Raw genomic sequence first — 130,559 nt, forward strand, 5'->3', positions numbered from 1 at the left:
GCTATCTTGTGACATGTTTTTAATGATTTTTATGATGTACGCGCAATACTTTTATGTGGTTTATTAAATGAACGGTTCTACACATTGGTGCCCTCTATGCTCATTCTGAGGTTTCAGTAAAGACAAAGACAAGTAACAGGATACCGGTGATTCTTTATCATACACAGAGGAACACCATATGTGGGCGCGTTTTCCAGGCATTTACCTGATCGTATGACGGTGAGCAGGGAAGAGATAGGCAACTGAGGGGAGTGTATGTTTATGGCTGGTGGAGGTGGTCCCCTGCCCCCTATCCTCATAAGTGTAGTATACCTGTATACGTGTCGTGCACCACGGGGTGTCGAGATTGTAATAACAGTCTGCACTATCATCTGGTGTTTCTGTCTTTATATTTGAGGTGTATCCACACTTAGGAGAAGACTACAGGAGTAGGAAAATACAGATGCTATACCTGATTATGTGGTGATCTGCAGAATCACCAATAATACTAGTAAAGCTAGACACAGGACACCTAATGTGGTATTTTGTTTGGTGCAACAGTAATTGGAGAAGTTATCTCCCGAGGAGCGGGAGATACAGACAATACTGCAGCCAAGGATCCCCTGAGGGGCAGGGGATTCAGACTGCACTGCAGCCAGTGGACACCTGAGAAGCAGGGACCGCTGACGGTGTTTGAGAGTATGATCACCTGAAGAGCAGGTGATCAAGATTAAGCTATAGCCTAGGATCCCCGGAGGAGCAGAGAATACAGACTGTACTGCAGCCAAGAATTCCCTGAGGAGCAGGGAATTCAGATTGTACTGCAGCCAGTGGACCCCTGAGGAGCAGAGACCACTGACTGTGCTGCAAGATGATCTCCTGAGGAGCAGGTGATCACCAGACTCTGCTTGCAGCTAACAGGCACCTGAGGAGCAAGTGTCACAGACAGTACAGCAAGACTGATCACCTAAGGGTTAGGTGACAGCCCTTAAGAATTCCCTCACTAGTGGCAAGACCCACTAGTGAGGGCAGAAAGGTCAGACAAGCAAGGTCAGCAACTAACGGACAGATATAGTACAGAGGCGGAAGACTGATTCGGTATCAAGGTACAGGCAGTGTCGGCAACAGTTATCAGATAGGCAGAAGTACCCAATCAGTAAGCAAGAGAGAAGTCAGGAAGGCGAGAGATCATAACAGATAAACAGTAATAATATAGCAATGTCCTAGTCTAGGTGTGAAGTCCTTGGTTTCAACACCTAGGAACTAGACTAACAGATGAACAGTAGCAATATAGCAATATCCTAGTCTAGGTGTGAAGTCCTTGGTTTCAACACCAGGGAACTAGACTAAAGAATGGTACACAAGTCTTACAATACAATAGTACTTAAAGCTATCAACGGAATCTGACTAAGTGTGAATTCCCAGCTCCGGCTGGTTCTAACACACTAGGGTCTGAGTGCTCACACGTAAGCATTCGCAACAGCAGACAACTCGCAACTGACAGGCAAGTCCTATAAATACACAGAGCACTCCACAGCGCCGCCCCAGTCACTCAGCCAATCCGGAGCATAGCTGGAGTCAGCTGACTGGCTTGATCAGCTGACTCCCCTTTTACTTGCATAAAGGTCCTGTCGCCTGGCGCGCGCGTGCGTAGCTCTTAATCTGTGTGCACTAGAAGGACCAGGCGAACCAGCAGCATGTAGCTGCGCGGCAGAAGCCGCCTGCTGGAACGCGGTGATGGCCGCCATGCCGCTTGCCCATGCAGCGGCATCTCCGCTATTCTTTACACAATGTAGCAATATCCTAGTCTAGGTGTGAAGTTAACACAATGCAATTAGTACTTTAAGCTATCAACGGAAACTGGCTAAGTGTGGATCCCCAGCTCCAGCTGGTTCTAGCACACTGTAGGATCTGACTAGGGTCTGAGCGCTAACACGTTAGCATTTGCAACAGCAGACAACCAGCAACTGACAGGCAGGTCCTATATATACTCAGAGCGCTCCAAAGCGCCGCCCCAGTTACTCAGCCAATCCGGAGCACTACTGGAGTCAGCTGACCGGCTGATCAGCTGACTCCTCTTTTACTCGCATATAGGTCCTGTCACCTGGCGCGCGTGCGCGTAGCTCTCAATTTATGTGCACTAGAAGGACCAGGCAAAGCAGCAGCATGTAGCCACCGGCTGATACGCGGAGATAGCCGCCATGCCGCTTGGCCATGCGGCGGTATCTCCGCTATCCTCTACAGTACCCCCTCCCCTGAGGAGTGGACCCCGGACACTTCCTACCCAGCTTCTCAGGGTGTTAGTCATGAAACTCTTTCTTTAATTCCTCCGCATGCATGCGACAATCCGGCACCCAAGTTCTCTCCTCCAGACCATACCCCTTCCAGTGTACCAGATACTGTACAGAATTTTGCACTAATCGAGAATCCAATATCTTCTCGATCTCATACTCAGGTTGGTCGTCAACCATCACAGGGGGGGGGGAGAGGAATCCACATGCACCGCAGGCTTCAACAGGGAAACATGGAATGATCTCACACCTCTCATGCTGGCTGGGAGATCAATAAGTGACTTCATTAACCTTTCTGGACACTGGCTATGGGCCTACAAATCTGGGTCCTAACTTAGGTGATGGTTGTTTTAACGCTAAATGCCGAGTAGATACCCACACCATGTCCCCTGGAGAAAACTTCCACTCTACAGACCGTCTCTTATCTGCCTGTTTCTTCTGAGTCTGGAAAGCTTTTCCCAAATTCCTCTTAACCAACACACAGATCTCCTTTAATGCCCTTTGCCAATCCTCCAGGGCCGGAAACGGGGTAGATGCCACAGGTAATGGAGAAAACTTGGGAGATTTTCCCGAAACTACCTGAAAAGGGAAAAATCCTGAAGAGGAACTCTTCAGATTATTATGTGAAAATTCAGCGAATGGCAGAAACTTTACCCAATCTGACTGTGCATCTGCCACATAACATCTGAGGAATTGTTTAAGGGACTGGTTAACTCTTTCGGTCTGACCATTGGTCTGTGGGTGGTAGCCTGATGAAAACGAAAGGTCCATACCTAACTGATGGCAAAAGGCTTTCCAGAATTTTGACACAAACTGGACTCCCCTATCTGACACCACGTTCTCCAGGATGCCATGCAGCCGGAAAACGTGCTGAATGAAGAGATCAGCTAACTCCCGGGCCGAGGGGAGTCCTTTCAGGGGGACGAAATGAGCCATCTTACTGAACCTATCAACTACCACCCAAATGACCGCCTTGCCCTCAGACTTGGGGAGTTCTCCTACAAAGTCCATTGAGAAATGAGTCCAAGGTTCATTTGGCACTGGTAGGGGCTGTAATGTACCCACTGGTGCCTGGTGAGAGGGCTTACTTCTAGCACAAACTGAGCACTCTCTCACAAACTCTTTATAATCAAGTGCCAGTGAAGGCCACCATACACATCTGACCAATAGATCCTGAGTTCGAGCAGCCCTGGGATGCTCAGCATTCTTATGAGAATGGAATAATTGTAAAAGTTGTAGGCGAAAAGGAATGGTACAAACATAACCCCCCTCAGGCTTTCCTTCTGGAATGTCTTGTTGATAGGGCCCTAGAGTAACCGTCCAGTCCTCCCAGGTTTCGGTAGCTGCCAACACCACCTTTTGAGGTAGGATGGTTTCAGGCTTTGACATTCTTACTACCTGGTGTATACGTTATGACAAATCTGAATCTTGAAAAGAATAAGGACCAACGGGCCTGTCGGGGACTAAGTCTTTTGGCCCCTTCTATGTACTCCAAGTTTTTATGGTCTGTATAGACTGTGATGGTATGTTCTGCCCCTTCCAGCCAATGGCGCCATTCTTCAAAGGCTAACTTAATGGCCAAGAGCTCTCGATTGCCAATATCATAGTTTCTCTCGGCAGGAGAGAACCTACGAGAAAAGAAGGCACATGGGTGTAGTTTGCCTTGCAGAACGGAGCGCTGATACAGTACAGCCCCAACCTCAATTTCTGATGCATCGACCTCAACAATGAAGGGGAAGGTGACATCCACATGTCTCAGAATGGGAGCAGAACAGAACAATTTTTTCAGTGCGGCAAAGGCAAAATGTGCCTCTGCTGACTAGTGGTAAGTATCAGCCCCTTTCTTGGTAAGACTGGTGAGGGGTGACACTACCGAGGAGAACCCCTTGATGAATTTTCTGTAGTCATTGGCGAAACCAAGAAATCTTTGGAGTGCCTTCAATCCTACAGGTTGGGGCACCTCCAAAACAGCAAAGACTTTTTCTGGATCCATTGAGAGACCAGAAGTGGATATAATATATCCCAAAAAAGGAACTGTAGTGACCTCGAAGAGGCACTTTTCTAACTTTGCGTACAGTGAATTCTGTCTTAATTTTCTTAAAACAAACTTGACGTGCTTACGATGTTCTGTCAAATTAGGAGAGAAAATCAGTGCATCGTCTAGATACACTAGCACGTATTTCCCCAGTATCTCCCTGAAAACCTCATTGATTAACTCCTGGAAGACGGCAGGGGCATTACACAACCCGAAGGCCATAACCAAATACTCGTAATGCCCGTTGGGTGTGTTGAATGCCGTCTTCCATTGGTCACCGTCCCTAATGCGTACCAGGTTGTATGCACCTCGCAGGTCCAACTTGGAGAAGATACTGGCATTGGTCACCTGAGCAAACAAATCGTCAATCAGAGGCAATGGGTAACGATTTTTTACTGTGATCTTATTCAAACCACGATAGTAAATGCAGGGTCTAAGCCCACCGTCCTTTTTCTGTACGAAAAAGAAGCCAGCCCCGGCTGGTGACCGGGAAGGACGGTTGAAGCCTTTGGCCAAGTTTTCTTTAATATATTCCTGCATTGCCACTTTCTCAGATCCTGACAGATTATAAAGATGACCTCTAGGAGGCATACAACCAGATCTTAATTCAATGGGACAATCGAAACTCCGGTGAGGCGGGTGTTTATCTGCAGACTTTGGACAGAACACGTCAGCGAATTCTGCATACTGTACTGGCACCCCTTTGACCTGTATCTTGGTAGCGCAAACAGCAACTCTCTCCAAACAATGATGATGACAATGGGTTGACCAGCTCTGTAGCTGACCTGAAGCCCAGTCAATCTGAGGGGAGTGGAGTTGCAACCAGAGCATACCAAGGATAATGGTAGAGGTTGCCATGTGCAGGACAAGGAACTGTAATTTCTCTTTATGTAACACCCCTATATTACACAATAATAAGGGGGTTTGGAAAAGAAGTTGTCTACTCTGTAACGGAGAGTCATCCACCGCGGTGACCAGCATCTGCCGGTCTAGAGGGAGTAAGGGAATCCCCAAATTTTTTACAAAATCATAATCTATAAAATTGGCTGCAGAGCCGGAGTCTACAAAGGCTTCTGTGGATATGGTCTGACCTTCCCATGTAATGGAACATGGAAGGAGCAGACGATTATTGTTTAGAGGTAAAGACTGCTCGCCTAGGGTATTACCTCTGACTACACCTAGGCGGCAGCATTTCCCGACTCCTTAGGACAATTCTGAACCATGTGACCCTCCTCAGCACAGTATAGACAGAGTCCTTCTGATTTTCTGCGATTCTTTTCCACCTGCGTCAACCTAGAGTGTCCGATTTGCATCGGCTCAGGCGGAGGTGACGAAGGTGGAGAGGAGGCGTAGGAGACATATCTTACAGCATTTCTGCCACGGGTCTGTTTCTGATAGCGTAAGCGACGATCTACCCGTACTGCTAAAGAAATTGCATCATCTATGGACTTGGGCTCAGGATGTCCTAACATCAAATCAGAAACTGCATCAGATAAACCTGACAGAAAACAGTCTAATAGAGCGTATGTTCCCCATGTAGCTGACACAGCCCACTTCTTGAACTCCGCAGCATAAACCTCCACCGGATCACGACCCTGCCTGAGGGTCTTTAGTTTCCTTTCAGCAGTGGAAGCAATATACAGATCATCATATATAATGGCCATGGCCTTAAAAAATTCCTGAACTGAGGATAACGCCTCATGCTCTGAATGAAGACTATATGCCCAGGTTTGTGAATCTTCTGACAAAAGGGTCTTTTTAAATGTTACCCTCTGACGCTCAGTTCCTGACAAGTTAGGCCTCAACTCAAAATAAGATAGCACCCAATTTCTATAGTTCTGAAAGTCAGCTCTATGTCCAGAAAACTTCTCAGGTACGGACATGCGAAGGTCCGTGACTGGAGGGAAATCGCACTGTATTAACAGCCTTTGAAGGACCTGTACTGACCCAGCCAGTTGTGTGATCTGAGTCTGTTGGGTATCAATCACTCTGATGAGGTTATTCACCGAGGTAGTGTAACGATCTGCTCAGCGGTCTGCACGGGCAGACAGCTGTTTGTCCATTCCTTAAGTCTGAGGGCTGCAGGTCTCTGGAAAAGAGACCTGCCTGTGCTTTGCAAGTATCAGACCTGCTCTGCTGCTGAGCAATTTGCATACACTTGTCATGCAAACGGTCCAGCTGCCTCCTTTGAAGGCTTGCAGTTATGCAGTATAAATACCATGTGATCCCAGAATCCTTTGCTGCTCATAGAGGTTTGTTCCTGCTGGACTCACCTGGAGTGTCAGCCACTGCTATCTTAGTATAGTTAATTCTTGGGGAGTGCTCCTTGCATTCCTAGTTAGTGCAGTCAGTTTGTGTATAATTTGTACTGCCTATTCTGTCCTGTCTTGTCTGTCGCAATTGCGCTGTCGCCAGCGGCGGTTGATAGCGAATCGCTCTGTCTTGTTTGGATTGCACTAGCCTCTAGCGGCTGTGGATCTTTCTGATCTGAGTTCCTGGAGTGTAAGCTGGAGCAGCGGTTGCTACTGGCTACCTCATCTGTCTGTCTTGTTTGGATCGCACTAGCCTCTAGCGGTAGCGGCTGTGGATCCTTCTGATCTATGTTCCTGGAGTGTAAGCTGAAGCAGTGGTTGCTACTGGCTACCTCATCAGTTTGTCTTGTCTGTTTGTGCTCCTTTGTGTTACTTGTGGCTAGTTAGGGTGGCGTGCTTGTCTCTGTTGCGCTTTTCGTACGGAGATCTTTATTGCTGTAAACGCGTTCGCTGTTGCGAATGAGTGCGGTGTTCGCGTTTAGCTAGCGTTTATTATTTTCCTTATCTTTTATTGTTGTTTGCTGTGCCTTTGCTACTCTCGTGCTCTGTCCTGCTCAGTCTGGTGTCACTATTTGGCAATCGCCATTCTTGCGATTGCATTCCCACTTCGTTTCCGCCGTTGTGGCGACTAGTTTGGTGGACACACATTGATTCTGTCTCTATGCTCTCTCTCTTTGGGGGCTATTTTGCCTTGTGTTGCTTCTCTTCGTACAATTTCCATCTGGTATTTGTGGCAGCGCAGAGGGTTTATTCCTCTGCACTCCACAGCTCCATCTGCCGGTGGGAATTCCCCTCTACTGGTGCTTGCACCAAAAGCTGGGTTCTATTATTTTGACACGCTTGTGGAGGACTTCCGCAGTGGCAGCGCACATCTTGTGCGCTGACCACGGAGAGATCCCACAATCGTTACAGGTAGCCAGGCCTTCAACTTGGCTGCGCAGTGCGTCCATAATGTTTGGTCTGCTGTTCTGTAACGATTGGTGTCAGCAACACAGATTTTTCTGATTATTGGTGATCTGCAGTATCACCAATAATACAGATACTATACCGGATTATGTGGTGATCTGCAGAATCACCAATAATGCTAGTATAGCTAGACACGTAACAACCAATGTGGGATTGTATTTTGGTGCAACAGTAATGAGAGGAGGAGATCTCCCTAGGAGCGGGAGATTCAGACAATACTGCAGCCAAGAATCCCCTGAGGAGCAGGGGATTTAGACTGTACTGCTGCCAGTGGACACCTGAGGAGCAGGGACCACTGACTGTGCTGCAAGGATAATCACCTGAAAAGCAGGTGATTAAGACTACACTACAGCCAAGGATCTCCTGAGGAGCAGGAGATTCAGACTGTACTGCAGCCAGTGGACACCTGAGGAGCAGGGACCACTGACTGTGCTGCAAGGATGATCACCTGAGGAGCAGGTGATTAAGACTACACTACAGCCAAGAATCTCCTGAGGAGCAGGAGATTCAGACTGTACTGCAGCCAGTGGACACCTGAGGAGCAGGGACCACTGACTGTGCTGCAAGGATGATCACCTGAGGAGCAGGTGATTAAGACTACACTACAGCCAAGAATCTCCTGAGGAGCAGGAGATTCAGACTGTACTGCAGCCAGTGGACACCTGAGGTGCAGGGACCACTGACTGTACTGCAAGGATAATCACCTGAGGAGCAGGTGATTAAGATTCTACTGCAGCTAGCGGACACTTGAGGAGCAAGTGTTACAGACAGTGCTGCAAGGGCTAATCACCTAAGGAGTAGGTGACAGTTCTTAGAGAGTCCTCACTAATGGCTAGGCCCACTAGTGAGGACAGGAAGGTCAGACAAGCAGGGTAGGCAACGTACGGACAGATAAAGTACAAAGACGGAAGGCTGATTCGATGTTTAGGTTCAGGCAGAGTCGGCAACAATAATCAGATAGGCAGAGGTACCGAATCAGCAAACAGGAGAGTAGTCAGGGAAGCAGAAGGTCATAACAGATAAACAATAGCAATGTAGCAATATCCTAGTCTAGGTGTGAAGTCCTTGGCTTCAACACCTGGGATCTAGACTAAGGTATAGTACACAGATAAACAATGCAATTAGTACTTTAAGCTATCAACGGAAACTGGCTAAGTGTGGATCCCCAGCTCCAGCTGGTTCTAGCACACTGTAGGATCTGACTAGGGTCTGAGCGCTAACACGTTAGCATTTGAAACAGCAGACAACCAGCAACTGACAGGCAGGTCCTATATATACTCAGAGCGCTCCACAGCGCCGCCCCAGTCACTCAGCCAATCCGGAGCACTACTGGAGTCAGCTGACCGGCTGATCAGCTGACTCCTCTTTTACTCGAATAAAGGTCCTGTCGCCTGGCGCGCGCGCGCGTGTAGCTCTCAATTTATGTGCACTAGAAGGACCAGGCAAAGCAGCAGCATGTAGCTGCGCGGCAGAGGCCGCCGGCTGATACGCGGAGACAGCCGCCATGCCGCTTGGCCATGCGGCGGTATCGCCGCTATCCTTTACAGTGATCAAGATGAAAATGAATGACTACAAGCCACAAGGAACATGGATGGATGAATGGCACATCTAGCGAGGAGAAGACTGTTATAAACGGCACAAATACTGAAGCAGTTACCATTATGTATTTACATAACATGGACATCTACTAAATCAGAAAGCAGAGTACATTGCACAAGTTTAATTGCCCTCTAAGACAATAACCAATATTTCTGTCAGATTTCATCCCCGAATCAAATGTGCTAGTGTTTTCTTGAACCCAGCATATCCAGTTGATAAAATTCAGATCAATTTCAGATACCTTATTGGTTAAAAAGCTGGTGGGCCTCTGACTGTCAAATAATTATACCATAAAGTAAATTTCACAAAAGAAATAGAAAGGCTCTTACTCACAAATCGTGATATGCATATGGACTGGGTGGATTATTTATCCATAAGGAATCCACAGAATATAAAGATATAATAGCCCTTAGGAATATACCCTAGCTATGATAACAAAGGTTAACAAATATGACATTTACTGAAATACTTGAATCTCCATAGTACAAATTACTTACAATGCAAACTCCATTTTGTGATTGACAGCACGATTACCAGCTGAAAAGTTATGGTAGTTTTACCAACTCTTTTTATTGTTGTGTCTCTCTTAGGGGACAACTATTTTAGCAAAGGGACTCTCAAAGTTAAAGAGCACCAAAAAAAAGGTTTGAATGGCAATGCATATATGTAGTCTATGCACTGTGCACAGTTAGATACACATATAATGTTTACATCTGGTACATCGTAGTGGATAGAACGGACTCACATATCTGTAGAAACACTTCCTTATGTCACCTCATGCTCATTATTTTTATTTCCCTGATGATTCCTTTAACCCCCTAGTGACTAGGCGATTTTTTTACAGTTCAGCACTTCGCCACTTTAACGATTTATTGCTCAATCATACAACTTAGCACTCAAATACATTTTACCTCTTTTTCTTCCCACTAGTAGAGCAGTCTTTTGGTGAGCTCTGATTGCTGCTGTAATTATTAGTGGTTTTTTTAAATAATAAGTTTATATCCCTCCCTCCCCCCAAATTGGCCCTAGACTACGATCCATACACTACACTTCCCATACATAGGCATCAACCTATGTATGAGATCACGTTGTGAGCCAATCAGAGGGACAGTTAAGTGACTAGGCTGTGCCCTGTACAGCGCTGTGATCTAGCGCAGCGCTGTACCCACTACCCATACATAGGCATCAGCCTTTGTATGAGGTCACGTGGTGAGCCAATTAGAGGGACAGTTAAGTGACTAGGCTGTGCCCTGTACAGCGCTGCGCTAGATCGCAGCGCTGTACAAATGTAAATTGCTTTTTTTTTCTTTAATTCAGCCTGCCAACTCAGATCGCGGCTGCCTGGGTGATCGCAGGTCCCCGCTCGGTGTCTCCGCAGGGAATGCGCATTTCCTGCTAATCCTGCCTACTGCACTTTGATGCCAATCAGTGTTAGGCGATCCACTCTCCCACCCCCCATCGGCGTTAGTCGTCGGGAGATGGTTAAGTAATGCTGAAAACATTTAGGGTATTTCTACACTTACCACATTGTTTCTTGATCACAGCAAATCCAGTTGATAAAATTCAGATTCATTTCAGACACTTTATTGTTTAAAAGGGTGATGGGGCTCTGACTGTCTAATAATTATACCATAAACTAGATTTCAGAAAAGAAATAGAAAGGCTCTCACTCACAAATTGTGAGTTGCATGGTGCTTACCTAAAATGTGGACTGGGAGGATTATTTATCCATAAGGAATCCACGGAATATAAAAATATAATCCATAGTCCTTAGGAACATACCCTAAGCTATGATAACTAACCTTTGGGATACTTGATTCATTTTTCTTGTTTTTGAAATGGTTAAATAATGTATGGCTTTTTTTTTTATTTTTTAAAGGTGATTGGGCAACATGGAGCATTGAGGGATAGACGGCCATATACATCTTTACAACACGTCAGATTTATGCTGAAATATAATTTATTTAAAGTGGGTAAGGATGGTTCACCAATCACTATTTGATTGATTTTCAACTGAGGAGTGATTGATCACTTCCCAGTTCAAAATGTGTATAGCAAGCTTTAAGCCCCATCTACACCATACAATTTTTTGTCTGATTCGATTCAATGATTTGATTCGATTCAATCCGACATGTCCGATCGGGATTCGATTTGTTTCAATTTGCCATTGCAAAACAAAGGCAAATTGAATCAAATCAAATCCCCATCGGACATGTCAGATGGAATCGAATCGAATCAATGAATTTAATCGAATCGGACAAAAAATTGTATGGTGTAGATGGGGCTTTAGAGTCCATTCACACTGTGCAGGCTACATTGTGATACAATCGCAATGCAACACTGCCGAAAAGTCAAACTGCACAGTAGATGTGCGGTGAGACTAGACAGAGAAGCATACAGTACAATGAAAGTATGCTTCACTGTCAATATAAACTCATGTGTTACCCAGTTAATGTGCAGTACTGTGTAGGAAACCATTGCACTGCGCTACACTCCATGTGAAAGCCCTATAGGAGTATCATTGCATCGCATTGTGATGCGATGGCATTGTCTGTTGCAATACAAAGCAACAGACATAGTTTCAAAGGAAAACTTGTTTATTGCGCATTTAAAAGTTATATCACAATGTGCTAGTATAAAATTCGCCTATCAGCGGTAAGCCCTTCCGCTTAGATCCCCGGCAGCTGTGGCGCTCACGCTGTGGCCAGCAGCGCGGTCCTGGTGTAATCGGTAGCTCGTCTCTCGGGGGGTGGGCGTGGCTTAGTCCGAACGTGCTTGCTGCGTCATTACGCGTTTCGGCGCTCTGCGCCTTCGTCAGATTTTGTTTTGAAGTTGCACACACCCCAGAGCTGTTTGGAGCGGAGCCAGGCATTGTGAACATAAAGATCGCAGAGGTTGTTTTGGATGACTGTTTGAGACCAGGATTGAAGCGCAGGGGTTATTTGGATTTCATAGTTTCAAAGGAGCCTAAGATTTGGGCCACACTTGTTGAAAAGTGCGTGTGATTTTGCACAATGCAAAATTGCACGTAATGCTTTTCAACGGTGACACGTGCATTCATTCGTAACTATGAGATTTTATGGCCACGATTCACGTGTGTAATAAACTGATTCCCCGTCGCATAAAATCGCAACATTTGTACGATTCCCATAGTCTGGAAAGCAGGTTCCTAAGAAGGTGTCCATAGTCTAATATTCAGAGGAAAACCGCCAATGTTTTCTGGGGACACGAGTGCAGGTACTCTCTCTCTACCAGTCTGATTTCAGCTTTCAGTTGCCACATAAAACATATATATATAAAATGATATTTCATGTAATCAGGCAACTGCTATCGGAACATTTAAACACAACATGGTGTTTTTATATTTCTCTGGAGTTGTGTAGCAAAGCTTTCTTCCTTAAAAAAAGGCTTTTAATAATAGATATTATCACACCGATAATCCGAGGACAATACGAGTGTAAAGTACAGTCAACATGATACTGGGAATGTATTCAATAATTTAAACAAATACGGCAGACCTGATGTGATCAGATCACACATGACTGAAAGTAATTTTTGGCATTGGTTGCTGCAGCACAAACGCTTGCCTGTAAGTAAAGAGGTGCGGTCACGTTCAGTTGCTGGTTCACTGCAGTAGGTCACTGCAATTTATTAGGGATTATATTTGCGAACATGTTTTCACAGGCATTATTCTAAAACGTTAAATAACATGGGACTGGGTGAAAGAACGATTTAGCAGAGCGCATTTTGCTGCAGTTACTGTTCATTGTGAATATCTTCCTGGTGTGATGTTTCCATAGAAGCAAAGCTTAACCTTTTAAGTGCAGATTATAAAGGTACCTAATTCAATTAAAATCAGCCTTTCCTATTAGCACTTAATGCAGATTTGTTATTACCGGATTTTGTAGATATTCACAAGTCGCAGACCTCACAGGAATGCCATTTGTCGCTTTCCCAGGAAGCCACTTATTTTTTTTCAAACTTTTTAACATCCCAAGTTCAATATATAATCATAAAGTCTAATAATTAATGCAGGCATTCAGTGTGTCCATCATACTTACCTACTTTCTGCTGCAAATGTAACGTCAATGCCTTTTCTGTAAAGCTAAGATTCTAAAGGACACTTCATTCCTTGTTGTTCCTCATAGGCCTGACTTTGGGACTACTTAAAGGAAATCCTCATCAGAATTAAACATTTTTATTTTGAATTAAAGAAATTGAAATAATAACTGCATAGTTAAAGGAAACCTGTACTGAGATGAATATTTAGGCAATCGTCTTTATTTGTACCCTTAAAGAAAATTTGTAACAAAAAAAAACAGCCCCTAGGGGGTACTTACCTCGGGAGGGAAAGCCTCTGGATCCTAATGAGGCTTCTACCTCCTCTTCACCCTCTGGGATACAGCGAAGGAACCCCCCGAACACTGGCAAGGTGAATATTTACCTACAGTAACGGCTTTCTGATCGGGCTCAGGCAGAAATAGCCAAGTCCGATCAGGTAAATATTGCAGGTGCTACGGCATCCTTGTCTGTATTTTTGGGGGAGACAGCACTGGATCCCTGATGCTTAGGAGGATGGGGGAAGCCTCATTAGGATCCAGAGGCTTTCCACTCCGAAGGTAAGTACCCCCCAATGGGTGTTTTTGTTGTTGTTACAGTGTCTCTTTAACGAGCAACAACATTGCAAAGATTGACTAAAGAATTTTTAACCTAACAGCAGTAAGAAACAGCGTTATGTCACGTCTAAGTTTGACGTGGTGTGAGGGACACCTCTCCACTTCCTGTGCCAAGCTCTAGCAAGCACCCACTCGATGCATGAAAACAGCTGAGTGGTGGATGCCGTCAGCCTCCGTATGGAGGAGGCCTAAAGGAGTCCATTAGCATGATTCTTTGGTTGGTTAGAGAAGCGGATATCAGCTGGATGAGCTAGAGATCTGCACTACGAATGATCCTCACTACAGTCAATGAATAATGAACATCTTCCTGAAACTTAAAGCAAATCTGAAGTGAAATTTGATCTTAAAAAAATTACATTGGTGGCTAGATCTAATTACAGTAATTAAATGTCTCCTATTACCGCTGCTCCACTGCCTCCTGTTCACCAACAATTCCAGAAAGAAAAATCCATACTTTCTGGATTAAAATGGCTACGACCTCTGAAGAATGTCCAGGTAGCATAATCGCATGCCTGAGTACGCCACCCTACTCTTTGACTCAAATTTACACGGAGCTCGGGCAGGCTGGTTGTGAAAAGAATAGAGAGGAGTGGGTGGCGATTGACATTTATGAGGCAAAGCTACGGAGATCAGCTCTGCACCTTTCTGTTTGACCAGTATTCAACCACGTAGATCGAGCAGCAAAGCAAAGTAACTGGGAAGCCTCGTATAGCTGCAGGAATACAGTGAAACTGCATGTGAGTGCATAAAAAAAATTATTTATTCACCACTACTTGCTCGACTGACCTTTACCTAGTTAAACAGTAGACAACAGGCTACAATGTCTATGATAATACAATGTAAGGTTGGCAGACAATATTCCATGGTGTTCACTCTCCTCCCTTACAACTACACTGCAGCCTGTTCACACCTCTACCACCCACTCTGATGCAGAGGGGGAGTTTGAAGTGCTGGAAAGTCTGTCCCCTCAAAGCTATGGGGCTCTGGGTCAGGGAGGGGTTAATTTAGGGACAGTAAGGCTTGGTATTCACAGGTTAAAGGGAACTAAGCACCCTTGCTTTCACTGGAATTCCTCGTGGCATAGAAGCTGCTATGCTCCCCCCTCCCCTTCTCATAGTCCTTATTTACAGAAGTCAGAGATGCTATCTTGACACATTCACTCTAGATAATGAAGAAACTATCCTAATTACCGACCCCTTCTGTTGATGAAAAGGTATTGTTTACTTCTTGGTAATGACTACAATAAAACAAATAGCTTCCTGAAATCTCTGCAGGCCGTAGTAGGCTAATAAAACTTAATTACTAAACTTTGAATGTAAAATTAAAGGCGAAATGGGATATTTATTTTAATAATGAGACATATTGTTGGCATGTATTTTTCATGTGCTATTGAGATGCCTTGGGTGCTAAAAATGGTGCTCGGTTCACTTTAATTACAGCCAGATATGCTAAGCCTATCTATCCCTCACCAACTGGAATTTGATTGGACAGTGATTGATTTCTACACCACACAGCAAACCAAATATCTGTAGATTTCATCAGAAATCCATCAAGCATTGATCAAACCTCAAGTGTTGTACTGCTCATTCACAGAGGGGAGCTTGGCCATGAACAAGAAGGGTGTCGTGGCCTGCGATGATGGGGTTCAGGAAGACATGGGCAAACTCTGGACTAGAGGCTTCCCTCTACTAATTTTCATTTTTATTTATTTTTTTGCAGACACAGGTTTACTTTAACCACTTGAGGACCCACCCTTTACCCCCCCTTAAGGACCAGCGCTGGTTTGATTGATCTGTGCTGGGTGGGCTCTGCAGCCCCCAGCACAGATCAGGGTGCAGGCAGGGAGATCAGATTGCCCCCCTTTTTTCCCCCCTATGGGGATGATGTGCTGGGGGGGTCTGATCTCTCCTGCCTGCTGTGGGTGGCGGGGGGGGCACCTCAAAGCCCCCCTCCGCGGCGAAATTCCCCCCTCCCTCTCCTACCTGCTCCCCCCCCTGAGATCCGGGCTGCACAGGACGCTATCCGTCCTGTGCAGCCAGTGACAGGACGTCCCCTGTCACATGGCGGCGATCCCCGGCCGCTGATTGGCCGGGGATCGCCGATCTGCCTTACGGCGCTGCTGCGCAGCAGCGCCGTACAAATGTAAACAAAGCGGATTATTTCCGCTTGTGTTTACATCTAGCCTGCGAGCCGCCATCGGCGGCCCGCAGGCTATTCACGGAGCCCCCCGCCGTGATTTGACAGGAAGCAGCCGCTCGTACGAGCGGCTGCTTCCTGATTAATTAGGCTGCAGCTGGCGACGCAGTACTGCGTCGCTGGTCCTGCAGCTGCCACTTTGCCGACGCACGTTATGAGTGTGCGGTCGGCAAGTGGTTAAACATAATATTTTATGAAAATCCGTTAGTGTCCATTGATTTATTACTATGGATACAACTGTTTATCTCATTAGATCATTTTCACTTCAGGTTCATTTTAAAGCCGTAACACAGGCAGTAATTGCCCTGATCAGTAAAAGGTAATTTGGTCACATGAAAGTTGTCCTGTAGCCAAAATGGTCAAGGATATCCTCTACTTTTTGTCACTTGTGACACAAACAGAGCTTGATGAATGTATCGAATGGAAATACATACAGTAATAAAAACACTTTTATTAGTAGAGTGAAACAATTATAGCCATTTTATCTTTTTTTTCTTTGGAGAAACGTACTCATCTGCTGTTCTTGGTGACAGTCCACGAAACCTGACTTAAGTGGAAATCACACCAAATTCACCTGCTGTTCTTGGTGACAGTCCACGAAACATGACTTAAAGAGAAACTCCGTCCAAGAATTGAACTTTATCCCAATAAGTAGCTGATACCCCCTTTTGCATGAAAAATCTATTCCTTTTCACAAACAGACCATCAGGGGGCGCTGTATGGCTGATACTGTGGTGTAACCCCTTCCACAAAGAAATTCTGAGTACGTACTCTTGGCAGTTTCCTGTCTGTGAACCCTGTTGCATTGTGGGAAATAGCTGTTTACAGCTGTTTCCAACTGCCAAAACAGCAAGCAGCAGCTACATCACTTGCCAGCAGTAAAAATGTCACCATGTGATAAATGTCAGAATATAAATCAGGGATTTAAAATATTTTACAATGGGCAAACACTGACTAAATCATTTATACATAATTATTGTAAAAATGAAGCACTTTTTTTATTACATTATTTTCACTGGAGTTCCTCTAAGTGTAAATCACACCAAATGGGATCCAGACAAAAATAAAAGCAGTGTTTTAACCTTTGCTCACTCTGTTTACAGCGCATAGGATACCTTAGTCCTAAAGATATCCTCAAATTGACACCCTTTGTGGTGGGGAGTTGTGTATAGGCTTACCGCACTAGCTGTGGACCGGCATCTGGTGTCTGTTATCCCCCCAGTTCTAAGGGTCCTGGTTGGCAAGGTCGTCACCCTCTGACCCAGACATACTATGCTGTGCATGCATGTGAATGTCTTGGTGTGGGATTGTGCGCATAGAGCACTTAGGGTCCCTGTCAAGCATGCGCAACGTAGTATGTCTGGGTGATAGGGCACCAACCAGGATCCTTAGAACAGGGAGGATAACTGTCAAATGGAAGCAGACGATGGGCCATGGGAGGTGCAGTAAGCCTATGCACAACTCTCCCCACACGCACAGGATGTCAATTTGAGAATATTTTTTAGGACTAAGGTATCCTTTAAGTTATCTGTTTGAAGTTCCTGTCAAACCGCATCTTCTTGGAGACTTCTTCCAGTGTAGATAATGGACAATATTTAATTGTTTATAAGGATAATGCCAGCTGACACTATAATTGGGAAGCAGAAAAAGCATGGTTTCTTGGATAGTGAGATAAGGAGCAGCCCACAAGTCCATGTAGCAGTTATCTTACAAGGTAAACTGTCTCACAAAACAAACAGCCTTTCCTGATTTGTAACCGGTGTAGCTGATATCAGCTGCATAGGACATGCACCAGTTTACACTGCGCTAAATGGCAGTTGACCTGGTAGGAGAGCTTCTTCATAGGTATCAAGAACTCTACATGCAGCAAGTGGATAGCCCCTCCCAATATTCATCTAAGTGCAGCCATTTTAAAAAAAACTTCTAAAAATCAAGACAAGGAAGTATTGAATCAGGAGATGAAAAGGAGTAAGCTTTTGGCCGATAGGCCTTCTTCAGACTCGATTCCTGTATAAAATAGTGAAATGACTAATACAAATAAACATTTAGTTCTATCTTAAAATATACTTGGCTGAGGCAAAGATAACCAAAGTAAGAACCGATGGCTATCACAGTACAATACTCTAAAAATCACGACACAAATACAGCTAAAATTACTTTTATTTATTTTTTTGTGTTTCTATTTAACACTGAATTTTTCTCATAACCTTGAGACACAACACAATGCTAGACACAAATGTCACAAATATCCCTTGTATCTTTAATATATATATATATATATATATATATATATATATATATATATATATATATATATATATATATATATATATATATATATATATATATATATATATATATATATGTATATATATATATATATATATATATATATATATATATATATATATATATATATATATATATATATATAGGGGGGGGGGGGGAATCAAGGAAAATCATCGAAACAAGAGCAGAGTTTAAAAATATTTATACATTTACCTATGAAGACATTTCAATATATAAATGAAACAAAGGCTTGTACCTGTATACATGGAATGATTAAAAAGTCTAAGCATTATGCAGCATTTATAGAAATACTCTAAACAGTAGTCATTGGTAAGTCATGTTCACAAAAAAAATCATGTTAATATTGATCTGGGTATTTATTCACTTGTAGTCTAACTGTTAAGTTAGCCCACATTTAAATACCTTACTATGACAAGAATCACATAAAGTGCAAAATAACTCATGTAATAAACAGGAGCACCAGCAGTGTATGGGTACAAGAAAGCAAAGCAGCGTCAAAATATGTATAAAATAGTGAAATGACTAAGGAAAATTTGCCATATCCTATCATAAAGCATGCCTGACCCGAGGCAAAGCTACCTAGGTAAGCACAGAGGTATGTTCATGCTGGATCCACATAGCTCTGTGCATTGTCCATTCCTCTGCTCGTTCCCCCCAGTGTCTGTAATTACTAGATGAGGCAGGAGGTTATGCTGTGTAAATGCTAGCCATGACTGGGACACCTGTTATTCTGGGTAGAGTTATTATGATGCCACAGGAAAGTGGAGCTAGGAGAGCTGTCACTTGGTTTTAACCCTAGTTTCTCTCATTTATTTCCACTTGACAACCTCTTCCTTCTGCTCTATAGCATTTCAGGACAACACTGAGGGGCATCATTCTCTTCTACAAGCTGACCTTAGAGTACAGCTATAGTAACGGGGTTGTTCCCTAAGAACCAATCAAAAAGCGTGAATTTTAATATATACTGTATATTGGTGAGGAAAAAACAATATATTAATGTATATTGGTGAACAATAGAATTATATAGAATTGAAACTTCGGTTTTACTTCTTACTGAGTTTCCTTTGCTATTCCTGCTATTGACTACATTCCTACCACACTTCCATTATGTGGTTTCCTACTAATCCGATCAGTCAGTAAACTACAAATGTACATAGGAGCTTGCAGTCAAGGGACTAGAGAGACCAGTGGGAGTGGCCCAGGAGCAACCTGATACCAGGACACCGTGATTCCAATAGTGGAGATTCATTAATGGCTGATCTTGCAGTGAACATGTCGTTGTCCTCCACCAATGCCAACACATGTGAGGTACAGTTCTTTTTTTAACAGGGCTGTATTATTTATTTCTCTAGTAGGCTAACATGCAGAACTTATTACTAGGATAAAATCAAGTACTCAAAGCTAAATACGAGTAAACATTTAAATATCTTTGGGTAAACCTGCACAATACTAATTTAACCATAAAAGTTAAAATTATGGTATATGCCTGATTTTGATTAGCTCTTTAAACAAACTATAGCACTTATTGAAAAAGAAAATCAGACATGATCTAAATTTTTTTAATTGACCATCAGCACCTTATCCCCTTTGTGCAGTGTTGATAGTTAGAAAATCAAATTAAAATGTGTAGCAGAATGCTTTGTTCCAAAGCCTTTTTTAATAGAAGCATAAAATCTGTATATTACGAGAAAGATGACACTGATATTACTAGAATGGCTGCATCTCCTTCTAAAACATTCATGTCAGCCATACACATACAGATATTAATGCAATCTTGTTACACTATTGATTGTAATAAATGGTATAATGGTTTTAAAATGATCTTTTAGATTCAATAAGGTCTACATTTTCCATCTTCCATTTGATAAAATAATCACACTTTATCAAAAACTTCACACTTATTTGCTCATTCTTTTGCATATTTTGCATAATTGCAATAATTTTGTCAAATTTTTACATATTTGTACCATAATGACTGATGGCTTTAATGACCAGGAGGTTTATTTATATGTAAAGATCATCTCTGTAAAACCTACATTTTGGAATACATGTCCCACTTCCCTGGAAGGCAGGTGCACAGGGTGCAGAACCTTCTAAGGCACCATCTGTACAAGAATAGCTCAACAATTGTTATTTGTCTTCCTGCCCTAGGCCACCCAGAACTACTCCATTGCCTAGGATGCCCAGCACCACTCCCTGGCGTTAGATGCCCAGCACCACTCCCTGGCATAGGATGCCCAGCATAACTCCTTGGCCTAGGCTGTTCAACATCTCTCCCGTTCGTAGGATGCCCAGCATCACTCCCTGGCCTAGAAGGTTCAGCTTCACTCCCTGTCCCCGGATGCCCAGCACTACTCCCTGGCCTCCAATGCAAAGTATCACTCTTTGTCCTAGGATGCCCAGCATCACTCCTTGGCCTAGGATGCGCAGCACACCACTCCTTAGCCTAGGACACCCAGCACTACTCACTGCCCTATGATACTCAGCATAAGTGCCATAGGATGCCCAGCACCCTTCTATGGCCTAGGATGGCCAGGATCACTTCCTGTTCTAGGAAGCCCAGTGTTACTTCCTCTACTATGATGCCCAGCATTACCCAGCCTGAGCCTGAGTTATGAAGTTTAGCTTTATTGAAGTAAAATGTCTATGTACTGTATAAACCTACTCATTATTAAATGTTTTATGGTGGAAACATGTATTTAAAGTGAAATTACACTTGAACCTAAGTGATCTTCTTTCTGAAAGATAAACTGCCGTGTCATTTTTGCGGCTGAGCTGAATTAAGTTCTTAGCAGTGTTTGTTTTTTGTCTGTTATGTATGTTACTTGCCAGTTTCTTATTCATGATGATAATATCTTGAATCACCTGTATGCTGTAAATCCTAGGGTGGTGACAGCCACAACTGAACAAACCAATAGAAAGCAGTCTGATTAAACTGATGCAGTAACCTGTCCGAAGTTACTTCTGACATATATTCATTGCATGCTAGTATAAAATATGCATCTAATAGTGTTTATCTCATCTTTATCAAAGACTCTGTAAGAAACAAGAAACCCCAAAGTGTACAGTGCTAAAAAGTGCAACTTGTCAAGACAATATAAAAGAGAGTTTCAGGGAATTCTTTAAACTATTGGCAAGAGGCAGGACATACAATATTTCAATATATAGAATTACTGCAGGGCCTTCCCATCAATAGAGAAGGTTATTATTTGAGGGGTGGGGGGGTTTCATATTCATACCAAGGTGCCTACTAGAACTGCCCAGTACCGTACTTATATCCCTGGTGGATCTCTCTAAAAAGAGAAACTTGAAAATGTTTGATTTATGTTCACAGCTACAATTTCAAGAAGTACAAAAACATTTATTTTCCACAAGAAGAAAAATACTAACATCTAAAATAATTATGGGTTACTGACTAGTTAGTGCTTGCTTTGATTTTCCCATATTTCACAGTTCTTTTTCTTGATGTAAAGTGGTTTAATCTCCACAGTGCCTACAGTGATATTAATGGACTAAACTGGGTGACGTATCACAATGTTCATGTTTCTTAAGCTATGTGACTAATTTTCATAAGTGAAAAAAATTTGGCGATGATCACAGAGGTTATTAAAGAGGAGCTGTTAGGTATAAGGTCTCAGAGAAAATAAACACATATATCAGTAGCTAAATATAGGCTGTACTTACATATGCATTTCACTGTCCATGTTTGGATTTCACAGAATTTTTATATAGTATATGCAGAGAATGATGCTCCTGACAGCTCATGGCAGGTTCCATGTTTGTCTGTCTCCTATGAAGCCAAATGTGTCGTCATGTCCTCCCTGCTTCCTGATCACAGAAAAGCTCCTACTGAATAACAGTAGTGTGCAGTGAATATTAATTAGCCATGTGGCTAGGAACAATAGCGGACTCCTGCAGTGTACTCTGCCAGGAGATTTATCAGTGCTGTGCTCTGGACTGAGTTACATGCTATTGTTACTTGACCCTGTAACTTCTCATTAGCAGCCGAGGGGAGAGCCCCAGAATGCTTTGCAGTATGGAATGCGGCTTGCGTCTTCTTAAGAGCTTGGGAATAACAGCTTTGCTGATAAGCACACATCAAATGTAAGAGAGATTTTTATCTTCAGTAATGCCTTTTTGGCTTCCTTCTAAACTGTTTAACACAGGAGAATAGAGGTTTAAATTAGCTTTTGTAGCCTGACAGTTACTCTTTAAAGAATATTTATATGGTCTGTTTAATGATTATGAGAGATATTATTATAGCAATTTGAAACTAGTAACCAAATTGATCACAGCAAGAACAAAGATTTTTCAATGGATCTCACAAGAGACTGAATTGTGAGTGGTCTTCCTAAAGCCGCATACGGACATTAGAACTTTGCAGGCCAAAAAATCTTGCCTGTCTTTTTGAGCCTGACTGTCTTTTGGTAGCATCATCTAATTTATTTTTTTTTCAGCCAACGAACCATTCCCACTTTCTGGTCCTCCTATTCGCTTTATAATAGGACAGTACATTCTTGGCTGCGATTTCCAGGCTGCTGTGCTGTCAGTTGGCATAATAACAACCAATCATTTTATCTGTCAATAATGCATGTCTGTTAGCCGTCTTACATTACAAATTTGAACAAGACAACTCCCTATAGATAAGGTAGCTCTTGAGAGAACTACAGCCCTTACATAACAAAACCATTACACTGAATTCAGCCGTGACATGGCTGACCAATTTAGCCCATAATTATGACACATCTCAGTCGGTCCTGGGGTCCAATAGCCCATCTTTATAACTGATGAGTATCTTACAATATATAACATTACTAAAATAAACAACACTGCCCTAACTAACCTATACCATACACACCCATTCATGCATAGAGATATGCATATAAAAATATATAATTTTATAAAATCTAACAATAAAATGAATACATTAATCACATCCTGCTCCACCTATATATATAGTATCTCTTCTTTATACAGGTAACAGTCACAGCACATGTACCAATATGCTTGGATCAGCTATGAAGTGTCTAGACTGAGCATGTTATCTACATATATCAGTGTTTCTCAAACCTATCCTTGTGACTCCCCAAAGGTACATGTTTTCCAGGCAACTTCACCCATGAACAGGTGGGGTAATTAGTGTCTCAGCTACATTAAATCCACCTAGCTCAGACACTAATTACCCCACCTGTGCATAGGTGAGGTTGCCTGCAAAACATACACCATTGTATGTTTGAGAAAAACTGCCATATATTATTGTAAAGTCATCTTTCAGACATATGAGGCTAAGTATTTTCAGAATTATGAAGGGTTTAATTTCCATGACTTGAAACATTCAAAAACATGTCTATGCATAAGGATGTATAGATTGATCTGTAGAACTAGGGTTCATGATTCACTGGACAAGTCCCCAGATAGTGGATTTCTACTCCTTTTGACACCTTACCTGTTTATTCAAATGCTTTGCCCTCTCATGAATTTGCTGGTAAGGGATTCAAATGACAACCAGATAACCACCCACTTACTGTTCTTCCGCAAGAGCACTATGGAAGCCTATTTGGCACCAAAGGGAAGTTTTTCGGAAATTACATTTCACACGTTGGTCACACATAGTGCAGTTCTGAAGTTCCATGTTTGAGATCCATCAGGGCCACTTGCTGCAAGAAGTTTGTACTTACTCTATGTGTAAGCATAGGTTGTATGCAGCAACCCCAAAGCATACTGGCTGATTAACTAGTGTTTGACCAATCTGGGCCACTATGTGATTAAGACATCAGATGACACGCTAACCTGGATATTTCTGTGTACCCAGTATAGCACTGCAAAATATGTTGGTTGTATGGTAAAAAAAATAAAATAACTGATTATGACAAGGTAATGGATTTTGCCATGTCATTATTTAGGAGTTGCAATTTTGCAAAAACTCCACTGGGTCCCCAGAGGATGGGAAATTTTAATTCCAACATATTACAGAAATCCAAACAATTTGATCTGTTGCCGACTGAATCCATATAAAATCATCTTCCAGTATTTATAAGTAAAGGAAAGATTGATAAAAAAAGATTGAGCTAGCAGCAGCAGTTTTGCAGACAGCCTTGGTTTAGAGCTATTAAGAGATAAGAATGCAGTTTATCCTTACCTATGGTCACTATCAAGTCAATGTCACAAAGGTAAATGACAATGTTCGACAATTAACAAGAGCCCCAAGGTCCCAAAACATTAGAAGGTAAATATGCCAGTACAATTCTACCATGCCCAGAACAAGAGCTCTAGTACCACATAGCATTCCTTAACTCTATAACCTTGGCTCAGCCAAATATAGACGCCTATAGACAGTGGAAGAAGCTACCAGACACTGTTATTTCTGGCTTACCAGGAGATACACACATGTTCTGAACAGAATTTCCAACCTGTTCTCAGTAAAGATGCCAATAATAAAATACAAATAAATGACTCCACAGTTTGAAACCTTTCATATTATGTATCCCTAATGTGTCCTATAAGAGCTAAAGCTTTGATAGATCAGTGCCACAAAATGCTTTTCTATCAGTGGTGGGTTACGCATACCATTGCTTAGAAGCCATAAGAACCAAAGATCTGTGAAGGACAAGCTTTCCATGCTGTCCTCGTTTTTCTATGCCAGTCTGTGCAAACTGTTCCTTGCAATCTTTCTTGACAGTAAAAAATAAACTCCTCTGACATTGTCAGAAATTCACAAAGCTCTATCCAGAGTGTCTTCTTATACCATGTACTTCACAGAGGCGACTTAATATCCCGTCTTAGAATGAAGCCACATTTCATCATCAGGTGTTTGTAAGGGATTTCCTATGGAAATAGAAATGTTTAACAAAGATCTGAGTTTTAAATCATTATTAATCTTTGTATATGAAGTACAAAGTTACAAACTTTCAGAAGTAAGTCCATAATGGCTATAATTCATAAAGCATTCCCGCATGCGGAAATGCTAACAACAACCGACTTTACCGAACACTGAGCAAAATGTCAATTCATAAAGGCTGTTTCCGCATGCGAAGCTAACATTTCCGAGTAGAGCGATAAATTACCGCATTGATTCCATGCGGAAAAGTAACAAAATGTAAATTCATAAAACTTTACGCAAGCGGTATGTAGACGGGGATTACCGCTCCCCTGGATGTAGCGATAGGCATGCGGAGTACATTGCAGTGAATGGGACAGACCTCCCAAGCAGCAGCAGAGAGAACACCGCATGGAGGGACTCGGCCAGCTTCTAATGTTTCCGCATGCCTACCGCCAGCCTACCGCCAGCCTACAGCGGGATATCTCCGCACTATATCGCAACTAGAAACATTTTTATGAATGACCACCCAGAAGGCTGAGATACCGTCAGCGGTGTTTCCCCGCACGGATTTAATTTACTGACAGCACTTTCATGAATGGTAGCCATTGTGGCATAAGAGGAGAAAAGGTCAAGAGGGGAAACACAGTATGGAGTGGTAGTGGGCACACAGCACCATAAATAGGTAGTGGGTGGATGTTTAGTCACACCCTCATTAGGCAGGCACCATAATCCCCCTCATTGTATGACCCACATTTGCTCCTGGTCAACAGAGATAGGAAAGAGGCCCTGTGATTGGGCATCTATTCTAGTTTACTAAAGGGGCCCATACACTCAGTCGATTTTCTGGCCGATTGATCGATCAAAATCGATCGATTGATCAATTGCAAATCGGTTGACTGATCGACCGATTGGCGGACGATTTCGATTGATTTCAATCAATCTGGCAGGGTGGAAAATCCAGGTCGATCTGTTGAGATTGCTTATCATTTTGCATTGTCCCTAATGGAAATCTGATGGCAAAAAAATGCCATCAGATCGATTTTCAATAGATTTCAAACTGAAATCTATTGGAATTGTAATCCCAGAAAAAAATGTTCCTAAACACATCAGATAGATAAGAAATCTATCTGGTGATCTATCTACTGCTAATCTGACGAGTGTATGGCCACCTTAAGGCCTCTTTCAGATGTGGGGCTGAACTGCATGGTTTTAGGGTCATTCAGCATCCCGTCTGCTGCCCACAAATACTATTCAGGTGCAAAAGAGATGCAGCCAAATGGCAGCGTTTGAAGCACCACACTTATTTTATTTTATTTTTTTTTGCATGGAGTTCAGCTTTGCTGCATTTCCATAGAAACATGGCCTCTCTAACTACTTCATATAGCATAAAAGTCACTTAAACGAGCTTAAAACCGAACGCTCAGTGTGGTTTTGATGCTGTTAAGCTGTATGCTTATTTTTGATTGGCCTGATGAAGCGGGATTGAGCCAGTGAAACGCGTTGCCTATTTGTACTGTGGAGTATAAATAAATTGTTGTTTGACTGTTGATGCCACAGTTCTTCCTTTGTTTGCTTTGTCTGCATGGATGGGATAGGCCCACCACTACCCCATCGGTTTTAAGCTCGTTTAAGTGACTTTTATTCTATTGGCGCCTCTGTAAAGCTTCTACATATTGCTAAGTCCACCCTTGGTGGAGGGTTGTACCCATCTTCTTCCCATCTACAGAGAGCGACTTTTAATCCTGAGTGGGGTCAGGTTAATCTCCCCACCTGCCTTCACAGTGGTTGCCTAATGGTAATCCTGGTTTGTGAGTATTAAATTGTTATATTACTCATTATTATCATCTATACAATATCACACTATTGGGCTCTTGGTGTCCCCCCTCCCTTTACTTCATATAGCAAGCTACTGTAAATAAAGTAAATGGATGTCCCTTGCGTGCCAAAATAATGCAGAGATAGTACCCTAACCATTCTTATTACTTTATACATGATCACTGTGCAAACTCCTCCATCCCTAGAAAGCCCAAGTACAGCGCGTGTGTATGCACTGTTGGCGGACTGATAAGGCTGATTCTGAGCGATCCGCCCGGCGGATCGTTCAGAAACAGCCTTATCAGTCCGCCGACTGTGCGTACACACGCGTTTCTGTCGCCTGAAAGTCCGCCCATCGGGAGGGTCTGACGGACCCGTCGTTGGCAGCCGTAGTGCGTGTGTACGCACCTTAAACCTCTCTTTCTTCTTTGGTAACAGCATTTACTTAAAGATTAGATCCATTTAATTTACATGCCTGGCAGACACAGGGAAGGATTTTTTTTTTTTTGCTAATGAGAATGCAACAACATGAAAATCTTATCTAAATGCCAGATCACCACATCCCGTGAGCTCCATTCCTTCCTTCAGCTGCAGCTCTGGAAATTAAATCAGAATTCCAGAAATAAAAGTCTTTACACTTACATCTGATAGTATTGAAGGGAAGGGGGTCACTGGAACGCAGCCATCTTGGACCCGACATGTAGCATCTGAGACAAGACAAGGGGATCTACAGTGACATTTACACGAATGAAGCAAAAAGTTGTACCCATATAAAACCGCTTCCATTCAGTTGAATGAACAAAGAGAGGGTGACTTGACACCCTGAAAAGGAAGCACAGAGACAATGGGAGCCCAAATAGTGCAATAGGACACCAAATTGAGTATTTTTTTCAAAAAGGAAAATAGTACTCACAAAGGTAGGTTGCAGAGGGGGCAACTAACCACCACTTGATGCAGAATATACTGGACACAGTGGCTCTCTTAGGGAAAAAAACAACAACTGGTACTGGGTATGGTTCGGCCACACAGGACCAATAACACCCCTCCAGAGGAGGGTGAGAAGCACAAAGGTTGGGTAAGAGGCACTCAGAAGTGTATACAACTGAGTTAAAAACAACTAAAATGAAAAAGGAAAAATGAAAAAGGATAGGGGGCTTACCTCAATAATGACCAACTTTACAGAACAACGAAATTTATTATGCACTTTTTTGGGTCTGAGCTCACATTTCTCAGGCCAACCGTAGTGCCACAACAATCTGTATAGCTGAACAAAGAGCTCCTCCTCTTGAATTCATTTGAATGAACAGCGATTGATCACTTTTAAACATTGCTTTCATCCACCCCTTAGCAAAAATACTTATCATGTAGTAGCAATAGCAATAATGCTATTTTACTTTAAAGACCTAACTTAAAGCGAACCTGAAATAAGTTTTTTTTTTAAAAGAGATTCACTTACCTGGGGCTTCTCCCAGACCCCTTCAGCCGTCCTGTCCCACACCAATCCTCAAAGAACCTCCGGTCCCCTGCCACGGCTCAGTTTCTCTTTGTTCAGTCGCTGTCCACTGCACCTGTGGGGCTGGAGCCCCAGGTAAGTGAATCTCTTTTTTTTTTAACTCATTTCAGGTTCCCTTTCAGCTAAAATTTTATGTTGGCTTTGAATACAGTAGGAAATGCAGTTCAGAAGCATTTTCCACATGTATACTGGGATAAATCTAACTGGGACAGCTATGAAAAAAATCCCTTAGGCTACGTTCACAGTGGGAGCTGCGTTATGTTTCCTGTAAAAACAGGAACGCAATACAGCAGAGGGGAAAAGTAGCATAGAACGTTGCATGTGTTATGTCGTATACAGAATAGCAGTCAGTCAATGAAAAGTGTGCTTCACCGCACTGTTACACATGCATTATGCTGTAACGCACTACATGGTCCACACTGAGATACCGGGGTCCTTGGATCGCATTGCACCTGATGCACTCTAAAAGTCACATAGACTTACAATTGCAGTGCAATACTGTGCATCAAATTACCTCTGTTACATCACACCACAACCCCACTGTGAATGTAGCCTAATATATGAGGGAAGAAATGTAAAGTCCATCAGGGTTTTCATTTTTACTCTGTGCTCACTTCAGAATCACACTGAAACCTTGTTGGGGCTGGAAATGAAATAAATTCATGCCAACAAAACCACAGACAGCAGTACTTTCCTGAGAGGACACCCAACCCTTTCCAATGCTATACAAAAACTTAACCACCTGTTACCTGGAGCTGGGATCTAAGGTTAAAGCACATACAGATGCTGAAGGCAGAATTACATCCAGCGGCTGTGTAACACTTAGGGCAGGCTTTCTCAACCAGGGTTCCCTTGAACCCCAGGGTTCCTCGAGTACTCTGCAGGGGTTCCTTGGCATTTTCCCCCATCGTGGGGGAAGTATAATAGAGCACACTATAATAGATGGTACTGTAACAAGAAGCACTAAATTGGGGGGTCAGGAGACAGTATAATGAGTGTCAGTGTAATAGGAGGTAGTGAAATAAAGAGACACAAAGATTTTCAAGACCATGCCTCCTGCAAAATAAATGCGGGGGTTCCTCAAGATCAAAAAATTGTTTGCAGGGGTTCCTTGAGATCAAAAAGTTATTTTCAGGGTTCCTCCAGAGTAGAAAGGTTGAGAAAGGCTGACTTAGAGCATACTGTATGTGAAAAATCTGACCCTGAGTGGCATACAGCATTGGCAACTGGATGTATGTAAATCTTTTTTAAACCCAACTATGTACCGGTAACTATGTGACTAGACAAGGACTGCAGTATTAGGGTAACAGTTTGTGGGAAAAAGCAAAACCTACGCAGCATGGAGAGCATCAGAAGTCAGATAGTACTCCAAGGATTTCCAAAGCATGCTTAAAGCTAAATCATCGATTTAATAGTTTGTAAAAAGCAGCATTAATGTTTATAATGTTGCTTGTCAGAAAAGCAATATCGTTAATTACCCACCTATATCGCAGCCTCTTTTTAATCTGCGCCGGGCGAGTTTGATCTGATCCTGAAGGATCTGTACCCAATGTCGTGGACCAGGGACCTTTTCCACATTGTTAGCAGTGCAATATTTCTCTGTGAAAACTGACAAAAAAAGAACAGCATAGCATAAAAACAGTAGATTGATGAGATGCCTTCTCTTCTACGAGAAGGCAGCAATGCGTTTCTGGGAATCTAACTGTGTATAAAGACTGCATTAATAACATCTGAGGAAAGTGCCTCAAAATGCTGCATATACAAAATGGTAATGAAGACTCAGTCACTCTGCAGATGAGATGTTTGTGCATCCTCATTTGAACTTGCTAATACAACAGAGCACAGACAATGCAGCACATGAATAGCGGCTGTGAAGACCAGCAAACACTTGCTGTACATAGCAGTGATTTAGAATGAGAGATAGGCCGCTCTACCTGACTAGAAAAGCGCATGATGGCTTTTTGTACTTTTCTTACTGGAGCTGGTTGTTTTTATGACTGATTCACAAAATTGTCGCTGTATTCTTCAGAACTGTTATGCTACTTAGATAGAAAATGTTTTAAAGATCAATATTTTAAAATGTTATTTAATAATTACCGACCGCCTAACGCCGATAGGCGTCGGCGGGTCGTTAGTGGTATAGCATGAAGCTTTCCATGCCAGTTCACGGAGGCTGCCTCCGTGAACAGTGTGCGAGCCGCCGATCGCGGCTCGCACGCATAATGTAAACACGCGGGGAAGAAATCCCAGCTGTTTACATCAATACGGCGCTGCTGTGCAGCAGCGCCGTGACGGAGATCGGCGATCCCCGGCCTCTGATTGGCCGGGGATCGCCGGCATCTGATAGGCAGAAGCCTATCCTATCAGGCGCAGGACGGATATCCGTCCTGCGCCGCTCAGAGGGGAAGAGAGAGGGAGGGAACAGGCGAGAGGGCGGAGAACGCTGCGGAGGGGGCATTGAAGAGCCCCTCCTGCTAAGCAAATGCAGCCGGCGGCGATCAGACCCCCCCAGCAGGACATCCCCCCAGTGGGGAAAAAAGGGGGGTAGTCTGATTGCCCTGCTGCACTCCTGATCGGTGCTGCGGGCTGTAGAGCCCACGCAGCACCGATCACTGAAAAATCCCCTGGTCCTTAAGTGGTTAAAAAATATAGGTGTGTAGATAAGTTAAATTTCTTTCACCTGCAGGGATTGGGACTTGATCCCTCAGGCAACAGTTTGGGACCCAATGCTGTACAGATGCTTTGTTAGCCTCCATAGACGCTTTCCTTGCGTTGAAAGACATCCATGGCTATAATAACTAGGTCATTCATGGTGGTGTTGTTCCAGGGATTTTAGCTGAATTCCATTTGAAGTTATTTTTCTTTTTGGGGCTAATTGGACCATGCCTTGTAAGGGTTTTTCGCCTTCCTCTGGATCAACAAGGATATGTGCGGGTGAAGGCTGGTGTCCTATCTTATTTTCTGGTTGAACTAGATGGACATATGTCTTTTTTCAACCTAAATAACTATGTAACTATGCACTCTGGACACCTTGGCCTCTATTCAATTCACATTGGCCCATATGCAATTAACTTTTTCACCTGACTTTTCTCCTAGGAGATATTTTTTTATCTTCTGCTTAAAATAACTTTTCAACATTTTTCAAAAGAAAAAGTACCAAAAAGTAGATGAAAAAAGTACTGCCAACACTATCTTGAGTATTTTCTGGCTTGCTGATAATTTAAAAGGCATTTTATTGACTAGGTGTGAAAAATGACCTAGGAAAAAGCAAGAGGAGAAAAAGTGAATTGCATATGGGCCCTTTTGCATCAGTTTTGCTTTAATATCCCATTCACTGGTCCTGGTAAATCTGCCCAATAGGGATGGTCAGTGAGACCCAAATAATTTCCAGACTGATGCAGATGCAAATTCAGAATGCAAATTTATGTAGTCTCAGAATAGACCAATCAAACCCTGCAAAGAATTTGCATAATCCTGCATCAACTCTGCATTATTTTCATCTCATTGACCATCCCTACTGCCTAATGACTTGCTCGGGTTACCCACGTGACACTCGAATACACCAAAATCTACAATATACTCATTACTGAAGCTCAACTGCCTCAGTTGAGATTTAGAAACATCCTGTATCTAAAATGAGAAGTGTTTAAAGTGGACTGAGACTCCATATTAACTGATAAAATTAAAATAAAAAAACAAATAAGAAATTATTTTATTTTTCTTGGGGGGGGGGGGGGGGGGGGGGGTTAAAATCTACCCTCAGGAAAAAAAGAGTCTAGTTAAGATAGTACGAGGGAAGCATCTGCATAATCCAGAGGCTTTCCCCTCCCCCTTCCACTGTTCCACTGCTGGTCACCACCCCCCCTCCAAAGCTCACTAACAAGGGCTTATTGATGCCAAAGCTCAGCCACAGTACTAGTCCACTGCGCTCAAATCAAAAAGAACCATCCAGCACTGTTCATGTGCACATCCAAAAGAGTGCTGCTCCTGTCTTACTTTGGGGAGTAAGTAATTATACTGTAAAAAACAGAAAAAGAAAAAGAGAACAAGGAGCGCTCTCTAGTGCATTAATGTTTTTAATATGCCTCTTCTCAAAGCAAAAAGAATAAAACGTACAATGTTCAATAAAACCAGCACATATCACACTATATAGTGTACATCACCGCTCCTTCAGATCTTTACGCCGCCCTGCGCGTCTCCTCACTGTGGCCAATAGTGCAGGGAACCATCAGAATTCCAGCGCCGGCGGGGACAGGACAAACGGTGGAGTCTCGGCAGCTGCCCTGCGCCGATGGCGTCATGACGCGTTTCGGCGTTCCACGCCTTCTTGAAGAGCGACTGTTGCTGGGAGATAGGACGCCTTTTTATACGTGTCTCCTGCGCCATTGCGTCATCTGACGAAGGCGTGGAACGCCGAAACGCGTCATGACGCAATAGGCGCAGGGCAGCAGCCGAGACTCCACCGTTTGTCCTGTCCCTGCCGGCGCTGGAATTCTGATGGTTCCCTGCACTATTGGCCACAGTGAGGAGACGCGCAGGGCGGTGTAAAGATCTGAAGGAGCGGTGATGTACACTATATAGTGTGATATGTGCTGGTTTTATTGAATATTGTACGTTTTATTCTTTTTGCTTTGAGAAGACGCATATTAAAAACATTAATGCACTAGAGAGCGCTCCTTGTTCTCTTTTTCTTTTTCTGTTTTTTCAGCCACAGTACTAGATTTTGCACGTCTGTGAAGTATCCTGGAACAGATGCTTGGGCTCAGCGGAAACAGCCGAGCCAGAACAGCGGCTCCATGCTACTGTGCAGGCATGAGCAGTCCTGCTCTTGCACGGTGTGTCCAGTTCATACACGTACGGGAGCGTGGCTGGGAGCTTTTGGGGGGTCCTGGTGAGTAACAGTGGACTTTAGGAGGACGTGGAAAGCCTCTGGAGGAGGTAAGTATCTATCACTTATTACAGTGGTACAGTCTAATGGTGTTTATACCTAGCTCGTGTACAAATAAATGCTGCTTGTTTTGTTATAAAAATGGATCTGAAATCATATGACACGCAGTCACAAGATACCAGTTTATTTACCAATAGTCAAAGGGATTTGTAGAGCAGTACAGCCTTGTGCCAGATTACATCTGGAAATACTTGCATTTCAGTGCTATGTCTATATCCAGTGCACCACAGGCCCTGTACATTCGTAAAATTCAACATCCTCTGCCAGTGATGCAGCACAAATGTATATGCATAGACCAAACAACACAGTGAAAAAGAAACACGGATTAGGATCTATGTGTACCTTTTATGGCTCCGACAATATTTTGATCCAGGCCTTGCCTGTTGTCATTGAGTCCTCGCTTCCGTTTCCCATTAGGTAGCGACGTTGCTAATGTTTTATCATCAAAGAAAGCACAGACCAGTTTTCTAAAGAGCAGGCTCCCTGACCTCTTGTAATTGGACAGTATGGAGTCCAGTTGGGATTTTGGCATGAAGACATCAAATCCTTCCGCCAACTGCACCTCTGGCTACCAAAAGAAATAAAATACCTCCATGAAAATTGATATCAAGATGGATACAATTCCTAACTGCCAGGCATTAGTTACTTGGTTTCATATCACACCATCTGTAAAACATAGTGACGCTTATTTAGAGAGACAGAACAAAGACAACCAGAGCATAAAATGCTGCATCTTTACTCAAAGCAGCCACACAGGACACTCTAAGATGAAATGTGAATGTTTATTCTTTGCTGCATTTCTGCTCCAGTGTCTTTGTAATTGATCCCTGCTTTATGACTGCATAAAGGTGGCCACACACGATACAATAAAATGATCCGATTTTACGCAAATTTGATAAATATGATCGGATCTCCTGAAAAAATCTAAAGCTTTTTTTTTCATTCGACTGAAAAATCCGATTGGATTTCCTTTTTTTTTTTTTTTTTTTAATATCAATCCGGAATGCTGGAAATTTTCAATTTTTCTAAAGATTGTATGGTGTGTGTTAGATTGTCAATTTATTAACCCCCCTGGCGGTATAATTCCTGCGGCTGCGCAGCCGCGGGAGGGTTTTTTTCACTTTTTTTTTTAGCATGTAGCTAGCCTAGCGCTAGCTACATGCTTCCCCCCCTCCCCGCGGCGTCCGCCCGTCCCCTCCGATCGCCGCCGGCGCCGCTTGCCCATAAGGAAATCCCGTTCTGAACGGGATTTCCTTGAGGGCTTCCCCCGTCGCCATGGGACGAACGGAGTGACGTCATCAACGTCATGGACGTCGTGACGTCACAGGGAGTCCCGATCCACCCCATAGCACAGCCTGGCGGCAATTGGCCAGGCTGCGCAAGGGGTATGGGGGGGGGGCCTGTTTCCACAGCGGGTAGCGGCGCATCGGTGGCGGCGATCAGACCAAACACGCAGCTAGCAAAGTGCTAGCTGCGTGTTTGAAAAAAAAATTATGTAAATCGGCCCAGCAGGGCCTGAGCGGCACCCTCCGGCGGCTTACCCCGTGTCACACACGGGGTTACCGCCAAGGAGGTTAATATACACACCCTACCGATTTTCTCAAAGTTTACACTCATTTTTATCATAATTGGGGAAACATTGAACATATGTGTGTGGTACATTGGTCATGTTTTTGAAATGTTACAATCAGTCAGAAAAACTGATTGCAATTCTTAAATTGACCAGATATTTAAAAAATTGTATGGTGTGTGCCCACCTTAAAGGTGCCCATACACTTACTCGATTTCCCGCTGACAGTCAGCAGATTCGATCACTGTGATGGAATCTGCTGTGAAATCGATGCGCAAACACTGACCGATAGACCGATTTCCGTCCGAAATCGATCGATCCCGTCGATATGTCTGCACGTAAAATTTCGGTCGATCGCCGGCGGGTCGGGAGTGCATCGATAGCGGCGTTTGAATGTCTAACGACCAAGCGGCAATACATTACCTGTTCCGCCGGCGCGTGTCCCCGCGGTCCTTTTTCTGCGCTGGGCTTCGGCTGGCTTAACTTACTTCCTGTAGGAGGAATGTTAAACAGTAGAGCGCCCTCTACTGTTTAAACTTCCCCCGACAGGAAGTAAAGTGAAGCTGGATCCCTGGAGCCCAGGGCAGAGAAGAGACAGCGGAGACCAGGGGACTCACGCCGGCCGGATCAGGTAATGTATGCAGGGGGTTGTGGCAGCGGCAGCTCCACAGATCGTGAATCGATTTCATAGTGAAATCGATTCAAAATCTGTTTGCAGTGTAGGCAGCCAATAGATCCCTCTTTGATCAGATTCGATCACAGAGGGATCTATCTGCTGGTCGATCTGGTGGCAATCGACCAGTGTATGGCTGCCTTTAGGCATTTATTATTATTATTTACAGTGTTTATATAGTCTTGTCACTAACTGTCCCTCCAAGAGGCTCACAATCTAATCCCAACCATAGTCATATGTCCATCATAGTCTAGGACCAATTTAGGGGGAAGCCAATTAACTTACCTATATGTTTTGGGGATTTTGGGGGGGGGGACCAGAGTACCTGGAGGACACCCATGCAGACATTGGGAGAACATACAAACTCAATGCAGATAGTACCCTGGCTCACAATTTAATAATTGAAACTGAATTTTCAAGAACCTGACTGGATATTTGATGCTACCATACGTAAAAGGGAATATTTGGATTCTGTCCTATCTGTGGCACTGTGTAGTTCATATGAATGAATTCTATTAGATAACAAATACAACAATACAAAATGTAAAATGTGTGATTGAAAGAGGAGCATGCAAAATGTATACAATGCATAGAAGAATCAGAAATACAAGTTACCACCACTGTTTTCTCAAACAATTACACAGAGTATGATATGCTGCTAATTTACCAACTAAAACTACTGCAGTACCATTGTCAATGGAAAAGGAACAAAGGTGTGGCAATGTTAAATAATGACTTGAGCCGTCCAAGGCATTCACAAAGGGAAAAATACTTTTCTTTATTGTGTTTATATGGGCCATGTCTCTGGGTGGTCTCAACCTAAGAACGTAAGAATAATGGCAAGAAAATCCTAAGTATTTACTGTCTGCAGCAAATACTTATGTTGGAAGATGAAACTATGGGCATTTTCTGTACACCAAAGGGAGCCATCTTTACTCTAAACATTGTACTATTGGCATAAATGCAAATAGGGGAAATCTGAATTTCCAAGCAGTTTTAATCATAGTTGCTGGCAAATCGAATCAGAAAAGTAAAAATGGTTTGAATAGCGCTAACAAATAGTACATTTTTTAAAACAATTCTGCAGTTTAAGTCTGTTTTAGGCACATAATAAATGCAGTGTTCATAGTAAAGCTATCAGCAGCTAAACACCACCAAAATCATTTAAACCTCAAATATCAGTATTTTAAAAGCGCAAGATGTATTTCATATTTTAAAATGGATTTGGTTTATGATATATTCCCCTAAAGGGAATTATAAAGATGTGGCAGTTCACATATGAATGTCTTCATAAGACAGTATTCCATTAGCCAGAGTATATCTGGGAGACAGAAATAGTCTGCAAAGGACAAATGCTAATGTATTTAGCTTTGGTATAATGAGGCATCATATGAAACTCATTAAACTGCTGAAGGCCAAAGCAACTAATTAACCTTTGTATTGCAACTTACATCGGAGGATGACGAGTTGACAACAATACCGAATCCTGGCACATGATTGTCTTCTTTTTTGACGTGCTCTGCTTGTGGCAGGTTGGCCTTTTCTGGCAGAACCATTGCCTTGTGTTCCTTCACACCCATGCTGTGTGCATTGTGGGCAGGGCTCACCGCTGTGTTCTTTGGAAGGACCTTCTTCTTCATTATTCTTTTCCTTGACAAGATTGTCTTCTGGGAGCAAACACATGACGCAGGAATCTGCTGCCGGCTTTGTGACACTACATAAAAGCATACAAGAATATGAATGGAAGACAAGACACTTTCTTGTAATATTACAAAATAAAGCATGCAGACCACCTCACGCATTGTCTCTATAGACAAATGAATGCAGAATTGTCTGCAAGCCAATAAAAAGAGCCAGTCTCTATAAAAATCACATTCAGACCCAACAGTTGGTCGCTGAAGATAAATGGTCAAAAAGTGATTGTTAAAGTGGAGATCTATGGCAACCGAGGTTTCTAGCTTGTCTCTTGGTTTATTTATGTTACAACCCTTTTATTAGCAGACCACACAACTGCCTCAGAAGCTGTCAATTAAATAAAAACTAGCTCTTTGCATAAAATATTTTGTATTAGTAGTTAAAAAAAACTGTTACTGTATTGCACAGGGGCGTAGCAATAGGGGGTGCAGAGGTAGCGGCCGCAACGGGGCCCTTGGGCCAGAGGGGCCCCGAAGGGCCCTCCCTCAATTACAGTATTAGCTCTCTATTAGTCCTGTGCTCATAATAATCACTTCTAATAGATACTTTGATTAGTGGTAATCATTAACAAACTGTTCCCCATCCCCTTCTTGCACCTCTGACACTGTAGTTGCCATTGGCAGGTTTTGGTGCGTCGTATCAATTGTTATGTATAGAGTGCTAGGGGGGCCCCCATTGTAAAACTTGCATCGGGGCCCACAGCTCCATAGCTACGCCACTGGTATTGCAGTAACTTTTGTATTGTCAGGCAGGTTGCACATTTGAAACCAACTGCTTTCTGGCAAATGCAGAAGTGTCTCTTCCATGCACAATGCATGAGCAGTGATATACACAGAACTGAACCATGCATGGAGGAGATACAGCTCCTATGCTTGGTAGGAAGCAGTTATAGCGTAATATGTGATTTGTCTGGATGGTGCAATGGTTAAGGGCTCTGACACAGGAGACCAGGGTTCGAATCTCGGCTCTGCCTGTTAAGTAAGCCAGCACCTATTCAGTAGGAGACCTTAGGCAAGTCTCCCTAACACTGCTACTGCCTTTAGAGCATGTCCTAGTGGCTGCAGCTCTGGCGCTTTGAGTCCGCCAGGAGAAAAACGCGATATAAATGTTATAAATGTTATTTATCTTGTCTTGTCTGACAGCCAGAGCAGTTTTTACCTACACTTGTGGTCTCTGGATACTTGAACAGGACATAAGTTCGGTAATAGAATCACAAATACACCAATGTCGGCACTCTTGTCATCTTCAAAACATTCATGTATGTCACATGATTCCACTCCAACACAGTGTTCCTTTGTCCAGGAAACAGGAATGATATTCTACCATCCTGGAAGAACTCCTGGGCCCTTATTCAATTCACTTTTTTTTTCTAAGTTTGCTCCTAGGAGATAATTCTGTTTAATAAAAAAAACTGTGGTCACTCCCATGGACACCTACCAAGTTCTAGGCACTAGCCTAGGTTGCTTTGATCCAGCTCTGTGTTTGGCCATTGACAGCTCTCTCTCACAAATAACTGAACGCAATGAGAGCTGTTATGTGGGGTCAAGAAACATGCAATGATGATGTATTGACTGATTAATGACAGTGTTCTTCCCTAATAAGTCAGTCACTCACTTATTAAACTGCTAAGAATCTAGCGGGTGAACGGGAGCCCCCTGACATAAAAAATAGGCAAAATAGCCAAACCAATGCCCAATAAACCCCTAAATGCACTGTTCTCCTACCTTGTCCGGCCCATCGTGTGCTCTGGGTCTTCACTTATCCCACTTTATATAAACAGATTCGGCCCCCAACAGTGCTCAGTATTGCACTGTTGCCCAAGGGATCAAGTCCCAATTCATGCAGGTGAAAATATTTGTATGTGTACAGGGCTTTACTGGCTATATGTATACAGGACTTTACTAGCTAAGACTTTGGCTAGTTTCACTGTGGTCATTGCGTTGCATTCCCTGTAACAGTAGGAACATAATGCAATGGGTAAATAGCACTGCATGTTATCTATGCATTGTCTCGCATACGGTCTATGAAAAGTATGCTTCACTGTCACTGTTAACGTGCATGTTTTGAGGTAATGCACTGCATGCAGCACACTATGATGCTGCAGGTTGTTACAACATAACGCACCCGCAAGCTGCATTAAGAAGCAGCCAATTATGCCACAACAATACCACTGTGAATGCAGCCTGATGTTTGGTTAATGTTAGGTTACATTGTCATGTTGCTCAAAGGCAATTCAAGCCAAGCCCAGTGAATGTGCACTGAAATCAGTCAGTCTGCAACCTTTGCCGACATTATAATGGGTGTTTTTTGAACATTTAAAGAGAACACTATAGCAAAAAAAATGTAAAATTTAGATGACATATGTACACATACTGTACATACACTTGTCACAGAGTAAATGCACTGTAAATGTGTTTCTTCCTGTGAAGTTAACAGTTACATTAGGTATTATAGTCTGACAGCTTTGAACCTCTTAACAACAGGTTTTGGTTAGTCCATGACCTCATAGGGGATTCTCAAAGCTTCTATTGTTACAAAAGCACTGTTGAAGATCTGTGCAAAAATGGCAGCCAGGCTGCCTACTCATGTGCACAATATTCTGGCCTCTGCAACAGCCATTCAAGAGGCGCTTTTGAAAAAAAAAAAAAAGAATTCCTGAAAATCTCCCATGAGGATTTAACTAGTTAAAGGGACCCTGAACAGTAGATATAAATGAAATCGGTACTTACCTGGGGCTTCCTCAAGCCCACCGTAAGCCGCTAGATCCCCTGGAGTCCTCCTGGCTCCTCTCCCAGTCCCGCTGGTGACTTAATTACCGGCGACACCTGTGCCGAGTGTCGACCCGACACTTCTTGAACAGTGATGCTACGCATCATCACGCAGGCCGGCGTGACAGACCTGTGCATGTGTGGTTCAGAGTTAGAAAACCGCGCATGGGCAGTACTGTCACGCCGGCTGCCGCGATGACGCGTAGCGTCACTATTCAGGAACACTCGGCCCAGATGTCGCCAGTAATGAAGTCGCCATCAGGACCGGGAGAGGAGCCAGGAGGATGCCAGGGACCTCACGGCCTTCGGTGGGCCGGAGGAAGCCCCAGGTAAGTACCGATTTCATTTATATCTACTGCTCAGGGTCCCTTTGAAAACTGGTTAAATTAACTAGTTGTTAAAAACTAGTTAAATTAACTAGTCCAAAACCTGTCTGCAAGAGGTTCAGAGTTGGTTGATTATAATCCCTGCTGTATGGCCCAGTGCACACCAAAAACCTCTAGCAGATCCGCAAAACGCTAGAGGTTTTTGAAGCAGATTTCAGAGCGATTCTAGGCAGGTTTTCTAAACATGCCTAGCTTTTTGGGAGCATTTTTGTGTAGCAGATTACAAATATTGTTACAGTAAAAGCTGTTACTGAACAGCTTCTGTAACAAAAACGCCTAGAAAACCGCTCTGATCTAGCGTTTTTCAAAGCGGGTTTCCACTTTCCTATACTTTAACATTGAGGCAGAAACGCCTCAGAAATCTAAAAAATGCTGCAGCCCCCGAGTTTGCGTTTGTGGAAAAAACGAGCCGCTCTGGTGTGCACCATCCCATTCACTTTTATTAGCCAAGCGGGTTTCCCCCGCAAGCGTTTTAAAAAAGTGACAGCTACAAAGGAAGTAAAAAACAATATAAAACAATATAGTGCATTTACTCTGGGACACGTACATTTTTGTTGGATGTGTGTACATATGGATTTAAAATGTTACATTTTTTTCCCATAGTGTCCCTCTAAAAGGCTTATTACATATTTTTCTAAATATATTCTACTTGTGTCTATAGACTGGAGGTATGCCTCCAGAATGCAGTCACACCATCAGTCCTGCATAGTTCTTCCACCTTCTCTGTATGTGGATTAAGTAACTGGTTTTGCAACTCTGATGCATTTACCTGACTTTGCTGCCCATTGCCGGTAAGGACTGAATACAGTGTATAACTTGGGTGCTACCATAGCTGGTAACATTTAAAGGGAACGCACAGAGTTATTTATTCAGTACCTATTCATTTCTGTTTTTGATCATGTACATTCAGGACAATTGTTTGAATCATTTGAATCATTCAAAATTCAATGTGGCCACAATTTTTCAAAATTGACAAACCATTTTAATTTGTTGAAATCAAATTCCAAACAGCACTGAAGTCAATGAGGGACCATTTTTGATGGTGAGCTGACACCTTTAGAGGTTTTCTAGGGCTAGGGCAAGCTAATGATATAAAAGCAATAGATATGAATTACTAAATAGTGCTTGCAGTAGCATTATATGTCATACTAGTGTTATCACAAAAGTGGAATTACTGTGCTTCTAAACCATTTGATCCTGCAATGGACTTTATAGTAAAATAAGCAGCCAATCTGCAACAACGTGTTACCAAGGCATTGGGCGTACGGTAGATTTTCACCAAGACTTATTTTGACGTATACTGTACTTGACACGATCTGTTTTGCTTGTATGGGGTTTTTAGCATAAAAAGTTAAATACCTTGTAAATGTAATGAAGTACATACACTCACCTAAAGAAATATTAGGAACACCTGTTCAATTTCTCATTAATGCAATTATCTAATCAACCAATCACATGGCAGTGCCTTCAATGTATTTAGGGGTGTGTTCCTGGTCAAGACATTCTCCTGAACTACAAAATGAATGTCAGAATGGGAAAGAAAGGTGATATAAGCTATTTTGAGCGTGGCATGGTTGTTGGTGCCAGAGGGGCCAGTCTGAGTATTCCACAATCTACTCAGTTACTGGGATTTTCATACACAACCATTTCTAGGGTTTACAAAGAATGGTGTGAAAAGGGAAAAACATCCAGTATGCGGCAGTCCTGTGGGCGACAATGCATTGTCGATGCTAGAGGTCAGAGGAGAATGGGCCGACTGATTCAAGCTGAAGAGCAACGTTGACTGAAATAACCACTCTTACAACCGAGGTATGCAGCAAAGCATCTGTGAAGCCACAACACGCACAACCTTGAGGTGGATGGGCTACAACAGCAGAAGACCCCACCGGGCGCCAGTCATCTCCACTACAAATAGGAAAAAGAGGCTACAATTTGCACGAGCTCACCAAAATTGGACAGTTGAAGACTGGAAAATGTTGCCTTGTCTGATGAGTCTCGATAGAGTCAGAATTTGGCGTAAACAGAATGAGAACATGGATCCATCACGCCTTGTTACCACTGTGCAGGCTGGTGGGGGTGGTGTAATGGTGTGGGGGATGTTTTTTTGGCACACTTTAGGCCCCTTAGTGCCAATTGGGCATCGTTTAAATGCCACGGGTTACCTGAGCATTGTTTCTGACCATGTCCATCCCTTCATGACCACCATGTATCCATCCTCTGATGGCGACTTCCAGCAGGATAATGCACCATGTCACAAAGCTCAAATAATTTCAAATTGGTTTCTTGAACATGACAATGGGTTCACTGTACTAAAATGGCCCCCACAGTCACCAGATCTCAACCCAATAGAGCATCTTTGGGATGTGGTGGAATGGGAGCTTCGTGCCCTGGATGTGCATCCCACAAATCTCCATCAACTGCAAGATGCTATCCTATCAATATGGAAATAAATTAACTGTCTATCTCACCCTTCTGCTTCAAATTCCCACACTATCACATTCGATAGGGGTGGTCACAATAACGTTAATGACTTGTATCAATTTTAATAATTTGTGTCCACCCTGGGGATACTGATTTATAAATAAGCCTTTATTCAGCACAAATACAAAAGATATGCAATTCCGCCCTAAAAACAATTAAAACGAGGGACCTGTGGAGCGCTCCTCACTCATACAACCTAGCACGCCACACTCATCCCATCCACACTGGTACCGGTACCAATCCGACGTAACTCAGAGCGGGGAGACAGAGGCAGCCAGGCTGTAGCAGAAGCCCATCCGTCCAGCTTTACAAAGGTTCTCGGGCACAAGTACAGTCACTTTCACCTTGCTGTATCAATCCGGCCAGTATCTCACCAGTCCTGAACGATTCCGGTCCCGTTCCCGGATTACCGTACTAGCAGGGTATTCACCTGTCCACCTCTCTACCCAGCCGCGCGTCCGCAGCGGGGAGTGGTGGCGTGCTGGTCCACTAGAGAGAGTCCTTCCAGCTGGGAGCTTCAAACTTCGGAGCGCACAGATCACATCACGGGTTATGCCCCGCCCACTGACGCGTTGCGTCCGCCCACCGCGGACTTCATCAGAGTGTATGACGTATGGGCCAGGCGGTGCTGCGATACTTATGTATTTTATTGCTGGGTCGAAGCCCATCCCCTCACAGGCTACCATGGCAACATCCACAGCCTTCTAGGAACGGCACCTGTTCGTCAGCCGTTCATTAGTGCTGCATACATCTAGGTTGAGTTCGCCTTCCAGGCCAGTAAAGTCTTTTTAGCCTTATGAGCTTTTAGAGCACGTTTTCCTGGCATTTATTTGACATTTGCTCAGCATTTATTTAGCGTTTCTTTGACTCAACACTGCCGATCCTCTACATCCCATGCCAGCTAAGATTTCTTCGTGTATTTCTTATAGAAACACTTTATAGTCCAACTCCTGGTTGAGGCCATTTGGAGACAGCGTATTCAATAGGTAAATCCACCTGCATTCCTGCTGTAATAATACCTGCTCTCTGTCTCCGCCCCTCCTGTTATTATTTAACCTGTAGAACCCCATAAATTTGAAGCCAGCAATTGACCCATTGTGGTTAGTGCAGAAATGCTCTGCTAGGGAACTCCTGTATTCCCCATTCAGTTTCTTCCCACACTTTATATTACTTATGTGTTCAGAGATCCGAGTCTTTAATTTCCTTGTCGTCATTCCAATGTAAATTAGTGGGCACGGGCACTTAATCAGATACAGTACCCACTCTGAATTGCAGTTTATGAAACTACGAATTTTCCACACTTTCTGCAGTTGTGGTGACCCAAACGTCTCACTCACCTCTGCATGCTCACATACAGTACAGTTCCCACACGTGAACATTCCATTCGGTACCCTTCTATTCAACCAATTTGGTTTTGGCAGTAGGTCCGAGTGTACCAACTGGTCCCTCAGATTCGGTGCTCTCCGAGCAACCACCTGTGGAAAAGCGCCCACTACCGGGCCTATCTGGGGATCTACTTTTAAGATCGGCCAATGTCGTGCCAGACTGTCCCTAATCCTCCCCCAATTTGAATTAAACTGGGAGATGAATCTTGGGCACTCAGCATTTTCTCTTTGCCGTCTTCTTTCATTAGACAGCAAATTGCTACGTGTGGTTTGTACTGCCCTTTCTGCTCCAGAGCATAGCTCATAAGGCTAAAAAGACTTTACTGGCCTGGAAGGCGAACTCAACCTAGATGTATGCAGCACTAATGAACGGCTGACGAACAGGTGCCGTTCCTAGAAGGCTGTGGATGTTGCCATGGTAGCCTGTGAGGGGATGGGCTTCGACCCAGCAATAAAATACATAAGTATCGCAGCACCGCCTGGCCCATACGTCATACACTCTGATGAAGTCCGCGGTGGGCGGACGCAACGCGTCAGTGGGCGGGGCATAACCCGTGATGTGATCTGTGCGCTCCGAAGTTTGAAGCTCCCAGCTGGAAGGACTCTCTCTAGTGGACCAGCACGCCACCACTCCCCGCTGCGGACGCGCGGCTGGGTAGAGAGGTGGACAGGTGAATACCCTGCTAGTACGGTAATCCGGGAACGGGACCGGAATCGTTCAGGACTGGTGAGATACTGGCCGGATTGATACAGCAAGGTGAAAGTGACTGTACTTGTGCCCGAGAACCTTTGTAAAGCTGGACGGATGGGCTTCTGCTACAGCCTGGCTGCCTCTGTCTCCCCGCTCTGAGTTACGTCGGATTGGTACCGGTACCAGTGTGGATGGGATGAGTGTGGCGTGCTAGGTTGTATGAGTGAGGAGCGCTCCACAGGTCCCTCGTTTTAATTGTTTTTAGGGCGGAATTGCATATCTTTTGTATTTGTGCTGAATAAAGGCTTATTTATAAATCAGTATCCCCAGGGTGGACACAAATTATTAAAATTGATCCTATCAATATGGGCCAACATTTCTAAAGAATGCTTTCAGCACCTTGTTGAATCAATGCCATGTAGAATTAAGGCAGTTCTGACGGCGAAAGGGGGTCAAACACCGTATTAGTACGGTGTTCCGAATAATCCTTTAGATGAGTGTACATCATGACTTATTTATTTGGAAAAGAAAGCTTTCTCCCTGCATTCTGCATATACAGTAATATTGATCTTTTATTGGGAAAATATTAATTATACAGAACAAAGAGGTGAAAAATAGTCAGCTTTAACAGATAAACCAGATTGTTACTAATACTCGAAACCAGGATGTATCTTGCGATAATGAGCTCTGCTTGTTTATAATAAGAGTCTTCATCATAAACTAGGAAGGGTGAAATTTCCTACTATTTTGCTGTAAGGCAGACAACATATATTGAGATGACTCAGCAAACCGAATTCCTAGAGACTGCTAGTGCCAATCATTTCTGACTGCCACTTTATTTTGTCATTGTTATCAGTTTTCTCCTACACATAGTTTGGAAAATTAGGAGCTAATTAGTAATTACATAACTGCAATGTTTTAAAGTAAAGCTGAAGGAAGAACAAGATGTAGGCGTCCTTTGTTTTCTCTTAAAAATGCCTTGACGTTGTGTTTTCTGAGCCACAGGCCTGTAAAAAGCAGACTGCCAGGGGAGAGCCAGTCACATCAGTTCACCTGATCTACTTACTTACTCTAATCGAGTGACTTATAAAATACTAGAGGAAGACCTGCAAAACCAGAGCAGTTTCAAGGCACTGCCTGACCAGGCTCATAAATTATTATTATTATTTATTTATAAAGCGCCAACATATTCCGTGGCGCTGTACAATGTACCATGGCGCTGTACAATATAAATTGCGTAAATTGAGTACCCTTAACACACAAGGGTTCTCTTGTGTCTATTAAACTTCCACAACATGGCTCCTTTGAGCCACAGGAGCTGAGCCAGCAGGTCCTATAGCCATGTCTTTTTCTCATCCCACTCCATGGTACAATGAACAAAACGTTTAGGCAAAAAGAGATGTGATGCGTGGCTGCAGTATTCACCATACTTGTGGAAGGAGGAGAATGGCACAAGTAAGAGGAAGGGGGAGAGCAGGGAGCCAAACAACATGCTGTACTTATGTGAGCCAGCAGCTGGCCCACTCACCAGGATGAAATCCCTGCTGATCCACCCACTACCACCAGGGATTAGGTAAGAGCCTGTTTGCCACCTCCAAGCTCTCTTTTGTCACTTCTTATCTTTTGTCACTTTATAGCACCTGTTGCTAGCGATCCCTTCTCATCATGCACTATTTGTCACTTGTCTTCATTTGCTGTCACTTCTCATCATCAGCTGTCACTCTCATCACCTGTCAGTAGCTGTCACCTGTCACTATCTGTCACCTTTCAGCACTCACTAGCTATCACTTCTTGTCATCCATTGTCACTTTTCATCAACCGCTATCTGTCACTTCTTCTCACCCAATAGCTGTCACTACTTGTCACCTGCTAGCAGTCACTTTTCATCACCCATTAAACAGTCACTTCTCTTAACCTGCTTGCTATTTCTTCTCATAATATGTAATCTGTTATGGCCACACTTACTTTCACTGCAGTATGGATAAAGTGAGTGCAACACACTTATACAGTGCTGACAGCATGTAACCTATTTTCATGTGCTTTTGTTATGCCTTATATTTGCCTTAGCCATTTTCTTAATGGCTTTGCCTGGTTGGCTGGCCTATTAAATTTAACGATTGCTATTTGTATGGTTTTGTAACCCTTAATAAATCACCAGGGCATTTTTGATTCAGCTATTTGTGTCCTGTGTCTTATTTGTATACTGCTAGTAAATAATGAACCAGCCCTTTCCTCTGGTGATGCAGTGTTTATTTTTTTTTTTAACAGGTAATTTTTATTGATTTTGTCAAAGTTTACACACTTAAGAAAGGAGTAATAGTCAGTACAAGCATACCTCCTCCACAGTAGTAATTACAGCAACATATTATGCATAGTAGTAGATTTTGCTGGGCTATAATATAGCATGGTGTTCAGTCCGTGGTAAGTATGACAATATAGTCCCAGGTACGCATAACAAGCATAAATAACAGCGCGCGGGAGAAGCAGCTCGCACTGAGAGAGAAATCAAAGGCGGGCCTCAATTGAGGAGCTTCTACTGATGCTTGGCCCGTAAGAGGTGAGAGAGGAAGAAAGAAAAAAAGGAAAGAAGGAAAAGTTGCCCGCCCATCCCCCGCCCGCCACCCACCCCACCCCCAACCCACCCAGCAGTTATTTAGTCAATAATAGGGATAAATTTGTCGTTGGTAGGATCTAAGACCCTATCCTCCCAGATACCCCATATTTTGTTAAATTTTTTTTGACATTTTCTATTTAGATAGGTAGTTCTATATAGTGGTAGAGCACTGTTAATTGATTTGGCCCAGGTGCCAACCGTTGGAGTGGAGGCTTTTTTCCAGAACTTTAATATTTCTTTCCTTGCTTGAAAGCATAATATTTTAAGCAGCGTTTGCTTATGTCTTGAAATATTGACCGCCTCTATTCTGCCCAGAAGTAATAAACCCATGTCTCTAGGGATCGCTGTTTCTAATAGAGCATTAATGATTGAGAGTATACTTTCCCAGAAAGGGATAATTGTCGGGCACGACCAGAAAATGTGGACAAAATCTCCTCTGTGTACCACACATCTCCAGCAGCTATCAGAATGGGTAGGGTTCATCCTGTGTAGTCGTGCAGGGGTAAGGTATATTCTATGTAGAAATTTTATTTGTATAAGTTGGTCGCTTGCGGATATCACTGTTGAGGGGAGTTCCTCTAAGATTATATCCCATTCCTTATCACTAAGAGAGGGGATGTCTGCCTTCCATTTCCGGTAGCATTTTGCCAATCTAGAGTTATTAGCATCTGATAATTCTGCGTAGATAGCAGAAAGGGTCTTTGGGAGATTTTTAGTCAATAGGAGTTTTTCAATCTTATCTGTTTGCAGATCAGGTGGTTGGGAGCCAAATTGTGATCTATACGCATGGTGAAGTTGCAGATATCGGAATAAGTATTTATTTGGAAGATCACATTGGGTCTTAAGTGTATTAAAGGTATGGATAGATTTTTCATGTTGTATGTGAGATATGTTTTTTATACCATATCTTGCCCATATAATGGGGTCAGGAATGGTAGTAAAGTGCTGAAGAGAGGGGTTACCCCAAAGAGGCGTGTAAGGAGAGATTGTGTCTGGCGCTATAAAGGGGGTTCTAGCTACTTTCCAAGCCTTCCATGTAGTTGTCATCAGTAGCGTAGTTTGGGAATTGGCTTTGGGGCCTCTATAGGGTAGATTAGTAAGCTGTTCGTAGGAGCCCAATATTGCCGCCTCTGCACTCACCGCTGGATTAGTGACTTCTTGGGAGAACCACCATCTAATAGTGACAAGCAGAGAGGCCCAGTAGTATTTCTGGAGGTGTGGAAGAGCCAATCCACCTCTAGATTTAGGGAGCTGCAGTACATCCAATGCTATTCTAGGCTGCTTTCCTGCCCAAATAAAAGTTAGAATAATTTTGTCAATTTTCTTGAAGAGGGCAGAAGGGAGCCAGACAGGACATTGGCGGAAGAGGTACGTAAATTTAGGTAGGAAAATCATTTTAAGAAGGTTAATCCTTCCTATCAGTGTAAGTGGGAGTTTATTCCAAACTGCGCATCTGGACTCAAGTTGGTGAATGACCGGGTCTATGTTAAGGTTCTGATATGTGGTGAGGTCACTGGTTACTTGAATTCCCAGGTATTTAAATTGGTTTACTACTGATAGCGGAGAGTTTAGTTTACGTGGTGGGTTAGGTGCGGCGTCTATAGGGAACAGGATTGATTTATCCCAGTTAATTTTAATGCCGGACATATCTCCAAATTTTTCAAACAGGTGGAGTGCTGCATCTAAAGAGGAATGGGGGTCATTTAGGTAAAGAAGTACGTCATCTGCATAAAGAGATATTTTTTCATGCAGGTTGCCAATCGATAGTCCCCTCACCAGGGTGCATTGTCTGGTTTTAGCTGCAATGGGCTCCATGGCCAGTGCAAATAGACCTGGTGACAAAGGGCAGCCCTGTCTAGTACCCCTTCGTAAACAGAAAAACTGTGAAATTGTGTTCCCTGTTTTGATTTTAGCTTTGGGGGAATCGTAAAGTAATTGGATCCATTTAATGAAGTTAGTACCAAACCCGAATCTACGTAGTACCGCCCACAGATATTCCCATTCAACTGAATCGAAAGCTTTTTCAGCGTCTAGTGACGCAATTACTCTCTGGCCCGGATTGGAGTGAGAGGCGACAATATTGGTCAGCAGCCTACGAATGTTTATATCAGTGCCTTTACCAGGCATAAAGCCTGACTGGTCGTGGTGTATCAGTTTGAGAATATAAGAATTTAGTCTAGTGGCTAAAATTTTGGCTAGTATCTTTGCGTCCGTGTTCAGGAGGGAGATTGGCCTGTATGAGGAGCATTTACTGGGATCTTTCCCTGGTTTGGGAATCACTATTATTAGGGCTTCTGTCATAGAAGGTGGTAGGGAGTTTGTTTCAAATGAGCGTTGGAGTGTATTTTTTAGTTTAGGAGCTATTAGTTTGGAGTACTGTTTGTAATATTCTACGGGGAAACCGTCCAGGCCTGGGGTTTTGCCAGTCTGACAGTGTTTATTTTAGACATTCACCATGAAGCCAACGTTTCGATATCATCAAAGACCCCTTCATCAAGGCAAGCATCGATTTAAGCCAAGTCTGTACACAGAGTGGAGTTCACATCGCGGTCCAGTGAGTGTCTTAAAGAGACTCTGTAGCAAAAATTGCATCCTGTTTTTTATCATCCTACAAGTTCCAAAAGCTATTCTAATCTGTTCTGGCTTACTGCAGCACTTTCTACTATCACAGTCTCTGTAATAAATCAATGTATCTTTCCCCTGTCAGACTTGTCGGCCTGTGTCTGGAAGGCTGCCAAGTTCTTCAGTGTTGTGGTTCTGCTAAAAACTTCCCCTTCCAGGCCTCTCTATGCACACTGCTTGTGTGTTATTTAGGATTAGAGCAGCTTCTCTCTTCTCTCTTATCTTTTACAAGCTGGATAAATCCTTCTCTGAGCTGGCTGGGCTTTCACATACTGAAGAATTACAGACAAGGGCAAAGCTGTTTGCAGGAAGAAACAAGCAGCCTGAAACTTCAGTGCATGAGAGATGCAGGGGGAAAGAAACACACAATGATCTCTTGAGATTCAAAAGGAAGGTTGTATACAGCCTGCTTGTGTATGGATGTATTTTCTATATGTGGACATACTGTACATCAACATACTTCCTGTTTTGGTGGCCATTTTGTTTGTTTATAAACAAACTTTTTAAAACTGTTTTTAACCACTTTTAATGCGGCGGGGAGCGGTGAAATTGTGTCAGAGGGTAATAGGAGATGTCCCCTAACGCACTGGTATGTTTACTTTTGTGCGATTTTAACAATACAGATTCTCTTTAAAGGTGCAATGTACCATGGGAATTTTCCAATTTCTGAGAGTGTTTAACTCTGTTGATAGACTTGGCTTAGACCACTGCTTGTCTTGATAAAGAGATCTTCGATGATCTTAAAACATTGGCTTTATGTTGAATAAAACAAAACTAAAATAAACACTGTATGACCAAGATGAGAGGCTGGATCATTATTTACTAGCTTGTACAAGGTAATGTGCCTCACCTCAGTTTATCCAGGCAACCCATTACGATTTTTCCTTCATCGCAGCGAGTGCGAGATATACAGTTTCTGCCTATTATGCATATATTGGTTGGCTCCCGTGTACCATCTATATACTATAGCAAGCATTGGTACACTAGGGCTATAATGGTGGTACTGGGAAGCAGAGGACGCATAAATACTGGAAGACTTGGACAATAAATCTGTCACAGACAACATAGGGCAAACATCTCAGCCACGTTCATAAGAATACACAAAATACATCATCTTTAACCACCTGGGTGTTACGGACGAGCTCAGCTCGTCCAGTAACGCCGCGGTGGATTGCTCGGGCCCTGGTGGGCCGATTTGATTTATTTATTTTTTTCAACACGCAGCTAGCACTTTCCTAGCTGCCTGTTTTTCCGATCGCCGCTGCTCACCGCAGATCCGCCGCGAAAGAGGGCCTCCCCCGCAGACCCCTTGCGCAGCCTGGCCAATCACCGCCAGGCTGAGCTATGGGGGGGGTCGGACTCCCTGTGACGTCACGACGTCGATGACGTCATTCCGTTCGTCGCCATGGCGACGGAAAAGCCCTGCAGGAAATCCCGTTCAGAACAACATTTACTGATGGGTATGATCGCCGGAGGCGATCGGAAGAGGTAGGGGGATGCCGCAGGGAGGGGGGAATCATGTAGCTAGCGCTAGGCTAGCTACATGAAAAAAAAATTAGGTTAAAAAAACCTTCCCGCGGCCGTGCACCGCATATAATCAGAACGCTAGGGAAGTTAATTAATAGGTCACAGGAATGAGAAATTTGTTGAGGCTGTGAGAAAGTCTGAAGATAGCAAAGACATATTTTTCTGAAAATGTCTATAGGTTTAGTAAGCTGGTTTAGTGACTCAGTTTGCTTGTACTAGAATCCCCTTTGCATAACCCCTGCAGCAGTAGGATTTTTGTTAAGTATTTCTATCCAAAGCTCAGTGAACAGATCTGCTAAACAGGTGGCCTTGTTAAAATGTCATGTATTTTTGTGGCAGTACAGGAAACCCATGGAATTCCCCTCCCCAATTTATTATGTGATCTCTGCCACTAATAGCCAGAACAAATCACTAGGTGAGCAGGAATCACTAACTGGGGAGGTAAAGCCGGTACTAGCATTCTGGGGCTGTACACTGCTCTCAGTTTTCAGCAGCAAACACTAGATTTTAATGAACTGGTAAGGCCTTTTTTAAGGATCAAGGGCTTGGTGCATTAGGCTTCAGCAATGCTGTTGAAGCTAGCAAGTACGGTAAGTTAATGCTGCCTATTGTGCCTTTCTGAAGCCTTCATTAATGCATGATTCATTATAATAGCATGAGATTCGTCACACAAGTGAGCCATTGCAATGAGATTCAGTACTGCACTGACACAGCCTGATGCAGCCACCAGAGTTTTTTGGCTCAGTTACTGCAGAGCAGTAGCCCAAGTGCTGAACGCTTAGAAGAAGGCAAACCAAAAAAATGTATTCGCTGATAAGCTGTACAAGCCCCTGTACAGTGCCCAATGCTTGTGGATATTTTAGTTTGGTTCTAAAAGCATGTGGGCTGGTGGGGTGCATGATGGGCAAGGGTATATAATGCTATCCAACTGTTCTGATAATGAAGTGGTTTAGATAAGAGCCCTCACCCTGGCTTATATGTACACAGGTTTTCCTATAAGACCCCTTGAACATGTGCTAGTGTTGGAAAAGTTAAGATAATGAACCACACAGGGTTGTAAGCTTTTATTTCTTCCGTAGGTTAATAGAAGTTCAAGTCCTTCTCTACTACCCATCTTGATGTGACACTTCTACTTTCTTCTGTTATCTCACTAGAAGAATCTGACTGAAGAGACACTTCCATCATCCTTCCTCTAAAGCCCCATACACATGCTGAACAGCGGTCTTTTATGCAGCACAATTGTTGAACAACTTTTGTTGTAAAACAAGTTGAAACAGCTAAAAAAAGTATTTTGCTATTCAATCCAACAGTTGGACTGACTTCTTGTCAGCTTTATGAACAATAGCAAAATACTTTTTTTAGCTGTTTCAACTTGTTCCACAACAAAAGTTGTTCAACAATTGTACTGTATAAAAATCCACGTTTGTATGGGGCTTAAATGTCCAGGGAGCTTATCTAATACAATTCCACCAGTCAAGCCCATATTTATAGATGGGAAAGAGGCTATGGCAGGGTGATATGTCTGAATTATGTCATAGCAGCAACGTCTAAATGGATTGCTAAACCCTCCCTTCAATTTCTTGTGAGTAAATTATTACAGGGTTATTCAGTAATTGCAAAATGCAATCAATGCAATCCACAGAGTATGCTATCAAACAATCAGAAAGATGTTCCTACTGGATATGACTGTTGAGATCTCAACATTCTCTTTGGCTGGAATGGAATACTACATTTAAGATGTCCTAAATGCTCACAGCACTGTCAAAATGTGAAAAAAATGAGTGTAGGTGTACCTTGAAAAGGAACAGTGATATGAGTATTGTATAACATACCTGCTTGAACTTGCATAAACTTCCTCATTGCTCTGAGCTCCTGAAGGATGGCCTGAAGCGTAAGCTGGCAGTTACACGTACAACACTTTGGCTCTGCCACAGAATTCACAATTCGCAATTCACCTGTCAGGTAATAGAGAATCTGTTAATCATTCCAATATCTGCCAGGGTACAAGATTTCATCTGTATTGTACTGTAAGCCTGTCAGGATGTTTACTCATTTGCCCAGTAAATAAGAAGTGCTCCCTGTATTGCTGTGCATAGGTCCAAATAGACAGGTTGAAGCTCAATATCAAGCTGGTACAAGAAGAACAACATAGACCAAGTAAGATATTATTATTATTATTATTATTATTTATTGTATTTATAAAGCGCCAACATATTACGCAGCGCTGAACAATAAATATATACAATGATACAAGGATGACATACATAGGGTTATACACATAGAACAAAGTTATACATACAAATTGTACAAAATACATGATCATGCAATATGGGCTGGTTAGGTAGGCCCAGTAATACAAGTACAGGCTGTCATAGGACAGGAGCACATGATCCTGTAGATTACACTAGGGAGTGGAGGACCCTGCCAGAGGCTTACAATCTAAAGATAATGGAAGAATGTCCTTCCTCTAATGGATAATAATCTGAATACAACAGGATTACTTGTTTTTTGTTTTATATTAATGTGATGCCACTTACCCTGGTGGGAGTACAGTTCACAGTTTACTATAAGTTGATGAGCAGATATAAAGTGGGTGGCTGTGCTAGCAAGTTCAACATGCTGCAGGTACTGTTAAACAAAGTTTGGTAGATACCATATCAAGAAAGCACCCATAGAGCAATAATGGTGAGTGTCAAAGGCAGGCACAAATTGCCTGTTGGTACAGAAACTTACTGTAGGGTAAGTACATCATCAGAAACACAGATAGCCTAAAACTACGCAAAGTTTTAGCTGGTGTAGAGTGCATAACCAAACATGTCTGTGAAAGCATACTGCCAACTAAGCATGTCTTCCCCTCACAATCTGCAGTAACTGATTCAGGAAATTAAATAGAGCTACCATGTGCTCACTGTAAGGTCAAACTGTTGTGCAGGCACATGACATTACCAATAAAAATATATACGGTATATTCCAAGTCATGAAAGGGCACAATGTGACAGTGTCCTTAGCACGGCTAATGGAGAGAGCTCTACAGTAGATTTAAACCTGACCAGAAGATGTATATAACATAGCTCAGAAACTTGTTTTTAGGCAGCTGATGGCAAAGTATTAATTAAATATAGTCAGAAAAGGGGGAATCCAAAGCACTGTTCCAGGATTATTGAGTGATCACCTTGTTAGGGGTGGAGCCCACTAGGAGCACTTTTCCTGTGCTCGCCAATCGCTGGCAATTGGCAAAGTGCTACAACAGTTGAAACCTATGAGGGTGATTCCACTTTGCTAATTGTCAGCACTTGGTGATTTCATTTGAAAGAATGAAGGAGAAAAATTGCATTCCCTCAAATTACTCAGAAAATCGCGATGGTCTTCTTATTACAAATTGTTATCAACGATTGCAAGTGGGTCCCAGCCTTTACTGGTACCCTGAAGATTCAGTTACCCTGTGTTAGACATCCAGTTCTAATGCCTGGCACACACCATGCAATTTCCCGTCAGATAGACAGGTCAAATCGAGAATTTCCGACAGGTCCGATCATTGATTTTGTATAGAAGTGATTGGAAAATTGATCAGAAAACGATCGGAAATAAGATCGAAACTGTTGGCACTTGCATGCCAAAGTCCCGTGCATGTGCATAGTAGCTCAGTACACACATGCACTTTTGCATCTTGGCCAAAGCTAAAAAGAGTGTGACCCATGCATTTTGCTGTACACATCCACAAATACTATGCTGAACAGGAAAATGGGGAGATCTATGACAGCCCGTAGCCCAGTTAAGACCACTGTCACATTGGTTGGCATGGACATGACTTTATGTAGGATGCAAGTAGTGAAAGTGGAGCAAATTGTTATATCCTTAGATTATGCATGAAAAACAGAATGCATACAAAAACACATATCCAAAAACGCAAACACAGAGAAAAATGCAGAAATGCACATGACTGAAAACGCATGCTTTTCTGCACAGACAAATGTGTTCTTAGCCTTAGGCAAGGAACACACTTGTCATTGCGTTTTTTTCACACGATATTGGGGTTCCCATAGCTGTGCTATTGCATTTTTAATGTATTTTACCATATGCACCATCCCATGGTCATTTGTGATTTTCTATATTGTGGCAAAATATACCTTAATTAAGCCCACGCCCGTCAAAAACCACAAAGGTGGAACGCAAACGAACATGAATGACATGTGATTCCCGAACTGGCCATTGACTTCAATGGTCAAGGTAGCAGTGCGGGTTTTGCAAATCTAACAAGTATGTTCCCTGCCTCAGGGAGAGACTGGATTTGTTAAGGGCTGCATCTTTGTGGCTGCTATGCAACTAGTCTTGTGTATGTACAAATGTATGATCATTTTCAGACTACCTGCTCTAAGGCCCCTTCCCCACATTTGTGCTGCGAGCTACGCAGGTGGCCTTTGCAATGCATTGCACTTGTGTTGCTGTGCAATTCTCCTGGATGTGGTTATGATTCTAATTATTATGATGAACTCCAGTGAATCGCAGCGCATCTGATGTCCCTGCAGGTCGCATAACTGTGCACTGCAGAAAACGCGATCAGCAATGAACAAGTGGAGAAGGGGCCTAAGGTAAATGCATAGCAGTAACTGAGTCCTGTTCTTTTGGTAAATGAAGATTTATTTTTTGAGTGGAAAACAGCCAGGCAGTAATCTTTGGCTTTTGAAGGTAAACTCTTTTGTCCCCTTCCCGTTTCCACTTGCTTTTATGCTGACTCCACTAGCTTTATGCTGACTATTATGGAAGAACAAATTTTCACTTTTCCAAATTCAGCACTTGTATTAGATTAACACTTGAAGACTGCAAGTTGCTTAAGTAACTTATAATGGCACATTGAGCTGCATTACATTTTGTGAGGCCTGATAAGGAAACAGATAAATCAATATCATCCAAATGCCATTATTCAAATCACACCACTAATGAGCAGAATTCTTTTCAGACAGCGCTGGAATATCTGCAGTACCTGCTAACAGTGTTAACAAAGCTGCGTGGCTGCATTGTATAGGTACAGCCTTTATAACAATTTCCCCAGCTGAGTCATGTCGTCATGTGAAAAAAAAACATGCAGGGTTTTCAGCTGTAATAATGAAATCTAAATTCTAAGAGCGATTATGAAATTTGATCTTCTACTGTTCTTGCTTTACCTGTTTGGTTTCTGCATATTTTCTATATTTTTACATGAGGTGATCTGATCCATAAAATGTATCATAGGTAGTGTGCATGTGCCTGAAAATGTATTTTCTGCTCCCTATTGCTCATTGAAGTATGGTGTATTAAGCAGTGCTTTAGTAGTGCATTTGTTTGTTTCCAAGTGCTGTATACACAGGTGAAGAGGAGCAAGTCTTCCACTGCTTTCCAAAACACTTAGGTCTCTTTTACAACGAAGGTTGAAGGCATTCACCATCTGTAAGATGCTCCCATGCACCAGCCAGGCTCTTGCTAGTGCTCAACAGGGGTGTTGCTAGGATCCTAAGAGATCCGGGGCACTTTTGGGCACTCCAGCTGGAAAATGGGTGTGGCCATGCACCAGAATGTGAGTGGACATGGGTGGAGCCAAGTGTACATGAACTTAACAGCAGTCTTGGTAGGCCTGCCCAGCAAAATGTTGGATGAAGCCCCCTCTCCATTTATACAAATATAAATGCATGCTGGGGCATGCAGGTTGCCATGCTGGGTGCTGTGATGCCTCTATGAGGCATACTTGTGCTGTGGTGCCTCTATGGGGCATGCTGGGTGTTGTGGTGACATGCTGGAAGCTGTAGAGCCTCCACAGGGAGCATGCATCATTGTGTGTGTCCTCTCTGTTCCTCCCCCTGAACCCCCCCCCCATTCACAGCAGAGTATCACAGCAGGAGGAACTACTCATCTCCTCCATCCACTCTCCAAGTCTGGAGACATCCTCTGTAGCTGGTGATTCTCCCACTACCATCCGAGAATCAGTATCTAGGAGCTCTAGCTTCTGATTCCTTACAGACACTAGGGGAGAAGCCCAGAAGAGATGTCTGCAGAACCTGGAGACTAAGCAGCCAGTGAGGAGTACTGCTACCCGCTGCCTGACTCTGCCAGGGCGACATCCGGGGCGCCCCAGAATAAATCTGGGGCACATGCCAATGATCTTTGGGGCTAGCAATGCCCCTGGTGCTCAATATGGGCAGTGAAGAGGCAGCACCCCCATATAGTCACATCTGAGTGCAGCTGAGGCATGTTGCCTTTTTTTTTGTAGCTGGGTAAGAGGACCACATGTGGAACAATGACACATGTGCTGTTACAAACGCTGCCATTCAGCTGCATTTTAATTTCACCCAAAGGGCGCTTGTGGCTGGCAGATGTGATGTTGAACTGCCCAACAAGCACGTAGTTCAGACATCCCTCTGAAAGAGGCCTTAGAAATGGCTTACATGCAAAAAAGGCATCAGGAAATTTGGGCACTGGGTAATACCGATAATAGAAAATTATGTTCCTAATATTTTACTAATCCTTCCCTAACCTATCTCTCAGACTAACTCTCTGCTGTGTAGGGATGATCAATGAGTTGCAAATATTGTAGGATTTTGTAAATTTGTATGCAAATTTATGCAGCTTGAAAAAGGACCAATCAAGTCCCACCCAGTTTTAAAGTAACTGGTTCATTTTTAAGCTGCATACATTTCCATACAAATTTTCAGAATCCTACATGAACACGGAAATATCTGCATGTCATTGATTATCCCTACTGCTGCGCACACCTACACTAACCATTATTAACTAATACTTCCTCCCCTCCAAGGCTTAACACTAAGCTACAGCTGATGTGGGATTTGACAACATAATAGCTGAAACTCAGATAGCCACTTATCCCATGCACTGCCTCTGCCGAACTCTATGAGACGAAACGGAACCCCTATGCTGATATCAGGAATTTGGCTACAAAGTTGCTGGGCCCTTGGCAACACTGACAGACTTCTGCCACCATTTGGAGTTTGGCTACGCAGTAGCCAAACTGTGTGCACCAACACCTTCTCTCCTCTGGCCATATATAATATTGCCTCTGGCGCCCAATTTGTCTAGTCTGTGCAGCCATGGCCGCAATTTACATTGCAGGCTAGGGGGCACCCAAGTCTCCAGGCATGCTATGTGCTAAAATTGTCTGCTTCCTTAGAAATGTCCATCTACACCTCAGGTTCTCAGCATATACCTCTCAGCCCCAGACCTTAAAGGGAACCTGAGGTGAGAGGGATATGGAGGCTACCATATTGATTTCCTTGTAAACAATGCTAGTTTCCTGGAAGCCATGTTGATCTTTTGGCATAAGTAGTGTCTGAGTCAAAATCCTAAAACAAGCATATGGCTAATCCCATAAAACCTGAGTCAGCGGAGTCAGAGCACCTGATATGCTACATGCTTGTTCAGGGTCTATGGCTAAAAGAATTAGAGACACAGGATCAGGAGGACAGCCAGGAAATTGGTATTGTCTAAAAGGAAATAAATATGGCAGCCTTCATATACCTCTCACCTCAGGTATCCTTTAACTCCCTCCTCACAAGGGTTCCTGATCACCTGTCTGCTTTATCCTCTTTTATGACCTCTCGATTCCTAAAACGTATTAACAATAACCAATAAAATACCTATTCCAATGTACATAATCTGTCTCTATCAGAAGTTATTTTCCTTGAATGCTTCCTGCAATATGCCGCATCATCCCCTGGGTCACCTGCCCTTAATTTGTGCCCGATGTACACCACTTAACATAAGCCACCCATACATCCTCCATACTTACTGTATATAAACACATCTGGGATTGCTGCAGCACACAGAGACGGGACCAGATTCATCAAAGCAATGATGAAAGTTTTTTTCTTCTTATTTCCTACTTATTTAATCACAGTTGTAATCTGCATGTGTTCGGAGAGTACATTTTCTTCTTACAAAATAAGAAGACCTTTTCACTTGTTTTGCATTAAGTCCTAGAAATGTTGTACTGATAGAACAGTGCAAAACCAGTGCTAATCTGACAAAGAAATAAGAAGTGGACCACTTCTAAAACTCTAGCACAGCTGCCACACTGGGGGATTGGACTGTCAGCTTGCACTGTATGTGTTGTTTTATTCCCCATATAACTTAATTAATGTTCTCTTTAACACCTATCATTCACATCTCTTTCTTGAAAAGCTCAGACAGCAGCTATACTGTCAGATTTTTTCTTTCTATGAAGCAGGAGTATCTAGACTGATTGACATCATTCAGTCCATCCAACCAACCCTAAAAAGTGCTCTGACTGCTGCTATATCCCCAGTAAAATACTACTGCGAGTCTTCCTTTTCCATGTTAAAGCTTCCACATTACATCTTACCTCACGCAGAGGATTCTCTCTCAGATTGCACCAATTCTGAAAAGCCTACCTACTGTATCTTCTCCTGTTTTAGAACTTTCTTAAAAGATCTGATACAGTTCTGCAAGATTTCCTAAAACCACCTAAGATTTTTCTCTTGATAAATCTAACCCAGAGACAGCAAGTAATGTATGACTACTGTATACCTAAATATGAGTTTGCCTTCTTAAAACAGAAGGTATTTGCAATTATTCAGCCTTATGTGAGCAAGATCTCCCATGATTAGAGTTGGGCCGAACCTCCGACTTTCGCGAAAGGTTCGGTTCGCGTTAAAGTTCGCGAACCGCAATAGACTTCAATGGGGATGCGAACTTTGAAAAAAAAAAATAATTATGCTGGCCACAAAAGTGATGGAAAAGATGTTTCAAGGGGTCTAACACCTGGAGGGGGGGATGGCGGAGTGGGATACATGCCAAAAGTCCCCGGGAAAAATCTGGATTTGACGCAAAGCAGCGTTTTAAGGGCAGAAATCACATTGAATGCTAAATGACAGGCCTAAAGTGCTTTCAAACATCTTGCATGTGTATACATCAATCAGGTAGTGTAATTAAGGTACTGCTTCACACTGACACACCAAACTCATCGTGTAACGCACCGCAAACAGCTGTTTGTGTAGTGACGGCCGTGCTTTACTGGTGCGCACCATGGCGAGAGTGCAGGTTTTGGTGGCTTTACAGCCCATATGGTCACCTGGCTGATGTAGCTGAATGACAGAACAGTGACTGTCCAGCTGATCAAATTTGGTCTGACCACAATGAGGCAACGACCTTATTATCGTGGGTGTGCCCCCCGAGACACTCATCTAGGCGCCGGTCATTGCTCCATTGTGATACGCAAGCCCCTTCACCACGGCAAGGTAATGATCACGAAGGGGAATGGGCGCATGTACATGCCTTTTCTTTTGTTGTTGCAGCTGCCCGCAGTGCAGCCAGAAAAATTAGGCAGTCATGTACACGCACCCGAAAAATTATTACAGCGGCCGCTGCTAGCAGCGGCCTAAAAAATTCAGCAATCCGCCTGGAGTCCCGGACCCTGTTGGTGGTGGCGGAGAAGGTAGTCAAGCGGCCTGCAGGCAGACATGCTGTGTGGAGGGACTGGGAGCGACTTAGTCTTCTTGGGGCAGGCCAGGCAGCCAGTCACACGGCGTGCAGGCAGAGATGCTGTATGTGCGGGGACTGACTTAGTCTTGGGGCGGGCAGCAGCCCTCCGGGATCCATGCCTCATTCATTTTGATAAAGGTGAGGTACTTAACACTTTTGTGACTTAGGCGACTTCTCTTCTCTGTGACAATGCCTCCAGCTGCGCTGAAGGTCCTTTCTGAGAGGACGCTTGCGGCAGGGCAGGAGAGAAGTTGGATGGCAAATTGGGACAGCTCTGGCCACAGGTCAAGCCTGCGCACCCAGTAGTTCAAGGGTTCCTCATCGCTGTTCACAGCAGTGTTTACATCCACACTTAAGGCCAGGTAGTCGGCTACCTGCCGTTCCAGGCGTTGGTGGAGGGTGGATCCGGAAGGGCTACGGCGAGGCGTTGGACTAAAGAACGTCCGCATGTCCGACATCATCATGAGATCGCTGGAGCGTCCTGTCTTTGACTGCGTGGACACGGGAGGAGGATTAGTGGCAGTGGTACCTTGCTGGCGTTGTGCCGTCACATCACCCTTAAAGGCATTGTAAAGCATAGTTGACAGCTGGTTCTGCATGTGCTGCATCCTTTCCACCTTCCGGTGAGTTGGTAACAGGTCCGCCACTTTGTGCCTGTACCGAGGGTCTAGTAGTGTGGCCACCCAGTACAGCTCATTCCCCTTGAGGTTTTTTATACGGGGGTCCCTCAACAGGCAGGACAGCATAAAAGACGACATCTGCACAAAGTCGGATCCAGTACCCTCCAGGTAAGTCAACCTCCTCCCCCCAGCCGCGAACAATACCACGGGAAGGTTGAGCAGCACAAGCCCCTTGCGATGCCTGCTGAGGTTGTTCTCCTGCCGCTGTCCCCTCCTCCTCCTCCTCCTCCCCCAAAGAAACACCTTGCTCATCATCCTCTGAGTCTGATTCGTCTTCTGCACACGACTTCTCTTCTTCCTCCTCCTCCCCCCTCTGTGCTGCCGCAGGTGTTGAGGAAACAGCTGGGTCTGATGAAAATTGGTCCCATGCCTGTTCCTGCCGTAACGGTTCCTGGTCACGCTCATTCGCAGCTTCATCCGCCACTCTACGCACAGCACGCTCCAAGAAGTAAGCGTAGGGAATTAATTCGCTGATGGTGCCCTCACTGCGGCTCACCAGGTTGGTCACCTCCTCAAACGGCCGCATGAGCCTGCATGCATTCTCCATCAGTGTCCAGTTGTCGGGCCAGAACATCCCCATCTTCCCAGACTGTTTCATTCTACTCCAGTTGTAGAGGTAGTGGGTCACGGCTTTCTTCTGTTCTAGCAGGCGGGAGAACATGAGCAGGGTCGAGTTCCAGCGAGTCGGGCTATCGCAAATGAGGCGTCTCACCGGCATGTTGTTTTTGCGCTGAATTTCCGCAAAGCGTGCCATGGCTGTGTAAGACCGCCTCAAATGCCCACAGAACTTCCTGGCCTGCTTCAGGACATTCGCTAAGCCAGGGTACTTTGCCACAAATCTTTGAACCACTAGATTCATGACATGTGCCATGCAGGGTATGTGTGTCAGCTTCCCCATATGCAAAGCGGCAAGCAGATTGCTGCCGTTGTCGCACACCACGTTGCCTATCTCCAGGTGGTGCGGGGTCAGCCACTCATCCACCTGTTTCTTAAGAGCAGCCAGGAGAGCTGCTCCAGTGTGACTCTCCGCTTTGAGACAAGCCATGTCTAAGATGGCGTGACACCGTCGTACCTGGCATGCAGCATAGGCCCTGCGGAGCTGGGGCTGTGTAGCTGGAGAGGAGAACTGCCACTCAGCCAAGGAGGAGGAGGACAGCGAAGAGCATGTAGCAGGAGGAGAGGAGGTGGCAGGAGGCCTGCCTGCAAGCCGTGGAGGTGTCACAATTTGGTCCGCTGCGCCCTGCTTGCCATCGTTCACCACCAGGTTCACCCAATGGGCTGTGTAGGTAATGTAGCGGCCCTGCCCGTGCTTGGCAGACCAGGCATCCGTGGTCAGGTGTACCCTTGACCCAACGCTCTTCGCAAGAGATGACACCACTTGCCTCTCAACTTCACGGTGCAGTTGGGGTATGGCCTTTCTCGAAAAATAAGTGCGGCCTGGCATCTTCCACTGCGGTGTTCCGATGGCCACAAATTTACGGAAGGCCTCAGAGTCCACCAGCCGGTATGGTAACAGCTGCCGAGCTAACAGTTCCGCCACGCCAGCTGTCAGACGGCGGGCAAGGGGGTGACTGGCCGAAATTGGCTTCTTCCGCTCAAACATTTCCTTCACGGACACCTGACTGCTGCTGTGGGCAGAGGAGCAGGAACCGCTCAAGGGCAGAGGCGGAGTGGAGGAGGGTGCCTGTGAAGGTGGAAGGGAGAAAGCGGCAGAAGCAGATAATGCACCTGATGGAGGAGGAAGAGGAGAAGGAGGGTGGCTTTGCTTTTGTGTGCTGCTGCTGCTTTTGCTCAGGTGGCCATCCCATTGCTGTGTGTGCCTTTTCTCCAGGTGCCTACGTAAGGCACTTGTCCCTACGTGAGTGTTGGCCTTTCCACGGCTCAATTTTTGTTGGCAGAGCGAGCAGATGGCTTTGGTCCGATCTGAGGCACACACATTAAAAAATTTCCACACCGCTGAGCCACCCTGGGATGTGGGCACTATGGGGACCTCAGCAGCTGATGCTGAAGGGCAAGTTGGCTGGCTGTACATAGGTGGCAATACATGGTGCCGGACACTGCCACCAGCTGTTTCTGACGAAGAGCTGCCCCAGCTTCTTTCAGCAACTTCTCTCCTCCTCCTACTCTCTGACTCCCCCTCTGAACTGTCCCCCTCTTCATCTCCTCTATTGGGTACATACAGAGGATCCCTATCATCGTCATCATCGTAATCATCCTGCCCAGCTTCGCTTGCCTCAGACAAATCCAAACATGCACCAACATCAGTAGGTCCTTCATCCTCCTTACACGTTACATCCATAATGTTGCCGCGTAACTCAGACATATGAGCTGGTGAAAATTCATCTGGCTGTAACAACAATGGCTGTGCATCAGTGATTTCACCACTAAATAATTCTTGCGAAGTGTCAAATGCAGCGGAAGTGGTGCTAGTAGTAGCACTGGTGGCTGAGCAAGATGAGGTGTTCTGTGTCGCTAAATACTCAACCACGTCCTGACAATCTTGGGAGGTGATGGGACGTGCCTTCTTCCGAGCACTGTACTGTGGGCCAGGTCCACACGAAATTACATTTACACGACCTCGCGCAGACCTGCCGGGTGGCCTTCCTCTGGCTCTGCCACTACCTCTTCCTCTACCTGTTTTGTCCATATCGGGTATGCACGGAGTGGTATATCACACTGCGTGCACTCACGTAGGTAGGTGGGTTCACTTAACTGCACAGGTATGCGCACTAATGCGGTGGGTTCACTGAACAGAACAGGTATGCAGTGGCGGGTTCACTAAACAGAACAGGTATACAGTGGCGATTCACTAAACAGAACAGGTATGCAGTGGCGGGTCCACTGAACAGAACAGGTATGCAGTGGCGGGTTCACTTAACTGCACAGGTATGCGCACTGATGCGGTGGGTTCACTGAACAGAACAGGTATGCAGTGGCGGGTTCACTTAACTGCACAGGTATGCGCACTGATGCGGTGGGTTCACTGAACAGAACAGGTATGCAGTGGCGGGTTCACTTAACTGCACAGGTATGCGCACTGATGCGGTGGGTTCACTGAACAGAACAGGTATGCAGTGGCGGGTTCACTTAACTGCACAGGTATGCGCACTGATGCGGTGGGTTCACTGAACAGAACAGGTATGCAGTGGCGGGTTCACTAAACAGAACAGGTATACAGTGGCGGTTCACTAAACAGAACAGGTATGCAGTGGCGGGTCCACTGAACAGAACAGGTATGCAGTGGCGGGTTCACTTAACTGCACAGGTATGCGCACTGATGCGGTGGGTTCACTGAACAGAACAGGTATGCAGTGGCGGGTTCACTAAACAGAACAACTGCACAGGTATGCGCACTGATGCGGTGGGTTCACTGAACAGAACAGGTATGCAGTGGCGGGTTCACTTAACTGCACAGGTATGCGCACTGATGCGGTGGGTTCACTGAACAGAACAGGTATGCAGTGGCGGGTTCACTTAACTGCACAGGTATGCGCACTGATGCGGTGGGTTCACTGAACAGAACAGGTATGCAGTGGCGGGTTCACTTAACTGCACAGGTATGCGCACTGATGCGGTGGGTTCACTGAACAGAACAGGTATGCAGTGGCGGGTTCACTTAACTGCACAGGTATGCGCACTGATGCGGTGGGTTCACTGAACAGAACAGGTATGCAGTGGCGGGTTCACTAAACAGAACAGGTATACAGTGGCGGTTCACTAAACAGAACAGGTATGCAGTGGCGGGTCCACTGAACAGAACAGGTATGCAGTGGCGGGTTCACTTAACTGCACAGGTATGCGCACTGATGCGGTGGGTTCACTGAACAGAACAGGTATGCAGTGGCGGGTTCACTAAACAGAACAACTGCACAGGTATGCGCACTGATGCGGTGGGTTCACTGAACAGAACAGGTATGCAGTGGCGGGTTCACTTAACTGCACAGGTATGCGCACTGATGCGGTGGGTTCACTGAACAGAACAGGTATGCAGTGGCGGGTTCACTAAACAGAACAGGTATACAGTGGCGGGTCCACTGAACAGAACAGGTATGCAGTGGCGGGTTCACTAAACAGAACAGGTATGCAGTGGCGGGTCCACTGAACAGAACAGGTATGCAGTGGCAGGTTCACTAAACAGAACAGGTATACAGTGGCGGTTCACTAAACAGAACAGGTATGCAGTGGCGGGTCCACTGAACAGAACAGGTATGCAGTGGCGGGTTCACTTAACTGCACAGGTATGCGCACTGATGCGGTGGGTTCACTGAACAGAACAGGTATGCAGTGGCGGGTCCACTGAACAGAACAGGTATGCAGTGGCGGGTTCACTAAACAGAACAGGTATACAGTGGCGGTTCACTGAACAGAACAGGTATGCAGTGCGGGTCCACTGAACAGAACAGGTATGCAGTGGCGGGTTCACTAAACAGAACAGGTATACAGTGGCGGTTCACTGAACAGAACAGGTATGCAGTGGCGGGTTCACTTAACTGCACAGGTATGCGCACTGATGCGGTGGGTTCACTGAACAGAACAGGTATGCAGTGGCGGGTTCACTAAACAGAACAGGTATACAGTGGCGGTTCACTAAACAGAACAGGTATGCAGTGGCGGGTCCACTGAACAGAACAGGTATGCAGTGGTGGGTTCACAGCACAGGTATGCAGTGGTGGGTTCACAGCACAGGTATGCAGTGGTGGGTTCACAGCACAGGTATGCAGTGGTGGGTTCAATGAACAGGTATACAGTGGCGGGTCCACTGAACAGAACAGGTATGCAGTGGTGGGTTCACAGCACAGGTATGCAGTGGTGGGTTCACAGCACAGGTATGCAGTGGTGGGTTCACAGAACAGGTATGCAGCCAGACAGGAACAAGCTAAGCCTAACTAATCTTTCCCTGAGAGACAGTCTGCAGCAGCTCGCCCTACTCTGACTAATGCAGGCACACGAGTGGCCGTAATGGCCGCCGCTGCCTGCCTTATATAAGGGGGGGTGGGGCTCCAGGGGCTAGTGTAGCCTAATTGGCTACACTGGGCCTGCTGACTGTGATGTAGAGGGTCAAAGTTGACCCTCCATGTGCATTATGGGGCGAACCGAACTTCCGCAAAGGTTCGCCTGCGGGACGCGAACGCGAACCACTGAAGTTCGCATGGAACCGTTCGCAGGCGAACCGTTCGGCCCAACTCTACCCATGATGCATCACTGCTGATACTGAAAATCACCCATTTATGTCCCTGACACACATCCAGAACCAGTGGAGTGGGCAGTGAACCTATGTGTCATATTTATTTTACCGAGAGCTGTACTAATCAAACCTGCATACAGCCGTTTCTGAGTTTTTGCCCCTCATCAGTGAATGGCATGAATTAATAAGGTTCTATAGAGTAGGACTTGAGTACCTATGACATAGCAACCAGATAGCTCATGGGGATATTATAAACTACTCAAGGGGACCAAAAAGCCCTCTTATTAAAAAAAAGCTAATTTGAATATAAGTGCGTCTTCTTTGCAATTATTCAGCTTTAGGTGTGTACAACTACTGTACTTTGCAAACAGAACTGGACTATCAAACAAAAATGGCTACTTTGTTTCTGCTCTTACCTTGCAACTATAGAGTCTCACATTTATATCGCTCCCAGGACACTAACTGCATGGAATTGGTAAGTTCGCCCTGTGTTTGCGTATGATTCTCCCAAGTGCTCTGGTTTACTTCCTCTATCCTAAAACATGTGATAGCTTTTTCTAAAATCCCTCTAAAATTGGAGCCTAAACTTCCATCCCTTTGAATTATAATCTTGCAAGGGCAGGGCTCTCTCAACTTTTGTGTCTCTAATCAATTATTACTGATTACAAATCAATAATAATATAAATGTGTAAGGCCAGGGACCCACTGGCGGTGTTGTAAAGACACTTGCATTTTGCCACTGGGAAAGCACTTCGGCAGTAGAACACTATGAGGGTGGCTCCACTGTCACATAAGCGCTCGGCGATTGTACTCAGCAATCAGGCTGCAGCATCTTTGGAGTGATCCCGGCACGATCGCATTGACGGGATACAGGCCCAAATAACTACCACTCTCGGAATTGCAGTAAAATCGTGGCATTTCTGCGATTCACGAAGTTGCGGGCGCTGTGCGAATTTCAGCAAAGCACCCATAGTTTGTCTAAGGCCATAAATTTGTATTCAAAGTCAAAACAAAAACTCAATTTACAAATATTTGCTAATGAAAATATTATTTAAATAACTGGGTACAATAATGTTATAAAATTGTGTACTAATTAACAAACTTCATTACTCAAGATACTTTTGAACTGAATAAATAAAACACTGTAGTTCAACACATTTTCAATAGTCCTCATGGTTTTATGTCTTTTGCTAGGTGTTTTCTTATCTTCGTCCACCAATTGTATACTCAGAAACAAGCGGCCATAAAGTGCACAAGATTTTAATGGAACAGAATAAGTTACCTTTTAATTATGCCCAACAGGGACAGCCAGGCAGAGTTCCTATTAATACGAATCAGTCAGGCATACTTAGCTGCTGTACAAAATTAGCAGCAGTCCTATTTATTTATTGTATTTATAAAGCGCCAACATATTACGCAGAGATGAAATTATGCACAAGTTTTATGTAGCACACAGCGCATATGTTTCCAGTCAAGGCTATCGTTTCTTTTTGGCTCGGATTTGACAATTTTAACTGCAGCACTTATCAGATATCAAAAGTCATTATTCAGGAGTAATACCATTGCTTAAACAACATACTGTACAGAGAACTGTATATGATATGGGTATGTAAAGCCTTGTGTTAACAATGGATCATTAAAAAAGTTGACCTGCAAGCATAAGACATATTATATTGTTGTAATGACTGATCACACATCTAATACAGATTGCAAAAGTTACTACATACCATTCGATCCTTCTGTTTTCACATGATTCTGTACGGTTTTTGAACGAGTTCCATATTGTCCTGGAAAGCCACTGGCTTGAACTGGTACACTGTTCCATGCAGCCTGTGCTGGGTGAATGGGATCATCAGCAACACATGGAGGGCTAAGACTGTTAGTCCAGTTTATATCTATGTCATGGAGCTCTTCCTTAAGTTTCTCCCCTTCTTTGCCAACACGCTGGTAAACCCGTCCAGTGCTGTCATTTAGCAATCTTCTCATACCTGTGATCTGCTTCTTAATTTCCATACCTTCATCTCCTGTGTAAATTACATAAAAGATAAAATGTAGGTCAAAAACACAATGTGCCCGAAAAATTATTTTAAACAGAAAATGAAAAATGATCTGTTAGGAGAAAAATTTAATTGGATCGGGCCCAATGGCCCATATCCTGTTAGTTTTTGTTGTTTGTTTTCTCCAAGGAGATATGTCAAACCTTAGGGCTGGTTCACACGGGCGTCTGCCCCGCGTTTACCGCCAGCATTCGGGACTTGGCGTTAAACGCTCCCATTCAAGTGAATGGGAGCATTTGTACCAGGCTTTTATTGGTGTTCATGCAAATGCAGCGTTCAGATCCCGATTTTCCCTGGCGTTCGAGGCGACCCTGGTCGCTACATGTAGCGCCCTGGGGCGGTTAACCGCCACAGCTAATGTCCCCCTAAAAAAAACGCTGACCGCAACTGAAGCCGCTGAAAGCCCGAACGCAATGCCACCGAATGCAACGCCGCCGAAAGCTGGCAGACGCCCATGTGAACCAGCCCTTACCAGCAAAATACTTTTCAAGCTTCCACCAAGCAAGAAATTACTCAATAACTTTGATATGGCTTTCTTTAACCATCTTTTTAGTACTTATTCAATTGCTAATTGCTGAAAAGTACATTTTTAGGTGAGACGAAAAATTATCCCCCGGGAGTAAACGCAGGAGAAAAGTTAATTTGATAAGGGTCCATGCCTTCAAGAAAGTTGTTTAGGAAAGAATGGTGTGATGAAACTAATGGCAGCTGCGACGAGTGACACCGCCGCTGCAGCTGCCTCCATGTCGCCGCTCGTTCCTCCGGCGGAGGTGGTCTGGAGGACGTCGGCTGCGGCGAACGGTTCCGACGCCGCAGCCGCCTTCGTGCCTTTGCCCGTCCTCTTGGCGTGTAGGACGCCAAGGACGGGGCTTTCTCCTGCTCACAGGGTCGCTGTCTTGCGCGGGCGCGCGCACAGACAGGACCTTTATTCTAGGAAGAGAGGCGTCAGCTGACCTGCTGGTCGGCTGACGTCAGAGGAGTCCCACGGCACCCAGGATTGGCTGATCCAGGAGGGGCGTGCCATTGGGGTCTCCTCTGCTTCTTAAGCCTTCGGGCTTCAGTCAATAGTTGTCTGTTGTCGTGAATACTTGCGTGTTAGCGCTCAGACCTTAGGCTAGATCCCTGGTGTTGATGCTAAGGATTTCACACCTAGTCTAGGATATTGCTACTTGCTATTGTTATTTGTTAGACTAGTTCCCAGGTGTTGATGCCAAGGACTTCACACCTAGACTAGGATATTGCTTACTGTATTGATCTCCTGTGTATGACTCTTAGCTATTACTCTGATTCTGATCCTGCTTTCTGATTCTGTACTTTTGCCTATCTGCCTACCTGTTGCTGAACCTCTGCCTGATTACCGATTACTCTCTTGTCTCACAATCCTGTACCGATACTTACCTCACTGTTGCAGAACCTTGCCTGCCTGATCATTCTACTCACCAGTGGGCCCTCGCCACTGGTGAGGTGCTAGCTACGCCAGCTCCTCTGGTGAAGCAGTTCTACTAGGCTGCAGTACAGTCTGAATCACCCGCCCCTCGGGTGTTCTCTTGCCTGCAGTACACTCTGAATCACCCGCTCCTCAGGAGATTCAGCCTCTTTCAGTATTGTTTCTCCAGCTTGCTGGAGCTTGTGCTTTAGTGCACGCTCAGTGTACTGATCGTACCTCACCAGCCCCTCTGGTGAGGTCTTATTCACTATTAAAGTTACGGTTGCACCTAATCACTACTCACTCAGCTCTTTGTCTGCTATACTTGCATTATTGGTGATTCTGCAGATCACCCATAATCAGGTATAGCGTCTGTATTATTGGTAATTCTGCAGATCACCATATAATCAGACATCTGAGCTACGACACAAGACCGTTACAAATAGTCTTGTTCTCAGCAACCAACTACATTTTCCAGGTATGCACTGGAATTATAAAAAAGAAAAACTCACTTACTGTGTGCAAAAATAACTGCTTTTCCTTCAGACCCCTTTATGCTTCTGCAGAGTTACAGCAAACACCAATCTATTCTTTTCGCACTGCCTATTGTGTACCTAACATAATTTCTATGTACTGAACTGCTGATCTATTAACATAACTGCATATCAGACACCTGCATGGGTCTGCTTTTGTGAACTCTGCCTGACCCTACCTCACCTACAACCTGCTGATCCATGACTTAAAGGTAATCCGAGCAGTGCAGAAACTATGGAAAGATGCATACCATTTTGAAGCTCTCTTTCTCCTCTTTCCAACGATATATAAACCGCTGCCCTACGCCTTTTAGTTATCGCTATTTTCACGATCGAAATTGCGGCCGCCGCGATTTCGATTGCGGAAATATTGAAATCTAAAAGGCATAGGGTGTCAGTTTATGTGTCGTTGGAAAGAGGAGAAAAAGAGCTTCAAAATGGTATGCACCTTTCCATAGTTGCTTGTATTACACAGGACGACTTTTGCCCAAAGTCGGCAGCTGAATAGAGCTGGGGAAAAGTCGCCCTGTGTAATACAAGCAACTATGGAAAGATGCATACCATTTTGAAGCTCTCTTTCTCCTCTTTCCAATGACACATAAACCGCCGCCCTATGCCTTTTAGATTTCGATATTTTCGCAATCAAAATCGCGTTTGCCGCGATTTCGATGGCGAAAATAGCAAAAGCTAAAAGGCGTAGGGTGGCGATTTATATATTGTTGAAAAGAGGAGAAAGAGAGCTTCAAAATGGTATGCATATTACCATAGTTTCTGCACTGCTCGGAGTCCCTTTAATCAGGCAAAAAAGCAGGAATAAGTTGCAACTATAATCTTATTTTAACTAGCCTTTACTGTAGCAATATTTGCACGACCTGTCTCCCCCCCCCCCCCACACACACACACAATTGTGGTACACAGCTACTCCCATATTACAAAATGAATAATCATCTAATTACACATACCATTAGAAGGCTGTGCATTAGCATTGCCGCCAGTGGCAGCGCAGAAAATATTGATGAATAGGGTTGGGGGGTCTTTAGGCCAGCAATGGGGGATCCTAAGTGTTAGGTAGGTGTGTGTGTGTGGTGGTGGTGGTGGGGGGGGGGGGGTTAGGCACTACCTGTGGAGTTTTAGTTCTGTTGGATTAATCTAGTAGAATATCTGTAATTTTACTGTTGTAAGTACTAAATAATAATAATAATAATAATTCTACTAGTGGTTATCTCTGGAGCCTTTTTACAGGGTAGTACAAACACTGTTTGAACACCACACCAGACTACTTCCTGGCTGATCTCTCAATCTTCTAGCTTGATTAATGACAATGAGGAGATGAAGAAGAACCTAAACTGCAGTTGAACAGCAGTAACTCTGCAGCATCTGATTAAGTGAACAGAGACAGCTCTTAGAAATCTGAATTGTATGCATTTACCCCAATGCTGGTGAGAAACATTCACAAAATTCATCAAAGAACCAGCCTTAAAGGTGGGCATGCATGTGGCCAATTGCTGCCGATTTTGTTCATGCTTGATTTGCATCTCTGTGTGTTGTATTATCCCTATCTGACAGGGCACTGGTATTTAAACCCTTTCTTGGCAGCAATCCATGCTGAAAGTTCTCTTAAATCAAGTTCTGTAATCTATACTCAAGTTTTGTTTCCACTCCTGTGTCTTACCCGGTCTACCTGATTATTCTCTTGATTAGCTCTAGATGCCAAAGCAAAAAATTGACTTGTGATATTTCCACCTTCTCTCTCTGCTTCCCCACCCATAAAACCATCACTGAAGAAAATACCCCAATAACCTCAACTCCTAAAGCTCACTGTCTATGGGTAACTCTGGACTCTGCACTCTCACTGCTACTTTCATCTCAAAAACATTTCAAGAATTCATCCTTTCTATTCTCAGGAGGCTACTAAAATGCTTGTACATGTTGTAATCATATCTCGTCTTGACTGCCACAATACACTACTCTGCTGTGCATTAAAAAACAGACAGGCACCTCTCCAGTCCTTACTAAACCCTGCTGCCTGCCTCATCCACCCCTCCTCCCGCTCACCTGATGCATTCCTCTCTGCTATTCTCTCCATTGGCTACCAATAACCCAAAGTTTATCCTATCATACAAGGATCTACTGTACATAAGTTGTCACATCCTTACATTTCCTCACTAGTCTCCAGTACCATTCCACCCTGAACCTTTGCTCATTCCAGGAGGCCTTCTTGTCATCTTAGCTTAGTCACCGCCTCTCACTCCCACATCCAGGACTTTTCGTGAGCATCACCTCTCCTTTGGAACGCTCTCCTGTCTTGCTCCAAGCCTGGAAACCTTCAAACGTTCTCTTAAAACACACCTGTTCAGACAAGCCTATGATTTGCTATAAGTAGCATTGGCAGAGGTAGTTTACTGCCTCATCCGCTAACCCGTGTCTCCTTCCCTTCCCTAATGTTTCCAACTCACAGCACTCTAGACTGTAAGCTCACACGGACAGGCACCTCCTCCTAGTGTTTCTTATTCTGAGATTATTTACCATATGAACATACACCAGTATTGGTGATGTCTCAAATCACAAATCAACTAAGTATGTATTTGTATTGCTAATTGTCTTAATTATATATGTATACATGCTCCTCACTATTTGTTTTGTATATGTACAGCACTATGGAAGACGTTGGAGCTATGTAAACATCTTACCAATAAAAAAGGCTCTATCCGCTGTCCCAAAAGTGTTGCATTGTGGCAAGAAAAAGTGATACCTTTCCGGATTTTCACTGTGAGTGGAGGGGGCAGGGGAGTGTGAAAAACACCATGGGCTTGATTCACAAAGCGGTGCTAACCCACTTAGCACGTCTAAAGTCTTTAGACGTGCTAACCAGGGTGCTAAGTAGGTTAGCACCAGATTTCTCAATTGATTAACCTACTTAGCACCCTGGTTAGCACGTCTAAAGACTTTAGACGTGCTAAGTGGGTTAGCACCGCTTTGTGAATCAAGCCCCATAAGGCTTCCTGCACACTGCATGCAATTCCAATTTTTAATCGGTTTTTACATCCGATTCCGATTTTTAATTGTTACTGCATGCTGCGTTTTTTTGGCTCCCTGAACACTGCAAATCCGTTTTGCGATTCCGATTTTCAATTCTGATTTTCCCTGAATACATTCAACAGACAAACGGATCAAAAAACGCAGCATGCAGTAAAGTTTAAAAATCGGAATCGGATGTAAAACCGATTAAAAAGCGGAATTGAAATCGCATGCAGTGTGCAGGGAGCCTTCCTCCGTTTTTCTGTTGAAAGCATTCAGGGAAAATTGGAATTGCAAATCGGAATCGGAAACAGAATCGGAATCGCAAATCGGATTTGCAGTGTGCAGGGGCCAGGGAGCCTAAAAGTAATGCACTCCAACAGCAACATGTAATGAAATACAAATACACACTAATAATGGAACTCTAATATCATATCTTATCTCAAAGGGAAGATACCAAAACAGGAAGTCAAACAGTAGGAGCACGCCCACATAAACAACAATTAAAAGATATACGTTTTCGGGAGAAGAATAGAAATATTCATTACTGTTTACGCGGGTGTGCTCATTGTCATTGACTGTCTAATAGGGAGTTCTTTCTTTCTCACATAAAGATGAAATATTGTAAATAACTTCTGTTTTAAGAAGGCTTATTTATATTTAGCATAGCTTTTTTTTTAGTAACCCCTTATAAAATCCTAGTGCTTCTGGGTCACTGTGAGTAATCTGGGTACTCTGTAATAGTGCTCTAAACTGGCACAGCCAATACTCACTTTGCTTCACGGACGGTAACTGATCTGAAATAGCGTATTAAAAATATCTTGTGATGTTTAGACTTGAACTGAGATGTATGTTTTTTTTATAATCAAGAGTGGAATTTCATGTAAATATTTAACATCATTATAATATGTCAGCATTGCTTACAGTCCTATTATGTACATTGTAATGTACTGTATATTACTGCTATGATGTTATATGCAAATATTCATCTTAAACATACTGTACAGAGCTGCAGTCACAAGTAGGTGAGGGTGACCTTCACGTTCTAAGCTAATGGCCAGTTATTTCAGTGTACTAGATTTCTGGAAGCAATTAGGATTTGTCACCTTCAATTCCTGGAATCCGGTGAATGAATGCAATCCATATATATATAAAAAAAAGCCTTTGTAAAGTCAGCTTTTAATATTATACAAGTTTGTAGTTACAGGTTTAAATGGGTCCATGGAAGGATAAAGCACATAAAATGAAATGTAAAATCACTTGTAAAGTGTGAACGTTTGAAAAGAAAATCATTAGGGCCCATTCACACTAGAAATCGCTAAACGCAATCGCTAACGCTGAGCGATTTTCTTGAGTTTTCCACCGTTTCTTCCTAGAGATTTTCCACTGTACAGAAAGCGTTTTTTCAGCGATTATTGTTTTGCGATTTCTTGTTCAATAAGCTGTGTCTGTCTTCCATAAACAGAAAATGAGGTGTTTTGTGGGTAAGCTGCAAGGTTTGATGGGTAAAATCGCTGGAAAAACTCTGTAGAATGTGAACAAGCCAGCGTTCCAGAGCTATTTACGAGCGCTTCTATACTTAACATTGAAACGCTTATCGCTCAGAATCGCTCAGAAAGTGGAGCAGGCAACGCATTTGTGTTTCAGCAAAATCGCAAATAGCTTAGATGAGAACACTTCCATATACTTTTCATTTTACAAGCGACTTTCAAAACGCTAGCGATTTTCAGCGATGCTTGTAAAGCACATAAGTGTGAATGGGCCCTAATACTAAATCAGCGCAAATCACACAATATACTTCTTATTTTTGCTTCAATACTACCAAATGTATCTACTGTTTTAACAGCAGGAATAGCCAGCCTTTCTTGATTTGAGATTGACAGTAGAAAGAAGAAGACTACGGACCAGCATTTACAGAAATCCAACGGCAGGCAATTTGTATTTGCATGCAAGTGTCTTCCACCCAGGCATCCAAATAAGAGGCATTCCAACAGGCAAGTTCCTGCAGTTAGGCTAGGGCCACACTTGTCTGTTGCAGATCAGATCCGTTTGAAATGGATCCGTTTCTGTAAACAATTTTTTTCTCTATGTTTTGACGTTTTGAGAGAAATGGCCTTTTTTTGCATCTATGTTTCCAGCCCGTGGAAACGTCCCTAGCCCTGGCCGTGGGTCGAGGGGGCCGCCATGCTAGAGGAGGTAGCAGGCAGGAAGGGGGGCAGCGGGGGCGATGCCGCCCTCTGTTGTTTATTGGATGGCAATGAAGTCATTGCCGTCCAATGAACAACAGAGGGCAGCATTGCAGGAAGTGATGACGAGCGGTGGGATGCAAGGAAGTAAGTTCCCTGCTCACCGCTTGGCTATACAGTCTAATACATTAATGATTTTATGCTGATACTAGCTGGAGGGGGAGCGGGGAAGGGGGGAACCCGAGTGAGAGAGGGGGCGTGACCCCCCTGCCCCCCTTCTTACTTGCTACCCCTAAAGCATATAATAGGTTTAGTTTGTGATGAAAGTTATCAGAAAGCACTAAGTATGTTCTTGATACACTTACCTCTGTCCGGTGTCCTTTCCTCTCCTCGTATACCCACGTTTCTATTAATATTATTCCTTACAAAAAATTAGATTTTTGGCTAAAGTTACATTTCCACACAGCAATGTTCCCTCCTACAACCCCTCCCTTAAAGCGGGATTGTTAGCCATAAAATCAAATACCATTTACCCACTGCACTGTGTTTATTATTATGTCTACATCCTGACCCTGCATTTCAGTCATTCCAATGTAATCATAAATGTTTCTGCTATAATGAATCTTATCTCAGTCAGTCCAGCTCCTTTCTGGTACATTGCCAGGGAGAAATACGATCTATACTGTGCTCACATGTGTTTACAAAGCAAGCTAGATAGGACATCGCAGTTTTTAGAACAGAGCTCAGTGGGGAGAAGGGCATACACCATTTTAGGCAGAGGAGAAAAAAAGAGTAAGGGAGGAAATAACAACAGGATTCAATTCAGTCAGAGGCAGTAAAGATGGAAAATGCCTGGAATAGTTTTCTTTTTATTTACTATACAAAATTGACTGTAATCAAAAAGTACAATACATACAGTATGTAAGTAGAACAAGTATTTATCTACTTATATATGTGTTTTTTTCCTGGGATAGTAGGGATGTCCCTGCTGTTTTGAAGCAAACTTGAAGCAAAAAAAAAAACACCCTGCCGATATAATATTGTAAAAAAATTAGCAAATTTCTTCATTAAGTTATTTTCACTACAGTTCCTCTTTGAAGGGAAGTGAATGGAATGACAAAGAGGAGGAAATGGGAGACTGATAGGAGGGAACAATGCCCATATTTGAAGGAGTTATTCTCTAGGCCCAAGCTGATTTAAGATGGACTAAACTGAGGTGGAAAAGTGTTGACTCATAAAGTCGACTCATAAGTCAGGTTGAAATTATTTTTAGAAATCAGGGAAGTATAAAGAGATGGACCATCCAACTTGTTGTCAGGCCACAGTTCAAAAGCGAGCATCTACAGTATGATGGTATAAAGGTGCACTTTACATTACAGACATATTTTGGAGCAACATATGCTGCCATATGGGCATTTTTTCAGGGAAGGTCTAGCTTATTTAGGCAAAGCAAAGCCAAACTGCATACTACACGTATTACAACAGCAGAGCCCATATGCAATTAACTTTTTCTCCTATGTTTTCTCCTAAGTGGTATTTTCAAACTTATTAAAATACCCCTTTAAATTACCAGCAAGCAAGAAAACAATTAAAATAGTTTTCATAGTACTTTTTCGACTATTTTTGGTACGTTTTCAACTTCAAAGTTATTAAAAAATGAAAAATTATTTCTTAGGAGAAAAATGTAATTGCTTATGGGTCCATGTCTCTATACTAAAACAGTATTGGTGCTAAACTGACCTGACTACAATCCTGACTTGCCATCCATTAAAAACATCTGGCAAATTGTGAAACAAAAAACAAAGAGGACCGTAAACCACTGAAAAGTTTTAGGCTAGACAAGGCAAGGATAGAGCAATATTTTACTTTAGAAACTACAGCCACTACTTTTCACTTGCCAAAGCAGTGTTCTCCCCAGAATTATTTTCCAGCCGGGTGGCATGAAATAGTAGCTGGGTGGCATGAAAAAATAGCCGGGTGGGGCAAGATGAGAGAATGCAGGGCCGGTGCTTCTGTGTGCAAATCTGCTTACAGCATAGGAGGAGGTGAGCCAATGACAACCGGGTGCTAACTAAAACTAGCCAGATGAAGCACCCGGCTAAAAGAGACTGGGGAGAACACTGCAAAGGTAAGAATGGGTGGTGCAACACAGTGCTACATATGCCCTTGTCCAAACATATTAGTCGGTCAAATGTGTAATTTGTTGCATATCCACATACCAGTACTGGTCCTAAAAGGGGACGTCCCTTTGATACAATATTTCATTACATTACAATCACTGAATGCAGAAAGAACCTTGCAAAATGGTGTCAGTGGCGGTAGAAATTAAATTTGCTTACCTGCAACAATATGTATTTCTAATGTAAGCAATTATACACTGAAGGATTTTCGTAATGTATGACACCATAAAAGGCAGTCTCTTCAATTTACAGCCTCACTACTTTTATTGTTGATACTGTGTTTTAGTATGTTACTCCAATAAAACGATTTGTTAAAGAAAAAAAAATCTTGCTGCTTGAACACTTAATACTCCTGCATGGGAGCAAAGCCATGTTAAATAATTATATTTTAATTTCCTTTATATAAAGCTATTTACAGGACTTCATATTTCTAACTACTTTCTGTAACAAACAGTTTTTAAAGGGACACTGTAACAAAAATGTCATTGTGTTTTCTACCATCCTACAGGTTCCTAAACCTATTATAATGTGCTCTGGCTTACTGCAGCACTTTCTACTATCACCATCTCTGTAATAAATCAGCTTATCTTTCCCCTGTCGACTTGTGCCTGGAAGGCTGCCAACTCTTCAGTGTGATCTGCTATGCATGCCCCCTCTATGCACACTCCCCTGTGTGTGTGTGTGTTATTTACATTAGCCAGCTTTTCTCTGCTCTCTTATCTTTTACAAGCTGGATGTAACGATCGGTGTCAGCAACCAGAGAGAGAATCTGATCCTTGGCGATCCGCAGTATCCCCAAGAATACAGATATACCCGATTATTGAGGATCTGCGGAATCGTCAATAATCAGATATGTCTAACCTCTAGACACCTGAGAGAGTGTAAGTGTTTGGTGCAACAGTAATACTTTGAGGAGGGTCCCCGTAAAGGGGATACAAGGCAGTATGGGATACTGCCTGAAGGACAGGCTCCTTTCTCGGCCTGAGGCTCCCAAAGGGGGGGAGTCAGGCTGAGTGAAGGAAGGACCAGAGTGCGAGTGACACCAAGGGTGGAGTGTCACTGACAGATCTGTGAACTATCTCTAAACAGAGGAGATAGTTCTCGAGGTCGGACTAGCCAGGTCGGCAACAGACAGACAGATAAGGTACAAAGACAGAAGGCTGATTCGGTATCCAAGACAGGCAGGGTTTGGCAACGAGATAACAGATATGCGTGGTACCGAATCAGAAAGCAGAGAGATGGTCAGGAAAGCAGAAGGTCATAACAGATAATGTTCAATGCCTAGTCTTGGGTGTGAGTTCCGTGATCATCAACACCCTGGAACTAGTCTGGAATATAACACAAAGACAATACAGTTCCCTAATCTTGGGTGTGAGGGCCTTGATCTCAACACCCTGGAACTATGCTAGAGAATACACAGAAGATATACAGTATTCCTAGTCTGGGGTGTGAGGGCCTTGATCTCAACACCCTGGAACTGGTCTAACAAATAATACAATTCAATTAGTACTTTAAGCTATCAACAGAATCTGGCTAAGTGTGAATTCCCAGGTCCACCTAGTTCAAACACACTGTAAGGATCTGACTATGGTCTGAGTGCCTTCACGCAAGTGTTAGCAATGGCAGACAACCAGCAACTGACAAGCAGCAGAATATATAGTTGCTGGACTCTGCCGCCCCGCCCGAACCATTCAGCCAATCATGAGTCCTGCAGGAATCAGCTGATCTTCCTGATCAGCTGACACTTCCCCTGCTGGTATAAAGGTCCTGAGTTCAGGCCCGCGCGCACGTAGCTCTCCATCTGCCTATGTGCACTAACAGACCCAGCCACACCAAGCGCACGCTGCTGCATGCAAACCGCCGCGTTGGACGCGGAAACAGCCGTTTTGCTGTCAGGACATGCGGCGGCTTTTCCGTATTCCACCATACTACCAGACGCGTGTCTATGCGTGCAAACCTTTCCGCGTTTTCTCACACTGGATAAATCCTTTGTTCACATACTGATGAGTCACATACTGCAGAATTACAGACAACCGGGCAGAGCTGCCTGCAAGAAGAAACAATCAGCTTGTAACTCTTCAGTGAGCTGCAGGGGGAAAGAAACACACAAATGATCTCTTGAGATTCAAAAGGAAGCCTGTATACAGCCTGATTGTGTATGGATGTATTTTCTATGTGTGGACATACTGTACATCAACCTACTTCCTGTTTTGGTGGCCATTTTGTTTGTTTACAAACAAGCTTTTTAAAACTGTTTTGAACCACTTTTAATGCGGCGAGGAGCGGCGAAATTGTGTCAGAGGGTAATAGGAGATGTCCACTAACGCACTGGTATGTTTACTTTTGTGTGATTTTAACAATACAGATTCTCTTTAAAGTACACATGAAATGAGAGGGATATGGAAGCTGGCTTATTTATTTCCTTTTAAACACTGCACATAGCCTGGTTGTCCTGCTTATCCTCTGCTTCCAATACTTTTAGCCGTAGACCTCCAACAAGCATGCAGATCAGATGTTTGACTAAAGTCTGACCGGATTAGCTGCATGCTTATTTTAGGTATGTGATTCAGCCACTACTGCAGCCAAAGAGATCTGCTGGATGCCAGGCAACTGTTTTTGGTTAAAAAGGAATAAATATGGCATCCTCCATACCAGTCTCAGTTCAGGTGTCCATTATACGTAATGATATTAGTATTTTAAAGGGAACCCAAGGTGAGAGGGATATGGACTATGGAGGCTGCCACATTTATTTCCTTTTAAACAATACCGGTTGCCTGGCTGTCCTCCTGATCCTGTATCTCTAATACTTTTAGCTACAGACCCTGGACCAGAATATGCAAATCAGGTGCTTTTACTCAGCTGACTCAAGTTTTACTGGATTAGTCATATGCTTGTTCCAGGGTTTTGACTCAGACACTATGTATGCAAGAAGATCAACAGAGCTGCAAGGCAACTGGCATTATTTATAAGGAAAGGAAATAAATATGGCAGCCTCCATATCACCCTCACCTTAGGTTCCCTTTAATAAATCAAAGATTTGTTGAAGATATGTTAAAATATTTTATGCTTTATAAAAAATAATTACTTGTATTATAATTATTGCTAATTTTAATTATAAAGCAGATGTAAAAGATAGTTTCAATAAAGTAAGGTCATTACTTTTAATAGATTAATCACGTTAAAGGAGCACAACAATTACTTAAAAAAAATTAAACACGATTAATGAAATTACTACAGCCTACAGCGATATTTAATAAAACACTTCTTGTAATAAATGTTAGCATCAACTATTATTAGGAGACATTGGTTTACAACCCTTGCCTAAATGAAATCACACCATAGGGAGGTTTGCTGAATTAACAGTGAATTTGCAATTGAGCACTTGCAATCATATTATGAAGTATATTTTAACTACTAAACGACTGCCTCACGCCAATTGGCATGAATGCGGCGGCTCCACCAGGGCCCCGTAACGCCAATTGTCGTTAAGTCCTGGTGGCGGAGATCGCTGCTAACAGACTGTTAGACAGCAAAACCGCCGTCTATTTACATTGTACAGCGCTGCTCGGCTGTCCCTTAGGAAGGCTCAGAGAGCGATCGGTTTTCATAGGCTGATGCCTACGAGTGCCGATCGCTGTGATTGCTTGTCAGGGGGATATCAAAATAAATAAAACATGGATTAAATTAAAAATAAGTTAAGAAAAAACCCGAAAACAAAGCCCTGCAGCAGCAGCAATTGGAGCCCACCAACAGAAAGCTCTGTTGGGGGGAATCACTTGTGTGCTGAGTTGTACGGCCCTGCAGTGAGCCCTTAAAGCTGCAGTGGCCTGGATTGTAAAAAATAGCCTGGTCACTTGGGGGTGTAAATCAACGTTCCTTAACCACTTGAGGACTGCAGGGCTAAACCCCCCTAGTGACCAGGCCATTTTTAGCAAAATTGGCCACTGCAGCTTTAAGGCCAAGCTGCAGGGCCATACAACTCAGCACAAAAGTGATCCCCCCCCCCTTTTCTCCCCACCAACAGAGCTCTCTGTTGGTGGGGTCTGATCGCTCCCCCCATGTTTATTTTTTTTTAAATAAATATTATTGTTTGTTTTTTTTCTTTAAAAACCCGTTTCTTTAAATGTCTTCCCTCCCTCCCTCCCTCCCTCCCCACAGCCAGCCAATTATGGCGATCGGCTGTCATAGGCTTCTGCCTATGAGAGCCGATCGCTCTCTTGTCCCTCATGGGGACAGCCGTGTCACACGGCTGTCCTCAGTGCAGCGCTGCTGCTCATCGCAGCGCTGCACCTAGTAAATAAACGGCGTGATCGCCGTCTAACAGTCTCCCGAGCGGCAATAGCCGCTCGGAGACTGAAGGCGGGGCGGAGCTCCGCCCTCCGAGCATGAGATGCGCGCGCACCATGCGCGCGATCTCATGCAAAACAGAGCCCTAGGACTTTACGCCAATTGGCATTAGGCGGTCCTGGGGCTGCCGCCGCGGCCACGCCCACTGGCGTGACGCGGGCAGCAGAAGGTTAAGAGGTTAAGGAATTGTCTGAAGAGCAGCTTTTGAATGCTAACTTAAGTGTTAGTAAATCAGGAGATGAGTAACATAAGGAATTAGGCCACCTGTTACAATATAAATACAATACTGTATCTGCATTTTAAAGTGAACCCGAGGTGAAAATAAACTGATGAGATTAACAATAGTGTCTATCCACCTACTCCTAAAAACTTTTTTAGATATCCAATAGTTTTATTTTATATTTAAATATTTACAAAGTAGTTTTAATGTTTTATTGACTCTGCTCAATGGTGGTCTATTAACCATTTCAGCCCACGAGGATTTTTCACCTTATGCATCAGAGCATCAGCCCACCTTATGCATCAGAGCATCAGCCCACGAGGATTTTTCACCTTATGCATCAGAGCATCATTTTCACCTCCCATTCATTCGCTAATAACTTTATCACTACTTATCACAATTTATTGATCTAGATCTTGTTTTTTCCGCCACTAATTAGGCTTTCTTTGGGTGGTACATTTTGCTAAGAATTATTTTTTTATAAATGCATTTTAACAGGATTAATAAGAAAAACATGGAAAAAAAATCATTATTTCTCAGTTTTCGGCCATTATAGCTTTAAAATAATCCACGCTACCATAATTAAAACCTATGTATTTTATTTGCCCGTTTGTCTCGGTTATGACACCGTTTAAATTTTGTACCTATCACAATGTATTGCGCTAATATTTGATTTGGATATAAAGGTCCATCACTATTTACAAGCTTATAATTTAAAAAATGTTCGTAGTATACCCCCTTCAAATGCATATTTAAAAAATTCAGACCCTTAGGTAACTATTTATGTCTTTTTTTTTATTGTAATTTTTTTTTTCCATTAAAATTTTTATTTGGGTAATATTTTGGTGTGGGAAATAAACAGTTAATTTTTAATGTCATTATATGTGTAAATTGTATTGTAAAAAATATGTAGATGTAGTTTTACTATTTGGCCACAAGATGGCCACCTTGAGTTTTTTTTTCCTCCTTGTGCTTCTCGCTAACCGGAAGCACAAGGGGGACGCGGAAAATTTTACGTGCAGAAAGACTTTTCTGCTGGGGACACGGATCGGTGATCGGGAACCATGTTCCCATTCACTGATCCCAGGGCAACCGGGGGACAGCAAGGGGGCGCGCACGCGATCGAGCTCGGGAGCGCGGCACTGCAGCAGAGCAGCCGCCCGGACGTGAGCTTCACGTCCGGGTGGCAGAAATGGTTAAGTGTCACAGAGCTCAAATACATTAACTACTGACCTTTTCTATCTATCCCCTGCTCTCTATCCCCTGCTCTCAAAAGTTATTCTCTGCAGGAAAAATATTGATGGCTGTAATTCCTTATCATTGGGGGTTACGCTGTAATCCCACAAGTGTCCAACAAGACAGAAACTGTTACTTGCATGCCTTAAGGTTAACCCTTTTAGGCACAAAGAAAGAAAAAAAAGAAACTCAGTGTGCTTGGCTTTGTACATACACATGTTTAACTAATCATGTCATATGTCACCTTGAATACACTTTAAGAACACTGAAGTATTGTAGTACACCTTGCTCTTAAATTTACCCTACCAACATGCACACCTAGAAAGGTTGTTATAATTCTTATGTGAGTACTATTAATACATGTGGCACCTAATGTATTTCCACAATGGTTTGTATGATTCCATTGATGGTTTCCTTGTCTTTTGAACAGACGTCCTTTTTATGCCTATTTGCTATTTGAGATTTTCAGAAGCTCAAATGATCTCCCCTAAATTGAAGAAGAGCTGTTTCTTTTTTTCTGCCTTTTAATCAGTGACAGTCCCCAGATCCTGAAATTAGAATCCCCTGGAGTGTTTTCAGCTCTGAGAATTTCTTTTAAAGTCCCCTCTCCAATGAGCTCGTTTTACATGCTGTCTCACTTTGTCAACCAGCTTTGAAGTATTTTTTTTAATACAAGGAAATAAATTAGTAAAGTGTGTTTGCCAAAAACATAATTAGTTCTCCAATTAATCCTTTAGACATACAGGTTTATTTAGTAGGGTTAATTAAGGACTATCAAATGAACATGATACAACGGTATGGTATGAGTGATGTGTGAATTCCTAATATTATAATGAAGCGGAAACACCATGAGAGCATACATGTAAGATATGTACTGTATATTTTTTATTTTATTCAAGCACAATGAAAGATTTTCTCTCACAACAGAATAAAAATTGTTTCAACAAAGCTACTTTTTTCCCCTTTGAATAATGCACGATTTATCACTTAGCAGTGCTAGGTCACTCCTAATTTGATCTATATACTCAGGGCACAAGTCTTGTGGTCATCTGAGACTGACTACATAAATGTAAACTGAAATGCTCAAGCATGTGAAACTCAGCTAGTTTCTGTATCATAAAATGAAACAAGAAGGAATAAATAGACAACACTCAAGAGTGGAGCACCAAGCAGGGCTAAAAGGCATTCCAATAAGCAGGTAACTGTAATTCTTCCCGGCAGAATCCATGCCAAACTCTGCAGGTAAGGAGTCTATGAACCAGTTAACCGACAGCAGGGAGAGCCGTGACTTCAACTAATATTCAAGTTACAAAGGCTACATTGGGGTCCCTGGACAGGTGAGTATATTACCTATATATGCATGATGTAAACTGATAAATATGCATTATTTTGAAATCTCAAGTTGAAAAAATAATTGTATTTAAGTTTTGAATAGCACTGCAAGATATTGTAATCTAATGTATGTACCTTTAGTGGGGGCATTTAACCTCACTTCCTAACCAAGACTTCTTCTATGTGAACGTCAAAAGTTGCAAGAATTGAAAAGATGCTGGTAGGCAACAACAACAACAAAAAACAGATGGGAGTTCTAACTTCACATCACTATACAGAAAAGAGTTTTATTTCAAGCCGTTTCTTTCCTTATTGCGCAAATTAAACAATTAATGGACGTGAAATAACGATAATTTTTCAAGATGGAGATACAGACATAAAAGTGGTCTTAATTCACTTCCACCATATCCAAATCTAAATTACTACTTTAAATCAAGAGTTGCTTAGATAGAGTTTTTAAAAGAACATAACATAAAACAGTTGCAGAGACAGACTGGCCTGGTGGGAGTAGGAAGCTGTGGCCACATTGCCACTGGCATAGCTTCCTATCTGCACACTGCAACTCCTGGGTATGTGGACTCTACGGGCACTCATCCACTCAGTGTCTGAATAATAATTTGGGGAAGCAGGGCTCATCAAACAAGAAGGCATGCAGGAGTTAGCAGAAAAAATAACACTACAGCCGCAGTAACTGGGACACCTGTTTTTCGCCAACGCAAATGGCAACAGCAAGGTGGCAGGGATGGTGTGATAAGTGTTAAATAGTTCTGCCAAAATTTGGTCTAATAACTCTTACTGCAAGCTGATAGTCTAGGTAAAGAAATAATATCAGATATAGATCATTTACTTGATCATCCAAAGAGCCTAAAGCGGACCTCCAGTGTGAAAAAAGAGAGACAGAGTATCAGGAAAAAATATCTAAAATATGACCACTTGTGCCATTAAATCCCAGTTTTGTTGGTTATCTACGCCCCTTTCTAAAAAAACTGCCATGGCAGATTTCTGCTTTTGCAAGGACAACTAAAAGCTTGTGTTATCTGTGGTGGCCTGAGGGGTACTGTGTCACTGAGCCAGTCTCCCACTCTCTCTAGAGTAGTGCTGTGCCAGCCATAATATGTTGCATTCCAGAGCTACTACGCTGCATTCCTGCTGCTTAATGTATTAGTCAGCCGTTGCTAATTGGGTAAGTGTCAATCTTTTTTTGCCTTCCAAAATGATTGTTTGTGATTGTTTTGGTGTAATGTCTACAGTGTGTACCCCAATGTTATCAGTCTCATCTTCAGAGACTGGTTAAGCTGGAAAATCACTGGCCAACACTATAGAAGTCATCACAGCAGGGTGTCTCCAGCTTGTCCTGTCTATCCCCTCTCAGAACACACTGCTCAGCCTGGAGACAAGAAGTGTATCAGTAAAATGATCTGGGACAAACTTTCTCTCAAAACTATCAGGAGTAATTGTTTCAGGATACAAAAAATTTAAACGTGTATGTAACTTACGTGTGTGTGTTAGTGGTGTGTGTGTAACTAAGTATGTGACTGCGCTGCAAGTTCATGGTGAACCAGAACTCCTAGTATGAATATGGGTGTTTCTTCCAGAGGTTCTGCATATGAACAATACAATAGAAGGGATACATAACTATTTGGCATGGTGAGCTTGGGCACAGCGCCTGACACATACAATATCAGTAATGCGATTGGGTTTGTGAGGTTAGGTACATCTGTGCTTTGATCACCTAACCCCAGCTGATCCTCCTAGCACAGACTACCCTTCCTGACTCACAGCCCTAACCTCATCCCTAAGGTTAACTCCTTCCTGATGCCTAAACCTAACCTGCATCCCCATCATTAACCCCTTCCTGGTGTTCAACCCTAACCTCCCCCCTACTGTTAATTGAAGGAGTAAAGTGTACAAGCACAGGTTGGTGATCTCCATTCCTTTCTTTTACTGCAGATGACAGGATGCTGCCTTCCTATCCAGAGGAGCACACCAGCGCAGTGGCCACATTCAGGTATTGCAAAAACAATTTGGCATGCGGCTTAGGCCTGGTTCACATTGGACAGATCCAAAACTAATCCTTAATGCTTTGTTTACTTGATTAATATTCATTAACTATAATACTTGTAAAAACTACTGGTAATCCGTGAAACGGATCAGTTTTTATTTGGTATCAGTTTTTGATTTGTTCCGTTAGCGCAGTGACAAAATTATAGCAGCCTCCCTAAACTGTTCCCCCGGAATGTGCCGAACGGATCTGTTCTAACGGAGCAATGTGAATGGATCCATTGGCTAACATTGGATCTGTTCACATCCGTTAGGAGCCGTTCCGGTGTGCTAAACATACCGTTTTACCTGCCAATGTGCCTTAGACTGTGTTTTAGGTTTTGGCTTCTTTTTAGATTGAGTTTGACACCCCTCTAGTAATAAATTGATAGAACAGGTATCTTAACTATACCACTCCTTTTGCATTTCAGGTTGCAGTTCACTATGATCTGAAGAAAATGCCAGTATCACTTCTTGATAGTAGAACTTTATACTGTTATATGGTGCATGGGACAATTTCGTATTTTTCAAAGATTGTACTTATTTTCACATACTAATGTATAATTCATTTCATGTAATGTTCTATGAAATGTATAAAAAAGGCTGTGCCCAAACTTGGAATAGCAGAGACAAGTGAATATTGTTATGTTTTGGGAAGGAAATGAATGCTTTTCACTAATGACAAAAGGATGTATATGCAGCACTCAGTGCACAGGAATATATGTTCCATGGAAGAAATAAACAAGCAATTTGATGAATGGAATGTGTGTCATTACTACTGTAGCCATCAAGAGTAGCATCCGCCTTGTGCCACCTCCTCTGATGCTTTGTGCCCCCTCAGATTCTTGAACTTTGTGCTGTGTATATAATATGCAGTGACCATTAGCCACAGCTGATTGGGTCTCTTCTCTCATAAGGTGTTCTGCTGCGATGTTGCAATAATTAGCATCAGCAGTCTGTGAATACAAGCTCATAGAAGAAATATATACTGATGGTGAGAGCTGGCAGAGAATACAATAAAATATTGATCAAGATCAGCCTCAATCACTTTCAAAGTGAAACTGATATCAGTAAAGACAGATTTAAAAAAATCAAATTAAGGAAATACAAACGTTTTTATGACCATGCTGATGACACACAGCTGTATCTCTAAGCCACAGACCTTTTATACAGTATATTGCCCTACCAGATTGTAAACTCGCAATGGCAGGGTTCTTTCCCGTTCTCTTGTAGGTTAATTGTATTGTTTATCACTTCCGTATTATGTTCTGATGTCTGTATACCAATGTCTGTATTTATGGTTTCTGTACAGAGCGACGGAAGATGATGCTGATATATTAATCATTAATAATAATAATTGTATAGTTCAGGATGTGTCTGTGTTAGGGGTCATTCCCACTAGATGCGAAGTACTGCAGAACAGGGCTGGATTGTCCACAAGGTAACCAAGGCAATTGCTTCAGGCCATAGGGTAATGTCCGGCAAAAGGGGAGCCCGCCATGGGTCTCATGAAGTCTCACAGCGGGACCCTACTCTGCAGCTTGTCTGGCACACCTTCTGCCTGCTCAGCAGCCAAGTATAATTGCCCCATGGCCCCTACCACCCTACAGAGATTTACATGCGGCGTAAACTCACATGTCCTGGGTCCAGCGCCAATGCTCACTGATCTTCTCTCCTCTGCCGCTCAGTATCTGGTTACCATGGTTCCAGCTGACAACTCTCATGGGACTTCATGTTCTCACGGAGTGATGTTCTCACTATACGTTTGCAGTGCAGCGCATTTTTGAAGTGTCCAGCACTGCAAACGTATAATGCGAACATCAGTGGTTTGAAGTAAGAATAAGACTTTATATACAGGGGTTGGACAAAATAATGGAAACACCTAACATTTTGGCATCATAATCTTTGAACATGTTTTAAGCAATCAAATCTTGACATGTGTTACATTTTTTTTGTTTATTATTTTTGTTATTTGATATGCTTAATTAAAATAATAGTGTTTTACAGATATCTAAACCAAAGTTGGTTATAATTTATAAAAATGGCAGATCTCTCAGACTTTCAAAGAGGCCAAATTGTTAGTGCTCGTATGGCAGGCGCTACTGTAACAGAAACTGCCCGATTGCTTGGCATTTCAAGAGATACTGTCTCAAAAGTAATGACTGCCTTTGAAAGAGAAGGAAAAATGTCCTCAACAAAGCACAGTTGTGGCCGAAACTCAAAGTTGTCTGAGAGAGACCGTCGGACTCTAAATCGAATTGTTAGAAAAGCTTGCAAGACCACGGCTCCTAAAATCACTGCAGAGCTGAATGAACACTTACAGAACCCAGTTTCCACAAAAACTGTTCGTCGGGAGCTACCCAAATCTGGATACCACGGAAGAACTGCAATTAGAAAACCTTTGCTCTCAAAGACAAATCTTTCAAAGCGTTTACAGTGGTGTAGAAACCACCAGAATTGGTCCCTCGAGCAGTGGAAAAATGTGATTTTCTCTGACGAATCATTGTTTATCTTATTTTTGACCTCCGGCCGAGTGTACGTTACGAGACAGCCGAAAGAAGCATTTCATCCAGACTGCCTTCTCCCAACCGTAAAACATGGCGGGGGTTCTGTGATAATTTGGGGTGTTATTTCTTGGAAATCCGCCGGGCCAATGATTTCCCTTCATGGAAGAATTAACAGCCGAGACTATTTAGAAATTTTGGGCGACCAAGTTCATCCTATGGTTCAAGAACTGTTTCCAGAGGGGAATGCCATCTTTCAAGATGATAATGCCCCAATCCATACAGCTAGAAATGTTAAAGAATGGCATGAGGAACATTCTAATGAAGTTGAGCATCTCATCTGGCCACCACAATCCCCAGACCTCAACATTATTGAGCATTTATGGTCGTTATTAGAGATTCATGTAAAAAGTCGACTTCCGCCGCCATCGTCTCTAAAAGAACTGGAGGGTCTTTTAACTGAAGAATGGGCTAAAATTCCTTTGGAAACAATTCACAATTTTTATGAATTATTACCTCAGAGAATTGAGGCTGTAATTGCTGTAAAAGGTGGACCTACGCCATATTAAAACATATTTTGTTGATTTTCAAGGTGTTTCCATTATTTTGTCCAACCCCTGTATATGCTGTAAGTTAACCTCCAGCTACTACCGGCCTCATGTACAGTCTGCAGAACATATTCTACTCTTCTTCTAATAACTAATTAACTTCACCTTTTCCAGCTAAGGAGTTCACTGACTGATTTCGATAAGAGGAGTAGAAAATACTGTAAAGCTGGAGACTTAATATATTCAGTATCATAAAAGACTATACTGAAACTGGACATAGTTTAAGCAAGTGACATATACTTGTGTCATTGATCCAATGCTGAAGGATGAAAGAGAATATTTTATCAAAAGTGGAAGTCATACACCTCCAAAGATACTGTTCTGTGTTAATATATTTTTAGTAGCAGCATTTATGTTTAATACTTGACCACAGTGGATATATTAGGCTTTGACTATGGTAAGGACATTAGATTGTCAGCTCCTTTGAAAGACAAGGTCATAAATTATTCAGTGCACGCTGTAAAGTGCTCAAGAAAATGTCAGTAGTGTATACATATTACATATAATAACAATAAAAAAGCAAAATGATTACAGGCATCACTGGTGAGACCTGATGTGCAGAAAACGTATTACATAAAGTATATGTGAGTCAAATCAGACATATGTGTTAATCCTAGAGTTTGTTATAAACAGAGAGAGGAGGGAGAGCTATAGAAAAGCTGTGAGACAGCAAACAGCAGCACCACTAGCACTGCTGGTACAGTCTGTCAGCAAAGGGAAACCACATGTAAACTATAGGTAGTCAATGAGGCAAAATCAGTAGTGTATGTGTAATTGTACTTAGTGATCAGCAGGCAATATAGGGATAATTCAGCATATTTGCATACATCCTGCACTATTCTATTTCAATAGACACTCATGGCTCTCATGGTTTGCAGATGGGGGGACATATTGAAGATAATTATATGAGGATGTATAGGTACATCAAGGCAACGTGACCCAAATATGAGAGAAAGCCCACTATGAAGAAGAGTCTTGATATACTGAAGAAAATGGTGGGAGTAATAAGTTCTGTTCATGCAGCCCTGTTTATTATTACATTGTGCTTGACTGATGTATTTGTGGTATGATGAGGCTAAATAATAAAGCATTTGAGAGCCAGGATGAAAAGCCTGAATTGAGTGCTGTAACTATCTGGTTTATTCGGCAGTTACCATGGTGTAGATGCTATGCAAGACCGATTGTCAAAGTGACATGTAAGGATTTCTCATTCAGAACAGCCGTGTCTCATGACCACATTAAACCGAGCTGCAGCGTTTGAATCATCACAATAGAGCTACATTTTGCAACAGTTGGGCAAGCATTTTGTTTTTCATTTTCCATTCAGCCACATTAACTCTGGGCATTTAATTAGCTCGCTCCCTCATACATGCCGAATGCCTATTATCTGATGACAATTCATTTTTAACAAGGATGACAAACATTTCATTTCAGCCAGCTGAGGACAAATGTATTAAGCAGAGCACATAATGCTACAGGTTATGAATATGAAATTAGGAAGTCAGACAACTAGCATTTGCTGTGATGCATGCCTGACATACTGCTGAGCCGATAACACAGGTAATGGCCACTAAAACAAACCAGGATATTGGAATTTCACTAACAGATTTTCCTACAGATCAAATCATACTGCTACTTGTGCACAACAAGAGGATTTGCAGAGTAATAAATAATGTACAAGAAAATGCTATATGGAAATAAAAACTGATACCCCCAAATGGGTTAACTATTTCAATCCACTCCTTGTGGAATAAATCTGGGCGTACATTGTTCAGTTTCTGGTAGATCTAGTAAATTATATCTACCGGTACTTGATATTGATCATTTATGCGTCCTTCCTCCTTGCATCACCACTTGTTAGTCCTGCCTGGTGCCGTACAAACCCCTGAGAATGTAGTTTGTGAACCATGGCAGCCTGTGGCCTCTGTGCTCCTGGTGAATACCAGACATTCCTAATCAATGCCATGTTTTCATTAGATTTAATGTTTATACTGAATCTAACATCTGATCTATTAAAACATTTGAAGGAATGGCTGAATTACAAGCCTGCCTCAAAGTTCAACCTCCACTCTGCCAGCCAATAAGCCGCCATATTTATTTCCTTTTAAGCAATACCAGTTGCCTGGCTGCCCTGCTGATCCTCTGTCTCTAATACTTTCAGCCATAAACCCCAAACAAGCATGCAGCAGATCAGGTGTTTCTGACATTGTTGTCAGATCTGACAAGATTAGCTGCATGCTTGTTTTTGGTGTGATCCAGATACTACTGCAGCCACATAGATCAGCAGGGCCGCCAGGCAACTGGTATTGTTTAACAGGAAATAAATATGGCAGCCTCTATATTTTTCTCACTTCAGTTGTCCTTTAAGTTAAGTGGCAGTGTTTGTAATCAACGTGTGTTTCAGGGTTGAAATGCGACACAGTTCCCATGCACCGCACACAGGAAAGCCTCAATGGGACAGATGATCCATTAGTCTGATGCAATCTTATGGGAGTGTGATGCTTCTGCCGGGGATACAATCAGTATATCGACGATTGTCCTGTGCAGTGGAGCCGAATGACGGTGGCAGCAATGACGGTGGCAGCAATGACGATGGACCCGAGATGACCAAAGACACAGAACACAGGTAAGCAGAGCAGGAATGCATGGGGGAAACAGCTTAGTGAGAACGGACACTGCCCATAGGCTTTCATTGATTCTGTTGGCATCTGCAGTGTCTGTGGTGTCCAGAAGAATACTGCAGATCAGGAATGTAAGCAAATCTGTTTAAAATGGCAAAAGTAAACAGATCCTATACCTAATACAGGACTTGTTTACATATTTGTCACTACCTTCTGTGATGGAAACAAAATGTGTCAGTTTTCACAGCAAGTGTGAACTGGCCCTTAGTCAGATGACATAGCGAAGTGCTGCGGCATCCAAAGTCTTTTCTTATTGCTCAGAGGTGATATCTCTGCACCACAAGACTCCCTCAACTATTGAGAGGGAATGCTCTGGATCTCACAGAGCCTTGCTGGTCCCTGCTCTGTATGCTCAGTCCACTGCTGTCCCCCATTCAAATTAGGTCAGGATGCCCTGGAAGGCTTTGAAAGCACTTGGGATACTTCTAAAGAGGAGGGGCTCCATACACACATGAGGGGCACATGAGTTTGCACTTGCACATGCCCAGTATGGAGCTGCTCGTATTCGGAAAATCTCGGGGTGCGAGTACGTCCAGAAGGCTGCCCGAGGGAGGCCAAAGACGTATTTAAACAAGCTGGTCTAAGAGCTTTACCGGGCCCGGCAGTGGAATGATGGGGCAGAGAGAGGATCAGGAAGCATTCATGGGATGCAGAGCCTTCCCTCTCCATAGGTGAGTATCTAACGTTCTCCTTTTTATGCTTGTTTCAGTTTTACCTTAAAGTGTACCAGAGACGAAAAAATAAAAAGGTTTATACATACCTGAGGCTTTGACAGAGGTATACATAGAGGGCGCATTTCTCTTGCGCAGACTGGCCGTGCTGGAGGAAGTTACAGGACCCGGTGCCGGAGCTGCAGGCAGCGGAGGACAGCGGCGTGGGAACGATCCGTGCGCATAGGGCTGGAGGAAGCCCCAGGTATGTATAAAACTTTTTTATTTTTTCGTCTCTGGTTTCCTTTACAGGGGGGTTACATATGTATGCACAACTCAACTGCTTAACACAATTTCTCATTATTATACATTCATCTTGCATTATAATCTTCTACAGTGCTTTGCAGAATAAAGCTGGCCATATACACATCAATTTTCCTGATCGATTACCGACAGATTACATCACTCCAATCAAATTGGCTGGAAATCTATTTCATCAATATGTTCGGTCATTAAAATTAAATAGTTTTTGGCTCAAAATAAAGTTATGACTCAATAAATTCTCAAAAGATTTCCTTCTGAAAATGCGAAAAAATGGACCAATGTATCACATTTTACAGATCAGGGCAGTCCGTGTCATAGGGAGATTGCAACCTTACATGTTGCAAAAAGTCTCTGAAAATAACATTATGCATCAACAACTTATTATCATGCTTATTGAATAAAATAGTCTAAATGGACTAAGTTATTACTCTCCATCATATTTCAGTTTCTCCAAAGTTACATCAGTTATACTAGCAAAGATAGATACAGTATGAAGAATATACTACCAACAAGGCATGCTCACCAAGAAAGGATGGTTACACATATTAGCCTATTTCTACATGGTTATGGAGTGTCACTCTCATGCTGCTCCTGCCTGCAGCCCCACTGACAAAACAATCAAAAGCCGATTGAACGAGGCTCGTTTTTTTACATAGATTTTCATTAGGATCTTTTTTTTTTTTTTAATCAAACCCTACAAGTAATAGATTAAAAAAAGTTTGTTGTGATAGAGTCTACCTTTCACATAGATTAAGAAAGTTCAATCCCACTTTTAGCTTTTCAAGCCTGAAATCATAGCTCCCCCCTTAACCTCCCTAGCGGTATGGACAGAAATGTCAGTTCAAAAAAAACATGCTGTGAACAGTGTAAACATGCATACACATCAATACTCTCCTGCACTGTATACTAGACCCTTGCTTGACACATTTTGGCAAGTTACAGAAAAAAAAAGTTTTAAAAATAAATTTTATCACTGTTTGCACAGAAATCCTGGGGAAATTGAACGCTGGGGAGGTTAATGCTGGCCATACATGTACGCAATTTACTGCAGTCTTAATGCCATAGTTCAGGCACATCTTTCATAAGTGCATTTCTCAGAAATGCAATTACAAAAAGGACATTTCATTTATACAGCAAAATCTTTTAGTTTTTATTATGTATCACTATCATATAATAACGTAAAGTTTTGATTGCATGCTGCCAGGAGTCAAGTGGACTGCCGTCTGCACACTGCAGCTTCTCTCCTCCCTTCCCTCCATCCGAGAGAAAACCCTACCTCCTGCATCTGCAATGATGAGTATGATGTTGTAGGACAGGCCAACTGCAATCCCAAAATGACTGATAACCAATACATAGGATGTCAGCCACTATGGACATGTGCCCTTTGTAGGTATCGTAGGTTGCATCCCCATTACTCTTTTCACTGCTGAAGTCTGGATTTTCTCTGGGAGGGAGAAAGAAGGGAGACTGTACACACAGCAATCCACCTGACTGCTGACCTGCAGGGGACACGAGTGGCTGACTCAACACAAACATGGTGACAGGGGCGCAATATAAGTTGGGGTGCAGATTGTTTGTGGTGCAGAATTTGCCACCACTGACAGCATGCGGTCTAAAGGTTAGATTTTTATATTGGGAAAAAAATACTTTAATTGCAAATGCACGCTTTTCAGACTTGCAATACCGTGATAAGCAATTATACAAAATGTTTTAAGCCGCATCTACACGCGTAGATGCGGCGGTGATGTTCCTTATCAATCGAGCCGACTGATGCGGCTCGATTAATAAGATCCGACAGGACGGATCTCCCCACCGCCGATTCCCTGCTCGTTCCCTGCGAGGGGACAATGGCAGGGAATCGAACGGAAGATAAGCGGCGCCGGTGGGGACGAGCGGAGAATCGTATCCGACACACGCACGGGCGAGCGGGACGCGGCGGGTACGCGCGGGGATGCGGAAGAGGCGATCCGGCGGCTAATCGAGCCGCCGGATCGGAGCCTCATATACTCGTGTAGATGAGGCTTTAGAACTAGGGCTTTAATCACAAAATAATCTAATACTGTCTGAATGTTTTAAAACAATTGGTTTCATCAAAATTTCCAACTCTTAATGACAAATGATTGTGATTAATCTACAGCGTTTAATTTGGCTGCTTAGTTTTGCATACGTATGATAATTTTATTGGACCTTAAATGCCATTGAAATGTACATGGTCATCATTAGACATGTAAAACGGAACAAGATGTGATAATGTTAACATATCAACCCTTCCCATACCTACTGGAGAGTAGAGATGTGGCGAACGGTTCCCGAACCGTTCGCCGGCGAACATCTCTAAATCCATGGGCCTCTTACTACTTCCGGGTCGCAATGACCCGGAGTAGTACGCCTGCACTGCCCGGCGGAGCGCGTCCTAGATCGCGAGTGACGTCACGCTCATGCGCAGAGAGTGCCCGGCAACAGGAGCGCGATCTAGGACGCGCTCCGCCGGGCAGCGCAGGCGTACTACTCCGGGTCATTGCGACCCGGAAGTAGTAAGAGGCCCAGAGAGGTTCGCCAGGCGAACTGTTCGGCCCAACACTACTGGAGAGTACTCTGGGTAAAGTGCTGAATCATGAGACATTTAATTTCTCCCTTTTAAACCCCAATGAACAGGCCATAGATTTAAAGGATACCTGAAGTGGCAAAAAAAATACACAAAAGTAAAATTCTTACTTAAAGGAATACTATTAATGCCCAAGTGTTCTAAAATGACAATGTACAAATAATGTCTAAGTAGCTGTGTAAACATTTTCCTACTTTTCATGTTGAATATCAGAGGCAAAAGCTTTAATTTATTGAGAGTAGGATTTAGCTATATTAGGACAAATCAATTGCAGGAGGGGTTTCTGCTTCAATGCACAGCCAGTGTTGCATATCAGACTACACAGTATTTTTCTCAGAAAGCAAAAAACAGTATGAAAAGCTGTGACAAAAGCTGTGAGCTTTCTCTCTCTCTCACACACAGGGTTAACTGATCAAGTGTGAGGGGAATTTCCCCTCTCCTCATGGCTCATTCCGCCGTCAGTTTTGGCGTCAGTAAAGTTTGAAAGTATTTTGATAACAGTAAACAAAGACGTTGCCAGTGAAATGTATACACCAGGACTTAGCAGCACTTTCCAAACAATTCTTATATCAATTGAAAAAAATATGTAGATCGATAGTGTTTCTTTAAGAAGAGGGAAGTCTCTGGATCCTCTAGATTCTTCACTCATCATCTTTGACACCACTGCCGCTGGCCAGGGTCCTCTTTTTAGTTTGCGGCTGCGCTCCAGTTTGTGCATAAGCATGGCGGTACTATACCTGTGTGAGTAGGGCTACACCTATGGTAGCGCAGAGCTGCTTGTGTGCTGTGAGGGTCTACACGGCAGGAGAACATATACACAAGCTTTTATCAGATATGTTCAGCAGTTTTGTGCATGGCAACGGTTTTGCCACCTCGGTTTCACTTTAGTGTAGTGTCCAAATGTTACATTTTTGTGTCAAAGGTGGCTTTAGAGACAGGGGGCCAAATACAAGTTACTTTTTCTTTTAAATTTTCTCCGAAGAGATCATTTTTCATCTTCAATTTAATCTAACTTTTCAGCACTTTGAAAAAGTACCAAAAAGTAGGTGAAAAAGTATGGTCAAAATGAAAATGAGTATTTTCTTACTGGGGGCTTGAAAGATATTATATATTGATAAGGTGTGAAAAGATCACCAAGGAGAAAAAGTTAATTGCATATGGGCCAATAAATCTTTTTTTTTTTTTTTTTAAAGGTTATGTGATCTAAAGCAATTCAGTTCAAGCTGGCTGACAATAGGTTCTTTGGGGAGGCTATTGCTTCTCAACCCTATGAATGGTCAATGAGATGCAAATTATTCCTAGTTGAAACCAATTTTATGCTGATATTTCTGCACAATTATGTAATATGATTTGATAATTGACTAATGGAATAATGCCACTGCAGCTTTAAATATGCATCCAATATTTATTTGAATATTTACATCTACGACCATCCCTACTTAACTCTATGCCGATATGCTTTTCAAACTGCAAGGGGCAAGGCACAGACTACATTTACTGTCAACTGTGTTCTATACCTGCACTGAGGTCTTTGCTACAGGCAGTGGTGTACCTAGGTAACTTGACACCCGGTGCTGATTATTTATAGACAACCCCCCCCCTCACAAAACGAAAAAATATCTTTTTGATGGGAGAGTAGACAAGTTGGGGCGCCGAGTGTATTGCTGCAAATTGTGGGGGATTTTGGTGGAAAAGGAGTCGGCAGGATGTGGACGAAGCTAACCGTTATGAAACTCTGTACGCTATACAGTGCTGCAGAAGATGTCAGTGCTACACAATAATAATATGGGAAGACACTAGACTATGACTATGGTACAATTAGACTGTGAGCTCCTCTGAGGACAGTCAGGAAAGGGGGACATACGAAAGAGGGTGATGCATGGGGAGGGGGGGGGGAGAGGTAGAGGCACAAGACAGAGAGCCTGGTGGAAGAGGAGAAATGGCAGGAAGGACTCTCATCAGGACTGCAGGCTTAAACAGTGCTGTTTGGCAGGGACATGCTGTTCAAAGGAGCCACCGAAATCTGAAAAGAGGAAAGGGTCATGGGGAAGACAACAGGGTGGGAGGGGGAGCTGGGAAAAGAGATAATATTACCTGCAATCAAGTTAATCTAAATTACCTGGAGCTTGCTTCTCTGCTCACTACAGAAGTTGGCTGTCAGCACCTGTATCACTGGCTTCTGCAACAGCAGACTGCCCTGCATTATTGATTAATTACTCTGATCAGGGTAAATAATCAATAGTCCAGGGCACTTTGGTATTACAGAAGCCAGTGCATATAGCTAGTAACGACAGGCAACTTCTGAAGTATTAAGCACATCCTGCCACCTCTCCCTGCTAATGTCCCAGCTGCAGCACAGCAATCATTCTCTCTACTCACCCTGCTGCTCTGTACCTTCACTCATTGAAGGCTGTGTGTAGAGAGCAAGGAAACACATTGTCCACAGGACAGGTAGGGGTGGTACATCTAGTGCAGGAAGTGGTACAGTCCCATGCACTGCCTGCTGCTATTTTCCCGAATATTGCCCGAACTATGAAAAAAAGGTCGGAGGTGGAAAAACACAGTGGTTGAGCACCGGGTGTAGCCATGCTTAGGGGTGCTGCACCCCTAGGCATGGCTACACCCGGTGCTGTAAGCACCTGCAGCCCTGTGGTAGGTACGCCACTGGCTACAGGTAATGGCTGGTGGAACCGAAGCAGGTACTCTACATCAGCTAATAAGACAGCTTACATACAGATAGAATAAGACAAAAAAACTTTTCCACTGAGTGGCCTTTAGATTTAAATTCAGATTTTGTATCAAAGAACATTCATGTATATTTTAATCTGTGATCCAGTTCAGCTTTAAGGGATTTGCTGCTGTGTTATCCACAAAATAAACTGAGCAAAATAAACAGCAGAAGCAGAAATGTACCATTAGAGTCACTGATGCTGTTAAACGTCCTTCTATGAACAGTCTGACCTAGAGCATGGCAGGCACAAGTAATAGCATCACTTCTACTTTGTCCACTACCATCATCTTATCATTTAAAAAACTAAACTATGGTTTTGATACAATTCTATAAGAAATACAAAATAAAAATAAGAACTACTGAAGACAGTACCAGAAAAATGCTGGGAGTCAAGTGATTCTCCGTTGATGTTATTATAGACTGGAGCCTTAAAGATTTCATGGTAGGAATAGTCTGTAAAACAAGAATACATTTATGAGAATAACATAGGCATGTGAGTGCAAGATTTTATACTATGGAATAAAAAAAAATAAAGCTTGTCTCTTTAACCACTTGCCGACCGCCCACTGCACAGAGGCGGCCGGCAAGTGGCGAGGGACCACCAGGGCAGGCTGCAGCCACCCTAGTCTGCACCCAAGCACACTGATTTCCCCCCCCCTGCTCGCCCACAGCACCCCTCAGACCTCCCCCCTGCCCACCCCCCAGACCACTGTTTGCACCCAATCACCCCCCTAATCACCCATCAATCACTCCCTGTCACTATCTGTAAACGCTATTTTTTTTTATGCCCTAAACTGCCCCCTGCTCCCTCCTGATCACCCCCCACCCCTCAGATTCTCCCCAGACCCCCCCAGACCTCCCCCCCCCCGTGTACTGTATGCATCTATCCCCCTGATCACCTGTCAATCACCTGTCAATCACCTCTGTCACTGCCACCCATCAATCAGCCCCTAACCTGCCCCTTGCGGGCAATCTGATCACCCACCCACACCAATAGATCGTCCGCAGATCCGACGTCAGATCACTCACTCGCTCAGATTGCCCTCAGACCCCCCCCTTATCAATTCGCCAGTGCATTATTACATCTGTTCTTCCCTGTAATAACCCACTGATCACCTGTCAATCACCCATCAATCACCCCCTGTCACTGCCACCCATCAATCACCCCCTGTCACTGCCACCCATCAATCAGACCCTAACCTGCCCCTTGCGGGCAATCTGATCACCCACCCACACCAATAGATCGCCCGCAGATCTGACGTCAGATCACCTCCCAAGTGCAGTGTTTACATCTGTTCTCTGCTCTAAACACCCACTAATTACCCATCAATCACCCATCAATCACCCCCTATCACCACCTGTCACTGTTACCCATCAGATCAGACCTTAATCTGCCCCTTGCGGGCACCCAATCACCCACCCACACGCTCAGATTGCCCTCAGACCCCCCCCCCCCCCCTTATCAATTCGCCAGTGCATTATTTACATTTGTTCTTCCCTGTAATAACCCACTGATCACCTGTCAATTACCCATCAATCACCCCCTGTCACTGCCACCCATCAATCACCCCCTGTCACTGCCACCCATCAATCAGACCCTAACCTGCCCCTTGCGGGCAATCTGATCACCCACCCACACCAATAGACCGCCCGCAGATCCGACGTCAGATCACCTCCCAAGTGCATTGTTTACATCTGTTCTCTACCCTAAACACCCACTAATTACCCATCATTCACCCCCTGTCACTGCTACCCATCAGATTAGACCCCTATCTGCCCCTAGGGCACTCAATCACCCGCCCACACCCTCAGAACGCCCTCAGACCCCAGCCCTGATCACCTCGCCAGTGCATTACTTGCATCTATTCCCCCCTCTAATCACACCTTGAGACACCCATCAATCACCTCCTGTCACCCCCTAGCACACCTACCCATCAGATTAGGCCCTAATTTGCCCCGTGTGGGCTCCTGATCACTCGGCCAAACCCTCAGATCCCCCTCAGACCCACTTCCGATCACCTCCCCAGTGCATTGATTGCATCTATTTTCCCCTCTAACCACCTCCTGAGACACCCATCAATCACCTCCTGTCACCCCCCTAGCACTCCTATCCATCAGATCAGGCCCAATACAACCTGTCATCTAAAAGGCCACCCTGCTTATGACCGGTTCCACAAATTTCACCCCCTCATAGACCACCTGTCATCAAAATTTGCAGATGCTTATACCCCTGAACAGTCATTTTGAGACATTTGGTTTCCAGACTACTCACGGTTTTGGGCCTGTAAAATGCTAGGGCGGTATAGGAACCCCACTAGTGACCCCATTTTAGAAAAAAGACACCCCAAGGTATTCTGTTAGGTGTATGACAAGTTCATAGAAGATTTTATTTTTTGTCAAAAGTTAGCGGAAATTGATTTTTAATGTTTTTTTTTCTCAAAGTGTCATTTTTCACTAACTTGTGATAAAAAATAAAATCTTCTATGAACTCGCCATACACCTAACGGAATACCTTGGGGTGTCTTCTTTCTAAAATGGGGTCACTTGTGGGGTTCCTATACTGCCCTGGCATTTTAGGGGCCCTAAACCATGAGGAGTAGTCTAGAAAACAAATGCCTCAAAATGACCTGTGAATAGGACGTTAGGCCCCTTAGCGCACCTAGGCTGCAAAAAAGTGTCACACATGTGGTATCGCCGTACTCAGGAAAAGTAGTATAATGTGTTTTGGGGTGTATTTTTACACATACCCATGCTGGGTGGGAGAAATCTCTCTGTAAATGGACAATTGTGTGTAAAAAAAATCAAACAATTGTCATTTACAGAGATATTTCTCCCACCCAGCATGGGTATGTGTAAAAATACACCACAAAACACATTATACTACTTCTCCTGAGTACGGCGGTACCACATGTGTGGCACTTTTTTACACCATAAGTACGCTAAGGGGCCCAAAGTCCAATGAGTACCTTTAGGATTTCACAGGTCATTTTGCGACATTTGGTTTCAAGACTACTCCTCACGGTTTAGGGCCCCTAAAATGCCAGGGCAGTATAGGAACCCCACAAATGACCCCATTCTAGAAAGAAGACACCCAAAGGTATTCCGTTAGGAGTATGGTGAGTTCATAGAAGATTTTATTTTTTGTCACAAGTTAGCTTTCACTTTGTGAAAAAAAAAACAATTAAAATCAATTTCCGCTAATTAGTGACAAAAAATAAAATCTTCTATGAACTCACCATACTCCTAACAGAATACCTTGGGGTGTCTTCTTTCTAAAATGGGGTCATTAGTGGGGTTCCTATACTGCCCTGGCATTTTAGGGGCCCTAAACCGTGAGGAGTATTCTTGAAACAAAAATGACCTGTGAAATCCTAAAGGTACTCATTGGACTTTGGGCCCCTTAGCGCAGTTAGGGTGCAAAAAAAGTGCCACACATGTGGTATCGCCATACTCAGGAGAAGTAGTTTAATGTGTTTTGGGGTGTATTTTTACACATACCCATGCTGAGTGGGAGAAATATCTCTGTAAATGGACAATTGTGTGTAAAAAAAATCAAACAATTGTCATTTACAGAGATATTTCTCCCACCCAGCATGGGTATATGTAAAAATACACCTTAAAACACATTATAATACTTCTCCTGAGTACGGCAATACCACATGTGTGGCACTTTTTTGCAGCCTAACTGCGCTAAGGGGCCCAAAGTCCAATGAGCACCTTTAGGCTTTACAGGGGTGCTTACAAATTAGCACCCCCCAAAATGCGAGGACAGTAAATGACCCCATTTTGGAAAGTAGACACTTCAAGGTATTCAGAGAGGGGCATGGTGAGTCCGTGGCAGATTTCATTTTTTTTTTGTCACAAATTAGCAGAAATGGAAACTTTTTTTCTTTTTTTTTTTGTCACAAACTGTCATTTTCCGCTACCTTGTGACAAAAAAATAATATCTTCTATGAACTCACTATGCCTCTGAGTGAATAATTTGGGATGTCTTCTTTCCAAAATGGGGTCATTTGGGGTGTATTTATACTATCCTGGAATTCTAGCCCATGAAACATGACAGGTGGTCAGAAAAGTCATAGATGCTTCAAAATGGGAAAATTCACTTTTTGCACCATAGTTTGTAAACGCTATAACTTTTACCCAAACCAATCAATATAGGCTGATTGGGTTTTTTTTTAATCAAAAACATGTTTGTCCACATTTTTCGTGCTGCATGTATACAGAAATTTTACTTTATTTGAAAAATGTCAGCACAGAAAGTTAAAAAAAATCATTTTTTTGACAAAATACATGTCTTTTTTGATGAATATAATAAAAAGTAAAAATCGCAGCTGCAATCAAATAGCACCAAAAGAAAGCTTTATTAGTGACAAGAAAAGGAGCCAAAATTCATTTAGGTGGTAGGTTGTATGAGCAAGCAATAAACTGTGAAAGCTGCAGTGGTCTGAATGGAAAAAAAGGGTCTGGTCCTTAAAGGGAAGGTTCATGGAGGGCTGTAAAAAAATAAAAATCAATATCCACTTACCTGGGGCTTCCTCCAGCCCGTGGCAGGCAGGAGGTGCCCTCGCCGCCGCTCCGCAGGCTCCCGGTGGTCTCCGGTGGCCGACCTGACCTGGCCAGGCCGGCTGCCAGGTCGGGCTCTTCTGCGCTCCAAGGCCTGGCACTTCTGCGTCCCACGCGGGCGCGCTGACGTCATCGGACGTCCGCCGGGCTGTACTGCGCACTGAACCTTCCCTTTAAGGGGGGTAAAGCCCACGGTCCTCAAGTGGTTAATATTAATTAAACCAAAGGGAAAAATGTATTTATTTTGCTGGAAATAAGGAGGAAAGTGGTAACATTCTCTTGAATTTCACTGCTTTCTCTTTCCCCTTTGGGGGTTGTTTCCCTCTCTTCTTGCTCATGGAAAGACAGACTATACAAACATTCAGTTTCTTCAATCAAAATCTCAGAGCAAAGGTGGCAGCACACAATTTAGGGATACAATTTTATGGCAATTCAATAAAAACAATCGGTTGTACAGAAAAATTTAACGCTTCCTTTTATTTGCGCGAGACATCTGACTGACTTTCCTGTTTTGTTTTGTTTGTTTTATTTGTTTGTTTTTAAATACAACTTGATTGGGTGTGGCAGGAATGAAAAGATTGAATGGTGTTGGAAAGATTGACAATTTCTTGATGTGTAGGCCCAAGTTGTTTCTGAGTTTTGTTTCATGTTTGGGTAAAAATGTAATACTTGTGTATGATATTATACATACAGGACTTGGCCCTGTCACAGGCATTTTGTCTGGATGAGACTGTACTGTAGTGTACCTCCAATGGCTGGTCTCAAGTGCTTAGTCTACACATACTGTTATTATATTGTATTATCCTGTAACAAGTTATTATGCTGTATGGTTTTGAATATTGCATTATTGCCATGCTTTGTAGATGCTGAGCTTTGTATGTGCCAAACCTAATTCCGGGCATGACCCTGTGATGCTTGGCAAAATAAATGATTCTGATTCTAATCCTGAATTGTGTTGTGCAAGAAAAAGCAGAAAGCTGTCCAATTTAAAACGTGAACATGAAACCCAAATAGTGTGAGATTCCTAAGTGGGCCATTCAAATCAATGTCCAGTGTGGCGGAGCACATTTTGCCGCATGTGGCAAAAACCACACAAATTCAACAATGATGATCCGTGTCATAGTGGCCAAATACAAGTTTACAAGCATTATGACTTGCTATTGCCTTATATTGTTATAAGACAGAGGCACCAGGCTACGTACCGGACCGCATTGGTGATATGCTCCTATTTATTGCCTGAGGAAGTGGGATATATCCGCGAAACGCGTTGCACCTTGTTCGGAGTATGTAAATAAACTGATTTTTGCTTAAAACGGCAATTTTTTGTGTCTGTACAGCTCCTGCACAGCGCATTTCCCTTATGGATGAGGTGACTTCAGGCAAAAACTGCCATGGCAGTTTTGCTGATGGGGGCAGGGTTTTCAGAAAAGGAGCTTTTTATGGGGTAGCAGGTGAGTTAAATCAATTAGCAATCACCAACTAACTTTACTTTCAAGAAGATATTTAACGATTTTATCAAATGTAATGTCTCATCTGCATGAAATATTGTAAACTGTATGTCTACCTTAGTGCTGCAATCAGGCATATAGTTTTGAAGAGCATAAAGCTATGCACAGCCAGTAAGACAGAAGTCATTTAAAATATTATGAGGCAGGCCAAAAAGAAACTAGAAAAAACATTAATTAAAATGAGCTTATCTGCCTAACCATAGCTGAGTTAGCACTCTTGTTCACAATATGAAAACAATATAACACCATAGACTTCAACAAAAGCTAAGTGTAAATTCTGCACACGACTATACCTCATTGTAAATAAGCAGCAAGCAAAGCCATACATGTTTTTCCACAAAATTAGTTTTGACGGTTATAATTTTTCAGCTATTTTAAAGTTCAATTTTATTGGGTGAACCAAAATTGATCGATATTTAATCTAACTGATTCCCTTGAACCAGGCTGGGAGCCAGGGCAGTTTCTAGGCTAAAATGCACTCAGGGCGAGGGTGTTAAAATTGCCCCCCCCCTCGGAGCCAGGTATAGGTGCCCACAGTATAGGTTAGCCAGGTCTAGTTGCACTCAGTATAGGTCCCCCCAGTATAGGTAGCCAGGAATAGGTACCCAGCTATAGGTCCCCCCAGTATAGGTATCCAGGCATACGTGCCCCAGTATAGTTGCCCCTAGTATAGGTTAGCCAGGTAGGTGCCTCCAGTATAGGTAGCCAGTATAGTTGCCCCCAGTATAGGTTAGATAGGCAGGCTCCCCCGGTATAAGTTAGATAGGTAGGTGCCCCCAGTACAGGTTAGCTAGATGGGTGCCTCTAATATTGGTAGCCAGAATAGTTGCCCCCAGCATAGGTTAGATAGGTAGGTGCCCCCAGTATAGATTAGTTAGTTAGGTGCGTCCAACATAGGTAGCCAGTATAGTTGCCACCAGTATAGGCTAGCTAGGTAGGTAGGTGCACCCAATACAGGTTAGATAAGTAGATGCCCCCAGTATAGGTTAGATAGGTAGCTGCCCCCCAGTATGGGTTAGATAGGTAGCTGCCATCCAGTATAGGTTAGATAGGTAGCTGCCCCCCAGTATAGGTTAGATTAGGTAGGTGCCCCCCAAGTATAGGTTAAATTGGTAGCTGCTCCCCAGTATAGGTTAGATAGGTAGCTGCCACCCAGTATAGGTTAGATAGGTAGCTGCCCCCCCAGTATAGTTTAGATTAGGTAGGTGCCCCCCAGTATAGGTTAGATAGGTAGGTGCCCCAGTATAGGTTAGATTAGGTAGCTGCCCCCAGTATAGGTTAGATAGGTAGCTGCCCCCCATTATAGGTTAGATTAGGTAGGTGCCCCCCAGTATAGGTTAGATAGGTAGCTGCCCCCCAGTCTATACTGCCACCAGTATAGGCTAGCTAGGTAGGTAGGTGCCCCCAATACAGGTTAGATAAGTAGATGCCCCCAGTATAGGTTAGATAGGTAGCTGCCCCCCAGTATAGGTTAGATTGGTAGCTGCCCCCCAGTATAGGTTAGATAGGTAGCTGCCCCCAGTATAGTTTAGATTAGATAGGTGCCCTCCAGTATAGGTTAGATATGTAGCTGCCCCCCAGTATAGGTTAGATTAGGTAGCTGCCCCCCTGTATAGGTTAGATAGGTAGCTTCCCCCCATTATAGGTTAGATTAGGTAGCTGCCCCCCAGTATAGGTTAGATAGGTAGCTGCCCCCCAGTGTAGGTTAGATAGGTAGCTGCCCCCCAGTATAGGTTAGATTAGGTAGGTGCCCCCCAAGTATAGGTTAAATTGGTAGCTGCTCCCCAGTATAGGTTAGATAGGTAGCTGTCCCCCAGTATAGGTTAGATTAGGTAGATGCCCCCAGTATAGGTTAATTAGGTAGCTGCCCCCCAGTATAGGTTAGATTAGGTAGCTGCCCCCCAGTATAGGTTAGGTAGGTAGGTAGGTACCCCCCCTCCGCTCCATAATGGAGGGGGAGTGAGCCGCGGGGAGGGAAGCCCAACCTCTTCCTCTCCCCAGGCCTCCCTATGTGCTCCCCCCTCAGATGCAGAGTGATTGCAGCAGGAAAGCGCTGTAAATAGTAACTCACCTCCCTGGTTCCAGTCGCCGATCATTCACTTACCGCCAACACTAAGCCACCGCCCACAACTGCGCTGCCCACACTAAGCCACCTCCCACAGGTGCGTCCATGCATACTTAAGTATGCATGGACGCACCTGCAGTTGCCCACACTAAAAACTGGTTCATACTCTGAGCACAAATTGCAGCTCGGAATGTCACGATTTTGATGCGATTTGTGATTTAGCCACCACACACACTAGGCCACACTTAACTTCTGCCCACAGGTGCTTCTGGGTCCGTGCATATTTACAACCTTCGGTTAGTATATAGGATACCTTCTGAACTGATCTAGTTGTTTATATACCAATAATTTCAAAAAATGATTCCATTATTTTTTGCTGAATTGTTAATATATTTGACAAGAAAATCTGTTCACAAGTGAGGTAACCAAGCCAGGTGCCAAGGTCCTTGTGGCCCACAGGCTTAGCTGCTATCTCCTGTGAGCCCTTGCTACTACCTTACCTTACTAAAAAAGACAAGGGCCCATATGCAATTATCTTTTTCTCCTGAGTTTTCTCCTAGAAGATAATTTTCATATTCTATTTAAAATAAATTTTAAGCGGGGGCGTGGCCTGAAGCTCATGGCGTGAGGACGTGCGGTGGCAGAGCTCCCGTCCAGCGACACTCTTTTTAATATCCTAACCGCCTCTAAAGTAACTAAATCTGCACCAAAAGTGACTACTAAGCCTCCTGAAGCGACGGGCTTGGATGATGGCAGCTCCCCGGGCCTCGCAGGCCGCAGCCAAACTTGAAAAGTTTCGCAGAGACCATCATGACAATAACAGCCAAGATAGCGCCGCAGTGTTAGATCCGCAAGCTCCCGCCGACAACACCTCTCTGCCTGAGCAGCCCGAACCTACTCTCGCCCAAGCCCTACAAGCAATCGCGGCCTGTCAATCGTCTCTGACTACGATTACCTCCACCTTGGAGTCAGTAAAGGCGGATGTTACCTTCTTGCGCCAGGACCTGCGGGCCCTTAAAGACAGAGTGGGTCAGACGGAGAATCGCATCAGTGAATTAGAGGACTCTGTGCGTCCCCTACAGAAAGAAATGGGTCAAAACCAAAAGGGCATAAAGTCTATCGCTGATAGGAGGATCAAGAGAACCGTCAACGCCGCTCCAATGTGCGGGTCGTGGGCCTCCCTGAAAAGGTTGAAGGCTCCGCGCCCGAACTGTTTACCGAAAATCTACTCAAGACACTGTTTGATGAGCACACCTTCTCCCATGTGTTTGTTATCGAGAGGGCACATCGAATCTCCTGTACTATACCCGCTCCAGGTTAACCGCCACGCACTTTTATTTTTAAGCTCCTAAACTATAGAAACCGGAATGCTGTACTTCGAGCTGCACGTGAAAAAGGCTCCATCAATTATGAAAACTCCACCATCTCCTTCTACCCCGACTTTACTACGGAGGTACAGAAACAACGCGCCAAATTCATCAATGCTAAACGCAAGCTCCGAGATGCGCAATACAAGTACGCCATGCTCTACCCTGCACGTCTAAAGATCCTCACGGATGAAAAATCCTTTTTCTTTACCGAACCAGAAGACGTGATTACATGGCTTGAGGGCCGTGCTCGTGGTTCTGCTCGCTCTTCGCCTCATCGCTGACTTTCCACTTTGAACACTGGGTAACTATTACTTTATTATATGCCCCACACTTGGTCATCAGCTGATGGGCCTTGGCCCCCTTTTCCTACTGCCTCTTCCCGCAGTGTCCCTACCTGCGCTGCACGACAATGCACACAAACATATTTCTCGCCCATAATACTGTACGCAGTGAATTGAACTATGCTACACATCTTGGGAACACACCGTAAGGGCTGACCTGCCCATCTTTATACCTGGAACTAACGCTCCATTATGCGTGTTCCGTGTTAAGCGCTGAACTTTATACTCTGCAATCTAATGTCTATATTACTATCCCTATGAAACCATCGGGAACCCCCCCTGCACTCTTGTAGATCACATGCCCTCTCATATGCCTACTGTTAGTGCTCATACTGAAATGCTTTGCTTCATGTTGTTCTCTATAATATGTTCCTATTTGTAAAATGTTGTATGCTATACACTACCCCGATTGCCCAATATATTTGATCACTGGTTTCCATAACTACCACACTACGTCTGTCTACACAGAAAGTTTTGGAAGTACCTTGTGGCTACTTCGTACACCCACTTATGCTTATCAAGTCCGCCGCCTAATATGCTTTCACAACTTTAGTTTATCACCATAAGGTCCCTATCACTTCTAGTTATGCTGGACCATGCTGCTTCCTATCGTCCTGTCACCACCCCCCTACTCTCCTTATCCCTACACTAAAAGTGACCTCTACAACCTGTACTAATACTGGGTGACTTGGATGAGCCCTTGGCCCTAAGTCACTCATTTGACTCAATATGCGTTTTTGTTCGGTAAAGGCTTCACTTAGTTTTTACAGTGAAGCAGGGTGTTTATTGGGTTATTTGTTGTTATGTTACAAGTTATTCATTGATCATGCTGCTAAATGTACGTTTTACCTTTATTTACCTGATATACCCCCATTCCTAGGATACGTGAATATGTTGAACATGTCTTCTTCCCTACACCTTGAAATTCGATATGTACATTTCTGTCTGTTTATATACCTTTAAATGAAACACAATACTGCTGCTCTTAATATAATTTGCTGGCATGTGAGACGGTTTAATGACCCGATCAAACGCTCAATTATCCTGAATTATATTAATAAACACAAACCAGACATATTGGTCTTGATCGAGACGCACATCACTGCCAGTAAATCTAAGTCTCTTATACGACACTGGGTTGGCAAGGCCTTCCATTCAGATTTCACCCAATATTCACGTGGTGTCTCTATACTCATTCGGAAATCGGTTCTATTCCATTTAAATACCTCTCAAATTGATCAATTTTGCCGATATGTTTTTCTACATGGCCTCTTATTTGATAAACCCATCACTTTACTAGCCTTTTATATCCCTCCCCCATACTCCTCATCTCTCCTCAAAGAAGGCCTTCGCTTTGTCTCAAATTTCCCCCAATGCCCGGGTATATGGATGGGTGACTTTAACATGGTATGTAACTCTTTCTTTGATCGCCACCCAGCGGCAAATAACAAACCTACCGCCTTTTCCCTTCTCATGTCTTAGATGTCATTACATGATGCCTGGCGGCTCCTAAACCCTAATGTCCAGAAATTTACTTGCTTTTCGGCAACATACAACACTCTTTCCAGACTGGACCATTTCTTTCTGACCAGCAATTTACTGCCACTGGTGAAAGCTATTACATTTCTACCCCGCATAGTCTCTGATCACTCCCCAATATGTCTATCCCTTGCATGGAAAGGAATCTCCCACTGAATTTGTATGGAAATTGAATCCCTTTTGGTTAACTTTATTTACCTCGGAGGATTGGCTAATTGATAAACTACATACCTATTTTGAAATCCATAGAGATGAATCTGATAGAGCACTGGTCTGGGATACCTTTAAGCCGTACCTGCGTGGTCTCCTTGCCAGCGCTGTATCACATTACAAAAGATAATCCAATAAGGACATTTCCAATTTACAAACCCAAATTCCTCTAATGGAGCAATCCTATGTGGCCGATTCCTCTGAGGCAAACGAAAGAGCATGGAAAAAGGCACAAACTCAACTATCCCTTTTACTTAAAGAAAAAGCACAAGCTAAAGCCTTTTTTCACTAGCAAACTTTTTATGAGCAAGGGGAAAAAACGGTACAACATTAGCTAAATTGGCTAAGGATAGGTCCACGTCTGGACACATATGTTCTATTAAAAACACCGCCAACTTGCTGATTACAGGACCCAAAGCCATCAATGACTGCTTTGCCTCATACTTCCAAGATTTATACACCACTAGGTCCATTTTCACTCGTGAGGACGCCGAGATCTTCTTAGCAGAGGTAACTCTCCCCCGATTATCCCCTGAGGACGCAGCAATGTTAGACGCCCCCATTACAGTAGATGATATAGAGTTAGCTATTCACTCCCTCCCCAATAAAAAGGCACCAGGACTAGATGGTATCCCCAGTGAAGTACTTAACCGCTTTTCTGAAATCATTACAGCCCCACTCCTACAAACCTTTCAACACGCATTTGAACACGGCACCTTTCCTCTTTCTATGCGTACGGCTTTGATTGTGCTGATCCCCAAACCTGGAAAGGACTTATTATCTTGTGATTCATATCGCCCAATTTCACTATTATCAACAGATGTCAAAATCTTAGCTAAGATTCTTGCCATGCGCCTAAAAAGGTTATTCTATCCCTAATACACACTGACTAAACTGGCTTCATGCCTGGCAAAAAAACTTCACTTAACATCCGTAGGTTGTTTGCCAACATCCAAGCCTCCCACGACAATTGTGGCAACCGTATAATAGTAACTTTAGATTATGCTAAAGCATTCGATGCTGTTGAATGGCCATTTTTATTTGCTACCCTTTCCAGGTTTGGATTCGGAGACAATTTTATCCGGTGGGTCCAAATCCTTTGCAAAAATCCCCTTGCGCAGATTTGCACAAATTCCAACATATCTAAGCCCTTCTTGATAGGAAGAGGAACCAGACAGGGCTGCCCCCTTTCCCCTTTGGTATATGCCTTATCTGCTGAACCACTCGCCTGTAAAATACGTAAACACCCTGATATTATTGGCCTAAAAATAGGCGGACTGGAGGAGAAAATCAGTCAATATGCTGACGATACCATACTTTATTTAGCTGACCCACACAACTCTTTATCTACTGCATTCAATCTCATCTCCGAAATGGGTGGATACTCAGGTTTATCCATTAACTGGAATAAATCCGCCATTCTGTGTCTTGACAAACTGGAGATCTCGGCGTCCTCACTGCCCTGCCCACTACAAACAGTGAATTCATTTAAATACTTGGGGGTTATGGTTCGGGCCTCCCCATCTGATTATTATCAGGATAACGTGGTCCCTCTTATCCAATACACTCAAAATAAGCTCTCTGCATGGACCAAACTCCCTCTTTCAGTTATGGGTAGGATCAATTTAATTAAAACAGTATTAATGCCCAACATTCTGTACATAGTCCACAATTCTCCTGTTACCCATTGCCTTCTTCAAAAAATTGAGATCCTTAATGCTTTCCATTGTTTGGAACAAATCACGTGCTAAACTCAAGTATACCACACTACAATGTCCTGCTGCTCTAGGTGGGGTGGCCCTACCATCTCCTTCCCTATACTACTTGGCATCCCAACTTAAGCAAATTTCCCACTGGTTTGTGTCCAACTCCCTACAGTCCCCTGAATTATTAGGATTCTCTGCCACAGATTATTTTAAAAACTTGCCATTTGCTCTACTTAAAGGTACTCTCACCCAAAATGACCCGAATAATACCATCTTAGTCCAAGCTACGCGCATTTGGCACGAGATTAACAAAATAATTCCCTCATTTACATGGGAACATTTTACACCCCTCTGGCGTAACCCTAAGTTACCAGAGCTCGCCAAACTTACTAATATTTCCCAATGGACAGACAAAGGCATACACTACCTCGGTCAGATCCTTCAGAATAAAGGCCTCCTTACCTTTGAGATCCTATCCAACAAATTCTCTCTACCATCCCAATTTCAATTTATGTATCTTCAACTACAACACGCCCTGCAGGCCCAGTTCCCCTTAGGTCTCCCCCTAACTGGCACGTCCCCCATCCTTGAATCTATCAAGGACGGTCCACTCACACATCACATTGGAGCTCTATACTCCACCTTGTCTGAGCATCTGGCCGGCCCTGTAGTAGAGCAATCCATGAATAAAAGGACACGTCAAGGTGTACAACTAGACGATGAGGAATGGGAGGATAGCCTAATGGCTGTACGGCAGGTGTCTGCATGCATTAAAGACCGCCTCACACAATTATATATCACTCATCAAAGCTACCTTACCCCGAGTCGCATTTCCAAATTTAGCCCTAGCTCTTCTAACCAATGCCCTAAATGCAAAGCTCACAACCCTACCTTTATGCACCTTCTGTAGCAGTGTCCCCCAATAGCTGATCTCTGGAAGCAAGTAGTTGATTTCCTTCATGACAAAATGGGATCCCCCATTACCCTAGACATTAAGAGCTGTATTTTAAATATATATGACGAAGAAATTAGCAAATTCGACAAGTCCATTTTAACCACCCTGGCGTTCTGATTAAATCGCCAGGGTGGCTGCGGGAGGGTTTTTTTTAAATAAAAAAAAAACTATTTCATGCAGCCAACTGAAAGTTGGCTGCATGAAAGCCCACTAGAGGGCGCTCCGGAGGCGTTCTTCCGATCGCCTTCGGCGGCCAGAAGTAACACGGAAGGCCGCAATAAGCGGCCTTCCGTGTTTCGCTTACCTCGTCGCCATGGCGACGAGCGGAGTGACGTCATGGACGTCAGCCGACGTCCTGACGTCAGCCGCCTCCGATCCAGCCCTTAGCGCTGGCCGGAACTGTTTGTTCCGGCTACGCTGGGCTCGGGCGGCTGGGGGGACCCTCTTTCGCCGCTGCACGCGGCGGATCGCCGCGCTGCAGCGGCGATCAGGCAGCACACGCGGCTGGCAAAGTGCCGGCTGCGTGTGCTGCTTTTTATTTGGTGAAAATCGGCCCAGCAGGGCCTGAGCGGCAGCCTCTGGCGGTGTTGGACGAGCTGAGCTCGTCCAGACCGCTCAGCTGGTTAATAGAATCCACCTTCATGCTCAAACAATGTATAGCGTTCAGATGGCTCTCTCCTGTTTCCCCTACTTATGCCGACTGGCGTACCAGGGTAAAAAAATCTCTACCCCTTAAAAAACTGGTTTACTATCATAGGGGCTGCCCTTCGAAATTCAATAAAATTTGGGACCGCTGGATTGACAACACAAACCGTTGACACTTACTATGCTACAATATGTTGGTTCTTCCCTACTGTACCCAGATACACATGTTGCCTCCTCTCTATGCCTTCTTCTATTCTTTTTCCCTCTCTTTTCATAACTATACCCCTCCTGGGGCGTCTGAGCTCCCCCCCACTAGTCCTCCACTCTCTCTACTATCCCCTTCTTTTCTCTAGTCTCTCCGTAAAGATACAGTGTGTAAAGGTACTAATGTACATATGTAAAATGTTCTCTAACTTGTCAACTATGCACTAATGTTATACTGCACTGTTGTTTTACCTTTGACTTATATTTGAATAAAACTTTTGGTCAATGAAAAAATAAATTTTGAGCATTTTACAATTGAAAAAGTACTTAAACGTTGGTGAAAACGTACTATCAACATTATTTTGAGTACTTTTTTGCTTGCTGGTGGTTTAAAAGTTATTTTATGACAAGGAAAGTGACTTGCATATGGGACAAGGTGGCAAGCAGGAGAGTGAAAGTTGCTACATTGTCAAGCCCCATTCCACCTCCATCCATTTTGGTTTGATAGGTATGCAATACCATACTGTTCCAGCTAAAGCAAGCTGTGCAAGCAGCATTTTATTCTTTAATACACCCAAATACTTGTATACATACGATGGAACTCTTGGACGTAAGTCTTAAATTCCTCATGAGTCAATGACAAACCTGTGAGTAAGTTAATCATAATGTGTTAGCCTGCCTCCTAACTCACCTTTCACACCACAGTCTAATAATGTTTTCTTACGTACTTCAATATGCAAGTCATTCTACCCAGATTAACAACATTATACTGGCTGTGCAATGAAAAATAAGAGGAAGAAGCATTTTTATCATACTACAAAAAGGAGTTAGGTTGGCAAGTGTGCTTAGTATGGAGTTACAAATGTACAATATCACACACAAAGATCACAGAGATCAGTCAGATATTCATCTGCATTGATATAAGGCAGAGATTCTCAACATGTTACCGTATGTGTACCCCTGGGGATAGTTATCAGGAGAAGGGAATGCATGAGGAAAGGTATACAGACCTGAGGTGAGAGGTTTATAGAAGTAAGGTGAGATATATACAGGTCTGAGGTGAGAGCTATACAGAAATAGAATAAAAATGAGGTGAGAGGTATGCAGAACTGAGAGGAGAGGTATACAGACCTGAGGTGAGATGTATATAGGACTGAAGTGAGAAGTATATAGAAATAAGGTAAGAGGTATATAGAAGTGAGGTTTGGTGTATACAGAATTGAGGTGTAGATTGAACTGAGGTATATAGAAGTGAGGTAATAGGTATACAGAAATAAGGTGAGAGACATATAGAAAGTATATAGAAATGAGATGAGAGGTATACAGAACTGAGAAATATATAGAAGTGAGGCGAGAAATATAAGAACTGAGGTGAGAGGTATATAGAAAGCATAAAGAAATGAGGTGAAAGATATACAGAAGTGAGGTGAGAGGCACATAGAAATTAGGTTAGAGGTATATAGAAGTTAGGTGAGAGGTAAATAAAAGTGAGGTGAGAGGTATATAGAAGTGAGGTGAGAGGTATATAGAAGTGATACAGGACTGAGGTGAGAGGTATATAGAAGTGAGATGAGATGTTTATAAAAGTGAGGTTAGAAGTATATAGAAGTTAGGAGAGAGGTATACAGAACTGAGGTGATAAGTACAAAGAAGTGAAGTGCAATGTATATAGAAGTGAGGTGAGAGGTATACAGAACTGATGTGATAAGTATATAGAAGTGAAGTGCGATGTATATAGAAGTGAGGTGAGAGGTATACAGAACTGAGGTGATAAGTACCAAGTGAAGTGCGATGTATATAGAAGCGAGGTGAGAGGTATACAGAACTGAGGTGATAAGTACATAGAAGTGAAGTGCAATGTATATAGAAGTGAGGTGAGAGGTATACAGAACTGAGGTGATAAGTACATAGAAGTGAAGTGCAGTGTATATAAAAGTGAGATGAGAGGTATACAGAACTGAGGTGATAAGTATATAGAAAAGAAGTGTATATAGAAGTGAGGTGCGATGTATATAGAAGTGAGGTGAGAGGTATACAGAACTGAGGTGATAAGTACATAGAAGTGAAGTGCAATGTATATAGAAGTGAGGTGAGAGGTATACAGAACTGAGGCGATAAGTACATAGAAGTAAAGTGCGAACTATATAAAAGTGAGATGAGAGGCATACAGAACTGAGGTGAGAGGTATATAGAAGTGAAGTGCAATGTATATAGAAGTGAGGTGAGTGGTATACAGAACTGAGGTGATAAGTACATAGAAGTGAAGTGCAATGTATATAGAAGTGAGGTGAGAGGTATACAGAACTGAGGCGATAAGTACATAGAAGTAAAGTGCTAACTATATAAAAGTGAGATGAGAGGCATACAGAACTGAGGTGAGAGGTATATAGAGGTGAAGTGCAATGTATATAGAAGTGAGGTGAGGTGAGTGGTATACAGAACTGAGGTGATAAGTATATAGAAGTGAAGTGCAGTGTATATAGAAGTTAGGTGAGAGGTATACAGAACTGAGTCGAGAAGTATATAAAAGTCAAGTGCAGTGTATATAGAAGTGAGGTGAGAGGTATACAGAACTGAGGTGAGAGGTATATATAAGTGAAGTGCAATGTATATAGAAGTGAGGTGAGAGGTATACAGAACTGAGGTGATAAGTATATAGAAGTGAAGTGCAGTGTATATAGAAGTTAGGTGAGAGGTATACAGAACTGAGGTGAGAAGTATATAAAAGTCAAGTGCAGTGTATATAGAAGTGAGGTGAGAGGTATACAGAACTGAGGTGAGAGCTATATATAAGTGAAGTGCAATGTATATAGAAGTGAGGTGAGAGGTATACAGAACTGAGGTGATAAGTATATAGAAGTGAAGTGCAGTGTATATAGAAGTTAGGTGAGAGGTATACAGAACTGAGGTGAGAAGTATATAAACGTCAAGTGCAGTGTATATAGAAGTTAGGTGAGAGGTATACAGAACTGAGGTGAGAGGTATATAGAAGTGAAGTGCAATGTATATAGAAGTGAGGTGAGAGGTATACAGAACTGAGGTGAGAGGTATACAGAACTGAGGTGAGAGGTATGTAGAAGTCAAGTGCAGTGTATATAGTAGTGAGGTGAGAGGTATACAGAACTGAGGTGATAAGTATATAGAAGTGAAGTGCAGTGTATATAGAAGTTAGGTAAGATGTATACAGAACTGAGGTGAGAGGTATATAGAAGTCAAGTGCAGTGTATATAGAAGTGAGGTTAGAGGTATACTGAACTGAGGTGATAAGTACATAGAAGTGAGGTGAGAGGTATATGCCCTGTTATTCTACATCCCTGTCTGCTTTGGTAATGTGTGAATCACATACCTGGAAGAAGCAATCAGAACACCATCTCTGCATACCTGTTCATTGATGTTGGTGCAGAAATGAGAAGGGCAATAGCAATACAAAGCATTTCTAAGAAGGAAGAACTCAATGACATCCTCCACAACTGTCTCGTTTAACATCTACTTCAAGTTGTAAAATGAATTACTATTATGATCATTAAAAGGATACATATAATATAGTTCCATCAAATTATGGAAGTTACAGGCAAGATTCCAAACCATGGAACCAGCATTACATTTTTGATTCTTATATACGATTTCAGGCAGGTGTTGAAGTTCATAAAGCAGGATATCTTTATTAGTGCATATATGTATCGCTGGCTTTCTTCATCCTCATGCCAGACAAGAAGCAGCAAAGGAGTTCTATATAGTAGTCTTATGGATTGCTGAGCCCCATTCACCTGCCATGAACTCTGCAGGGAGGCAGACAGAGCACCCACCCCCGCTCTGCCACCAGCCCAGTCTCCGGAGCTGACAGCACTGTGTACACCTCCAGCCCTACCATGGCCTTTCTCTTCACACATGATACTAAGCTCATCAGCATGAAGAATAGGAGGCTTACGGGAACTGATCGCGTTATTAAACATGCTAGCAGACACTTTAGGCTATTTCCCCATCCCACAAAAGGAAGGACACACACTTCCAGGGATAATAAACATAAGTAAATGAGCTCATATCATGCCACGCTCTGGCAGGAAAGCTGCGTCTGGCTCTGTGGGGACCTTCCAGCTTTTGTCATCTGCGGCCCTATTAATTCATCAGCTTGTCTGTCACTATGCCTCCCTGCGGACACTCGTACAGTCTGACACTCTGGGGCTAAACAGGCCCGAATAGCGGCAGATCCCAGCCTGTAGCGATACGATAGGAGACACAGCACAAGTGGCAGAGTGTTTCCAGCTGCTGCAGAACCTCTTAGAAGAAGCAGAGTGACTGGTGATCAGCAGCACTCCGCTATGATCGGGAAGGCATGTGGAGCAGCGTCCTGCCACTATCTGACAGGTGTCACAGCAGCAGCACACATACCCAGCACACAGCAGCAGCATTCTCTGTCCTGGGGGAGGCTTACCTTCATTCACCAGTTTGAAGCTCTGGGATTTTCTGCTCCTCTTCCTTTCAGAGAACTCCATGCTTGGACAGTTTGATATTACTGGCTATTGTTATGCCCAACAAGAAAGAGGAGCACAGGGGGAAAGATCAGGGGGATTAAGACAGTGATGAGGAAGGGGAGGGGGAAATAAATGGAAAGGAAAAACAAATGAGACACAGGAGAGTGGCACAGGGAAGGGCTAAGGTCCGCCAGGAGACGAGCTGGAACTGGGAGCTTTCCCTTCCAACTGGTGGCAGGCAGATGGTAAAGTTTCTCTTCCTTCCAGCAGAGATGTGCAAAGGAATAATGTAGACAGATAAGATCATAATCCTTGGGAGTTCCCTGAAGGTGCTGATCACTTCCCCACAACCGCCTGAGGTCCTGGTAATGATACATACGAGGCTCCCCAGAGGATTGAGAGCCACAGACAGGGCCCTCTCTCTGTTTTGCTTTCTCCTTTTTTTTTCTTTTAGGGTCAATGATAAACAACGAAGAGAATGACTTAGTGGCGGAGGAGGGAACCTGACACCTGCTGGTGAAATTTAGAAGCTGCAGGCGTGTGGAAGGTGGTGCTGTAGTAAGTGACGTCACCAGCCATGCACAAGGTAGAAGGAGAGGGATGGCATGAAGGATGGTGAGGATGAAGTTGGAGCTATGTCATGTATCCAATCATCTGCTTTTCATGGGGTGTGTGTGGCACTTGTAACTGCAGTGCAAAAAGCAGCCAAGGGTCACAGTCAACATATAACCACTAATACATATGAGTGTTACCTGCGCAAATAATTACCATAAAGTGTTATGAACAATCTCTCTCACTCTCACTCTCTCTCTCTCTCTATCTCTCTCTCTCTCTATATATATATATATATATATTAGATATATAGCTGACATGAAGAAAAATTGAAAAAATGAAGCGCAAGTGTTGTCCTAAACAATAAGGTATAGAATCACTTTCATGTAGTATTAGTATAAGAGCTTATCAAAACAATCCTTCAAAGTATTTTCAATCAGAACCTATACTACATAGATTTGGTAAATCTATGTAGTATAAACGGACGTGTTTAAACGGACGTGTTTAAATCCAGACTGAAAACCCACCTGTTCAGTCTGGCATTTGCAGAAATATAATTTTTGTTGTGTGAATACTTCATCCTACTAATTACTGAATCTGAGAGAGCCTAAGCGCTTTGAGTCCTATGGGAGAAAAGCGCTATAGAAATGTTATTGTATTGTATTATTATTGTATAAAGGCTATATAGTATAAGGGGTATGTGGTGAGCCTAGTGGTTGTATACAGGACAATCTATTAATGCATGTTGAATCAGATGATTGTAGTAATGAAGGTTGTAAATTAATTAGGCAATTTTCGATAATTATGCACCCAGCTGGATTTGTCTCCAAAACCAAACCAACAGAAGAAACCCTGGCTGTGGCACTTCATTTGTATACATGCATGCCTGTCACTGCTAGGGGTGAGAATTCAATCACCTGGGTGACAGTTTAGGTACGAGCGCTGTACAAAGGTGTCACCGCCAGGCTATAGCCAAAGAACAGAGCAAAGACAGCACATGATGGAGCGGCTTCTGGAGGTGAGGTAAAAGGGGAGCAGTGCACTCTGCTGAGATGATCTGGCTTTCTGGATTTTTTGCAATGTATCGGGGCTGTAAACATGCTAGATTCTCATCAGTGATGGACGAGTTTAGTCTATAATGGCTATCATTCATAAAGGACCAGTCGGTAGTGCGGGAAAACACCGTTCTTCTCCGCAAGCGGTACTTAAGACTTCTGGGTGGTCATTCATAAAGAAGTTGCCTGTTGCGATACAAGTGTGGAGGTTTTCTGGAGGAAGCTGGCGGTAGCGTGGCGGAAGACATGCGGAAACATAAAAGCTGCCCGATTCTCTCCGTGCGCTCCTCTGTCTGATGCTGCTTGGGAGGTCCGTCCCATTCATTTACAAGTAATCCGCCCGCCTATCGCTACTGTTGAGCAAGCGGTATTTTCCTTCCGCATACCGCTTGCTCTAATCTTTATGAATGGACGTGTTTGTTACTTTTTCTAGATTAATCTAGAAAAACTCCGCACAAGGCGGAAATGTATCGCTCCTCACGGGAATGTCAGCTTTTCATGCGGAAAGAGCCTTTATGAATTGGGATTTTGCTGAGTGTTCGGTAAAGTCACCGGTATTAAGCATTTCCGCATGCGGAAATGCTTTATGAATGATAGCCAATGTGTTTGAGGCTCAGGAGCATCTGACATCAGGAGCATCTTGACTGTACACTGATCAACCACCACATACATATGATGTTTAACACTTTTTCACAGTGAATAGATAAAGAGTCATAAATGACCCTTTCTGTATGTTTACCTGGATGGGGGAAGGTGTCTTGCTGGTTTGGCTTTGGTGAGATTCCAGGCTGCACATACTGTAAGTCTTCCCATACTATTACTCCCACCTCTTCCTAAACACCAGAGGTGGGTTGAGCCCAGGGGCGTATCTGGGTAATATAGAGCCTATGTGTTATGGTTTCCTTTGTTTTTTGGCCAGAGATATTGTTGAATGTACTTTTTTGGGAAATATTTCTTCTTATTCCCTCTCTGTCCTCTTTTCTAACACACTAAGCCAAGTGCACTCTGCATACATAAATTAGGTAGCCATATTCCCCAGATAACAGAACTAATCTGATTTGTGGCGCAGCACAAGGGCAGGAAAAGCGGTGCAGCACAGGAGCTGGCATGGCGCCCATGATGCTGTGGCGCCCATGGCACAAGCCTGCACCCCACTAGATACTCTGAGTGAGCTCAATTGTCCATAAAGTTAACTAAAAAGTTCCCACATCGTCCTTGAGACCACCGTCGCTGCCCAGGACCCTCTGGCAGTTTGCGGCCGCTCTCCTCTTTGCGCATGTACGTAGCTGTACTGCATCTCCCCATGTACATCCGCACCTACGTAGTTGCATGGAACCACTCATGGACACGCAACTTCGGCTTACTGAGCAGTCACGTCTGTACTCACACGGGCACAGTACGGCCGAGCTTGTACACGGCGGGGAGCGTGGCCACAAGAATATGTCCGTCAAGCTCTTGTTGGATATGTTCAGAGGGTCTATGCTTGGTAATAGTTTGGTCAAGGAAGACACGGGAAGCCTCTGAACTATCCAGAGGCTTCCCTCTACCTAGTTAAGTGTCTTATTTTTTTTTTATTTTTTTTTTAAATATCAGGTTCACTTTAACATTGGATAAGGTTTTTTTTTTTTTACAAGTGAAGGGGATATTTTTCCCATGAGGGCTGGTAATGCTTGTGGTGGAGCTGCCTTCCTGACCACTACTGGTCTAATGGGGGGATAATGTTTGTTGAAAAGGACTCACTGTTTGTTTTTTCATGTAGGCTAGGTTCACAGTGAGGCATTATCGAGTGACATTAGGGAGGCATTGCAATGCTGAAAGACACACTGCAATGTTAAGTCTATGCAACGTTCATAGTGCGACGTTAGCATTGTGATGTGAAGTGTGAAGTTACCATTGAACACACACGTTAATAGGTACAGGGAAGCATACTTTTCATTGTCTGTATGCTGCACTGTACTTCACTGTATGCGGTGTAACTTGGCTGTAATGTGCGGTATGACTTTTTTGTTCCGTTGAGTTGTCTTCCTGTTACAGGGAACACAATGCCACATCCCACTTTTAACCTAGCCTCAAGATAGCAGGGATGATATATATAAAGTATAAAGCACAGGGGTCAGGAATGTTTGTGGCTGAGAGAGCCATGAACGCAACATATTTTAAAATGTTATTGCATGAGAGCCATAAATATGTTTCAAACTAAATACAAGTACATTTGAAGCAGCCGTTAGTTTTGGAGGGAGCGCAAATAAGCTAGTAGATCACGCTACAGTAGTAGCGTGCCTACTTTGAAAATTTTACTTGTGATGCCACACTAAGCTGTGCTGCTGGAGCAGTGTAGCTTAGTGAATTAACCTCTACTGATTTGTCTGTGAGCCAGATGCAGCCATCAAATGAGCCACATCTGGCTTCCAATCCGTAGGTTCCCTACCCCTGATATAGCATGTGCTGCTAGAGGTCCAGTGGGAGATACCTCTGCATTCTGTTTTAATTACATAGTATTTTGCCTACTGCAAAACAAAGCGGGTGGTAATTATATTATAGCATCTCAGCTGTTAGGCAGGGGACACACTTGTCTTTTAGTTTTCTGAGCATGTTTTTCTGCACTCCATGGGCTTGATTCATTAAGAGAAATAGCATGCCTTATCAGAGTTAACACGCCTTAAAGAGAATCTGTAACAACTCCCTATCCCTGGAGGATACTTACCTCGGAGGAGGAAAGCCTCTAGATCCTGAGGTAACTTCCCCATCCTTCTAAAGGTGGCCATACATGATACAGTAAAGTAGTCACAAAGGGGAGGGAGCAGGCAAACAAAGGCAGGGAATCCCCAACGTCGCGGCGGATCATATCGGTGGGCGTTTGTAAGTCAGGGATTCCCTGCCTTTGCCGTATAAGATGCAGGGACTTTTTCTCCCCATTTTGGGGGGAGAAAACTACGTCTTATACAGCGGAAAATGCGGTATATTTTCTTTCAGTCTGAATGATCGCCTTAATGCTGATATTAATTATATATATTATTATTTTTGTCATTCTTTTCACCGTAAATGGTTTAATGTGATTAACATTATTGTCATTAAATCCAGTACAGTAAAAAAAAAAAACAGATCTTGTCACTTAGTTGGATCTGGTGTGTCACTTTTGGACCACTAGGAGATTGGTAAGAAAATCTACTAAAAAGTGTTATTCCTTTTCTAAATATTCAGATTGTACCTTCAAACCCCCCAAAAAAATGTCTGTGACTGAGAAAAAGACAGGTAACAGATGATTCAGTAGTCCAAGGTTTGTCTGCATGGGAGCTGAATAAAGTTACACTGCAGTCATGTATCTTTGGCCAATTTTACCACTTCCATCAAGTATGGAATCTCTTCATAGCATTCAAAATCTGTTGGCCCTCATACTATATGGAAGTGTTAAAATTGGCCAGACATTGGCCAATAAAAATTGCATTTGTGTGCATGTAAGAAACATAACATGTATATCATTTATTAAACCAGGCACACAAAAATAAATGTCATGAAACTACACCAGACCAATTAGAATAATAATGCTCACTTTTATTGTATACCACAAAGTTTAAAAACAATTAAAAACACAATCTTCACAGTGAGGTAAATATTAATGCACAAATATTGCACTAAAATAAAGTTAAACCAGGGGCGTAATGAAAGGCTTAGCGGTTGCTACGGGACCCTGGAGCAGAGAATGTCACAGGCTGTCTTAAATGTGTTCAGTACCCATTAAAACTTCTTCTACTTTATGATTTTACATTTGTGCCCATGTGCTGCTTGGTATGTTCTACTTTCTGAGGTGAAAACAATGTGAGCAAAAAAAACAAAAAACAAATACACCACTGCAGACCAGAGGTATAGTAGGGTGGGATTGAAGATGTGTTGGGAGGGTGTGACTGTATATTTAACAGAGGTGATATTAGAAGCATGGTGGGGGTGTTGTAATAACAATAATAATTCATTTGTATAGTGCTTTTCTTCTGTTGGACTCAAAGCACTTGAGAGCTGCACCCACTATGTACATGCTCAATGGGCCGCCCTGCAGTGTTAGGGAGTCTTGCCCAAAAACTCCTTTCTGAATAGACAGTCTGTACACACGCCCGATTTAGCGGGCGAACGATTGAACGACGGGACGTTCAAACGACCCGTCGCCTACGAAAATCCGACGTGTGTATGGGCCTTATCCTGCATCTCTGGCCTCTGTATATTGGTATATGCAAGTGTTTGCTCTGCTGAGTCTCACACATCTGAATCAGTCAGTGATCTCTCTGCAACTGACAGTTTAACTTTTTTTAACTGACGCTAGTAACTGTCTCAGCAGTAGTTGGGACTACATTTTGAGATTCAAAACTGTAGATTTCCATTTTGGAACTGCTATGAATTTACATAGGACATCTCAACAGTCTTGACATGTTCAAAGACAGCACAGAAAAGGCTGTTTGTTAACTGATCTGCACTCCCCAGCTAGCAATAAAATAAGGCCCAGTGCACACCAAAACCGCTAGCAGATCCACAAAACGCTAGCGGTTTTGGGTGCGGAGTGCAGATATTTGGGGCAGTGCACACCGAGCAGATTTGGATGCGAACCGCCAGGCCGCATCCGCCTGTTAATCCGCGTGGCTAATGTATATGAATGGGCTGATGCACACCGGCGGTTTGAGTTTTTTTGCAAACCGCAAACGTGCAGCAGGAGGCACGTTTGCGGTTTGCAAAAAACTTCAAACCGCCGGTGTGCACCAGCCCATTCATACACAGGATCTTCTCAAAAAATTAGCATATAGTGATAAAGTTCATTATTTTCTGTAATGTACTGATAAACATTAGACTTTCATATATTTTAGATTCAAATACACACAACTGAAGTAGTTCAAGCCTTTTATTGTTTTAATATAAATGATTTTGGCATACAGCTCATGAAAACAAAAATTGCCTATTTAAAAAAATTAGCATATTTCATCCGATCAATAAAAGAAAAGTGTTTTTAAAACAAAAAAAGTCAACCTTCAAATAATTATGTTCAGTTATGCACTCAATACTTGGTCAGGAATCCTTTTGCAGAAATGACTGCTTCAATGCGGCGTGGCATGGAGGCAATCAGCCTGTGGCACTGCTCAGGTGTTATGGAGGCCCAGGATGCTTCGATAGCGGCCTTAAGCTCATCTAGAGTGTTGGGTCTTGCGTCTCTCAACTTTCTTTTCACAATATCCCACAGATTCTCTATGGGGTTCAGGTCAGGAGAGTTGGCAGGCCAATTGAGCACAGTAATGCCATGGTCAGTAAACCATTTACCAGTGGTTTTGGCACTGTGTGCAGGTGCCAGGTTGTGCTGAAAAATGAAATCTTCATCTCCATAAAGTTTTTCAGCAGATGGAAACATGAACCCACTTTTGAACCAGAAACAGTAGTAGAAGCGCCTAACCTGGGCTACAGAGAAGCAGCAGCAAAAAAGTCCTCGCGCTAGCCCACTGAGTGTAGCTCCTTCCAACAACTTGTTAAATCACAGAAATGAATGCACGGTTCAGCTCATGTCGTTTGGGAATATGCAGCAATCTAGATGTAAAAGGAGCGCTCCATAGTGCATTACTGTGTAAAAGTTTTTTATTCGCAAGATAAAAATATATACTCACAAGATGCAAGTCAGTATGCGCTTATCAACAGATCACCACCGTTCAAACTCCCCTTGGCGGATCGTCCTTCCGCCTCTGTGGCCAGCAGTGCGTACTCCGATCGGACGGTGCTCGTCTCGCAAGGGGGTGGGCGGGGTTTGGTCCTGGCGTGCCTACAGCGTCATTACGCGTTTCGGCGCTTCAGCGCCTTCGTCAGATGACGCTCTAGGCATTGGCACGCCTCTTATACACACAGCCATCGCCTAGGTAACGGCGGCGGCGGTGTGAGAAAATGGATGCGTATATGCATTACAAAAGTCATAATGGTAAGATCTACGGCGGGGGAGGGAGAAGAAAGGCTTTGCAGCATAACTATAAATAAAAAAGCTGGCCACAATGCTTCGGACTCCACGCTCACAAAATGACATAAAGAGTTAAAATAATGACAGAAATAAAAAGTAATAAAAAGTATGTAAACATGCATGAATTAATGACCGACATAGTAACTGACCAGGGGAGGGGAGAAACCCCCCTGAGGCAGATAAATATATGTAAATGGTAAAACACCAACAACTCCAAACAACAATAAAACAAAGAAAAAACTTTATGAATATTTCTTCTGGGTATTAAAAAACCCCCCATTTACTATCAACATCAAGATTCATATAAAAACAAAAAGTGCTCAGTGCATGCCTCGTAACCAGCGTAACCTGGTTCACAGTTACTTGATTTAAACACGTTCTTTCTAGTAAAAAGGGGAAAAGCAGGGAGGGGGGGGGAAAGGGGGCGAAAAAATGAGATGCAAACACTAGGGAATGTTTCTCATGGACTATCCATATGGACTTTCTAGGAAGGTATTCAATAAACCCTTCGTATGGTTTAAATACTTAGAGTGGTCAGCTGACCCCTGTACTATATCAAGGAAATTAAAGGGAGAGGTAGGGTCATGATCGCAAGATAAAAATATATACTCACAAGATGCAAGTCAGTATGCGCTTATCAACAGATCACCACCGTTCAAACTCCCCTTGGCGGATCGTCCTTCCGCCTCTGTGGCCAGCAGTGCGTACTCCGATCGGACGGTGCTCGTCTCGCAAGGGGGTGGGCGGGGTTTGGTCATGACCCTACCTCTCCCTTTAATTTCCTTCATGGATAGTCCATGAGAAACATTCCCTAGTGTTTGCATCTCATTTTTTCGCCCCCTTTCCCCCCCCCCCTCCCTGCTTTTCCCCTTTTTACTAGAAAGAACGTGTTTAAATCAAGTAACTGTGAACCAGGTTACGCTGGTTACGAGGCATGCACTGAGCACTTTTTGTTTTTATATGAATCTTGATGTTGATAGTAAATGGGGGGTTTTTTAATACCCAGAAGAAATATTCATAAAGTTTTTTCTTTGTTTTATTGTTGTTTGGAGTTGTTGGTGTTTTACCATTTACATATATTTATCTGCCTCAGGGGGGTTTCTCCCCTCCCCTGGTCAGTTACTATGTCGGTCATTAATTCATGCATGTTTACATACTTTTTATTACTTTTTATTTCTGTCATTATTTTAACTCTTTATGTCATTTTGTGAGCGGGGAGTCCGAAGCATTGTGGCCAGCTTTTTTATTTATAGTTATGCTGCAAAGCCTTTCTTCTCCCTCCCCCGCCGTAGATCTTACCATTATGACTTTTGTAATGCATATACGCATCCATTTTCTCACACCGCCGCCGCCGTTACCTAGGCGATGGCTGTGTGTATAAGAGGCGTGCCAATGCCTAGAGCGTCATCTGACGAAGGCGCTGAAGCGCCGAAACGCGTAATGACGCTGTAGGCACGCCAGGACCAAACCCCGCCCACCCCCTTGCGAGACGAGCACCGTCCGATCGGAGTACGCACTGCTGGCCACAGAGGCGGAAGGACGATCCGCCAAGGGGAGTTTGAACGGTGGTGATCTGTTGATAAGCGCATACTGACTTGCATCTTGTGAGTATATATTTTTATCTTGCGAATAAAAAACTTTTACACAGTAATGCACTATGGAGCGCTCCTTTTACATCTAGATTGCTACAGAGAAGCAGCACTGGACTGTTGCTCAGTTGTCCAAAGTACTTTTTCCGGATGAAAGCAACTTTTACATGTCATTCGGAAATCAAGGTGCCAGAGTCTGGAGGAAGACTGCGGAGAGGGAAATGCCAAAATGCCTGAAGTCCAGTGTCAAGTACCCACAGTCAGTGATGGTCTGGGGTGCCACGTCAGCTGCTGGTGTTGGTCCACTGTGTTTTATCAAGGGCAGGGTCAATGCAGCTAGCTATCATGAGATTTTGGAGCACTTCATGCTTCCATCTGCTGAAAAGCTTTATGGAGATGAAGATTTCATTTTTCAGCACGACCTGGCACCTGCTCACAGTGCCAAAACCACTGGTAAATTGTTTACTGACCATGGTATTACTGTGCTCAATTGGCCTGCCAACTCTCCTGACCTGAACCCCATAGAGAATCTGTGGGATATTGTGAAGAGAAAGTTGAGAGACGCAAGACCCAACACTCTGGATGAGCTTAAGGCTGCTATTGAAGCATCCTGGGCCTCAATAACACCTGAGCAGTGCCACAGGCTGGTTGCCTCCATGCCACGCCGCATTGAAGCAGTCATTTCTGCAAAACGATTCCCGACCAAGTATTGAGTGCATAACTGAACATAATTATCTGAAGGTTGACTTATTTTGTTTTAAAAACACTTTTTCTTTTATTGGTCGGATGAAATATGCTAATTTTTTGAGATAGGAAATTTGGGTTTACATGAGCTGTATGCCAAAATCATCAATATTAAAACAATAAAAGGCTTGAACTACTTCAGTTGTGTGTATTTGAATCTAAAATATATAAAAGTCTAATGTTTATCAGTACATTACAGAAAATAATGGACTTTATCACAATATGCTAATTTTTTGAGAAGATCCTGTACATTAGCCACGCAGATTAACAGGCGGATGCGGCCGGTGGATCCGCTCAGTGTGCACTGGGCCTATCTGCTATTTAAGACTGTTTTTTTTTTCTTTTTAGGCAATTCTAGTCTGGCACAGGTGAATACAGCAGTTATGATTTAAAACACATCTTGTTTTTTGTTTTTTTACCAGTTCACATTCAGTTTTTACCCCTCAATATTCCTTACAATTTTGACATTTCAGCTGTCACTATTTGTCAGACTTTTTTCAAAATGGATCAGATCTGACAGGTTTTTACCTAGTCCATCGTATCATGGGGTATTCTGAGTATTTCTTTTATTCTTTACAGAAGCAGTCCCTGGAAAAGTACACATTTAAAAGCATCACGTTAAAATGCATGCAATAGTAGAATATCAATAATTAACCAATATTCTACAATCTCTATTTACCATTAGTAGAATAAGGGTATGTTTATTTCAATTCTATCACTTACCCTAACCTAACCCTCACATTTCTCCTTCCATACCTACACCTAATACTAACCCCCTCTTCTAACTACACCTAACACTAACCCTCACCTACACCTAATATTCCTCCATAGCTATTGCCGCTATTCTCTCTCCCCAAAGCTAAATAAACTTTGGCATCAGCTAATTCGTCCACATAGTAACCATACTATATAACACATCAATGCCACTCCCACCGCAAAATAACTCCGCTACCACCACTAACTGTGGAAGCTGAAGTTCAGCTATTCTATAGCAGTTCTCTGGCATCCAAGTTACCTTTACAGGGGCCGCCATAGCCTCAATTTCTGCAGCAGCCTATGTTGGAACCCAAATTATCAGTCACGATCTGCGCCCAAATTAACTGATTCCCTGGAAAGGACCTATACAAGGATGCTGATTAGCCTCCCAACTCATTTGCGCACTA

At 43.3% G+C, this 130,559-nt stretch overlaps 1 protein-coding gene across 2 annotated transcripts; it reads right to left on the reverse strand.

Annotated features, from left to right (window-relative positions):
• Window positions 1–18,499: 18,499 nt before the first annotated feature.
• BEND7 (BEN domain containing 7) lies at window positions 18,500–119,931 on the reverse strand. 2 transcript variants are annotated; one of them, XM_068276138.1, is made up of 9 exons: window positions 119,443–119,931; window positions 100,274–100,354; window positions 68,951–69,247; window positions 53,705–53,827; window positions 37,155–37,417; window positions 33,803–34,028; window positions 29,995–30,120; window positions 27,642–27,706; window positions 18,500–25,189 (listed from the first exon to the last, which is right to left on the reverse strand). In XM_068276138.1, exons 1-9 carry the CDS (start codon window positions 119,501–119,503, stop codon window positions 25,118–25,120), a joined length of 1,314 nt encoding a protein of 437 aa, XP_068132239.1. In that variant the 5' UTR covers window positions 119,504–119,931; the 3' UTR covers window positions 18,500–25,117. The 2 variants fall into 2 exon arrangements, with proteins under 2 accessions (XP_068132239.1, XP_068132240.1); XM_068276139.1 differs by lacking the exon at window positions 27,642–27,706.
• Between the last annotated feature and the right edge of the window lie 10,628 nt (window positions 119,932–130,559).

Source organism: Hyperolius riggenbachi, chromosome 3 (genome assembly GCF_040937935.1).
Source record: "Hyperolius riggenbachi isolate aHypRig1 chromosome 3, aHypRig1.pri, whole genome shotgun sequence".
Taxonomy (NCBI): Eukaryota; Metazoa; Chordata; class Amphibia; order Anura; family Hyperoliidae; genus Hyperolius; species Hyperolius riggenbachi.

Coding starts and splice junctions, on each gene's coding strand:
- BEND7 (XM_068276138.1), bottom strand. CDS start 119,503: ATGGAGTTCTCTGAAAGGAAGAGGAGCAGAAAATCCCAGAGCTTCAAA. Junction 37,418..53,704: donor GTTTATGCAAGTTCAAGCAG/GTATGTTATACA, acceptor GCTTTTATGTAG/TGTCACAAAGCCGGCAGCAG. Junction 27,707..29,994: donor AAAAAGAGGCTGCGATATAG/GTGGGTAATTAA, acceptor GTCTTGTCTCAG/ATGCTACATGTCGGGTCCAA.